Below are 144179 nucleotides of genomic sequence, written 5' to 3'. Positions count from 1 at the left end.
GCTGGGTGTGGAGTGACATAAGCATCTCTATGGCCACCACCACTACAACTGTGCTGGGTCTGACCTAAAGCCAGTACAGCACTAGGTCTCACCCAAGGCCTATTGTAATCATTATCTCATTACTGCTTATGCTTGCTCAAGGCCTTAGGGCTCTGTGATCAGCAGGTGGCAAAGCCATCCAGGCCTGTGTCCTTCCCTCCAGATGGCATGTTACCCCAGGCCTCAGGCAGGTCCAGAGGTGCCATCTGGAAGCCAGGTCAACAACTTTAGAAGTCTATCTAGTGTTCTGTTGTACTGTGGTTGAGCTGTCACCCAAACCACAACATACAATTCTTCCCACTCTTTCCTCCCCTTTCCAAAGGCAGAGGAGCCTTATCTCATGGCCACCACCAACATAGACACACTGAGACTGCTGCCAGACTACCACCCATGTTCCTTTAAGACCCTATGGCTCTTCAGTCAGCTTGTGGTGAATGATGCCTCGCCTGGGACTCACCCGTCAGGGCAGTGGGCTCCCGTCTGGTCCAGAGAAGGTCCAGAAATGCCATCCAAGTCCCAGGTCCTGGAATTGGGGGCTCCAAGAGCCTGCTTCATGCTCTACCCACCTATGGCCTAGCTGGTACCTAAGGTGAAAGACAGAGTTCCCTTTATTTTTCTCTCCACTTTTCTCAAGCAGAAGGAGTCTCGCCTCATGGCCACTACAGCTCAGAATGTGCTGAGTCTCACCTGAATCCAGCTAGTCTCAGAGTCTCATCCAAGGCCCATGATGTACTACCTGGGTATTACTGGTGGTTATTCAGGGCCCAAGTGCTCTTCAGTTAGAAGGTGATGAATCCTGCCAGAAGTAGGTCCTTCTTTTCAAGGCAGTAGGTCCCTTTCTGGTGTAGGGTATGTGTAGAAATGTCATCTGAGAACTAGGACCTGGAAAGGGTGTCTCATGACTCTGACCAATGCCCTATCCTGCTGTGGCTGAGCTGGTATCCAACATGCAAAACAAAGGCCTCCTCACTCTTACCTCTCCTTTCCTCAAGCAGAAGGAAGGGAGCTCTTTTGGACCCATGAGCTGTGCAGCCTGGGGTTAGGAAAGGGGTGATGCCAGCACTCCCTTAGCCACTCTGGCTGGTGTCTCAGTAGGTCATGTTCCCACCCCTCCCCTATCCAGTTCCTATCCAGTACACAGGCACTGGGCCTAGTTCAGCACTAAGACTCATCTAGTAGTTTCAGACTTTGTGGCCTAGATTGTCATCCAAGTTAATTTAGGGCCCCAGAGCCCCAGAGCACTTTAGGCCATGATGGAGAGGCTTGTGGGAACTCAAGTTCTGACCACTGGGATTGGTGATTCCTCTCTGACTAGCATCTTTTTAAATGTTAACTCAATGGGTGGGTGTCAACTGAGTTTGGTCCAATTTTGCTTTCTGCTATAACAAGGAAGAACTGAGTTCAATGTCTCACAAATGCTGCACTCTCCTTCTCCCCAACATAGAATCACTCTCTGCATCATGCTGTCACTGCTGGATATAGGGAAAGGGTGGCATTGGTGATTCAGTACTGCTTTTCCTACCTCTTTGGTACCTCTTTCAGTGATGCAAAGTTAAAGCCAGGTACTGTGAGTGCTCACCTGCATTTTGATTCTCATGAAGGTACTTCTTTGGTGTGTAGACAGTTGTTAAATTGGTGTCCTTCTTGGAGGCATGATTGATGGAACCTTCTATTTTGACATCATACCCCCATACTACCTCCTCTGTGACTTCTAATCTTAATTACAGCTTGGGGTGTCCACTGTCCAGTTTTCTGGGCATGAGAGGCAGCAAGCAAGACAGTGACTTTTTGTATCCATAGCTACAGTGTCAGTCTCAAAAGAGTCATTTCCATGATGGATCGGTTCTATATTCCTGGGGATTATTCCAGGAGGACCAGTCTAGAACCTGATCCTTAAATCCCTATAATGATTTTGAAAATATCTAATTCTCTGAATTAAGTCCTTTCTTGCTTAAAATTATCAAAGTAGTTTCTACTTTCTGAACTGAAGAATGGAACCCATAGAAAGACATAAGAGGTGTTGCCTGGGAAAAGCCAATTGACCCATCATGAAGAAGCTTCACATTGCCAAATGGCATTTACTTTGGTGAATGCACTGAGTTCCAGTTAAGATCCTTGGCTTGCCATCTTAAGGACCCAATATACTGGAGTTGATGGGGGTTAGATGCTCAGTAATGCTAACAGAGCTATCAAGAAGAGGATTTATAAAACGCAAATGCTGTTTTAATTATTTACAATGAGGGATGTGCTATGAGGAAGACTAGAAGCGTACTGGCCTGACCAGCAATTTTGCTGATTGTGATCGAGACACAAGAGAACTCAAATTTTCAAAGGATTCTCATTGAGTACGTGTATTAATCTGTTTTCTTTTTTTTTTTTTTTTTTTTTTTTGAGACGGAGTCTCGCTCTGTCGCCCAGGCTGGAGTGCAGTGGCCGGATCTCAGCTCACTGCAAGCTCCGCCTCCCGGGTTCACACCATTCTCCTGCCTCAGCCTCCAGAGTAGCTGGGACTACAGGCGCCCGCCACCTCGCCCGGCTAGTTTTTTGTATTTTTTAGTAGAGACGGGGTTTCACCGGGTTAGCCAGGATGGTCTCGATCTCCTGACCTTGTGATCCGCCCGTCTCGGCCTCCCAAAGTGCTGGGATTACAGGCTTGAGCCACCGCGCCCGGCCTGTTTTCATGATGCTAATAAAGACATACCTGAGACTGGGAAGAAAAAGAGGTTTAATTGGACTTACAGTTCCACATAGCTGGGAAGGCCTCAGAATCATGGCGGGAGGTGAAAGGCACTTCTTACATGGTGGGAGCAAGAGAAAACGAGGAGGAAGCAAAAACGGAAACCTCTGATAAACCCTTCAGATCTCATGAGATGTATTCACTATCACGAAAATAGCATGGGAAAGACCTGCCCCTATGATTCAATTACCTCTCCCTGGGTCCCTCCCACCACACATGGGAATTCTGAGAGATACAATTCAAATTGAGATTTGGGTGGGCACACAGCCAAACCATATAAGTAGGCAATGGAAGCAAAAGAAGAGCCACCACAGGGAAGGACTTGCCCCCTGGACCAGACTAACCAAGGGTCCTGGGCACCCTCTCCCCTGGTGAGTGCTTGAATGTATTTTCCAAAATGATGTCTCTGGGCTCCTCTTTTTTTGTGCTTTCAAAGCATATCCATTTCCCTTCTGATCCTAAACATAGAGGTGCAGGCAGGCAAGGGAATAAATTGCAGTGTGAACACTGATTGCGCCTTCCTACATAATCTGCCAACGAGAGACTCAATCTGAAGAGTTTACTCCTCAAACAGGACTTTGGCCTAATTTCTGTTTAACCCTCATTATCTTCAGAAAGGTATGCAACAGCTGAGCTAATGTCAGCTCTGGTCAGGAAGACTAGGCTGAATGTTGACAAACAAGAAATAAACTCTACGTCTTTAAGAAGAGGCTGTATTTAACAAAGCATCTGGGTGTGCTATTTTTTGACATGAAAGAGTAGCCCTTGGAGAATTTCCTAGATTGGTTGGCATCAGTCAAAGAAGACTAAATCATTCTTCACAAATAATAAAAGCAAAATTTTGAGTGTTCAAGGGCAACTTCGAAGCAGACAAGGTGAGGACAGCACCCCTCCAACCCCACCCTGCCTCATGATTCCTTCCATCTTCTTCCCCTCACCAAAGACACAAGGAATAACCTAAGATAGAGGGTGTGTTGGGAAGAGGTCCTAGCAAGATGCAAAAACAGAGAAGAGAAGGCAGATGAGAAGTTCTATGTTCAATCTTGGGGAGTTTGTCAGGACTGTGACTTCTCTGCTAGTATTTCAAGATCTTCAATACATACCTACTCTTCATATCTCTCTGTATGAATGATGCTTGGGAAAATGTTTTTAAAAAGGGACTGAGCTCCAGGTTTGGGTTTATGTAAGGTAGAGAAGAAAAGAGCTGCAAGAGGGAAGATATAGCAGAGAACAAGAATTCTGTGAGAGGAGAAAGTTGGACCAAGTGATGACCAGGAGAAATATTAACATAAGTCTCTAAGAATTCCTAGCAACCATAGTGGAGGAAGGGTGGAGAGAAATTGTCATAAGCATGACAGGGTCATTTAATCCACTTTTGCTTAAATCTCAAAGGATAGGGCAATTGGGATGGCCTGGAAAACTTGGGCCAGAATCATTGCAGTCAAAAACCTGGGCCAGAATAAATGCAGTTAAGGGAGAAGGAAGGGGTTAAGTAGAAGATAATGTAATGTAGAGCCTTGTGTCTTGCATGTAGAACAGATATTTCACCTTATTAAAATTCTTCTTATCCACTTGAAAATTGTCAATAACTTGACTTTCCAGAAGCCAGAGGAAAAGCTTTTCCTCTGGCATCTCTTAGACTCTTGTCATCCATCCCATGTTTTCTGACTGGCCAATGTGGTTGCCTTCTAATTTTTAAAAGCATCCCTGCACACTCTTCTCATTGTACATGAAGTCACGTCAATTCATGCTTCTCTGACTTAAAAAGGCATGGTATCTCCTCTTTGTTCTTTAATTCTTAAAAGAATTCTGATGGAGAGCAATAAAATTTCAGCCCAGTAAAGATATTAATTACAGAGTTTTAAATACTTGATGAAAGGCCCTTTCCCTTGATAGGAGAATATCTTCTTCCAGTTAGAAAAAAACAAAACAAACAGATTCTCAAGGTTAAGTCACGTAGCTTCTTGCCTGGTGCCCACATGAGAGCTTCTATGGACTCATGTGAGTGAAATCCTGTGGTATAAATAATTTCTTGTTACAGAAGAGGACAAAGCTGAGCAGGAGGAGTGGTAATAGTCAGATAACTATGTGTGCTCTCTGGAAAGTTTTAAGAGGTTGCCAAATGCTTCCCCTGAAAGAGTAAGACAGAATGCCTATGAGAAATCATGACACCAGGCTGTCTAAAGTTTTTAAGTGCCTTAGTTAAAGCCAAAAATTCTTACTCATCAGAAAGGATTTTGTGGGTGAAAGGAAAGTTTTGGACTGAGTTTTTTAAACTTCTTGAATAGGGCCAGAGTGAAATTTATAGTAAATAAAGCTTAGTGACTTATAGCAGCATTTTCCACAATAGCCAAAAGTGGAAGAAACCAATGTGCCCATCACAGATACATGCCTGAACAGAATATGGTATATCCAAATGAGAGATTATTCAGTCTTAAAAACGAAGAAAGTTCTGACACGTGCTGCAATATGGATGAACCTTGAGGACATTTCACTAAGTGAAAGAAGTCAGTCACAACAAAAGGACAATTACTGCATGACTCCATAGAGTGGTAAAATTCATAGAGACAGAAAGTAGAATGATGGTTGCCAGGAGATAGGAGGAAGAGGGAATGAGAAGTTATCATTTAATGGGTACAGAGTATACATTTGGAGAGATGAAAAAAGTTCTAGAGATAAATGGATGATGGTGATGGTTGCACAACAATGTGAATGTACTTAATGCCACTCAACTGTCCACTTTAAAATGGCTAAAATGGTAAATTTTATGTCATGTATACTTTACCACAATAAAAAAGCTTAGTGGGAATAATATTGTGTTGTTTTGTAAAAGTTTGCATGTTAAAAAATCGTATTTTTGGGGAAGCACTCATGAGAAAAAGGTTCTGTTGTTTGAATCAACCAAGGAACACTTCACACGAAGCACATTAATCACAGAAAAGTCTCTGAGAAGACCTGCATTGAAATTATACTACATTGTTTAACCTAGCATTTCATATGTGTATTTGACTCTAGGACACTTCTTTCCAAAGATTTCTTAAACACCCATCAGAACTGGTATTCTGCGAAATATCAGTTTGGAAAGCACCATTTTAAATTATCCTCCTATCTGTATAGTAACTGTGTCTAGACAGTAATGAGAGATTTTCTTCATGGACTTTGGAAGTGCAGTTCTTTATAGAAATACCTCATGAACTTTGTGACAACAATTAGATATTAATTATTTTATTATGTTTTGTTGTTTCAATAAAGAGACCACAAGAAAAAGCTCTCCATGAGTTGAAAGGTCCTTTGGCTACTACTTGAAAATTTTTAGTTGTTAATTCAAACAACTATTCAAAATTCAACTATTAATGAACAGTTGTTTGATTTTTGCTGATAATGGAGGCACCACCACTGTCACCTTAGTGGCAGCTACATGGATTGTAGGCATGTGACCTGCAAATACAAATCAGTCAATTGACAGTAACCATCACCCAAATGGCTTTCCTTATCTGCCAGGGCTTCCCTTTAAGTTGCCTGTTGCGAGGTGCCTATAGGTCCTGCTTGGATGGAGAGATTTATGTGAGGAACAGTCTCATTCTCATAGTTATTATTTTACTCTTAGATTTTTCCCTACATCTCAGATCATGAATAGTTGCAAAAAAGAAATTCTCTCACAGTGTATCTCATACTCACGAACCAACATTTTGAACAAATTATTTTTACTTTCTGGAAATAAGGAACTTTGACTAGATTAAAAAAGTCCCTATTATCTTTTTAAAAATCACTTTTTTTTCAGATAAAAGCATGATTTTCCTTCTTGGCAAATCAATATTTCTTTATCTTACTAAAATTTCAGACCTAGATATTTCTTGTTTTATAAGAATTAGTGTTTTGAATACAGTGGTTTTTTTCAAGTTAAAAAAAATCAGTATTGTTTAATGTCTACAACAATACTGTGTTTATTGAATTTTTAAAAATTAATTTTTTGTGGGTACATAGTAAGTGTATGTATTATGGGGTACATGACATGTTTTGATACAGGCACGTGGTATGGAATAAGTACATTGTGGAGAATGGAATATCCATCACCTCAAACATTATCCTTTGAGTTACAAACAATCTAATTATACTGCTTAAGTTATTTTAAAATAAATACAATTTATAATTGCAAATAGTATTTACAGTTAGGTTATTATTGTACAGTTAGGTTATTATTGAATATAGCTACCCCATTGGGCTGTCAAATAGTAGATCTTATTCATTCTTTCTATTTTTTTTGTACCTGTTAACCATCTCCACCTCCCCCCACCACACCCCTACCCTTCCCAGCCTCTGGTAACTATCCTTCTACTCTATACATTCATGAATTCAATTGTTTTGATTTTTAGATCCCACGAGTAAGTGAGAACATGCGATGTTTGTCTTTCTGTGTCTGGCTTATTTCACTTAATATAATGATCTCCAGTTCCATCCATGTTGTTGCAAATGACAGGTTCTCATTCTTTTTTATGGCTGAATAGTACTCCATTGTATATGTGTGCCACATTTTATTTATCTATTCATCTGTTGATGGACACTTAGGCTGCTTCCAAATCATAGCTATTGTAAACAGTGCTGCAACAAACATAGGAGATCAGTATATCTCTTCAATATACTGATTTCCTTTCTTTTGGGTTTACACCCCGCATGGGATGCTGGATCATATGGCAGCACAATTTTTAGTTTAGAAACTTCCAAACTGTTCTCCAAAGTGGTTATAATAATTTACATTCCAACCAACAGTGTACAAGAGGTCCCTTTTCTTCACTCCTTACCAGCATTTGTTATTGCCTGTCTTTTGGATATCAAGACACTCGCCTCAATCTACCCAGACCCAAAGAGTTGTGGGTATTTCCTTTTCTCTGCAACCTCGCCAACATCTGTTATTTTTTGACTTTTTAGCAATAGCCATTCTGACTGGTGTGATACTGTTGGTGAGAGTTTAGTTCAATCATTGTGGAAAGCAGTATCGTGATTCCTCAAAGAGCTAAAAGCAGAATTACCATTTGATCCAGCAATCCTGTTACTAGGAATATAAATCATTCTACAATAAAGACACTTGAAAGTGAATGCTAATTGCAGCACTATTCACAATAACAAAGACATGGAATCAACCTAAATGTCCACCAATGACCGATTGGATAAAGAAAATGTGGTACATAGACACCGTGGAATACTATGCAGGCATGAAAAAGAATGAGATCATGTCTTTTGCAGTAACATGGATGGAGCTGGAGGCTGTTATCCTTAGCAAACTAATGCAAGAACAGAAAACTAAATACTACACGCTCTCACTTACAAGCGATAACTAAATTATGAGAACTCATGAACACAAAGAAGGGAACAACAGAATTGGGGTCTACTTGAGGGTGAAGGGTAGGAGGAGGAGGTAGACAAGCAGAAAAGAAAACTATTGGGTTCTGGGCTTCATACATGGGTGATGAAATAATCTGTACAACAGATCCTGGTGACATGAGTTTGCCTATGTAACAAACCTTCATGTGTACCTCCAAACCTAAAATAAAAGTTTAAAAACTAAAAGTAAAAAATAAAACATAATGAGTAAAGAAGATTTACTTCTTCCAAGAGCTTACATATTATCTTATTGAGGAATGTAGATTGTATAAAACATACTTGAATTCATTAACTCCTTTGTTGCATCCTCAAGGACTCTATAAAGTAGATAAGGTAGATTTTAAAGATAGAAGTCTCAGATAAGAAAGACAAAGATTGGATATTTATTGATTAACTAATTCTATTATTGGATCATATTCCAGGCACCATGAGATATAGTTTGGATATTTGTCCCTGCCCAAATCTCACATTGAATTGTAATCCCCAATGCAAGAGGTGGGGCTGATGGGAGGTGTTTGGGTCTGGGGGTGGATCCCTCATGACTTGGTGTTGTCTTCACAATAGTGAGTGACTTCCCAGAAGATCTGGTCATTTAAAAGTATGTGGCAACAACCCCTGCACAATCTCCCTCTCTTGCTCCTGCTTTCACCATATGATACACCTACTCCCTGTTTGCCTTCCACCATGATTGTAAGCTTCGTAAGCCCCCCCAGAAGCTGAGCAGATGTTGGCACCATGCTTCCTGTAAAGTCTGCAGGACCATGAGCCAGTTAAACCTCTTTTCTTTATTTAGAAAAAAAAATACAACTTTTTGTTTTGTTGATCTTTTGTATTCTTTTTTTCATTTTAATTTCATTTATTTATGCTCCAATCTTTATTATTATTGTTCTTTTTCTAATTTTCAGTTTGGTTTGCTTTTGTTTTTCTAGTTCTTTAAGATGCATCATTAGATTATTCATATGAAGATTTTCCGCTTTTTTTTGATGTAGGCACTTATAGCTATAAACGTCCCTCTTGGTACTGCTTTTGCTATATCTGATAGGCTTTTGTATGTTATATTTCCACTATCATTTGTTTCAAGAAAATTATCAATTTCCTTCTTAATTTCTCCGTTGAACCACTGGTCATTCAGGAGCATATTGTTTAATTTCCATGTGTTTGTATAGTTTCCAAAATTCCTCTTGTTACTAATTTCTAGCTTAATTCCACTGTGGTCAGAGAATGTGCTTGATATTGTTTCAATTTTGTTGAATGTTTTAAGATTTGTTTTGTGACCTAATGTGTTCTATCCATGTGCTGAGGAAAAGAATGTGTATTCTGCAGCTTTTGGATGAAATGTTCTGTAAATATCTACAGGGCTATTTTATCTGTAGTGCAGATTAAATCTGATATTTCTTTGTTGATTTTCTGCTTGGAAGCTTTTTCCAATGCTTAAAGTGGGGTGCCGTTGTTTCCAGCTATTATAGTATTAAGAAGGCCCATCTCTCTCTTTAGCTCTAATAATATTTGCTTTATACATCTGGGTACTCCAGTGTTGGCTGCATATATATTTAAAGTTGTTATATCCTCTTGCTGAATTGACCCTCTTGCTATTATGTGGTTGCATACAGTGTTTATATCTCTCATACAGAACATTTTTCTTAACACAACAACAGTTACGTTGTTCTTTTGCCACACTTTTGTCACTGGTTTTTGACAAATTGCTCTTAGAAAAGGCAAAATGTTAAAAGCTCAGCTATTTCAGAAGTGAACAGAACATTTAAATGAAACAAAGTGAAATTTCAAAAACACCTATAAGTGGTAACATTCAAGGACAATCAATAAAATAATTGAAGAAGAGTGTAAAACTTCCAGACCAAACATGCCCCGAATGGAATACTTTTAAAAATGAGAAAAGAAAAATCATAGGAAAAAAAAAAAAAACAAAACAAAGTAGAAGGGTAGAAACAAGCCCAAATATTTTAATAATCAGTAAAATGAAAATGAGTTAAACATGCCAGTTAAAATAGACTTAGACTGGATTTGAAAACAGTAATACAAAATTCTTCCCTGCGCTTTTATGAAAACATGCCTGAAGCTTAAAGGCCTGAAAAGGTTAAAAGTAAAAAGGCTAGAAAAAGATAAAATACCCTACATCCTAAACAAAACAAGCTGACAACAAGATATTAATCTCAGATAAAATAGACTTTAAGACATAAAGCATCTTTAGGAATAAATAAGTCTCTATGTAATGTTTAAAAAGCTTTAATACCTAAAAGCTACCTTAAAATATTTCAAAAATATAAAGCAAAAATTGATAAGGTACCTAGAATTACCATGAGAAATGAACAAATTCAGCATCAGAATAGAGGATTTTAATTTTAAAAAGTTCAATTATTGAGAGGTAAAACAGACAAATATTAGGGTGTGGTTATGATAAACTGATAATGTGCGTCATTTAGCTTTTTTTTTTTTTTTTTTTTTTTTTTTTTTTTTTTTTTTGAGACAGAGTCTCGCTCTGCCGCCGGGGCTGGAGTGCAGTGGCTCGATCTCGGCTCACTGCAAGCTCCGCCTCCCGGGTTCACGCCATTCTCCTGCCTCAGCCTCCCGAGTAGCTGGGACTACAGGCGCCGCCACCTCGCCCGGCTAGTTTTTTGTATTTTTTAGTAGAGACGGGGTTTCACCGTGTTAGCCAGGATGGTCTCGATCTCCTGACCTCGTGATCCGCCCGTCTCGGCCTCCCAAAGTGCTGGGATTACAGGCTTGAGCCACCGCGCCCAGCCCATTTAGCTTTTTAATTTGATAGAATGCCTATTTAGTGCTAGGCACTATTCCAGACATACAGATATGGTCCCTGATCTCATGGGACTGACAGTCCAGGTCCTAGGGCTGATGGAGAAGGATGTTCATGACACCCCCTCACCATGACATGGAATTTGGAGCTATAGTTTAGTGGTTAAGTTTGCACACTTTGAATGGAGATCTTTTTGGGCCTTGTCTCTAGCACACAGGAATTGCATGGTTTGGGACGGTCATTTAATCTCTGTCTACTCATGTATAAAGCGGATGCAATGCCTATCTCCAAGTGCTGGTGAATAATACTATATAGGGTATTTGAAGCTCTTAGCACAATGCTTGACATAAACTCTCAGTAATTGATAATACTTATCATTACCTGTCATTTTGCTAAAAGCTTTGAATCAACAGTTGCTGCTGAACCATATGGTCAGGCTTTAATAACACCCTGATTGATAAGTAATGGTACTTTGTGGATGAGTATTGAATGAATCAATCTGTTTTCCCACAAATCCTAAGTTTCCAGTTTTTTATTCTTTTTAGCCAACTTCATAGTTTTGCGTATTTGGGACTTGTGGTTGGTGAAACTGAATGCTATGGTTGCTTTTTTTTTTTTTTTCCTAGATGGAATCTTACTCTGTCGCCTAGGCTGGAGTGCAGTGACACGATCTCGGCTCACTGCAACCTCTGCCTCCCAGGTTCAAGCAATTCCCCTGCCTCAGCCTCCTGAGTAGCTGGGATTACAGGTACCTGCCACCACACCCGGCTAATTTTTTTGTATTTTTAGTAGAGATGGGGTTTCACCATACTGGCCAGGCTGGTTTCAAATTCCAGACCTCAAGTGATCCACCCACCTTGGCCTCCCCAAGTGCTAGGAATACAGGTGTGAGTCACTGCACCCTGCCTATGGTTGCTTTTGACAGTTCTTTGTGTGCTCAGAACCTAAGAATCAGATTACGCATGTGTCTTACTTAGCATCCTGGTCAAAATGGCCACTTCCCACCCCTCTCCACATAACTAGACATTCTAACATTATGTTTGCATAAAACTCAGAATAGGAAACTACTAACTTAAAAAAACATTCTTTTATCAGCGGCTACCTGGTTATGAGCTCCTACTTCATTTTAAGGGATCAGCACCAAATATGGCCAGGAATCACAACAGAGACCTTAGTGCATTTTTGTCATGTGCAATTCCTTTAATATACCAGTAAATATTTACTAAATGCTTCTGAAATGTCACACTCTTTTTTATTTCAGAAATGGTCGAGAATACAACTATGAATAAGTTGTGATTCCTACTCTGGAGAATCTTACTGTTTAGGGGGAGGAATCAGGCAGGTATAAAAAATAACTCTGCTCCCTCTAAGAGCAAGAACAAAGCAAGGATGGCCACTTCTTCTCAACACTGTTCCAAATTTTCTAACCAGTGTAATATGGTGGACATCACAGAGAAGTAGAAGGCATAAATATTGGAGATAAATAGTTAAAACTCTTTATTCTCAGACAAAAACTACTAGGACAAGTGCATTTATCAGTGTCATAGGGTATGAGGTCAGTATGCAAAAGTCAATTGTATTTCTATATATTAACAATGAAGCATTGGGAAACAAAATGTTCAAAGCAATACCACTTATAATAATATCAAAAATATAAAGTACTTAGGAATAAATTTAACTGAAGATCCTCAAGGCCTTTACATTGAAGATTACATGGCATTGTGGAGATATTAAAGACCTAAGTAAATGAAGAGATATACCATGTCCATGAATTAGAAGGCCCACTGTTGTTAAGATGTTACTTCTCCCCAAATTGGTCTATAGAAATATAATACCAAACAAAATCCCAGTTGAAATTTGGAAGCTGATTTTAACACTGACATAAAAATTCAAAAGACCTAGAATATCCAAAACAATCTTGAAAAAGAACAGGGTTGAAGAACCTCTGCTTTCTAACTTCAAGATTTACAAGAAAACAGAATATTTTCATTATCTTGGAGTAGAAAAAATTTCTTAAATAGAATGACCATTAACCATAAAATAATTGATAAGTTGTGCTAAACGAAATTGAAAACTTCTCATCAAGAAACATCATTAAGCAAGTGAATAGGCAAGCAACAGACTGGGAAAAGATGCTTAAGATTAATGTATATCTCAAGCAGGTACTTGAATTCAGAATATATACAGAATTTGTACAGCTCAATAATGCAAAGACAAAAATCTCAATTTAAAACAGACACTGTGCAAAAGAAGATATAGAAGTGGTTAATAAGCACATGAAAACATGTTCAAAATCAGGGAAGTGATGAAAACCACAAGATACCACTTGACACCTACTCAAATGGTTAAAAGGAGAGATTGATGACAATAAATATTGGACAGGATGTAGAGTAGCAAAAATTCTTATATATTGCCAGTGAGAGTGTAAAATGTTATGTCCACCTTGAAAGACTACCTAGAAGTTTCTTATGACATTAAACACACACCTATTCTGTTACCCAACATAACAGAAGAATGGATAAGTAAATTGTGGTGTATTCTTACAATACAATACCATTCAGCCATAAAAAATTGAATTACTAAATAAATGAATTCTCAAAAACGTGCTGAGTGAAAGAAACCAAATACAAAATAATAAATATGATTCCATTTATATGAAATTCTATAACAGACAAAGGTAATTTATAGTGATAGAAATAAGAACAGTAGCTGCTACTGTTGGGGACAGGGAGTGGGGATTGATTGGAAAGGGGATGAAAAAACTCTCTAGAATGACACAAATGGTGGGGATAGAATAAGTGTACTTATTTGCCAAAAATCATTGAACTGTATACTTAAGATTTGTGCATTTAATGGTATATAAATTTAAAAGAAGGAAATAACTCAAGGTAGCCATTTATAATTTGACCAATGCTTAAATCACAAACTCAAATATCCTATTGTCCGATTACATTCTCTTTGGCCTCATGAAGCACTCCACTTTGATGACCTTACACTTTTTCTGTATCTACCACCTTTTTTTTTTTTTTTTTTTTTTTTTTTTTTTTCTCCCCCCTTTTTTTTTTTTTTTTTTTTTTTTTTTTTTGCCTTCACTACCCTCTTGTTCAGGTGCGAGTCCATGGGCCATTACTATAGGCCCTCCCTTGCAGATACCTTCAACTCTCTCACCTCTTTCCTTCTATTACATGTGCCTGTTGCAACTCAATTCTGCATAAACCTATTCACTGCCTTTTCCATGCCTGCCTCCATGCAACTGAAACTGGGCAAAAATCCCACAATTGGGTAGATAGACATGACTTTTCACTTCTATTACTCTAGGCTCATGATTTCCAACCTCAAATGGGAAATTGGCACTGCCAGTCACCACACAGCTGAGATAAGCCCATTCTTTGACTCTCCTCAAGGAATATTTGTACATTCTCCAGTTTTCCAGCTGTATTCATCCTACCCTGTATTCCTCTCAGTTAATGATCTTGTCTCCTATTAACTAAAAACAAAACACACAAACACCACCTCACCCTCACCCCAAATCCCACAATGTACAATACAGGAACTCTACCTGTTTCTCTCCACTACCAAATTCAAACACCTGGTGGCATCACCACCCAATTTTTCTCCTTTTTACTGTTTCTGGGAAGAGATTCCATTTCCTCTGCAAAGTCACACCACATTTGTGCTCTGATCCCATGTCCTTTATGCCATATCAGGCGGTTTTGTTGCATCGTTAACATTTCCGTCTTTACTCTCTATTGGATTTATCCAATAATTATTCCGACATTTGTATACTACCCTTTTTATCCTAATCATCCCCAGCTATTGCGCCAATGCTCTGTCTCCCTTAACTGCACTTCCTGCAAGAGTTGTCTGCAGTCTCGTCCTCACCTCTCATTTAGTCCTCACTGTATTCAATTTTAGTTTCGGCCTCTTCCATTTCATAGAAATGGATTTTGCGAAGGGCACTTCGTGCTGCCAAAGCTGGTGGTAGTTTCTCTGTCCTCATCTTACTGGACCTTTCTGTGGTAGTCTAGGCTGTTAAACACTTCTTTCCTGAAACATGCTTTATCTCTTGGCTTCCATGACACCAGACCCCCAAGTTTTCTCCCAGCTTTCTGGTTTTCTCAGACTCTTTTGCCAGCAGCCCTCTCTTCCCCCTATCCCATCTAAACTCTAATGTTTGAGTTCTCTAGGAAGCAAGCAGTCCACAATCCTCTTCTCTTCTTACTTTAAATTTGCATTCCACCCAATCCCATGACTTTGGATTTTACTATACACTGTGACTCTTAAACAAATATTTGTAGCTCAGATCTTTATTCCGGGCCCCAGACTCTCATTTTCAATGACTTATTCTGCATTTGTAACTTGGAGGGCTCACAGAAATCTCAAAATGAACATATCCCAAGAAAAATTTTGGTTCCCTTATTCCCACCCCTTCATCATTCTTTCTCTTCTGGGTGAATTGGACTTAGGAAGAACCAACCCATCTTTCTTCCTACCTTTTTCTGACTCATTGGTCCTCCCGACATATTCTAATTCATCACAAATTGCTATCAATTCTGCCCCTACAACGTGCCTTAAAATTATTATGCACATGTCCATGTCCATCTCCGCAGGTCCAACCCAAGTCACATCATCTTTTGACTGACTCTTGCCTGAATAACTCCTGCCTCTCTTCAATCCACACTCCATGTGGTAGACAGAGTAATTAAACAAATGGATATAGGATAATGTCTCATGCTCACACACGAACTCCCCCAGCCACCGAACACTATCAGTGTCTTATTTCATGTAAAACACAATCTAAAACTCTTAACATGATCTCAGGCGTGCTTTAGCTCTCCTCACCAACTTCCCCTTGAACTGCTTTTCTACTCATTCACTATAGTAATTTCCCTCCTCTCATTGGTCCCTCAGGTATACCAAACTCTTTTCATCTCAGCGAGTCTGTACAACCTGTTTGCTCTGCCTGGAACATTCTTTCCACCACTCTTTGCCTGGCTAACTCTGAGTCAGCTCTCAGTTCCAACTATACTTCCTCAAAGTGGCCTCTCTGCTATTCTGTCTCTGAAAGAGTTCTGAGAGCCCAGTCTTTCCTACTGTGACCTGTAGGCCAGTTTGTATTAATAAATATATATTTATTTGTGTGTTGATTACAATAAATATGTGTTTACTACAATAAATATATATTTATTTAATGCTAGCTTTCTCTAGAGATATTTAATCTCCACAAGGCCTGTTTTGTTTACCATTATATATCAATGGTTGCACTTCCTGGCCCCTAGTAGATGCTCAATAATTATTTGTTGAATGAATATGAGATAGATAATGATAAATTCTCCAGCCTCAGGCCTGGATCAATTGTCTGCGTAACAGTCCCAAATCCCCTCCAGGCAGGGTGAATGGTTTACTCTGACAAAATTCTATTCGATAGCCCTCTGTGTTTACATTTACAGTGCTAGTAATGAGAGATATCATTAATATTCACTAATATCCCATGTCCCTCCACTTTGAGTTATAGATAGGATTGTACTTTCTTGCTGTGTTAGATTAAGTTTTGTCCCCAGTATCTGCTGCCTCTGCGTGATAAGATTACTCTACTTCCCTACCTTTGCCATCAGTTTTGGCCACGTGAGAGGTGGTGCTCCTCCACATAGGAAGGTTATGCTTCTCTGATATCAGATAATGACCATGAAACTCATTTTGGTCCACAAGTAGAAGTGAAGAATGCCACTCCTGAGCAGAAGCATTAGAGCTATTACATCAGTCCTCAGACTTTCTTTTCTATCTATAATGAGAATGACATTGTCCTACATAGAGGCTGCTCCTTCAGCCTGGAGCCCAGGGCATTAGATGACCACAGGATGTATGAGAGAGAAAAAAAATCACTATTTCTGTAAACCCTTGAGACTTGGGGGTTGATCATTCCCACAGTTTAACACAATCTAAGCTGACTGATCGACTTACGTCCTTAAAGTTATCTGCGACTGGTTCTGCCAACAAAATATGAGAAGTCATGTGTATCACTTCCAGGCAAGTTTAGCTTGGTTGAATCTTGCCAGGCTTGAGAAGTCAGAGCCTCTGGGCCCAAATGCAGTAAGACAGTAAAGAATCAGGAACAAAACATTAAGCATATTAGATATGTATGTCTTAGTAAAGAGAGAGAATGAGAATACAGCTGTACTTTGATCCTCTAACCCAAATCCATACTGCTGGCCTTTGGGCCACTAAGCATTTTTATTGGATAGGACCTGATCTGTAAGGGTCCTGAATCTCCAGCTATCTTTTTTTGTTTTTTTTGAGATGGAGTCTCGCTCTGTTGCCCAGGCTGGAGTGCAGCGGCACAATCTCGACTCTGCCTCCTGGGTTCACGCCATTCTCCTGCCTCAGCCTCCCGAGAAGCTGGGACTACAGGCGCCTGCCACCACGCCTGGCTAATTTTTTTGTATTTTCAGTAGAGAAAGAGTTTCACTGTGTTAGCCAGGATGATCTCAGTCTCCTGATCTTGTGATCCGCCGGCCTCAGCCTCCCAAAGTGCTGGGATCACAGGCATGAGCCACCGTGCCCGGCCGGATCCCTGGATATCTGAGACCACTTAGTCCGATCTCTGAGACCACTTCGTCCACAAATGATATGAAGGAGTACTTACTTCCGCAGTTTGGCCTAAGACAGGCCTCACAGGAGGAGTTCATGCTCTCTCTTTCTCTGCCTGCTGGTGGTCATTGGCGTGTCTCAGTGTGGGGTTCAGAACCTTTTCCCTAAAAGGTGCCAAAAGAACATCATTACTTTATTGGTAGGTGCACACGGCCAGGAAGTCTTTGGGAGAGTGGCATAAATACGTATAAAATACTGCCAAGCTCCATCTTCTGCTTTCAGAAACACTTCTTGATACTTGCTGTAATCCTGGCATTAACAAACATTATCTTCTTACAACCACCAGGTAAGGAAATTATTACTGTCTCCATTAAATAATGGGGACATAGGGTCAGAGAGTACAAAGATCTTGCCAAAGGATGCAGAGCTAGTGAGTTGGGAACCCGAGATTTACAAATATTTGAATTCTTGCTTCTTCTTTTTGTCTCTCTCTCTCTCTATCCCTTCCATTCTCTGTTACTGAAACTGCACAGACCACTACTAACCTCTAATAGCTCCTTCTCTAAATCTCATCCCTAGGATCTTTTTCTTTGAAAGCTCTTCCTTCTGGTCTCGTATTGAAGAATAGTTTTCAGTCTCCTGAAAATAGTTCCTTTGTGACAAAAACCAGTTCTTATAAGTGTAATGGAAGAGCTCTGAGAGGCAAGCTTTTGGAATCAAAACAGCAGAACCTTCTTTCCCAATTCCTGTCGGTTACTCCGGCATAGGTTGTGCCAGCGAAAATAAGCTTCGGGCCCACATAGGAAACCAGAGAGGCATAGGGCTCTGTTGGAGCTGCTGGCCCAACTCCTTCTTAGGTATCACCCAGTGTCCATCTGTGTACCACAGGTGCTGCAGAAGAGAAAAAGCCTGCTGCAGGCCCCTCTCTCCAGAACGTGTCCCAGAACTAATTGTGGGTGATGTCTCCTGAGTCAAAGAGCACACCATAATTAGGGGGATATGCTGGGGCAGCCACAGGCACCCACATCGTAGATGGCGCCACCCACTGTGCCTGCTGGCTACTGCCATGTCTGTTCTCAAGCTGATCTACTGGCTCTTGATGGTGACTAATTGTCAGCTTGTGCTTTTGCTGGGTATTTCAGGGCTTGTCGTAGTTGGGCCTTGAGGAAGCTCCTGGTGGAAATTTGAACGGCACATCTGAGTTCTGCTAAGCTTTGTACAGAAGCAGTGTCTTCCCACCCCTTCCTTGCTGTTTCCTCTCTTTTCAGTGGGTGCTGGCAGGAAAGGGATGGATGTCCAGGCCCTAATTGAGGGAGAAGGTGGGTTCCGTGCATGTGAAGATGAGTCTTTTTTAAATTATTATTATTATACTTTAAGTTCTAGGGTACATGTGCATAACATGCAGGTTTGTTACATATGTATACTTGTACCATGTTGGTGTGCGGCACCCATCAACTCGTCAGCACCCATCACCTCGTCATTTACATCAGGTATAACTCCCAATGCAATCCCTCCCCCCTACCCCCTCCCCGTGATAGGCCCTGGTGTGTGATGTTCCCCTTCCGGAGTCCAAGTGATCTCATTGTTCAGTTCCCACCTATGAGTGAGAACATGCGGTGTTTGGTTTTCTGTTCTTGCAATAGTTTGCTGAGAATGATGGTCTCCAGCTGCATCCATGTCCCTACAAAGGACACAAACTCATCCCTTTTAATGGCTGCATAGTATTCCATGGTGTATATGTGCCACATTTTCTTAATCCAGTCTGTCACTGATGGACGTTTGGGTTGATTCCAAGTCTTTGCTATTGTGAATAGTGCTGCAATGAACATACGTGTGCATGTGCCTTTATAGCAGTGAGATTTATAATCCTTTGGGTATATACCCAGTAATGGGATGGCTGGGTCATAAGGTACTTCTAGTTCTAGATCCTTGAGGAATCGCCATACTGTTTTCCATAATGGTTGAACTAGTTTACAATCCCACCAACAGTGTAAAAGTGTTCCTATTTCTCCACATCCTCTCCAGCACCTGTTGTTTCCTGACTTTAATGATTGCCATTCTAACTGGTGTGAGATGGTATCTCATTGTGGTTTTGATTTGCATTTCTCTGATGGCCAGTGATGATGAACATTTTTTCATGTGTCTGTTGGCTGTATGCATGTCTTCTTTTGAGAAATGTCTGTTCATATCCTTTGCCCACTTTTTGATGGGGTTGTTTGTTTTTTTCTTGTAAATTTGTTTGAGTTTTTGTAGGTTCTGGATATTAACCCTTTGTCAGCTGAGTAGATTGCAAAACTTTTCTCCCATTCTGTAGGTTGCCTGTTCACTCTGATGGTATTTTCTTTTGCTGTGCAGAAGCTCTTTAGTTTAATAAGATCCCATTTGTCAATTTTGGCTTTTGTTGCCATTGCTTTTGGTGTTTTAGACATGAAGTCCTTGCCCATGCCTATGTCCTGAATGGTATTACCTAGGTTTTCTTCTAGGGTTTCTATGGTATTAGGTCTAACATTTAAGTCTCTAATCCATCTAGAATTAATTTTCGTATAAGGAGTAAGGAAAGGATCCAGTTTCAGCTTTCTACTTATGGCTAGCCAATTTTCCCAGCACCATTTATTCAATAGGGAATCCTTTCCCCATTTCTTGTTTCTCTCAGGTTTATCAAAGATCAGATGGCTGTAGATGTGTGGTATTATTTCTGAGGACTCTGTTCTGTTCCATTGGTCTATATCTCTGTTTTGGTACCAGTACCATGCTGTTTTGGTTACTGTAGCCTTGTAGTATAGTTTGAAGTCAGGTAGCGTGATGCCTCCAGCTTTGTTCTTTTGACTTAGGATTGTCTTGGAGATGCGGGGTCTTTTTTGGTTCCATATGAACTTTAAAGCAGTTTTTTCCAATTCTGTGAAGAAACTCATTGGTAGCTTGATGGGGATGGCATTGAATCTATAAATTACCTTGGGCAGTATGGCCATTTTCACAATATTGATTCTTCCTATCCATGAGCATGGTATGTTCTTCCATTTGTTTATGTCCTCTTTTATTTCACTGAGCAGTGGTTTGTAGTTCTCCTTGAAGAGGTCCTTTACATCCCTTGTAAGTTGGATTCCTAGGTATTTGATTCTCTTTGAAGCAATTGTGAATGGAAGTTCATTCCTGATTTGGCTCTCTGTTTGTCTGTTACTGGTGTATAAGAATGCTTGTGATTTTTGCACATTAATTTTGTATCCTGAGACTTTGCTGAAGTTTCTTATCAGCTTAAGGAGATTTGGGGCTGAGACAGTGGGGTTTTCTAAATATACAAACATGTCATCTGCAAACAGGGACAATTTGACTTCTTCTTTTCCTAACTGAATACCCTTGATTTCTTTCTCTTGCCTGATTGCCCTAGCCAGAACTTCCAACACTATGTTGAATAGGAGTGGTGAGAGAGGGCGTTCCTGTCTTGTGCCAGTTTTCAAAGGGAATTTTTCCAGTTTTTGCCCATTCAGTATGATATTGGCTGTGGGTTTGTCATAAATAGCTCTTATTATTTTGAGATACGTGCCATCAATACCGAATTTATTGAGAGATTTTAGCATGAAGGGCTGTTGAATTTTGTCAAAGGCCTTTTCTGCATCTATTGAGATAATCATGTGGTTCTTGCCTTTGGTTCTGTTTATATGCTGGATTATGTTTATTGATTTGCGTATGTTGAACCAGCCTTGCATCCCAGGGATGAAGCCCACTTGATCATGGTGGATAAGCTTTTTGATGTGCTGCTGGATCCGGTTTGCCAGTATTTTATTGAGGATTTTTGCATCGATGTTCATCAGGGATATTGGTCTAAAATTCTCTTTTTTTGTTGTGTCTCTGCCAGGCTTTGGTATTGGGATGATGTTGGCCTCATAAAATAAGTTAGGAAGGATTCCCTCTTTTTCTATTGATTGGAATAGTTTCAGAAGGAATGGTACCAGCTCCTCCTTGTACCTCTGGTAGAATTCGGCTGTGAATCCATCTGGTCCTGGACTTTTTTTGGTTGGTAGGCTATTAATTATTGCCTCAATTTCAGAGCCTGCTATTGGTCTATTCAGGGATTCAACTTCTTCCTGGTTTAGTCTTGGGACAGTGTAAGTGTCCAGGAAATTATCCATTTCTTCTAGGTTTTCTAGTTTATTTGCATAGAGGTGTTTATAGTATTCTCTGATGGTAGTTTGTATTTCTGTGGGGTTGGTGGTGATATCCCCTTTATCATTTTTTATTGCATCTATTTGATTCTTCTCTCTTTTCTTCTTTATTAGTCTTGCAGGTGGTCTATCAATTTTGTTGATCTTTTCAAAAAACCAACTCCTGGATTCATTGATTTTTTGGAGGGTTTTTTGTGTCTCTATCTCCTTCAATTCTGCTCTGATCTTATTATTTCTTGCCTTCTGCTAGCTTTTGAATGTGTTTGCTCTTGCTTCTCTAGTTCTTTTAATTGTGATGTTAGAGTGTCAAATTTAGATCTTTCCAGCTTTCTCTTGTGGGCATTTAGTGCTATAAATTTCCCTCTACACACTGCTTTAAATGTGTCCCAGAGATTCTGGTATGTTGTATCTTTGTTCTCATTGGTTTCAAAGAACATCTTTATTTCTGCCTTCATTTCGTTGTGTACCCAGTAGTCATTCAGGAGCAGGTTATTCAGTTTCCATGTAGTTGAGCGGTTTTGATTGAGTTTCTTAGATCTGAGTTTTAGTTTGATTGCACTATGGTCTGAGAGACAGTTTGTTATAATTTCTGTTCTTGTACATTTGCTGAGGAGTGCTTTACTTCCAATTATGTGGTCAATTTTGGAATAAGTGCGATGTGGTGCTGAGAAGAATGTATATTGTGTTGATTTGGGGTGGAGAGTTCTGTAGATGTCTATTAGGTCTGCTTGCTGCAGAGATGAGTTCAATTCCTGGATATCCTTGTTAATTTTCTGTCTCATTGATCTGTCTAATGTTGACAGTGGAGTGTTGAAGTCTCCCATTATTATTGTATGGGAGTCTAAGTCTCTTTGTAAGTCTCTAAGGACTTGCTTTATGAATCTGGGTGCTCCTGTAATGGGTGCATATATATTTAGGATAGTTAGCTCTTCCTGTTGAATTGATCCCTTTACCATTATGTAATGGCCTTCTTTGTCTCTTTTGATCTTTGATGGTTTAAAGTCTGTTTTATCAGAGACTAGTATTGCAACTCCTGCTTTTTTTTGTTCTCCATTTGCTTGGTAGATCTTCCTCCATCCCTTTATTTTGAGCCTATGTATGTCTCTGCATGTGAGATGGGTCTCCTGAATACAGCAGACTGATGGGTCTTGACTCTTTATCCAGTTTGCCAGTCTGTGTCTTTTAATTGGACCATTTAGTCCATTTACATTTAAGGTTAATATTGTTATGTGTGAACTTGATCCTGCCATTATGATATTAACTGGTTATTTTGCTCGTTAGTTGATGCAGTTTCTTCCTAGCATAGATGGTCTTTACATTTTGGCATGTTTTTGCAATGGCTGGTACCAGTTGTTCCTTTCCATGTTTAGTGCTTCCTTCAGGGTCTCTTCAGGGTCTTGTAAGGCAGGCCTAGTGGTGACAAAATCTCTAAGCATTTGCTTATCTGTAAAGGATTTTATTTCTCCTTCACTTATGAAACTTAGTTTGGCTGGATATGAAGTTCTGGGTTGAAAATTCTTTTCTTTAAGAATGTTGAATATTGGCCCCCACTCTCTTCTGGCTTGTAGAGTTTCTGCCGAGAGATCTGCTGTTAGTCTGATGGGCTTCCCTTTGTGGGTAACCCGACCTTTCTCTCTGGCTGCCCTTAAGATTTTTTCCTTCATTTCAACTTTGGTGAATCTGGCAATTATGTGTCTTGGAGTTGCTCTTCTCGAGGAGTATCTTTGTGGCGTTCTCTGTATTTCCTGAATTTCAATGTTGCCTGCCCTACTTGGTTGGGGAAGTTCTCCTGGATGATATCCTGAAGAGTGTTTTCCAACTTGGTTCCATTTTCCCCCTCACTTTCAGGCACCCCAATCAGATGTAGATTTGTTCTTTTTACATAATCCCATACTTCTTGCAGGCTTTGTTCATTTCTTTTTCTTCTTTTTTCTTTAGATTTCTCTTTTGCTTCATTTCATTCATTTGGTCCTCAATCACTGATACTCTTTCTTCCAGTTGATCGAGTCGGTTACTGAAGCTTGTGCGTTTGTCATGTATTTCTCGTGTCATGGTTTTCATCTCTGTCTGTTCGTTTATGGCCTTCTCTGCATTAATTATTCTGGTTATCAATTCTTCCACTCTTTTTTCAAGATTTTTAGTTTCTTTGCGCTGGGTACGTAATTCCTCCTTTAGCTCTGAGAAGTTTGATGGACTGAAGCCTTCTTCTCTCATCTTGTCAAAGTCATTCTCCGTCCAGCTTTGATCTGTTGCTGGTGATGAGCTGTGTTCCTTTGGAGGGGGAGATGCGCTCTTATTTTTTGAATTTCCAGCTTTTCTGCCCTGCTTTTTCCCCATCTTTGTGGTTTTATCTGCCTCTGGTCTTTGATGATGGTGACGTACTGATGGGGTATTGGTGTGGGTGTCCTTCCTGTTTGTTAGTTTTCCTTCTAACAGTCAGGACCCTCAGCTGTAGGTCTGTTGGAGATTGCCTGAGGTCCACTCCAGATCCTGTTTGCCTGGGTGTCAGCAGCAGAGGCTGCAGAAGATAGAATACTGCTGAACAGTGAGTGTACCTGTCTGATTCTTGCTTTGGAAGCTTCCTCTCAGGGGTGTACTCCACCATGTGAGGTGTGGGGTGTCGGTCTGCCCCTAGTGGAGGATGTCTCCCAGTTAGGCTACTCAGGGGTCAGGGACCCACTTGAGCAGGCAGTCTGTCCGTTCTCAGATCTCAGCCTCCGTGTTGGGAGATCCACCGCTCTCTTCAAAGCTGTCAGACAGAGTCGCTTGCATCTGCAGAGGTTTCTGCTGCTTTTTTTGTTGTTGTTGTTGTTGTTGTTGTTGTTTAGCTGTGCCCTGTCCCCAGAGGTGGAGTGTACAGAGACTGGCAGGTCTTCTTGAACTGCTGTGAGCTCCACCCAGTTCCATCTTCCCAGGGCTTTGTTTACCTACTTAAGCCTCAGCAATGGTGGGCACCCCTCCTCCAGCCTCGCTGCTGCCTTGTGGTTAGATCACAGACTGCTGTGCTAGCAATGAGGAAGGCTCTGCGGGCGTGGGACCCTCCCAGCCAGGTGTGGGATATAATCTCCTGGTGTGCCCGTTTGCTTAAAGCACAGTATTGGGGTGGGAGTTACCTGATTTTACAGGTGTTGTGTGTCTCAGTTCCCCTGGCTAGGAAAAGGGATTCCCTTCCCCCTTGGGCTTCCCAGGTGAGGCGATGCCTCGCCCTGCTTCAGCTCTTGCTGGTCGGGCTGCAACAGCTGACCAGCACTGATTGTCTGGCACTCCCCAGTGAGATGAACCCAGTACCTCAGTTGATAATGCAGAAATCACCTGTCTTCTGTGTCGCTCACGCTGGGAGCTGGAGACTGGAGCTGTTCCTATTCGGCCATCTTGCTCCGCTGGAAGATGAGTCTTTAATTTAGGTCAGACAAATGACTGATTTTTGCAGTTGATGTCTGATTCTCATGCCTTATTCTTTAGCTCTGGAAAACTGACCCTCACAGACACAAGTTGGCATGAATGTAGGTATTCTTTATCTGGTTTTACAAATGCTGATGCAGCACCATGCTTCTTAGACAATATAAAAGTGAATCACAGCTGCCCCACTGCACGTCTAAGCAGCAAGGGACTTGAGTGTGAGGCCTTTGCTTACTGAAGGGCAGAGAGGAAACCTGGGAAGAGCTTTGAGAGGGGAAAAGCAGCAAGCTGAGGGGCTTCTCCTTTCTCGGCGGGAAGTGAGAGACACTGTCTCACTTTCCAGGGCTTTTGGTGGAGTTGGGGAAGACAAGCCCATGGTCTGGCCCATTCTTAGTGACTTCTTGCCAGCACTGACTCACCTGGCTTGGTGTACAATTAAGTTGGTATCACGCCACAGGAAACCACAAGGCCACAGAGGTGGCTGGCTCACCCTCCCTCTGCCTAGAAGTGGCTTTTTTGAACTACTTTCTGACTTCCTCCCTCATCCTCACCCAGACCACTTTTCCCACCTGTCCCTTTCTCAGCCCTTCCTTATGGATTCGTTTGTCCATTTTTGCACTGCTTCCTTCCTTTAGCAAGCATTCTTTCCAAATCCCTTCGGAAGTGTTCTTGTGAGATAGTTTCCAGCAATCTTAAGACAGAGGTCGAAATCTTGAGTCACTCCCATGTGACCTCCCGTTTTCTGGAAAGTCCTAGTTCACTTAAGCCACCATGTCCAATGATTGGGGTTTATTTAGGTGGAACTCACTTCTGTGTCCCTGGATTTTCATTGCTGATTGTTGTGGTTTTGTTTTTCACACATTGGGGATTTCCTTCCTGACTCTTCCTTCTTGACTCCAATCCACTGCATTAAATCTCTGTGTGGATCCTTCACCAGGCCCTGTGTAAGCTACTCAGCCATGAGACCCACCTGGGTGCTCAGGTCTGAACCTCAGGGATCTAGTGGAGTAGAAGGAGTGCTGATTCTAGAACTAAAAAGTGGGCTTCAAGTGCAAGTTCTGCTGCTTGGTCACTCTCAGAACCTATTTCTTCAGGGGAAATGAGACTTACAATATCATATATATGAAGCTGCTATGAAGTGATGTCTATGAATAAACCAGAATACTATATTAAACCATAGTGCATGATCATAATAATGGCAAAGAGGAAGAAAAAAGAAGAGTGATGACGAGAATAAGCACAAGATGACTTTCTCTTACAGGTGGGAGGGAAGCAACCTTAGGTAGACTGTTTGAGAAGAATCGGTGGCCTTTCTTTATTGAGCAGAAGTCATTGAGCAAGTATTTACTGATCACTACTGCATGTTAGTGTGGATTCAAAAACAAGTAAGATCTGGTTTCTGTGTGATATGCCATAATAGACACAGGTATAAAATAACAATGGACATGAATGAGAGACCAGTAAGTTTCCCTAGGTGTGGTTATGTGGGGAGTCCGAGGCTATAGGCTTTGAAGAGTTGGTTGCATTTAAGCTGAGCTTTACATGATTTTATTAGGCGAAAGGGAGTTCTAGGCTGAGCAAATAACCTGGGCAAAAGCGTTGAGGTGTAAAACTGGCAGTAAGTTCAGGGAGCAAAGAGTAGTCTATTGTGACCAAAGATGGTTTGTGTGGATGAGGTAGTGGGTGAGGTAGTGGGAACTGAGGCTGGAAGATGGGCTGGGTCAAGATGGGTCCAGATGGCACAAGCTTGTGTGCTGAGGCCAAGGGGGATTGTGCTGGGCTCTGTGAGTTCTCAGTGCTCTTGGAGTCCTTGTGTTTGCATTGCTTTGAGTTTTAGGAGGGATTTCCCCCTAAACTGTGCATTTTTGCAACTGCTCAACGTCTTTCCGTCCTCCTTGATTATATATATTCAAGCTATGGGAACAGTACCATTTTCCAGGCCCACTCCCACATTTGCAGGGCTCAAGGCAACGGTACAAATGGAGGCTCATCTGCTAGATGTTTTCATTCTTAACAGTTGTAAACTAACTTTAAAAAATGTTAAATCAGAGTGTACTATGCTCCTCACTTGACAAGTATACTTTCATAATCACCCTGAAGATCAGGTTATAATTGATCATTTTCAGACTCTCCAGAAAACTGGTTTTCCCTGTCCTCACCATACTGTCTCCCCTCCCTAACTTGACTTCCCATCTCTAGCTTTGCCCCGTTCTGTGAGAATCCTTTTTCAAGAACATGGGTAGATAATACGGTCCACATATCTAAGCTATGCCAACTGCCCCAGTCGTCACCCCAGGGCGCCTAGAGATATTCATCTTGGGAGCCAAGTGGGGGACATACCAGAAGCACAGGGCCCCTCTGCGGGAAGAGGCCAAGGGAAATGGCCAGACTGAGCCATGGGAGTGAGCTGGAGGTCACTGGGCAGGGGCCCTGATCCACGGGGCATGCTGTAAACAGAAAGTGACATAGGCTCTGAATGGTCACATTCCATAGGCCCAATGAACTTCTCACCCAGAGGGGACAGGCACAGCCACAGGCATGCCAAAGTAGAGCCCTCTAAAGAGCAGACCCAGAGCAGAGCCACCTCTTGTCTGGGCCTCAGGGTGGGGCTGTGATGAGCCACTTCTATCTTTGGTGAGTCCGCTTTCCGGGTTACTGGGCTGAGTTGGTAGAAGCATCAGACTTTATCAGCAGGTAGTGTTCTTACCACCTCCATTTCCCAGTGGATAGAGAATGCACTATATCGCTTGGTGGACAAGAGTCTTAGCATGACAGTATATTTTGTCATGCTACCAGAATATCAAGAAAATTTCAGAGGCTTACGGAAAGGAGGATTGCTCAAGGATATTCTATATTAGGAAATACTGGTTCAAACAGTTAGATGAAAATGACGAGCATAGTCCAGGTGTGGTGGTTCATGCCTGTAGGCCCAGCACTTTGGGAGGCTGAGGCGGGTGGATCACTTGAGGCCAGGAGTTCGAGACCAGCCTGGCCAACATGGTGAAACATAGGCTCTACCAAAAATACAAAAATTAGCCAGGTGTAGTGGTGCATGCCTGTAATCCCAGCTACTCAGGAGGCTGAGGTAGGATAACCACTTGAACCCGGGAGGTGGAGGTTGCAGTGAGCCAAGATTGCACCACTGCACTCCAGCCTGGGTGACAGAGCGAGACTCCATCTCAAAAAAAAAAAAAAAAAAAAAAAGACAAGCACAATATGGACTGCAGAACTTTCATAATCTGGTATTATACTCTTTTCCTTAGCATTCCAGCTATTTCAATGCTGGACAAGTGGGAATATCCTGTAGCATGGACCTAACCTGCTCAGAAATGGGTGAGGCTCAGATGATGTGAATAAACAGGCCACCAGAAAGGAGGATGCAAAAACACACACACACAAGTATTATCTCATGCCATAATACCCATAAATGTTAGAGCTGGAAGGGTCCTTGAAGTTTTACAGATGGGAAAGGGGCTTGCCAAAAGTGACAGAGAGAAGAGCAGATCCTTGGCTTTCACCTGAGTCTCTTTTCCTAGACTGGGACTCTTTCCATGGTTTCATCACAACCTCATGTTTGGTTCCAAAATTATCTAGACCAGTTAAATGGGGCCTCTGTCTGTTTATAACAAAGGCATGGAGAGGCTGATGAGATTTTTCCTAGGAAAAAGTACTCTTTTTCTCTTTTGTCCTGAACAAGTTCACAATCTTTGCTCACAGACCCACCGTTGAAGCCCTCCCATTTAGCCCCAGGCAAGGCACTCCGTGTATTTCCTGGGAACTGCTGCTTCACTGGCACCCAAGTCATGGCTATGGGGCCATGGAATGCATTCAAGGAGCAGCCAGCACCCAGATTCTTGTCACCCCAGTTCCTACTTCTACGTGGGATTCTGAGAATAATAATGATGATCAGATAGACATGATGAATAGGGGAAGTTTAACATAGTAACAATACTGACACTGATCAAGACTAGAAAATTATAGTTGCCAGATCACTAGAATTATTGACTATTCTGGTCTGACTACTTAGCTGCAGATGGAAGACAGCCAAGAATCACAGGGAGAGGAAGCTTGACCAGGAGGCCATGAGCTGATCCCTGAGGTGACTGTGGTTGCCATTCTATGTTTACCATTCTTTGTGCCTGCCCCTCCTCTGCTGCTCCTCCTTTGGGTCTTCTGCCTTCCCTCTCCTCTGCTTATGTGCTAAGTCTACAGATTCCTCTGCTCAGATCCACAGACATGACATATGGAGGGTCAAAACCTTCCCCATCCAACTCCATGTTCCTTCCAGGTTCCAGGGAGCTTCCAAGCCACCAGGGACCACTAATTTCCAGAAGCCTCTGGTCCTCATGAGAGAACGAGGAGCAAATCCAAGCACTGGGCAGACCCTGCAAGAGTGCCGCACCTTCACCCTTCTCTGCATATCCTGGGCTCAGGGACCCGGGGGGAGTTGGCAGTGGCTAACAAGTTCCATTCCATCTGCTCCTTCTGGGAGAGTGGACCCGGAACCTGGGGCCCTTCTCTAGGTCCCCCAGAGCCAAACTATCAAATGAATGACAGCTAAGATTCTATCGACTTCCCACTGTCTGGTTCTTTTCTTTCCCTGTGACATTTTTACACTGTGCATTTTAATTTGGGTTTCCAGAATTTGACAAGATTCTTGTTCGATTTCCTTCCTCAAAGCACTTTATTGTGATTGCAACATTGAACACAGAGAAACAAACCACATCCATGTGTTTTCTTAAGACAGACCTGAAAGCCTTGTAGCCTGCTGTGTCACACTACATGCTGTTTCATCCTCTACTCTCCTCACTCTGATTCCTTTAAGGCCAAACTTTCTCACTGCTGCTGCCAACCCTGTGTTAGTGAGACTCAATGAGATGGTTTTTCCTCTGCCCCCCATGCCTATACAGTGTAAAGGGGCCATCCTGGGTGGGGTCCAGCTAGGAAAGCCCAGCCTCTGATCTCTATTGCTGTCAGAAGATTCTAGAATCACAGGGGCTTGGGTTCGAATCTTGGTTATACCTTACCAGCCATGTGACTTTTTATGACAACTCTGAGTCCAGCCAGCTTTCTTGTTTATTATAAAATGTATCTCTCTCATAGGGATTTTTTGAAAAGTAAATGAGATGAATATGGAATGCCTGGCACATATTACCATCTTCATACACTTTTGTCCTCCTCAAACTGTCTCTCACTATGGAGGTGATTTTGCCTTGGCCAGCAGGCTGGAGGCCTCCTGGGGAAGCATTGAAAGCAAGAAATTGTGTCTCCTAAAAGAACTTTACGTTACTTGCTAGATCAATAAAGAGATATGAATGTCTTAATTTACCCAATCTTCATAAAATGCACCAAAATAAAATTAATGATACAAGAAATCCCCTTAAAATTTTCAACAAGGCTCGCTCAGGATGCTGAGAGGCAACTGTATGATTGTAGCTCATGAGATAAAATATACGTTTCAGAAAATGCTAAATATTATGTTATGAACTTTCAAAATTACTCACGAATAGCCAAAATCTCAAATATTAACCCACAAATGCCAAACATCAACTTACTTTCAAAGCTCTGGAGAGAGCGGCAGATATTTTCCAAAAGTGTGAAAAACGGTGGAAGGAAAGGTCCCATCAGAAGACAATATTGGCCAGGCATGGATCAAACCACCAGCAAGTGATTCCTGCAGTAGGGAAGAGTCTGTGGAGAATGTCAGTCCAGTTTTCATTTCCTCTCCTTGAGTGTTGGGAAAACTAAACTTACTCTGGAGAGCAGATCTGAGGTTGTCAGCTTGCTCTCGGTCCCTGATTGCTTTGGGGAATATGCTCCTTTTGGGGGTTATATGCCTAGGGATGCAAACAGTAGTTTAATGAACTTCTTTTTGCAGGAGAAAAGGGGTTCTTTTCTTTTTAAAAGTAAAATAAAGAAAATAACAGCATTAGCAATACTGAGTTCCTGTGGAGAGTTCCAGTACGAGAACAAATTTAGAACAGGAACAGCAGGTGATCTTCCTGGAGCCTTTTGTGCTCTGAGTTGACTTCTTAGAGGCCATTGTAATAAAACTAGGAAGTTGGCCCAAGAGATCTGGAGGAAGTGCTCAAGTTTTCATATTATACCTATTTCAAATATATCAATATATCAGCCTGCATTTTGCATCTGTGTTAGGCCATTCTTGCATGGCTACAAAGAAATACCCGAGACTGGGCAATTGATAAAGAAAAGAGGCTTAATTGGCTCATGTTTCTGCAGGCTGTACAGGAAGCATGGTGAGAGCATATGCTCAGCTTCTAGAGCGGCCTCAGGAAGCTTTTAATGACGGCGGAAGGCTAAGGGGAGCAGGCACGACACATGGTGAGAGTGGGAGCAACAGAGAGAGAGGGAGTCTCCACACACTTTTAAAAAGCTGGATCTCATAACTCACTCGCTATCATGAAGACAGCACCAAGCCGTGAGAGATCTGCCCCCATGACCTAAACGCCTCTCACCAGGCCCCACCTTCAACACTGAAGATTACATTTCAACATGAGATTTGGGTGGGATAATTATCTAAATCATAATAGCATCCTTGCTCTGTGGAGTGGTGAAGTTTAGGAGGGTGAGTAAAAAGCTTGGGTTCTGTTTTTGCAATGCTGGCCTTAGAGTTTACTCAATGCCCAGCATAGTACCTGACATATGACAGAGCGTCATTATGGTTGATCAATAAATGGATGTGTAAATATTGCCTAGTGTAGAAGTTGCTCTGGAATCCATCCTTAAAACATAGTATGGGAGTGGGGACACTTAAGGTTGAAGACCTAGGGATGAAAAATAAGTTCTCCTGAGGAGCCTGTGAACCCCAGTGACACCGTTTGCACACACAGCTTTGCATGTGGGCTAAGCCAGACATTCAAGCTATGCTCTTTTGCCTTTAACTAAAACCTGGTTCTGATATTGTTTTCATTCATTTGTTATTCAGCAAATACTTCTTGACTATAATAGTATGCCAACCATATACAGGCAGAGTTTAGCATTGAATAAAACAGATAATATCTCTGCCTTTGTGGAATTTATTGTATTAGTGAATGTAATACTAGAGGCTACAATAGATAAACCCAGAAATCTCAGTGAGCAAGCACAATAGAAATTTATTTCTTGTTCCTGTAAAGTCAATAAGCAACAAGGGGAGAGGGAAATGTTCAGCTCATTGTATTCATTTAAGCACTTGAGTTTATTGAAAGCTCTGTCGTCTCTAATTTGTGACTTCCAACGTCACCCTGCTCGTTGACATCTGTTGTCAGACAGTAGAAAAGACAAAATGGGAGCCTGGACATTGTGCACATCACTTTTACCCATATTACATTCATCAATATTCAGTTATGTGGCTTTAGCCATGTATAAGGGAGCTGCAAAATGTAGCTCCTGGCTGGATAGTGACTTCCCAGCAGAAACTCTTAATTAGAGAAGGAGAGCATGAATATTTGGTGGGACGATTAACATTCCTGCCACATTCACATTCTGTTGGGTGCAGGAAGACAGACAATAAACATATAAGTGAGTACACTATGTAGCATTTCAGATGATAATAGGAAAAATAAATCAGGGGAGGGAAATTAAGGATGCAAATAGTTGTAATAATAATTTTCTCCAATGGCTATTCATTGGTCTACATTGACTGCGGATCACATGTGAGTTGATCCTTGAATAAGTGAAGAGGTAAGGACTTTCCTTTCTGAATTGTGCAAGAGCAGCTCAGATTAGAAAGAGAAACTTTACTTTGTGTCTAGCTAGCCACCAAACCCACATGGTGGTTGCCACCATGACTCTGTGGTGACAGAGTTTTTTGGGTGAGAAATACATTATAAAAAACATAAGGATTATGCAAAAGGATTAAAGTGGGTTTACATTTGCTTCTGGGCCTTTTCTATTCCCCCAGCCTTTGTGTATTTTCAGTGAGGACCCAGGCTGAAGTTTACATGCTTTTAGTTTTGACTCTGTGTCCATTTTTTCATAATCTCATCTTCCTGATTATAAGAGGATTCTCCCAGATGTGCATTTGCTTGATTGATTGATTTCCTCAGTAGTAATAAAGTAATATGACCTTTATCTTAAGGAACACTAGCTGGTTAATTAACAAAAGTTTAGTTAGAAAGGAACTGGTAAAGGAAGTTAAATGATGCTAAGAATATACGAAATGATGGAAGAAACTTCTGTGTTTAGTAAAAGGCAGATGCTTAGATATTTGTGAAAACATAACTCATCCCTTGCATTGTAGACACAATTCAAGAAACATTTTTTGATGCTTCTATAGATCTGGCTTTATGCTAGGCACCAGTGAAAGAGTGGTAAACACAGTTTTGCTCCTAATCTCAGAGGCCCACTGTCTAGGCACGAGACAAAGACACTTTACCGACCAGAAGGCTGAATTTCAGCCACACTAAGAAGGGTCATAAGTGCTATGCTAACAATCATGGTTTTACTAGTGAAGAACTATCGAAGAGATAGTTTTTCTGCTGGGAAATGGGTGATGGTTGTAGAAACTGGCATTTGCTTGTCATGTGACAGTTGGCAAGTCAACCTCTCTGACTCCCACTTGCTTTTGTCTGAAAAAGGTAGGTAATAATAACTTCCTTACTTACCTCACAGGGCTATCATAAGGATCAAATGAAATCAAGATATGTGAAAGAAATGTTATTCATATGTTAAGAACTATTATTAGGATTAGTTAATAACATAGAAGTCTGAGAGAACAAAGGAGTATTGGGTGTTGACTAGTGATGCTCTGAGAATATGGCAAAAATCTTTCATCCAGAGTGAACATATGTAGGAGTGAAACCAGTCTTGGTTAAAAAAATCTGAACAATGGAATATATTGAAAAAACATTTTCTTTATTTTAAAGTAAACTTTGTTGTAAAGAAAGAAAATGAATAAGAATGCCCTTAGGTTACAGACAAGAATGTACATCTGGTTGAAAAGGACAGAGCAGACTGGGAAGAAGCTGCTGCAGAGGCAAGATAAAGGCCAGCAGTGACTTCTAAAGAGAGCTAGAGACACAGCCAGGGCACAGAGGGCCAGGGCATGAATTCAAAAGCACTGAAGTCTCCACAGCTGCTGGTCTAGCTCTGAACAACCTTTCAGGGAGCACTCCATAGTCTTTCTTGAATCATCTTCCTCCAGAAAGCACTTGGCCCTGAGGCAGCTCACTCTTCAAAAAATAAGTTATGACTCTTGGCAACATTTTTACTTGTCTTATCTTTTGTGATTTCCTGAAAGTGTGACTCCCACTGGGAAGAGGTCTGTGTCCAGAAGGCCTCGGAGCTTATCTGGATTTTCTGCGAATCTTAAAACCTCACATGCCAATGCAAGGTATATTAAAAGCCAAAACATCTCTTAGGAGAATAAGGTAAGTTAATGTAATACAATGTATGTCACAGTTGGTCTATTCCCAGGTGGTAAAATTCCATTACTTCAGTTAAAATTTCAGAATTCATCCTAATGTGAAAAGCATATACAGTAGATATTCAGTATGGAAAAAGTTCCGACTTTAGTTTTTTTTCCCTTCATTTATACTATATGAAAAAGTATCAAAGAAGAGACTGATGTCAGCAAGATGGTGGAATAAGATTTTTCAGCACTCATCCTTTTGCAGAAACATCAATTTAAACAAATATGTATGCAAAAAAATGCCTTCACAAGAGCTAAGAATACCAGTTGAGAGACTATAGCACCTGGGTACAGCATAGAAATGAGAAAAGATGCACTGAAGAGGGTAGGAAGAATAGTTTTACATTATCTGTGTTACCACTTCCCCAACCCTAGGCAGAACAGTGAAGAGAGATATCCTTCACTTGGATATCTCTCCAAGATATCCAAGGAGATATCCAGGGAGAGGGAAGTGAGCACTAAACTTTGCCTTGGACCCAATCCACTTGGGGATTAAACCTCCAAACCCACTCTGATGCCAAGTGTGACCCCACAGCTTCAGGTTCCACCCTAGCACCCTGAGCCAGCTCCTGCACACTCAGGTTCAAAACTTATCCCAGCACCAGGTCAATGCCTACAGACCCAGACATCAAGCGTCAGTGGAAATAGGCTCCAGGCTTGCCCTCACCAACTCAGACTCAAGGCCTACTGCCCTTGGATTCAATCAACAGGTCTACCCCAGTGGATTATGACCCCAGGCCCACTCACCTGCTGACCTAGGCATTAGGCCAGTCTTCCTGAAGACTGCAGCAGAAAGGCCACCCTCAGATTATACCAGACAATGGGCTGGATGGGCTGGCTGGTGAAAAACTTTCCTAGACAAAGCCAGTTTGCAAATACTGGAATAAGTCACTACTTCTTTAAATGCTCAGATATCAATAGAAGGAAGAAAGAAATATGAAAAAGCAAGTTGATAGAACACCACCAAAAGAATAATCTCCCAGTAGCTGACCTCAAGGAAATAGAGATATAAAAACTGCTTGACAAGGATTTCAAAATAATTGTTTTAAGGAAGTTCAGCCAACTTCAAGAAAATGTAAAGAAATTCAAAGAAATCAGGAAAACAATGCATGACCAAAATGAGAAATTTAACAGTGATATTGAAATTATTTAAAAAGACAGAAATTCTAGAGCTGAAAAACACAATGAATGAAATGAAAATGCAATAGATAGTATCAAAAGCAATATTCATTAAGCAGTTGAAAGAATCTGTGAACTGGAAGACAGGTTATTTGAAAACATACAGCCAAAGGAGAAAAATAAAATGATAAAAAGGAATTTTTAAAAAGCTTTTGGGTCTTATGGGACAACCTCAAAAGTGCAAATTTTGAGTCATAAAAGCTCAAGATGGAGACAATGGGGGTATAAAGATTATTTAAAGAAATAATAGCAGAAAACTTTACAAATATGGGGAAAGATATAAATATGCAGGTAAAGAGGGTCAAATGTCTCCAATAAGTTTCAATTAAACAAAACTATACCAAGGCACATTATAATCCAACCATTAAAAACCAAAGAGAGGATCCTGAAAGTAGCAAGAAAAAAGAAGCAAATAACATATCATAGAGTTCCAATGAGGTTAGCAACACATTTATCAGCAGAGACCTTAAAGGCCAGGGATAGTGGGATGATATATTCAGGATGCTGAAGAAAAAACTCTGCCAACCAAAAATATTGTACCTCAAAAGTTGAAATAAAGGAGAAATGAAGGAGAGATAAAGACTTTCCCAGACAAAAACTGGGAAGGATGTTTATATCGCTAAGCTTGTCTTACAAGAAATGCTAAAGGAAGTTCTTCAAACTAAAAGACAAGAACACTAATTAGTAATACAAAAACATATGAAAGTGTAAAACTCACTGGTAAAAGTAAACATACAGTCAAATTCAGGACACTGATTCTGTAATGGTGGTGTGTAAATTGCTTACATATTTAGTATGAAGGTTAAGAGACAAAACTATTAAAAATAATGACTACAATAATTTTTAAGAGATATACAATATAAAAAGATGTAAATTGCAGCATCAAAAACATAAAATGTGAGGAAGGATGGAGCAAAAGTTTAGGGTTTGGTATGCAACCAAAATTAGGTTGTTATCAACTTTAAATGTTATAACTTTTATAACTTTTATACTTTTAAGGTGTTTTATGTAAGCTTCATGGTAACCATAAGGGAAAAACCTGCAGTAGATACACATAAGACAAAAAGTAAGCAATCACAGCATAACACTAGAGAAAATCACTTAATCACAAAGTAAGAAAATAAAATAGGCTAAAAGCAACAAAAGATCTATAAAACAACCAGAAAACAATAAAATGGCAGTAGTAAGTCCTTACCTATCAATAATTACTTTGAAAATAAATAGATTAAATTTTTAAATCAAAAGACATAGAGTGGCTGAATGGAAAAAAAAATTTAAAAAAACAAGACCCAACTATATGCTGCATACAAGAGACTCATCTCACATTTAGGACACACATAGACTGCAAGTGAAGGGATGGAAAAAAATATCCATGCAAATAAAAACCAAAAAAGAGCAGGTTGGCTATACGTATATCAGATAAACTTTAAGTCAAAAACTGTAAAATAAGGCAAAAAAATTATTATATAGAGAAAGGGGCTCAATTTATCAAGAGGATATAACAATTGTAAATATATATGCACCCAACACTGAGACAGCTAAATATAGGTCTAATCCCAGCACTTTGGGAGGCTAAGGTGGGCAGATCACCTAAGGTCAGGAGTTCATGACCAGCCTTGCCAACATAGTGAAACCCTGTCTCTACTAAAAATACAAAAATTAGCTGGGTGGGTGGCATGTACCTGTAATCCCAGCTGCTCGGGAGGCTGAAGCAGGAGAATTACTTGAACCGGGGAGTCGGAGGTTGCAGTGAGCTGAGATCATGCCACTACACTACAGCCTGGACGATAGAGCGAGACTTCATCTAAAAAAAAAAAAAAGCACAATGAGATATCATCTCACACCTGCTGGAATGGCTATTACCAAAAAGATGAAAGATAACAAGTTTTAGCAAGGATGTAGAGAAAAGGGAACCCTTGCACACTGCTGGTGGTAATGTAAATTAGTACAACCATTATGGAAAACAGTATGAATAGTCCTCAAAAAAGTAAAAATAGAGCTTCCATATGATCCAGCAATCCTACTATAGGGTATATACCAAAGGAAATGAAATCAGAATGTCAAAGAGATATCTGTATTTCTATGTTCACTGAAGCATTATGCACAATAGCTAAGATACAGAATTAACCTGTTAATCAATAAATAAATGGATAAAAAATGTGGCATACGTACACGATAAATACTATTCATCTCTATAGAAGAAGAAAATCTTGTCATTTGCCATAACATGGATGTTCCTGGAGGACGTTATTTATATGAAAGAAGTCACATACAGAAAGACAAATACTCAATGATCTCACTTATGTGTAGAATCTAAAAAGGTGGAATTCATAAAAGTTGTGAGCAGAATGGTGGTTGCCAAGGGCTGAGAGGGGGAGGGTTTTGGGGAGATTTTTGTCAAATAATAAAGAATTTCAGTTACACAGAAGGAATAAATTCAAGAGATCTGTTGTACAACTTGGTCACTGTAACTTAATAATGATGTGTACTTTGAAAATCTCTAAGACAATTTAACTGTACTCACCGGAAGAAATGATAAATATGTGAGGTAACGTGTATGTCATTCAGCTCAATGGAGCTATTTAACAATGTATACGTGTTTAAAAACATCATATTATACATGATAAATGTGTACAATTTTAATTTGTTAATTAAAGAAATAAAATCAAGTCAGAGAAATAAAATGATGGCAAATATTTTGCTAAATAATAAGCAATTATACTAATTCAAGTTTTTGTCAAATGTCAGTATTTGGGGTTTCAACTAGTTATTACAGAGCTGAAAATTCTGCTGTAGGCCGAGCGCGGTGGCTCAAGCCTGTAATCCCAGCACTTTGGGAGGCCGAGATGGGCAGATCACGAGGTCAGGAGATCGAGACCAGCCTGGCTAACACGGTGAAACCCCGTCTCTACTAAGAAATACAAAAAAAAAAAATAGCCGGGCGAGGTGGCGGGCGCCTGTAGTCCCAGCTACTCGGGAGGCTGAGGCCGGAGAATGGCGTGAACCCGGGAGGCGGAGCTTGCAGTGAGCTGAGATCCGGCCACTGCACTCCAGCCTGGGCTACAGAGTAAGACTCCGTCTCAAAAAAAAAAAAAAAAAAAAAAAGGAAAATTCTGCTGACAACACAAGCCCTTTTGAAAATTTATTTCACTTTTATCTTTCAATGCTTCGTAGTAATAGAGAGGACTTTCACCTGTAGATAAGAGAGGGGTTGAAGATTTACTGAGTGGGGAGAAGCACACCAACATTAGTTTCTCCTGTGGACAACAGATTTAATCTATGTTTTATTTCATTCTGCTAAGAGTTAATCCTTACAGGCTGGGCATGGTGGCTTATGCCTGCAATCCCAGCACTTTGGGAGGCCAAGGCAGGAGGATCACAAGGTCAGGAGATCAAGACCATCCTGACTAACACGGTGAAACCTGGTCTCTACTGAAAACACAAAAAAATTAGCCGGGTGTCTCAATTAAAAAAAAAAAAAAAAGAGTTGGTCCTTACAAAGCAAGTATGGTCACCTGCATTTTGTAAATGAGAATATCGATGCCAAGAGAGAGATTTTTGCCAAAGGTCACACAGAAGTGGTGGAGCTAACATTCAAGCCAGCCTGTGGAACTCCAAAGTCTGAGCTCTTTCCTCAGCCCATCCCTTTAGCTTTTCCTGGAACATTGGCTGGGGAATGCCCAAGAGGAAGGGGAGTGCTTGTTAAACTGGGTAGATTAGTGCATAGAGGAAAAGCCTCTCAATCAAAGAGTTGTGAGGGTTTGGAAGAATTGACTAATTACAAAACATGATCTAGGCTCAGTCCCTTTCTCCCCAGCTCCTTCCTTCTTTCTTTCAGGGCAGAATTTCTCCAGCTTGGCTCTATTGACATTCATTGTTGTTCATTTTATTGGGGTGGGACTGTCTTGTGGTTTGTAGGGTGTTTAGCGGCATTACTGGCCTCCATCCATTAAATGCCAGTAGCATCCCTCCCCAGTTGTGACAATAAAATATATCCCTAGACATTGCCAAATGGCATCTGGGGTAGGGAATCTCCCAGATTTAACAACCGGTTTTGGTTGTGTCTTTGTTTTTGAGATGGAGCCTCACTCTGTCACCCAGGCTGGAGTGCAGTGGCACGATCTCGGTTCATTGCAACCTCTGCTTCCCAGGTTCAAGTGATTCTCCTGCCTCAGTCTCCAGAGTAGCTGGGACTACAGGTGGGCCACTGCTCCCGGATGATATTTGTATTTTTAGTAGAGATAGGGTTTCACCATGTTGGCCAGGCTGGTCACGAACTCCTGACCTCAGGTGATCCACCTGCCTTGGCCTCCCAAAGTGCTGGGATTATAGGTGTGAGCCACTGTGCCTAGCCAACAATCAGTTTTATAGTGACCAACCATCCCAGTTTGCCCTGGACTGAAGATTTACTAGGATCTCTGAGGCATATTTCAGGGATTCAAGGCTGCAACTAGGATAATCCAGGGCAAACTGGGATATTTGGGCAACCAACAAGTAAAGTTTCATCTCCTCGTTAAATTAAGGCTGTGGTGGGAGGGGGCATTGTGTTGATTGTGTGCTTGTCCTGGCAGTCTTTAGTTTCTCTAAGCTGTTGCTATATCAAGTACATCTGCCTAATACTCCTTTCTTCCCCCTCAGGTAGCTTGCTAGGGTTGTAGGGGAGGCGTCCTACCTAAGGAAGGCTGGCTGAGCCACTATATGGGTCATTACAGGACAGAAGAAGACCAGAGTGAATGCTGGCCTGTGTGTGTGTGTGTGTGTGTGTGTGAGAGAGAGAGAGAGAGAGTGTGTGTGTCTGTGTGTGTGTGAGAGAGAGAGTGTGTGTGTGAGAGAGTGAGAGAGTGTGTGTGTGTGAGAGAGAGAGGGTGTGAGAGAGAGAGAGAGTGCATGAGAGAGAGATTGTGTGTGTGAGAGAGATTGTGTGTGTGAGAGAGATCGTGTGTGTGAGAGAGAGTGTGTGAGAGAGAGTGAGAGAGAGTGTGTGTGTGTGTGTGTGTGTTGAACTAGAGAACTGGTAGGGGCAGTTGGCAGAGTGCTGGACTGCAGAGAGCCCATTAGTGCTGCTTCAGTGGATGTGCACATCTGTGTTTACACTGACAGTTAATGGATATCGGATGGGGAAAGGTTTTTTTCAGCTATGTGTTACTGCAGCCTATGACTATGTGGTATGAGCATTTTAATATCTTTGGTGTTTTGAAATACTTTTATGAGTTACTCTGACAACTTGTCAAGGATGAGAGAAACAAATAAAAGACAAATCTCAAAAATAGTTTGCTATTAGGATTTTCTTTGTTGAGATGTTGATGATGTCTTTTCAACAGTGATAAATGTTTTGGTTCTTTGTAAATTTACAAGGCACTTCCAAAATGTCATTTGTCCCTCATTCTTCTATTCTTGATGTCATTCTATGATCCTGTACAAGATGAAAACAATCTGCGTTCTGAAGGTAGTAAGTAACATGCTGAGGTCAAATGCCAGGATTTGAGTCAGGTTCATGGGGCTCCATTTCCTGTGACCTCTCTATTCCACCAGGCTGCGAAAGAATGACTCTTGCATTCATGCACTCAGTCTGTGTTTCTGTAAACCTGAATGGTAAAATGATGGAGGGCGTGAATCAGTTCTATTAGCAGTGGCTCTGACAATGGTCCTTCCCCTCTTCTGTCTTCCCCTTCTCTGTCTTGCAGCAAGTGGGAGGACAAAGCAGGTTTCATGAGAGCAGTGCCCAAGACCCACAGTCACCTAGTGCCAAGGCAACAACCCTACTGGTATCTGGATGTATTTTCCTGTGCTCTTTGACACAGGTGTGGAGACACAGGTGTGACACACCTGTGCTCTTTGACACATGTAATTTGCTGTGCATGATTGTTTGCGCTTTCCTTGATTACGTAATCCAGTGGCTTTTGCCAAGAACTCTTCGTGCCCTGAAGCTCTGAGCTGGTTCCCTCCTATTGGTGGACCGTATTTCATTTTATTGGGAGGCATAATTTTCAGGTTACAGAGCAGTGATAACTACCTGCCAGTGTCTCTTAGGAGTGAGGTACCTGTAGTTGAGGGACCCCAACCTGTGGCAATGACAGCGGACGAGTTGGTTTTCTTTGTGAACGGCAGAAAGGTAAGTAGGAGCTGACCTCTGGTTTGTTGTCCCTGCTCCCTGGGAGGGGACATCTGTCCTCTGGAAGAGCCATATCTTGTTCTCTGTCTTTCCTGTTCCCTCTTAATTGTTATCCTGTCTTTCTCTCTCTCCCTTTAAAGGTGTTGCTGCATTTTGGTAACGCTGGGGAAGAAGACCTTCTCAGGGCTAGAGCACAGACAAGATACTCAGAAGGCAAAGGAATGAGGGAGAGAGAGGCAAGCAGAGAGGCATCTGTGAACTAGCTGCCAACTCTCTGCAGTAGTGGAGATTGGCACACAATGAGAAAGGGGAGTTGAGTTCTAGGTGAGATTTGAGGTCATCACTACACTTCTATTTCTGGGTTTAATCAAATATATCCTAAAATTTATGTTGCTCTCTTTACAGAGAGAAGGAACAGGAATGTGTTTTCTTGCTTTTATCAGGATATAAGATGTACACAGCCTTTGAATCTAATATATTATATACATAGGTTTAACAGCCAGTCCTGATTCACTGTGTGGTGACATATACTGACACCTTGTGGCAAACCACAATTTTTTTTTTCCATAAAGGGTGTCTCCCGCGTTCTCCGCACTCCCCACCCCCACACACTTAGTTCTACATGTAAGTTGCAAATCTCTCACCTACTTGAATTTACCTTATTGGTGCACAGGGACTTAGGGAAGGTGACATGGGTAGCAGCCCTTGGACAAGAGTGAGAATCTTTGCAAATTTTAATGTGGTGCAGGGAGACAGGGGGCAAGCATATTACATGGTCTCCAGCCTCCATTTGCCCCCCTACAACACTGCTGAGATGCTCACACCTGTTCAACTCCCCACTTGGGAATGAAAAGGATAGTAAAAGAGTCCCATAGTTACACATTGTAACTAACTGTGTGGACAGTGCGTGATGAATGTGCCCAATGTGTCCCCCAAATAAGGGCAATTTTATTTGTCTTGCTATATTGGCACTTTTGCATTGAGTTGAGAAACATTTGATATAATTTTGAGTGACTTTTGATGTAATTTTCAAGAATAATAATGTGCTTCACAGGACTCCTAGGTCTTAAATTTCCAGGATGTGTGTGGGTGACCGTAAAAGATATTTCATGAGCTGTTTCAGCATCGGTGCTCCAAAGATTGATGGATTCCCTTTGAGTGGTGCCTTTGGGAGGTGCTGGGGAATGGGGACAGCCATGTTCTTCTGGGTTCAGAGTTTCCTCTCTGAGCTGCATCCTTTGCAGGGATGGCACCTGGCACCAACCCAAGAAATAGGGCAAAGTTTTCAAGTTGATAGTAGTAAGATTTTGCATCCAACATTTCAACAACTTCTTTCATTCAGCAATTACAATGTAGAAATTTAGGAAACCATTGTACAACTGGCTTTCTAGGAGACCTACTTACACAAAGACATCTCTGGAATTTTTATTAGTGATTTTTACATTGGGTAAACAGCTAGATTCAATGAATTCCAAGGTTATGTCTTACTCTTAGGTTTTATTGTTTATTAAACCAAACCATTGGTTAACGTGTGAAAGTGTACCTTTCTGCTCTTCTTCAGGGATGGCTTGCTATTATGCACTAAATCTAGAAAGAAGCATTTCAAGGTAAATCTGGTTTGGGGAAAATTATTTTCCCTTGCATTTTACTTTCACTTTAGGAAAGTAATTTTAAATTTTTAAATGGTACCATCACATCAAACCCTATTATTTCTAGAAGCTTCTACTACTGCCAGTTTCTGTGATGAATATCCATGTTTGTAATTTATAATGGTGCAGCATGTTCAGAAACTTCAAGAAAGGCAGAAGGGCAATGCAGAAAGTAATTATGTGAAAGTAGTGCTGTAAAAACAAGGCCAAGCAAGGGAATTCCTGGGCAAACAATGACAGCTGTGAGAAAGTTGTCCTCATTTTTATTCGGAAGATATTCTAGACCTTTTGTTACAGGAATTGTGCAAAGTAGTTACCAAAGAAGCTCTAAGAACTTAGTGACTCATTCTTAAATGTGAGCCTACTCCTCTCCTTGTTTTGTACCACTGTCCAGGACTCTGTTTTCACTAAATGGGGTCCTGCAGAAGGTGTTAGATGCAAAAAGTCGAATACCTCTAGGGCCTTCTGTGGTGGTGATGAGCCTTGATGACTATTGTTTTCACATCTTTTGTTCTAGAGTCAGAGTCAAAGGGAAGGAACTGTCCAGTTTTTTGTTTTTTTTTTTTTGTTTTTTTTTTTTTGTTTTTTTTTTTATTGTAATGACAGCCTTTTGCAAGGCAGCATTCTAGCTTTTCTGAGTAGTCACTCTGTCTAGGGGAGACTGTGGCACCTGGAAGAATCTGGGAGGATTTGGCAGGTAGGGTGCAGCCAAAGGTGTCCACGAGTGATCCCCACAACAAGTGAGTGTTGGCTACAGAGATCCTCACGGTGACTTTCACTCACTCACTCACTCACTCATCATTCACTTGCTCACTCCCCATATAGTCAACATTTATCAAGCTCCTTCTGAGGCCTCAGACAGTGGGCTATGCACTGGAGGAATAAGATCTCTAAGATCAGGCATTTGCCATTTTGGAGCCTATAGACTAGTTGGAGAGATGGATTATAATTAGACTAAGTAATACATTCTGAAATGTATTTCACAGAAAACTAGCAGCATGAGATGCTCTTCTTAGATATTCTTAAACCACTTATCACAGTGCATGGTATACAGTGTCAAACTAGTGTGGATGGAATAAGTGGATGAATTTTTAAAATTCTGAGAAATCCTGTACTAAATAAGTTACTCCTCTAACTTTGTATTGTACAATTATTTTATGTTTAAAGAAAAATTGCAAGAAGAACACAAGGAGGTATTAAATACCCTTTATGTACTTTACCAACTATTAACGTTTTGCCACATTTGCTTCATCATTCTCTCTTTCTTGCTCTGGGCACACACACAGATACACAAGTATATATTATAAGTACATAAATAATTATATATAAATGTACATAATTAATAGAAATGAATATATAGTATAAGATAGATTCCTGAACCATTTGACAGTAAGTTTCAGACATCGTATTCCTTTACCTCTTATCATATGAATAAATATATTCTTTTCTTTTCTTTTCTTTTTTTTTTTTTGAGACGGAGTTTCGCTCTGTCACCAGGCTGGAGTGCAGTAGCATGATCTCGGTTCACTGCAACCTCTGCCTCCTGGGTTCAAGCAATTCACTGCCTCAGCCTACAGAGTAGCTGGGATTATAGGCACCCACCACCACACCCAGTTAATTTTTTGTATTTTTAGTAGAGACGGGGTTTCACCATCTTGGCCAGGCTGATCTTGAACTCCTGACCTCGTGATCCACCCACCTCAGCCACCCAAAGTGCTGGGATTACAGGCGTGAGCCACTGCACCCAGCCAGAATAAATATATTCTTACAAAACTATAGTCCATTTATAGAAATCAGGAAACTTAGCTTTGGTGTGATACTATAAACTTTATGCAAATGTATTCCAATTTTCCCAATACTGGCATTTATAACTCCCCAGCCCCAGCTCGGAATCCAGGATTATGCCTTGCAGCTGGTTGCCATGTCTTTAGTCTTCTCTAATCTAGAACAGCTCCTCAGCTTTCCTTTGTCTTTCATGACATTGGTGTTTCTGAAAAGAACAGGCCAGTTATTTCTTAGACTGTTCCTCATATTGAATTGTATTATGCTTTCTTATAATTAGATTCAGAGTCTGCATTTGGGGGCAGGAATACCACAGAAGTAATGTGTTTTTCTCACTGCTTTCTATCATTAGGTTTGTTTTTTTAACATCAGTTTCTGGGTCTTCTTTGTGATGCGAACTTTGATGACTTGGCTAAGGTGTTATCCACCAAGTTTCCTCACTGTAAGATAACTTTGCTTTACCTTTATAATTAATAGAGGCTATGTGAGAAGATACTTTGGAATGATACAAATTCTTGTTCATCAAATTTTCACCCACTAGTTTGAGTATCCATTGATATTCTTTTTTTAAATAATTTTTATTGTGGTAAAATACGTAAAATTTACCATCTTAATCATTTTTATGTGTACAGTTCAGTGGTATTACATACATTTATAATATTGGGCAACCATCATCACCTTCCACCTCCATAACTTCTTTCATTTTTTAAGACAAACTCTATAAATTTACTAAACAATAACTCCATATTCTACCTTTCCTCCAGTCCCTGGAAACCATCATTTTTTCTATCTCTATGAATTTGACTAAAGTACCTCACTTAAGGGGAATCATACAGTATGTCTTTTTGTGACTGGCTTATTTCATTTAGCATAATGTTCATCTATGTTGTAGCATATATCAAAAATTCCTTCCTTTCTAAAGCTGAATAATATTCCATTGTATGGATGCACCACATTTTGCTTATCCATTCATCTATTGATGGACACTTTGGTTGCTTTCACATTTTGGCTACTGTGAATAACGTTGCCATGAACTCAGGTGTACGAATATCTGAGACCCTGATTTCAATTACTTTGTGTATAAATCCAGAAGTAGAATTGCTGGATCATATGCTAGTTCTATTTTTACTTCTTTGTGGAACCGTTCTACTATTTTTCCACAGTGACTGTGTCATTTTGTATTCCCACCAACAGTGGACAGGTGTTCCAGTTTCTCCACATCCTTACCAACACTTATTTTCTGTTTGTTTGTTTGTTTGTTGATTGTAGCCATCCTAATGGGTATAAGGTGAAATTTCATTATAGTTCTGATCAGTGATGTTCAGCATCTTTTCATTTACTTGTTGGCCATTTGTAGATCTTCTTTGGATAAATGTTTATTCAAGTCCTTTGCCCATTTCTGAATTGGGTTTTCTAGTTGTTGAGTTTTAGGAGTTCTGTATTACACTTGATCTAATAGTCACTGATGACTCATTGCAACATTTACATAAAAACCAGAAGGAAAGAGAAAGAAGGGGAGATGGAAAGCCCTTTAATTTTTAATTTTTGATTTTAATTTTGTACATAGTAGATCTACATATTTATGGGGTACATGAGATACTTTGATGCAGGCATGCAATGTGTAATAATTACATGATAGAAAATGTGGTATTCATCTCCTCAAGCATTTATCCTTTGTGTTACAAATGACTCAATTATACTTTTTTAGTTATTTTTAAATGTACAATTTAATTATTATTGACTCTGGTTACTCTGTTGTGTTATCCAACACTCTATCTTATTCATTCTTTCTATTTTTTGTACCTATTGGCCATCCCTACTTTCCTCCTACTCCCTACTACCCTTCCCAGCCTCTGATACCATCCTTCTACTCTATCTCTATGAGTTCAATTGTTTTGATTTTTAGCTCCCACAAATAAGTGAGAACATGTGAAGTTTGTCTTTCTGTGACTGACTTATTTCACTTAACATAATGACCTCCAGCTCCATCCGTCCATGTTGTTGCAAATGACAGGATCTCATTCTTTTTTATGGCTAAATAGCACTCTAGTGTGTATATGACCACATTTTCTTTTCCATTCATCTGTTCACGGACACTTAGGTTGCTTCCAAATGTTGGTTGTTGTGAATAATGTTGCAAAAAACATAGGTGTGCAGATATCTGTTTTATATACTGACTTCCTTTCTTTTGTGTATATACCCAGCAGTGGGATTGCTGGGTCATATGGTAGCTCTATTCTTAATTTTTGGGGGAACCTTCAAACTGTTCTGTATAACCGTAGTGGTTGTACTAATTTCCACTGATGATTCTTAACTGGATCAGTTATTGTGCTGATTACAAGATGGCCAATCATATTTGTTAGATGACATTCTTCTGTCAGGAAGAGCTTTTCCATATCTTCCATTTGTTTGTTTGTTGACTATCAATTTGGACTCATAGATTTTAATGGTATTTAATGTGTTATAGCCCATTATGGCTGTTATTTCTTTTGATGCTCGAGTTTTACCAGAGCGATCTGCTTAACCCAACATTTCCTTAACTCACTTCCCTACAGAATGTTTTTCCTTGGGGATACCCACTGGTATCCTGTTGAGAGTGTTTAATGGAGTGCACAGTGGTAATCCTGCTGCCACGCCTTGAGAGTGGTACAGCCATTCTCTATAGCAATCCACTTGTGGCTGGAGTGGTATGGAAAGCCTTTATGAAGAAATTGTTTGAAGTCTTCTGATAAGGCAAAATGCAGGTGGAAGAGGAATAGCGTAGTCAAAGGCCCAGGAGTTAGAAGATATAAAATGTATTTTTAGTGCAGTAAGATGACCAGCTTGGCAGGGAAGTAGAAGGGAGAAAGGCTGAAAATGAAGATTGGGAATATATTGAAAAGGGCCTTGAAAGACAACCTAAGGAACTTGGATGTTACCTTGAATACGTGGGTGGTCATGAAAGGCATTGAGCAGGGAACTGATGTGATGTGATAAAAGCAGAACTGCAGTACAGGAGAAATGAACAATGTGGTAGTAAGCTAAGAGGCTCTTACTGTCATCTACAAGAAAGGTGATAAAGATTGCTATTTTGCACATTTATGATTTCTTCTATGATTTGTAACCAGGATATTGAGTAAGCTGGACTTATGTTAATTTCATCTACTTTCCTTTAAACTTTATTCAAAGGACAAATTCTGGAAGTTTCATGAACTTTTTATTACTCTTAGTCAACAAAGAATCCTATGGTTATTTTTAAGTTTCCAAACAGTCTCAATTCAGGATGGTGTGGTGAGGATAGCAAGAAAGCTCTCCTTTAATTGGTACTGTTGTAAGGTGGCTTCCAGCTTTCTGAGTCTTTTAGGTGTTTGGAGCTGACTCTTTCATTCTTCTTGTGATAGCTTTCAAGGATCTTCAAGGGCCACCACAGAGAATATTTGCATGCATGTGTCATGACACGAGTGATGCACTTTTCTCAGGTTGCTGTTCTCCATCAGCCTCCAGTTTGGGGAAGTCCACTCCACACAGTCTCTCTTTATTGAAGGCTCCATCCTGTATTTTGGGAAATGATTTAAAGACCTCCAAGCCAACTCTTTTTATCTCATGAATGGCTTGCACTACATCCACAGCCAACACTTCTGCATCCTTTGCTCTGCCAAGCTCTGGGAGTATGTACCAATCCCAGCACAGCCACATCTCTAACTTAAGTTTAAAGAGGAGTTTAAACTTGTCATTGTCAGTACTGATTTCTTGTTAAGCCTATCTCTTCCCCTATGCTGCAAAGGTGGCATGTTAGATTTCTTTGTAGCACAAAGTAAGCCCCCTCACTAAGTTTGAGGTAGGAGGCAAATACTCCTCCCCTTCTCCTTTAGGAAGGTGTGGGTAGTATAGTTCCGTCTAACAAAAACCTCATAATGAATTCTCTGTCTTTATTATTTCAATAATCCACATCCTTTTAAGCTTTGGTAATGTGTGAGAAGTACTGAAACGGGTTTTCGTAGATTTCCTTTGACAATTCACAGTGGAAACTGACATCGCACTTTCTAGACCACTTTTTCCACCTTATTGAACCTAGTGAGGGATCTTTGGTTTGAGATTTCTCTTCCATTTCTGATATGTGTTAGTGTTGACTAATACCCATCACATGCAATGCTCTGCTCTGAGCACAGGCCAACAGACTGGCTTTCCACAGTCACACACAGGGTCTGAGAGTGTATACTCAAAGAGGCAAAGTCCAAGATCCGCATGCCATGCCCTCAGAGGCCCCTGGAATTCACAGGTGTGATCTAGCCGTTGAAATGAGATAACAGGTTTGATTTGAAGGGGACTTTGCTTTGGTGGAACCAATGTGGAAGGTGCAATGCCTGCATGTTCTGTGGTGGGTCCCAAGGTGAGCACTGAGGTACAATTTTAGAATTTAAGGATTTGAGCATATACATAGTCTGGCTGTAGTTTATAGGTTCGTTATTAAGGAATTGTGAATAAAAATACCTATGTTTTCATTATCTATTTAGCACATTGTATTAGGCCTTTCATGCTTTGCTATAAAGAAACACCCGAGGCTGGGTCATTTATAAGAAAAGAGATTTGATTGGCTCACAGTTCTGCAGGCTGTACAAGCATGACACCGGCATGTGCTCGGCTTCTGGGGAGGCCTCAGGGAGTTTTTACTCATGGCAGAAGGCAAAGTGGGAGCAGGCACATCACATGGCCAGAGTAAGAGCAAGAGAGAGAGAGAAGGAGGTGATGCCACGCACTTTTAAATATCTCGTGAGAACTAATTCACGACTAAGGGGGTAGCACTAAGCCATTCATGAGAAATCTGCCCCCGTAATCATACTGCTTCCCACTAGGCCCCACTTTCAACACTGGGGATTACAATTAAACATGAGCTTTAGAGGGGCAACGTCCAAACTATATCACACTTCCCACTAACTCTACAAATTCTTGAGTGAGACAAGGAAGAAATTGCAGAAGGATGACTAAGTATACCTATGATATATTTTTCTTTCATTTCTTTTAATAGGTGGTGGAGAAAAATGCAGATCCAGAGACAACCCTTTTGGCCTACCTGAGAAGAAGGTGTATCCTGACTTTGGAGTGGGAGTGATGGAGAAGGGGGGCAATGGTGACTGATTCTCTGGGCCTTACATTGTTTCCTAGTGACTGGTGGGGTAGCCATGAGGTGTGGAGGAAAGAGTGCTGGATTAGGACTTGGGATACCTGCATTTTAGTTGCCCCTGTAATCTGAGATTCTCAGCTACTGAATGAGAGGATTGTTTGTGGTGATCTTTGAGGTGTCTCCCAGCTAAGACTCTAGTAATGCCAAGGTTTAATCCAGGGCCTGTAGAAAGGCCCTCATTAACCTTGGTGAGCTTCATGGTCATTCCTCTGTGGGAAGAGGGGGCCTTCCTTAGGTGACATTTGCTTAATACATAAATGCAGTTCCTGGGGAATGTTTCCAGCTCTGCCTAGGTGGAGGGAAGCAAGGGAAGTTATGTCTATTGGGAAAAGGATGCTTGAGGTAGGAATCCTCTACAGGTAGCATTCATTGTAGAAACAGCAAACAGGGAGCCCTGGAGGGCGGGGGAACTCTTTAGAGAGACTGGGGTGCTGCTCCTCACTCAGTGTCGGGGAGCTTCTGGAAGAGCCCCTAAATCTTTAGTTCTGAGTATCAGAAGTATTCTGAGACCCTGGAACTAAAACAATAATAATAATTAGAGTTAACATTTAATGAGCACTTCCTATATACAGGCAGGATTCAAAGTGATTTGTGCAGCTCACCTCAATCTCCACAGGAATCCCACGGAAGCATAACACTCTCTTTCCACAGAGGAGGAACTGAGGCCTTGATATGTGAAGTGACCTGCCTTTTGCTAGTGTGTTCCGGGGAAATAGTGATGGAGACTGCACCAAAGCCTAGAGCTATGTTCCCAACCTCTCACCCACACTGGCAGCGCTCCAGGGGGCCTGTCGGCAGGACTGTGCTCATCCTGACCTCTGTCAACAAAACCCTCCTTCTCCCAGGGCGGGTGTCTAGTGGATCTTTCCAGTGACATATATGGGGACAGCAAGGATTATTTCAAGCCCCACAGAAGTGAGTCTGGAGCCCATGATTTCACTCTGGTTTGCTCCCCTCCTATCATACAGTACAGTGGTTGGCTTTGGTGTACTTTGTTCTGGAACTTTTACCTTAAGTGGGTGTATCTGGAAGTTCACAGAAGATAAACCTGGGGGTGCTGGGGAGTGAAAGTGTCACTGGATCGGATCAGGTGCTTGCGTGGAACTCCATTTACAGCCCATCTACCTGGGAGGTCTGGGAAGAGAAGCTCATTCTCAGAGATTATTGAGATCAATTTTAGCTTTCTAATAATAAAACTAATTTTAGTTTTTTAATCATTTCCATTGTAGTTTTGAAGGCCCAGAAGCCTCAGAAATTCCTTATCACAGCAATTGGCTGTGTCACATCTTAAATGAAATGCAAAAGTGAAAGCTGGCACATAAATAGGATGACCTTGCAGCTTATGGCTGTCTGTGCTGAGAGACAATTTACGGGCGTTCCAGATTGGGGAGAAAACTCCAGCCTTGACTTTTACCCTAGCTTCCAGAGAGGTCTTGCTAGGAGAAGACCTTGCTAGACTTTAGACTGCCACCATTCATTTTCAGGTGCCCCCAGAGTTGTATGACCCGCTGAGAGCTGTGTGTACCCTGACTAGGACACAGCAAACCTTCACAGATGTGCTGGGGAGGAAGGAGCGTGATGAAGGGAGCTCACCCAGTCTGGAGTCAGATGGCTGTGATGCGGCCACAACGGCAGGGCAACATGAATTCCTGTGTCATCTTCTGTGACCCACATTACGTCTTGGGTCTCAGTTTATTGTTTTTTCAAATCTGTGAGGAAGTTTCTTTCCTACCTGCTAACCAAATCATTCTGAAGGTCAAACAGGTATCTAGGTGTAAGTGCTCTTCCAAAATAAGATGTTATATCATTGTTTTTAAATTTTGTCTTGAAAATGAGAGAAGTGACCAGGCGATAATCCCCTCAGTTCCCTCCATCTTCAGTAGGTGGTGGGCGGCTTAGAGGCCTGCAGGTCTGAGGGAGAAGCCGCAATGTGACTCAGGGAAAGTGACCTCCGCAATAGCTGTTCTCTAGAATAGCTCACTAGTTAGGCACTTTTTAAAACTCAAAGTAGCCGATGATCTTTCTGCAAGTATATATAAGAGTGTGGCCCAGTATTGGACGCTGACCTAAAAACAAACCACTCTATTTTAATTTCCATTCACGTATCTTGTGGGCCAAATATTCAAAAGCCTCTGGTCTAGCCCTAATTTTGATTCTTGGGGATTTATCAGCCCAAAAGTTCAGAGTGAAAAGCGAGGACTCAGAGGTCCCAGAACAGATCAATGTCTCATTCTGACCCAAGCGGCTTCATGGTGTGCCCAGCTGGGAGTGATGTGAGAACTGCCCCGTATGCTCAGGTGTATGATTTACCTGCTCACACATAGAAGACCTCAACCCAAGAGAAGGCTCTAGGACTGACCGGTCCTAGAACTCATGTCCCAAGAGATACTACTTGGGTGCTGTCCATGGGGTCCTGATGCCTTTGCTCTTCTGTGCAGTGGAGATGGCCCTGTTCCCTGCCTCCCTGGGGTACAGTGCAGTCTCTCTGAATAAGGAGGCTAGTGGGCCTGCTGCCTTCCTGGGTTAAGGGGCCTGAGCACATGTGGGAATGAATGGCTCTGCCCATGGCTCTGCCTATGCATCTCCTAGCAACCCAGCAGACTCCTCGCCCTGAGTTCATTCTCCTTACCTCTTGACCACCCAGTGGGGCTGAGTGGAACCAAGCTCGGCTGTGGAGAGGGAGGCTGTGGGGCTTGCACAGTGATGCTCTCCAAGTATGATCGTCTGCAGAACAAGATCGTGTATCCTTTGCCTGCTGGCACCATCCACGTGGGGGCTGTGATGCAGGACCAACTTGTGAGGGAGTGCATGAGTGTATGTGTGTGCATGTGCATGTGTGTGAGCCCCTGTTTTTAAGGAGAATCTGTGCACAGGAAAACTGTAGAATGATCTCTTAGCAAGTATGTTCTAGGCTTATAATATTGACCAGGCTCCGAACCGCTGATAAAACGACTTTTCTAAAATCCAGGTTTATATCACATTCCATAAAACCCGTCAATAACTCTTCATTGCCCCCAGGACAATATCTCTTTGCTTAGTGGGCAAGGCCCTGCACAGTAGGCCCCACATTTCTTCTCCAGTTTTCTTTCTCACCATGGGCCCAGCACTCCATTCAAGCAGAGATAATTGTGAAATATCAATGACACAGGCCCACTAATTGCTTGGTCTTTGTTTAAGCTGGGACATTCTTCTAGGGTTTCCCTACCTGGCTAACTCTTACTAGCTCTTTAGAACTGGATGAAAATATCACCACCTCCAGGAAGCCATCCTGGATCTCTCAGGACCGGGTTAGGTGCCCCTTGACTGTGCTGGTCCCATAGTGCCCTGTGCACAGCCTTCCCAGGTAAACTGAGGCATGATACAATTTTTTTTACAGTTTGAGAAAACAACAGTTCACGAGTTCAAGCAGCTCCAAATTAGAAGCAGGTTAGGTGCTCCACCAGGGAAATGCAAGCAGGAGGTTTTTGTAGGATGGACACAGGCAAAAAGCAAAGAAGTTATTTGACTGGTTACAATTATACAATTGCTTTATTTGGTCTATCCCATTGGAAAGTCCCTAGTTCTATAATTACAAGTTCATTGACTACTTCTGATTGGTTGATCTTAAGGCTTATTTTTTAAAATAAAGATGTTCATAAGAAGTAACTCAAGTTAAAACTCTCCCGCAAATCAAGCAGAGTTTAGGTTACTTATAAGGCCTAACTGGTTTTGTCTGCTGAGTCTTCAGGCCTGGTCTCCTTTTAAATTTACTTTAACAAGATTTAAATTGCACCTTCACATGGGCTTCAGTTTTCCCGGTTGACTGCAGGCTGTTGAAGGGCAGAGCTTTCATCTTATTCATCTTTATTTCCCCAGCCCTCAGCAGGGTGCCTGACATGTTTGGCACTCAGTAACTGATGCTGATTGCAAGTGAATGAGTGATGAGTAACAGAAGAATGCAAGGAAGTCCTAGCTAAGGGCTTGGTGTCTCATGTTGCCAGGAGGTTCCCTCTCCCTTTCCCTACAGAGAAATGAAAGCAATAGAGGTGAGGACATGCAGGGAAGCGAAGTGATTGGAGGTTCTGGCACCGAGGCTAGGGAAGAGCCCTGCAGGCAGAAGCATGCTTCAAGGCTGCAGCCTGCCAGAGAAACTTCCCCTTGACTCAGCCTCCAGGGTCAGGCTGAGTAACAGGCAACGGAAAGTGACCCTGGTTCCCTTGCTCCTGCTCAGAGGCTGAGGATGCTCTGATGCCTGATCCCACAGGATTCTGGAAGGGCTCAGCTTTCTTTACCTACAAGAAGGGCTTCCTTTGTTCCTTGCCCAGAGTCTTCAGTGGAGAGGTGAGGACACTGGTAGAAGATGCAAGAACATAAATGGGAGCGGAGAGACATAACATACAGCCTCACAAAGTCCTCCAGAGCCCACAGTCAGGCCCATTCTGATGACCTGAGTGGACAATAAATGGAATGACCTTAATCTGGGGTTCTAGCCACTTTTCTGCCAATGCCTGCCTGGCCCCCATCTGCTCCTTGCACCATGTTGCAGTAACAACTGTGGAAGGAATAGGAAGCACCAAGACGAGGCTGCATCCTGTGCAGGTAAACAGAGGAAAGGGAGCTGTGCTCTTAAGATCATGCTGTTTCCTCTGCAGGGAGGCTCATGCCAAAGGTGCAGACTTGCTTTGGGTTGTTGGGCAGAGTTTCACCACTTAATCTAAGGAGGCAATTGCACCCTGGCCACCTCCCCATCTCCTCTGGGTACCATGAGGTGAAAAGAAGAAACGCCCAAGGCTGAATCTCCTTCCTGTGAGCTGGTTGGTTATAACATTGCATGATCTCAAGGGACCCAAGAGGTCAACTGAATCTGGTGGCTAGGCCAGTCCAGCTGCACCAGAATTTGGAGAAAGAGATGCAGGGAAGCTTCCTCACTTTGTTCTGGAGTGTGTTTAGGAAACTCCCAGCCTTCCCAGATTTGAATTTTGATTATCTGTGCCCCCTGTTTATAAGTCCACCTACTCCCTGCAATGGTAATTCCGCACCCCTTACCTCCCACCCACAGATAGTACAAATGTAAACTGCTAGGCCTTCACCTTCATTAGAGTGGAGGTTAGCAAGTGCTAAATAAGATGACAGAGATTTAGTGCCTGAGCAAGGCTTTCTCCTTGATGGTGTCAGGCCACCTGAAAATGCATTGAAATCCGAAACACTTCTGGGGCGAGTGGGCAGTGATAATCTGAGAGGGGTTTGGGGAGACAATCAGGATGCTCTTAGGCCAAGTGGAAAGAAAGGGGAGTAGAGCCCTGTTGGAAGGAACGGCCATTGTCCCCAAAGCATTTTGTTTGAGGAAACTCGAGGTCTTTGGGAGATTGTAATAGACGTTACCAGAGCTTGGCCCAGGTCTTAATCCTCCCTTGATTATTTGAGGAGACATGTCGTTCAGGTGATGGAGTAGGAGCCTCCTGCAGAGTGGCTGGTTCTATTCCTTGGAATGGCATCTTGGGCCAGTCACGTGAGGTCAGACAGGTCGTGGTGATATTGCTTTCCATCTGTAGATTTGTTTCTTAGGCAGGAAGAGGGGAAATTACTAAACTTGTCCAACCTGAAGGAGATGTGAGAGGGTTAATTAAGACTTGTTATTTTCTTTGAAACGAACAGATGAAAGAAAGAATAAATAGTTTAAACACAGGAGTCAAGTATTAGTCCATTCACACACTGCTGATAAAGACATACCAAGACTGGGTAATTTATAAAGAAAAAGAAGTTTAATGGACTCAGTTCCACGTGGCTAGGGAGGGCTCACAATCATGACAGAAGGTGAAAAGCACATCTTACGTGGTGGCAGATGAGAGAAATGAGACCTAAGTGAAAACAGAAACCCATCAGATCTCGCGAGATTTTATTCACTACCATGAGAACAGGATGGGGGACTCACCCCATGATTCAGTTATCTCCCACAGGGTCCCTCTCACAGCACATGGGAATTATGGGATTTACAATTCAAGATGAGATTTGGGTGGGGACACAGCCAAACCACATCAGGTCATATCTGTATAATCAACCTAAAATCCTCCCTGTCCAATGGTACAGGTTCTTATTCCTAATGCACTTATTTTGGTTACATATAGGCTACAGAGCCAGATTCCACTTCTTGTCCATTTATTTGTTTTCTCTTGGTTTCTGTGACACTGTGGTTCTGGCTTTTCCTTCTCTCTCCACACTAGCTCCTCTTCTGCTCAGTCTCTAATTGCTGCAGTGCCCTGAGCCCTGACCTAGGCTCCTCCCCTTCCTCATCCCTACACTCTCCCTACATGAGTTTGATGTTGTCCACATGCCATCGGCACTTACATTTACAACTTCAGCTTTGACCTCTCCTCAGAAGTTAGACTTACATTTCCAATTGCCTATTTGACATTTCAATACGGATGTCTAATCTCAAAGTTAAGAAAACCCTACTTTTCTCCTAATGGTTTCCTTCCCCAGTCTTCTCCCATCTAAATCAATAGCAAAGCCATCCACCCAATTGCTTAAGACAAAAATCTAGACATCACCTTTGACAGTTTCTCTCATATGCCACACCCAATCCATTCAGAAGCTGCCTTCTGGTTATGATAGTCACTGTTCTTGAAAAAGACCTTCCTAGTCATAGCTAACATTGGCTGACTGCCTGCTATATGCAGGTACAGTGTTAAGGGTTTTACATGAATTATCTCAGTTAATCCTCATCACAGCTCTAGAGGTAACTATAAGCATGGTCCTCATGATACAGAGGAAGAACCTGTGACTCAGAGGGCTTGGAACCTGGCCAAGGTCACAGTTGGTAAATGGTGGCACTGGGGCTTGACTTTGTGCAGTGACTGCTATCCCCCACTGTCTCTCAACATGGGCTGGCTCCAGTCGAGTCCTTTGGGGAGCCAGGGAGGGTTCTGCTATCCCAGGTGTCTATGTCATCTGTTCGTTTTAGGAGAGAATTGCCAAAAGCCACGGCTCCCAGTGCGGGTTCTGCACCCCCGGCATCGTCATGAGTATGTACACACTGCTCCGGAATCAGCCTGAGCCCACCATCGAGGAGATTGAGAATGCCTTCCAAGGTACGGGCCTTCAGGCACAGCCTAGGAGGTGGAATGGCAAACGAGGCCCTGAAGAGGTGAGGGCAAGTGCCAGGGCAAGGAACATGAGGGACTACCCTTTGGAGGAAGGGCTCAGGCCCCCCACCCCCCGACAATGCGGTGACTAAGATCTGCTAGAAAGCCAACCCTCTCTTAGTTGGAAGAACTCCTGGTTGGTGTGGAGACCTCCTGGGGTCTCCTGCCTTTGGGTTCATCTTCCTGAGGTGTCTGTCTGCCTTCCACCAGTATTGGAGTGGCGTTGGCAGTGCGTGGCTGGTGCAGGAAAACTCCACAGGGGCTAGTGATATGATTTCCTTCCCTCTCAGATTTCACCAGAACAGGATTCTGCAGGGCAAAGACCACCTATGTGTCTGTTTCTCTGAATTAAATAGAGAAGCCTCCCCATCTATTCACCATTTCTATCCATCATCTATTCAGTTATTTTGAGTCACATCCTATGCCACAGGGATAAAAGGTACAGCCTCTACTCTCAAAAAGTTCATACTCTGAAGAAGAGACTTTATAATGTAGTCTGATAGGCTAACTGATGAAGCTATGATCAGCCACTGTGGGAGCACTTAGGAGAGGCACCTGACTCAGTCTGGGCATTCTAGGAAGGCTTCCATTCTAGGAAAGACTTATTGAAGTCATGACAGATGTTCTGAAGTCAGGATAGGAGAAGGCCAAGAGGCCTTCTAGACAGAGGTAACAGAATATGCAGCCTGGTAAAGAGAGCACCCAACTTAGCTGCAAGCAAAGTCACAAACTCCTCACCCATCCCAGGGACCTGCACTAACATTGCAGTTTTCTTCTTGGCCCACAGGAAATCTGTGCCGCTGCACAGGCTACAGACCCATCCTCCAGGGCTTCCGGACCTTTGCCAGGGTAAGTGGGGACCCCAGAACATCAGTGTCTCTGCTCCTAAAACAGCAACGCTCAGAAATCACTGTTGGGAGGGAAACCAAGGGCCTCTGGTCTACAAACAAGGATGATAAGATGACCAGTTAGTGAGTCTTCCCTCTGGGGACATCTGGCATGGGGAGTAGAGTCTGCTATTTTTATTCAGGGAAGGGTTCTTATGAATAGCATGGGAATTTCTGCCAGTGATGGTCTGGAGACCGGCTTTGGAAGAGGCTCACCACCTAAGAGTTAGCTTCCTCTAGTGCCTTTGGGTTTGGCAGCTTTCCCTTGGAGACTGGCAGGCTCAGCCCATGGCACAGGTGCTGAATGTAGCATTTAATAACACCCTGGCCTTGCTCAGCACTTGCACCCCTCCTCCTTTGCTCTCCTGGCTGCTTTCTGTGGCTGGCACTCTGTTGGGCTTATGAAACTGGTAATTAGATCTCCAGACAGTTTGTGAACCCCTGCAGTGTTCATATAACTCTGAGTGAGAAGTCACAGCTGGGTGTATGGGCATTGATTATATAAACACATACACACACCTGCCATCTGGAAAGGAAGGCAAGAGAGCTGGCATCTCCTTTCTTGGCTTAATCTTCCCCCAGGTTGTACCTGACTTCTCAATTGGGCCAAGTTAATCCTGACTCCAAATCAAACCATCTCATTTTGATTTGATCCTGGGTCCAGGGGAGTTACAGACTCCTATGCTTTCCACTCACCTTTAGGGTTGGCACGTCATGAAAGAGTGCTGTGTGCATATAATCCAAGAAGGGGTGGGTAGACATGGAGACAGGACCTTATAAGGATGGAAAACACCACACTCTGATTAATGCTGCTGCTGATGAAGAATTAGCAAGTGTGGAATTAAATGAAAATGCCTAAAAGCACAAATTCAGATTCTGCAGACCTGGGTTCAATTTGATGCACTTAATTGATGTCCGACCTTGGGCAAGTCTCCTTATTTCTATCAGGTTGGTGCAAAAGTAACTGTGGTTTTGCCATTAAAAGTATGGAAAAAACTGTAATTTTTTTGCATCAACCTAATAAAATGGTGATTTCATTAGGTGATTTCATTAGAATATCTACCTTACTGTGTTTATAAAAACTAGGTACTTCTTGAAAAGCTTTTAGAACAATGCCTGGCACATTTCGGTTATTCAATAAATGGGAACTATAAATTATAATGCTGGTACATTTCTTCCATTAGCCGCTATATAATCTTCCCAAGTTACTCAGTGTTTCCTGAGAATCAGGGATTGTTAATCTTGCCTCTATTTACTTCATTAGAACCTGCTCAAAGTGATAAAATGTAACCAGTCCTCTTAATTTTTCAAAAGAGAAGGATTTTTGAGTATATCAATTGCCTTCCCTCCTGGAAGTTGAAATGGCTCCTGAATTCACCATGCAGCACTTACCTCCCTCAATTCAGCTACCTACAGCATAGAGCAGAGCAAGACTGAGAGCTCTGAGCAGCCAAAATGTCTGACACACAAAAGGTACTCAGAAGCTAATGCATGTTCCTCATCGGAGGTCCCCAAGATGTTTCTTCAGAGCCTTTTTACTTTTATTTTACACACAGCTCTAACAAACTTGGTTATCTAGTTTTCCTGTCCACAGCACGCACTAGAAAGTGTGTGGAGGGTCAGGTAGAGGTGGGCACACTGCTCACAGCAAGAAGTGACCACACCTATTTGGCGACAAGGAAAGAAATGGAGGAACCATTAAACAGGTACAAGCAAGACTTCCAGTTTCCGGTCTGGCATGTAAGCAGCTTAGGAGTCTTTATTTCATCTAAACAAGAAGAAAAAAGCTGAACAAACTGAAGAATCAACATTGTTTTTAGATCCATCAGAGGAATGAGGTCACAGGACAACTCATTGTCTAAAAAATTGGAGAGACAGACAGGCAGACATGGCACATCAGAGCAGAAACCCAGGAGCAAAAACCTCTGCAGGAATCTTTGCCAGGATAGGAAGATGTAAGTACTAACTGATGAACTGCTGGAGTTTATACCTGGATATAAACTACACAGGGATGTAGTCATGGAGGGGGTGCTCTACATCTTTGTGAGTTTTACCTCCAGACGGTCCACCAGGTCCTCACAGTAAATGCTGGAGAAAAATCTCCTTGTGTTTCTGGTAGGGAGTGGGAAAAATGAACCATTTTGGAATATACCAGAGTATTCTGTTCTTCTTAAAAAGGCCTGCCCTCAGGAGAAATTATTTTACCACAGCCTAAACTTCTGAGGTTATATTAGAGCCTAACCTACCTTGGGGAGGGGAAATATGCAACCCCCTGCCCGCTAGTCTTTCACCCGTGGGAAGGGAAATACACAAGCCCAGCCCCCTCCAGCCATCCTCTCCCACCAAATGGAGAAAAAAAAACCCTGAGAAGCACTTGTGAAGTTCACAGGCGAGGGGCACAAGCTCACCAAAAAACTGAGACTAATCCTAGGACTATACGATACTTCGCCCTCATATCTTACCAATAAATTAACTAAAGGCCTATTTACATCAGATCCTTTTAGCCAGTACATCATGTCCACCTTTCAACCAAAAATTATAAGGCATAGTCAAAGGCAAACACAATTTGAAGAGACTGAACAAGTAGCAGAACCAGAATCAAATAGGGCAGGAATGTTGGAATTAACAAAAGAGGAATTTTATAAAGCTTTGGCTAGTATGCTAAGAGCTTTAATGGAAGAAAATAGATAACGTACTAGAACAGATCAATAATATAGGCAGAGAATGGACATTCTAAGAATTAAAAAGAAATGCTAGAGATTGAAAATACTTATACCAAATTGAAGACCACTTTCGGTGGGCTCATTAGTAGGCTGGACATGGCTGAGACAAGAATCTCTGATCTTGAGGATGTAACAATGCAAACTTTCAAAACCAAAAAACAGAGAAAAGGGAGTGAATGAAAACAAAACAGAAACAAATAAGAACTGTGTGATAACTACAAAAGGTGTAACATATGGGTAATGAGAATATCAGAAGAAGAAGAGAAAGAGAAAGGAAAAGCAGCAATATTTGAAACAATAATGACTGAGAATTTCCCAAAAGTAACGTCAGACTTTAAACCACAGTCAGGAAATTCAGAGAACACAAACCAGAATAAATACCAAAAAAACCAAAACCAAACAAAAACTACACCAAGGCATGTGATATTCAAACTTCAAAAAATCAAAGGTAAAGAAAAATGACTTGAAAGAAGCCAGAGGAAAACACCCCTCACCTACAGAGGAGCAAAGATAAAATTATATCTGACTTTTCCCAGAAACCATGCAAGCAAGAAGCATGGAGTAAAATACCTAAAGTGTTGAAAGAAAAAACCAAAGCACCTAAAATTCTGTAACCTCCAAAAGTATCCTTCAAAAGTGAGTGAGAAATATTTTCTCAAACAAAACTTGAGAGAATTTGTTGCCAGTAGACCTGTCTTGTAAGAAATATTAAAAGAAGTTCTTTAAAAAGAAGGAAAATGATGTAGGCCAGAAACTCAGATCTACATAAAGGAAGAGCATCAGAGAATGAATAAGTAAAGGTAAAATAAAAATTTTTATTTTTCTTGATCTTAATTGGTCTAACAGATAGCAATTTGTTCAAGATAATCATAGCAACAATGCATTTGTTTATGTGTGCAGATGTATATATATATGTGCTTGTGTATAAGTAAAATGAATGACAACAATGATAAAACAAACAAGAGGGAAAAATTAGAAATACTTTGTTATTATAAGATACTATCACTACCTGTAAAGTGGCATAGTGTTATTTAAAAGTGGACTTGGATTAGTTAAAAATGTATACTGCAAACTCTAGGGCAACCACCAGAAAAAAAAAAGAAAAAAGGAAGTATAATTGATATTTTATGAAAGGAAAGGAGATGAAATTATTTACAATGCTCAGTTAAAACCACAAAAGTCAGAAAATGTGTGAAAGACAAAACTAGAAGCAAAGAACAAGGATGACAAATAGAAAACAATAACAAATATGGTAGATACTAATCCAACTGTATCAATGATTAATGTCAGTGATCTAAATATACCATTTAAAAGACAGACATTGTTAGAGTAGATGAAAATAACAAGACTCAACCATATGCTGTCTACAAGAAACCTACTTTAAATAAAAATACACACATAGATTAAAACTAAGTAAATGAAGAAAGGTAGACCATGATATACTAATCAAAAGAAAGTGGAAGTAGCATATTAATTTTGTACACAGCAAACTTCAGATCAAGAATAGTTACCAGAGAAAAAGAGGGGCCCTAAAATTAATAAAGGAATCAATACTTCAAGAAGACATAACAGTCCTTAATGTGTATGCACCTAACAACAGAGCTTCAAAATACATGAGGCAAATGTGATGGAACTGCACAGACAAATAGATGAATCCATTATTATATGTGAAGACTTCAACACCCTTGTATCAGAAATGGACAGCACCAGGCGAAAAATCAGTAAGGACATAGGTGGACTCAACGGCACCATCAATTAATTGGATATAATGACATTTATAGACTACTTTAGCCAAAAACAGCAGAGAAGACATTTTTCTCAAGCTCACGTGGAATATTCACCTAGATGGACTACATTCTGTGCTATGAAACACACATTTATAAATTTAATTTGCATGAATAGAGATCATACAATGTCTGCTTTCAAACCAAAATGAAATTAAACTAGACATCAATAACAGAAAGATAGCTGGAAAACCCCCAAATGCTTGAAGATTAAACAACACAATTCAAAAGAACAGAGGTTCAAAAAGATAATCTCAAGAGAAATTTTAAAATATTTTGAATTAAATGAAATTGAAAATATAGCTTATCAAAATTTGTAAGATGCAGTGAAAACAATGCTGAGTAGGAAATTTATAATATTGAATGCATATATTAGAAAGGAAGATTAAAAATCAGTAATCCACCAGGCACGGTGGCTCACTTCTGTAATCCCAGCACTTTGGGAGGCTGAGGTGGGCAGACCACGAGGTCAGGAGTTCAAGACCAGCCTGACCAACATGGTGAAACCCCGTTTCTACTAAAAATACAAAAATTAGCCAGGCATGGTGGCACGCACCTGTAATCCTAGCTACTCAGGAGGCTGAGGCAGGAGAATCACTTGAACCCGGGAAGCAGAGGTTGCAGCGAGCCAAGATTGCGCCATTGCATTCCAGCCTGGGTGACAGAGCGAGATTCCATCTCAAATATATAAATAAATAAAGTAATAAAAATAAAATACAAATAAAATCAGTAATCTGGGCTCCCACTTTAGAAAACTAGAAAAAAAAAAGACTAATTAAATTCAAAGTAAGCTGAAGAAAAATAAAATTTGGAGCAAAAATCAATTTCATTGAAAACAGACAATCAATAGAGAAAATCAACATAACTGAAATTTGGTTCCTTAAAAAGACCAATAAAATTAATAAGTCTCTGACTAAGTTAACTAAGAAAAAAAAGAGAAGATACAAATTACTAATATCAAAATAAAAAGATATTACTATAGATCTCATGTACATTAAATGGATAATGAAGGAATATTAAGAACAACTCTATGCTCATACACTTGATAACCTAGATGAAATAAAATAATTCCTTGAAAGACGTAAGCTACCAAAACTCATACAAGTAGATAATCTGAATAGGCCTATAACTATTGAAGAAATTGAATCTTAATTAATAACCTTTAACACAGAAAGCACCAGGCCCAGATAGATTCACTGGTAAATCCTATCAAACATTTAAAAAAGAAATTATGTCAATTCTCTACAATCTCTTCCAGAAGATAGAATCAGAGGTAATACAAAAGTTAGTCACTTTCCTATATAACAGCAATGAATAAGTGGAACTTGAAATTCAAAACACATTATCATTTATGTTTTACATTAGCACTCCCCAACAAATGAAATACTTAGGTATGAATCTAAAAAGTATGTACAAGATTTATGTGAGAGAAACTACAAAACTCTGATGAACAAAATCAAAGAACTAAATAAATGGAGAGAGATTTCTTTTTCATGAATAAGGAGACTGAACAAGTCAAGATGTCTGTTGTTGTTCCCAACTTAGACTCAATGCAATCCCAAACAAAATCCCAGTAAATTATTTTTTGGCTATCAACAAATTGATCCTAAGGTTTATATGGAGAAGAAAAAGATCCAGAGTAGCCAACTCAATATTGAAGGAAAATAGAGAACAAAATCAGAGGACTGACACTATCCAATTTCAAGATTTACTAGAAAACTGCAGTAATCAAGACAGTGTAGTATGGACACAGTCCATATTACAAAAAGAATGGACAAAAGAACGGACAAAGAGATCAATGGAACAGAATAGAGAGCCCAGAAATAGACCAACATAAATAGAGTCAATTGATCTTTCACAAATAAGAAAAGGCAATACGATGGAGCAAAGATGATCTTTTTAACAAATGGAGCTGCAACAACTGGACATTCACATACAAAAAAAAAAAAATGAATCTAGACACAGACATTATACCCTTCTCAAAATGAATCATAAAACTAAATGTAAAACAATAAAACTCCTAGAAGATAACATAGGAGAAACCCTAGATGACCTTGGAATGATGACGACTTTTTAGATGCAACACCAAAGGCATGATCCATAAAAGAAATAATTATAAGCTGGGACTTCATTAAAATTTAATAACAGAAGAGTGAGGAGTCAAGCCATACACTGGGAGAAAAATATTTGCAAAAGACACATCTTGTAAAGTACTTATCCAAATATACAAAGAACTGATAAAACTCAGCAATAAGAAAATGAACAACTAAATTAAAAAATGGGTAAAAGACCTGCACAGCTAACTCACCAAAGAAGATATATGGATGGCCAGTAAGCATGTAAGTTCAACATCACATGTCATTAGGGAATTGCAAATTGAAAGAGCAGTGAAATACCACCACACGTCTATTAGAATGGTCAAATCCAAAACACCGACAACATCAGATTCTGGTGAGGATGTGGGGCAACATGAACTCTCATTCATTGCTGGTGAGCATGCAAATTGCACAACCACTGTGGAAGACAATTTGGCAGTTTCTTACAAAACTAAACATGTTTTACCATGCACCTCAGTGATCACACACCTTGGAATTGACGTAAATGAATTTAAAACTTATTGCCACATGAAAACCTGCACAGGAACGCTTACAACAACCTTACTCATAATTGCCAACACTTAGATGCAACCAAGATGTCCTTCAGTAGGTGAATAAACTGTAGAACGTCCAAACAATGGAATGTTAATTCAGTACCAAAATGAAAGGAGCTATCGAGCTACGAAAAGACATAGACAAACCTTTTTTTTTTTTTTTTTTTGAGGCGGAGTCACCATCTACCCGCCCAGGCTGGAGTGCAGTGGCGGGGATCTCTGCTCACTGCAAGCTCCGCCTCCCGGGTTCGCCATTCTCCTGCCTCCAGCCTTCAGAGTAGCTGGGACACAGGCCCGCCACACAGCGCCCGGCTAGTTTTTTGTATTTTTTAGTAGAGGCGGGGTTTCGCATGTTAGCCAGGATGGTCTCGATCTCCTGACCTCGTGATCCGCCCGTCTCGGCCTCCCAAAGTGCTGGGATTACAGGCTTGAGCCACCGCGCCCGGCCCTGACATAGACAAACCTTAACTGCTACTACTAAGTGAAAGAAGTCAATCTTAAAAAGCTACACATCGTATGATATCAATTCTATGAAATTCTAGAAAAGACAAAACTATGGAGGCAGTAAAAAGACTAGTGGTTGCCAGAGATTAGGGGAAAGAGATGGATGAATAGTCAGGGCACAGAGGTTTTTTAGGGCAGTATAACTCTATTCTGTAAGATATCATAAGGGTGGACACATGTAATCACGCATTTGTCAAAACCAATGGAATGTACAATGCCAAGAGTGAACCTTCATATAAATTATGGGCTTTGGGTGATAATGATGGGTCAATGTGGGTCCATCAATTGTAACAAATGTACCATTTTTGAGGATGCTGAAGTGAGGCAGGTTGTGCATATATGTTGAGATAGGGGATATTTGGGAATTCTCTATATGTTCCACTCAGTTTTTTCTGTGAACCTTAAACCACTCTAAAAAAATAAAGCTTTTTCTTTTTTCTTTTTTTTTTTTTTTTTAAAGGCACCAGAGCAGAAGTCTTAGCCTATTTAGTAAACTAGGAATCTCAAGAGGGTGGGGATGAGAAAATGTAGTCTTATCCAACCTCAATAGACCTGGAGGGCAGTGACGCATCACTGCACATCACAGTAATTTATGTCATTAACACACCAATGAATTATCAAGAAAATAGATCTAAGTAATAATGCGCTGGCACTTTGTCTGGAAAAGGCGCTTCTGTGAAATACGGCCTTCCTCAGGAGGGCCAGGTGAGTGGGGTTCAGGACTTTCACTTCAGGCAGGGCGGGGCATTTCCATGCCTCACTCCTCCAAGAAGAAACGTGAGAAGAGGCACTAAGAAACCTCTCTTTCTTCCTTTCTTTCTGTCTAAATAAAGAGGGGAAGTACAAGGTGGCTGGCTGGGGGGAGGCTCAGAATGGACAGAGCAGGTCTGGCGTCCAGTGCCGGAGCTGTGAATGCAGGAAGAGTCTACACGGAGCAGCATGTGCAGGTGGTGGGGTGAGTGGGGCGTTTCTCTCCTGATGCCACCGCCTGTCTGCTTACAACTCCTCCAAGGTCACACCTCCAGCGTCCCGTGAGCGCTTTCTTGGGGAAGCCATTGAGTTGTGAAACAGCCTCTGGGAAACGCCAGCACGGTATGGTGTCTCCTGTGGCTGACATGCAGAAGGACTGCTCCCGGCCTGCTTTTTCAGGAATTGACTACCCCAGTGCCTGGGGCAGAGCCTATGAGTTTTCCCTACTTTTTCATCTCAGCACAACTCCAGGACTCTGTCTTCTGAAGCCCTGAGCTGCAGATCGGTCAGCTGAGCACGCCCCTCCACCACCCTGCAATGCCTCAGTGCTGGGAGGTAGTGATTCTAGACTCTGTGTGTGGTCTGCCACTGGTATCCCAAGAGATCCTGAACAAGTCTTTCCCCAGAGATGCTGGGTGGTCTGACCTGCATACTTCCTCCAGAACAGACCCACAGCGAGCAATGAAGAGTGTTTACCTTTCTGGGAAGAAGTGCCTAATAAGCAGTAGGGAGGCCATTGGGCACACTGGCTGGACACAGTGCTGGGCCCAGCACCCATCTTGGACATCCTTGGCAGGGTCCCGCAGAGAGTCCAGCCTGGGAGACACCAGCCACGCCCCATGGAACCTCACTGGTCTGGAAGTTGAGCCTCTTGAGTCTTGAGAGAGCCAATGGGAATATCCCTCATAGATACTTCCTGAGGAAGCAGCACTGAAGAAGAGAAATGGGCATAAGGGATAGGTTTTGATAAAGTAGGACCTAGTTTTTATGGATAAAATTTCCTGAAATTCAGTGACCTTGTTGCTCCTATTTGTTTAATCTACGTTAGCCAAGCAAGAGGGAATGTAGCTGAGGCCTCCACTCCGCACGACAGGCAGGTAGGATGCCCCTGCTGTTCATGCTGGGACAGGCATCAGAGCTGGAGTGTTTTGGATATTAATAATCTAGGTTCCTTAGCTTCTGTGAATACTCTTTGTAAATACCCTTGTGCAGATGTTCTTCATCTCTCTAGGATGGTGGATGCTGCGGAGGAGATGGGAACAATCCAAACTGCTGCATGAGCCAGAAGAAAGACCACTCGGTAAGTGAGTTCTTCTCCCCCTGGAAGCCTGGGGGTAATCTGAGACTTAGAGGAGTCAGTGCACAAGCTCCATGTCCCTGGCAGTGGGGGCTGGAAAAGGAACCTACGGTGAGTCAGCGATGGCAGACTCACCGTAGATAAGTCTACGTAGACTACTACGTAGTCTGCCCTCGTAGATGGGGATGGTGATGGTGCACATTAGCCCCAGGTCCTCTAACTGAGACCCTCTCATTCCTGCCTCCCAGGGATTACCTGCTCCTCTTGCACCCTGCAGGGGTCTGGGAATGAGCTGGCTGGAAGGAAAGGCTGAATTGGTCCTCTTGGGTGTTTGAAAGGAGGGGATACTGCCCCATCTACCTGTTCTCTTTCCCCGTAGGTCAGTCTCTCACCATCTTTATTCAAGCCAGAGGAGTTCACGCCCCTGGATCCCACCCAGGAGCCCATTTTCCCCCCAGAGTTGCTGGTAGGTGATGCCTCAGGGACACGCCCAGCCGAGTCTGTACTGTGAGTCCCTGGAGACCTGCTTTATTTTCATACCCACTGGGAACTTTGTGTCTTTCTTGTCCTTTAGGTTTCAGCTTAAATTTCCCTTCCACTTTCTGACATCCCCTAGGTTGAGTCTCTGCTATGTGTGCCTACAGTCCCTGCACTTCTGATCATGTGTGTCACATTTACAGTTACTAATTTGATGTCTGTGTTCCTTGCTAAATGACAAGCCCCATGAGGATAGGGACTGGCTCTCTGGGCACACTGTGTAGCATAGCAGGTGCACTATAACCATTTGTTGATCTCCTGCCTATGTCTAATACATAAGCACCCCAAGAAACCTATTCCCTCTATAAGCAATCCATTTATTTAAGAAAAAACAAAACAAAACAACAAAAAAGAGAGCTTTCTTCAAAGGACTTGATCTGCAGCTCACTGTTCTGTCTTAAGGAAACCCCCTCACACCCACTTTATCACCGTCACTCTAATATTTATGGCAACAAAAGAATCAAGCCTCTCAGAGTTTTTGAAGTGCATGCTTCTCAGGGTGTTGAGCTCATGCAAACTGCCTTGTAGCTTCAGCAGGCCAGAGAGAATGGCTTTGTAGTAGGCCACCAGCAGATCTTTCTCTGGACTGTGAAACTTTGAAAATACCGGCAGTTTTATTTGAGGGCTTCGTTCTCAGCCCAGTGTCACCCTGCAAGCACTAAAGCCAGGCTTCCTAGGCATCGCTTTATAACAAACCCTTCCTTCCTTCCTTCCTTCCTTCCTTCCTTCCTTCCTTCCTTCCTTCCCTATAACAAACCCTTCCTTCCTTCCTTCCTTCCCTATAACAAACCCTTCCTTCCTTCCTTCCTTCCTTCCTTCCTTCCTTCCTTCCTTCCTTCCTTCCTTCCTTCCTTCCTTCCTTTCCTTCCTTCCCTCCTTTCTTCCTTCCTTTCCTTCCTTCCCTTTTCATGCCTTGTCCGTGGTGCCCCCTGGAGACAGTAAGGGGAACTGCAAGGAATCTGGGCTTTCAGCCAGGTCTGTTGGAGACCTCAGGATCTTCTTTCACCAGTGAAAATGAGGCTCATACTGCCTCCTTCATGGAGGTCTTGTAGAGACTAAGCATATATTTAATAGTCCCAGTGGAGTTCCTGCCTTTGAACATATTACTTCCCATTGCTTCTTCCTGATGGATATTTTCATTCTGAATGTCAGTAAAACATCCCATTGTGGACTTAAAGCAATTTATAAGAGGAATGATGGTAGGAAGAGGGATAAGTGTAGTAAGAAAACTGCATTTCCCAGAGGCTGAAAGACACTCCTCGGAAGCAGCTGCGATTTGAAGGGGAGCGTGTGACGTGGATACAGGCCTCAACCCTCAAGGAGCTGCTGGACCTCAAGGCTCAGCACCCCGATGCCAAGCTGGTGGTGGGGAACACGGAGATTGGTAAGGGCCAGGGAGGCTGCCCTGAGGCTGCCAGGGGGCCTAGGGATGTTTCTAGGTCTTCTTGCCCATCCTCACCTCCCCCTGACCTTACTTGCCTCTGCACCCTACCCCTCTGCCCCACTGACTATCTAGAGCCCACCAGAAAGCCCTGTACACTCCAGTTCCTGCAAAGGCCCCTGGCTGTGGAGTCCCACAGGCCTGGCTCAGCCCCTTGCTGGATGTGTGACCTCAGAAAAGTTGCTGGGACCTGGAGGACAGATTTGAAGTTTTCCCTCTCATTTTCCTTTTTTGTTTTAATGTTAAACTTTCATGTTTTTATTACGATTATACCCCAACATGAATAACCATTCCAGTACTGAAATTTGGCTATTCTTAGCTGTGTGATCTGGGCAAGAAACTTAACCTTTCTGTGCCTCAGCTTCTTCATCTATAAACAGAAAAATCATGGTACCTCGTAGGGTTGTTGTAAGGATTAAATAAGTTAAAATAGGGAAAGTGCTTGGAAGGGTTCCTGACATACCTTAATTTCCTGTGTTTCCTAATGTTGTCCACACACACACACACCACACACACACACACACACACACACGAGTGAATTGAAACTCATTTCATTTGAATTCAGATAGGTTTTTTGAGAGGGAAAGAAAGACCTAGTTTTGGGCGGACAGTCCAAAGACTACATCTAATCCCACCCCTGGTCTACTGAGTTTCCTATTCCCAGACACCTACAGTCACCAGGGAGCATATTATGATTGTGAATATGTCATATATCCTGTGTGTAATGGTGAGAAAAGCTGCTAAGTCCTGCCCTGGTGATACAACAATGGGCCTACAACTTCAGCTTCTCGTTTCTCTCTAGGCATTGAGATGAAGTTCAAGAATATGCTGTTTCCTATGATCATCTGCCCAGCCTGGATCCCTGAGCTGAATTCAATAGAACATGGACCCGAGGGTAAGGGGAGGTTCACTCCAAGCTCATGGAGGGGCTAGGAGGCTGGGGATAGGTTACACGATGGGTGACAGGTGTCAGGGTGGCCTCCCCATTGGCTCTGGCTGCCCCCTGCTTCTCCTGGGGCTTGTCTTGCGTGGGGAAAAGCGGGAGAGACCCCATTCACTGCCTTTTCTCCACCAAACATCCATGGTAGGGTGCCAATGGGCAAGAGGCTGTGGGATCTTCCATCATTTTCTCAATTCTGGCTACACATTAGAATCACTCATCCGGGGGTGGGGAGGTGGGGGTTGTGCTTGAGTGCTTTTGAAAAGCATGCTAGGACTTCACCTTCAGAGATTCTGATTTTAATGAGTTGAGAACTACTGGTTTAGAGGAAAGAGCATCGGTTGCAGGATCAAGAGGCCTAAGTTTGAGTACTGGCTCTTTTATTAGCTGTGTAGCATTGGTTAAGTCACTCAACCGCTCTGGGCCCTAATTTCCTCATCCATGTAAAGCTGTGAGTCCTGATTCAGCCTTGCTCAGGTTGCTGGAAAGCTTCAGAGGAGCTGTGCATGAAAGCCTCTTCTGAACTGTGGGAAGAATTGCTGGGATTCCGAATGTGTGTTCCCAGGTATCTCCTTCGGAGCTGCTTGCCCCCTGAGCATTGTGGAAAAGACCCTGGTTGATGCCGTTGCTAAGCTTCCTGCCCAAAAGACGGAGGTGTTCAGAGGGGTCCTGGAGCAGCTGCGCTGGTTTGCCGGGAAGCAGGTCAAGTCTGTGGCGGTGAGTCGCTGTCAGGAGCAAGCGAGGCCCGTAGGACGGAGCTTTCATCTGAAAGCAGGGCGGCCAGACTCTCACTTGCGTCAGTGCAGTGGGCCTCAAACTTTAGTGCTTAGAGTTGCCTGGGAGGAGCAGTGCTTGTTAAAGTGCAGATTCCTGGGCCCCACCCTCAGAGATTCTGATACGTGAGTCTGGGAGATAGCCCAGCTCTTCAGGTGCTTCTGATGAAGGTGGTCTGTGGGGCACCCTGGGAAACGCACTCCACGACTCATGGGCTTCATGCTGTGGTTGCAGAGTTGAGGCTTCCTGCCTCCCTCCCCTTTCCTGAGCTTGGCTGAGCCAAACAGTAGGTGAATAAGAGATATGCTAGGGAGAAGCCAGAATTGGGAGGGAAATTTCCTTTCCGAGCTATGGGGAGAACCAGAGACAGAGCCCTCCGACAGAGGGAGGAATCCACCTGTGGATTATTCAGTCAGCCTTCAGACGAGTCCCCACATTCCCAGTTTGCAAATGGTGGCATTCAAACACCCTATGCCAATGGAAGCTCTTCACAACAGCTTATGGTGTTGGAAGAAAAACTGTCCCTGCCATTTTTTAATTGTTTTTTAAATTAAAACAAAACAGCCTACACCTGTTCCTCCCAGCCCCCACCCCAAGTACCTGTCACTTCTGATGATAGATTAGGAGATATAAACGCAGAAACGCTACCGAGTTCCCTAGTTCTGCTAAAATCTACTTCCAGGAAGAATTTCGTTGTCATTGTGCAACTGATTTTCTTCCTGTTTTCTAATAATGAGAACCCTGTATCTGATTCTTCTTACATTTTTTTTTGCCAAGTTACCAGGAAGTTCAGATCCAAATAGGGCAAATTGTTCAACCTTAAGTCTTCCTCCTCTCTTTCCTTGATCTTTATCTTCTATTTTATTACCTCTATATGGCCTCTGTGATAAATCACCTCAATCCTTTCGGGAAAAGGTTGGGTGAAATCATCAATCAAACAAACACACACACTTAAAGGGGCTTCCCTGCTAAAATTTTAGAGTTGGGATCCAATCTCAAGTGTTCTGATTTCAAATTTTGTGCGTTTTTCAGAATGCCTAAGTTCTCACTGTGCTGTTATTGTGACTACAGTAGACACAGGTCCTCAGGGGTCTGCCTGCAGCAGGGGTCACCTGGCTGCCCTGGGTTCAGAAGCCTGCTGCGTGAGCAGGGGTTTCCTGGGGTGGGCTCTCACTGCGTGCTCTCTGCTTGTTTTAGTCCATTGGAGGGAACATCATCACTGCCAGCCCCATCTCCGACCTCAACCCTGTGTTCATGGCCAGTGGGGCCAAGCTGACACTTGTGTCCAGAGGTGAGCTGCCTGAAGCAGAGGTCCAGGAAGAAGGACTTGGGGGAGAAAAGTCTCACCAGATAGGTCATTTTCTGGAGAAACAGAGTTCAAAGTTCAGTGACCCAGCTTTCCCTAAGGTCTGGATCCAGGGAAGCAAGGAAAATGTACCCGGTTTGGGGGACAGGATAGCTGGACCTTTTCTTTGTAGAGAATTCACCGCAGGTACTGCTACCTGCATGCCTTACCTACTGGGGTACTGGGGCTGGGATGCACTGGCTCACCACAGCCTGCTGTTGGATCTTCAGGAATTCTGTGAGCCATCTGTGAAACAGTTATTAATAAAAATCAGGCCAGGTGCGGTGGCTTATGCCTGCAATCCCAGCACTTTGAGAGGCCGAGGTGAGAGGATTACTTGAGGTCAGGAGTTCAAGACCAGCCTGGCCAACATGGTGAAACCCCATGTCTACTAAAAACACTAAAATTAGCCAGGTGTGGTGGTGTGCGCCTTTAGTCCCAGCTACTTGAGAGGCTCTCAGGAAAATCACTTGAACCTGGGAAGTGGAGGTTGCAGTGAGCCAAGATCTCACCACGGCACTCCAGCCTGGGTGACAGAGTGAGACCCTGTCTCCAAAAATAAAAATAAAAATAAAGTTGTGTAAAATTACAATGAAATAAATTATATTCAAAACAAAAGGAATAAATACTCAAAATTCATCGCTTCCTAATTACTTCATTTTGCTGTTATCAGTGCTCTTGGAGTTATTTGCCTCTGTCTGTCTGTACGGTGGACATGCTGTACAATTATGTGCTCCTGTGAATCTCTGCCTTGTCAGAGGGTCCCCGAAACCACCCCAGCTCTGATATTCGCTGAGAGGATTCAGCATGCCGTCATATTCCGGGCTATGACTTATTATAGCAGGAGGATGCAAAATCAGCAAAGGGAAAAGATACATGGGAGCAAAGTCTGGAGGAACTAGGCCCAATTTTCCAGAGACTTCTCCCAGCGGAGTCACACAGTGCATGCTAAATTCCTCCAGCAATAAGTTGTGACAACACAATTGATGCCTTGCCTACCAGGGAAGCTTGTTAGAGGCTCAGCGCCTGGGGTTTTCTCGGGAGCTTGTCATATAGGCAGCCTCTACTAGCATGGGCCCAAAGTCTAGACTCCCAGAAGGAAAGCAGGGGTTCAGCATAAACTATTGTTTGTACAGATAATTTAGGCACAGTGAGCTGTTCTATCATGGAGCACTGGGGACCCTTCTGAAGTACAAGTTCCCAAGGGTCAGCCTTGTAAGCAACCCCTACAGAGGAGAGCAGTCCGGGTTGCTGTGCTCTTTCCCGCCTTCTTCCCAGTTTCGCATTCAGTGATGCAACTTTGGTGGCCTGAAATTGGCTATTGGAAGTATTTACACCACACAGATTGGCAAATGCTATAAACCAGGGCTTTTCCCCCCACACGGAACTGGTCGTTAAAGATTCACCAGCACACTATTGCTTAAGGATGCTTAAGGATTTCAAATGGAGGATTTGGCCCCAGTTGTGCCAGTCATTCCCTCTGACTGTGGGCATTGGAGACCAGCATGAAGAATCCCACTGATGGTTGCCCTTTGCTCCCCATGGGGTTCCCAGCCTGTCCCTCACGTTGGCTCCTCTTCATCTTGCTTCTGTACAGGCACCAGGAGAACTGTTCCAATGGACCACACATTCTTCCCTGGCTACAGAAAGACCCTGCTGAGCCCGGAGGAGATACTGCTCTCCATAGAGATCCCCTACAGCAGGGAGGTGAGATGTTGGCGGTGGTTCCAGGCTCTGCTCAAATGAGTCCTACTGCCAGGCTCTAGACAAAGAGATCAGAATCTGCCTCAGGGACCAACGTGAGCCTCTCTCAATCTTTACAGTGATGATTTTTCTCTCTGAACTTTGCCTCTATTGAACCAACCATATTCCTTTCTGGACAATGAGAAGTTGCAGGACAGGAGTCCACATGGCATGGACTGTGGAACCAGATAGCTAGAAACTTAGTCCTGAGTGAGTCATTTCACCTTTCTGAGCCCCAATTCCCTCATCCGTAAAATGGGCACCATGTCACTTACTATACAGGTTATTGTGAGGACTGAAAATAAATAATTCATAAGGTTCCTGGTGATGCCTAGAAGCCAGTGGAGATGACCAGCAGCTAACAACAGAATTCCAAGAACACGTCTAGCTGTCAAAGCTTCCTGCCCACGTCAGAGGAAATTTGCTTTTCCGTGGTGAAGAATGTGGGGTTCATGTGCTGCATGAAGCAGCTGCCTGTGGCTCAGACCATATGCTGACCTTAGACTTGATGAGGTGTTGCTTTGGTGACCTCACTGTGGATTGGTGCGGATGGATTCCTGCTTCATGAGTGGCTCTTCTGGCCTGTCAGGGCAGGTCTGGGCACCACTGGCTGCCTTACTCTTTGTTCCCTGGGGCCTGTGATGTCGTGACCTAGTGTGGGTCTTTCCTCTCCTAGCAGCTGCCAGCTCACAACACATTCCAAAAAGGCCTTTCAGAAAAGGCATCTGGGAGAGGCTTGGGGAGCCGCTGTCAGGGAGAGTAAAGTTTCCCACAGCCGGCGCTTTAGTGAGTGTTCTAAGGCATGTTTTGCCCTTGGTAATTTTGACCTCCTTAATGAGAATGCTAATTAAATTAGAGCAATTATATCCCTGAGGTGGTTTCTTAATGGTTTTCTAGCTTGTCTGTATAGACCATTTTGAGCAGTGATTCCCAGCGTTTTGAATTTCACAGTTCAGTAATTTTTTTTTTTAATTGTGAGCGATGAAAGGGGGAGGAAACAGGTGTAGCTCTATTCAGTTTTTATTTGCCAGGTATGGTCATTAACAAAATACATCCTTCCATAAAAGAAAAGAGATTTTAATACCCAGAATTAGGAAACTCTCAAGAAAGGATATTGTCAACCTGCCACTGACAGTTCACTGTACCCAGAAAGAATGTCCCCATGGACAGGCACAGTCCTGGGAGCGAGCACCTGGGACCTCTGTTCCAGAACAAAGGTCAAACTCTGGGCTCAGTGCTCCAGAGCCGTGCTTGACATCCAAGCTGAGCTAGCTTTGTCATCAGGAGGGGGCTCCATGGCTTCTTCAGAGAAAAGCCTGTGGCTATTTGGGGGCCTCAACTGTGGGCCTCATTGTGCTTTTTCCAATAGATCTCCTCTCCCTAAACATGCTAATTTTATTGTTCAACAGAATTTGCGGTGCCAGAGTGAGTACAGACCTAAAAAGGAACCTGACACAGAAAGAGCTTGAAGTCAGGTGGCTCTTACCTGGAAAATAACTCATGCTCTCCTCCTATCCTTAAAGACAGATCCTAGCTCAAACCCAGGAAGCAAAATGTGTTTAAAGTGCAAGGGGGCTGGGCGCGGTGGCTCACGCCTGTAATCCCAGCACTTTGGGAGGCTGAGGCAGGCGGATCACAAGGTCAGGAGATCAAGACCATCCTGGCTAACACGGTGAAACCCCATCTCTACTAAAACTACAAAAAATTAGCCGGGTGTGGTGGCGGGCACCTGTGGTTCCAGCTACTCGGGAGGCTGAGGCAGGAGAATGGTGTGGGCCTGGGAGGCGGAGCTTGCAGTGAGCTGAGATCGCGCCACTGCACTACAGCCTGGGCGACAGAGCAAGACTCCATCTCAAAAAAAAAAAAAAAAAAAAAAAGTGCAAGGGCAGTGATTGTTGCATAGTGTGATAGTGATATTTTCTTTTAGCAAGACTTCTTTCTGTCTTTCTGTCTTTCTTTCTTTTTCTTTTCTTTTTTCTTTTTCTTTTTTTTTTTTTTTGAGACAGAATCTCACCCTGCCCGCTGGCCTAGGCTGGAGTGCAGTGGCATGATCATGGCTCACTGCGGCCTCAACCTCCCAGGCTCAAGTGATACTCCCACTTCACCCTCCCAAGTAGCTGAGACCGCAGGAGTGCGCCACCACACCTGGCAATTTTTTTCTTTTTTTGTAGAAATAGGGCCTCACTATGTTGCCTAGGCTGGTTGAACACTTGGCTTCAAGCACTCCTCCTGCCTAGGCCTCTGGGATTACAGACGTGAGCCACTGTGCCTGGGGTTCTTTCACCAAGATTTCTGAATGATGCCAACAGACTGGTGGGAGGGGCAGATTGGAGAGGGCACTGTGACGGCCACAAGCAGAGGATGCCAAGGGCCAAACAGTCTCAGTCCCCAGAGAGGCTGGGGGGGCACTGATAGTGGGCACCAGGGTGGGGAAGGTAAAGGGGATGAGGGGTCTCTGAGGAGCCTTTGTGAAAGCACACTTCCTCCCCTGCAGCTGTTGTTCAATGGAGACCACCCAGTTCTACTTTGTCCCTGACCCTCAGCTTTTCTGACTAGCAGGGAGAAATCCTGGTTTTTTTCCAGCTTCTGGGAATGCTGTTTGGAACCTCTCCTAAACAGGTGGTAATCAGTTACGTTTGATCTTTGATTCCTGGGGCCAGTTCACACACTGATGTGTGATGGTGTTATCCCCTCACCCCCACCTCATAGCCCTGTGGTTTGGGTCTTCCATTTGCAGCCCCTGCAAAGCAAGGTGGAAAACAGGCACCTTCCTATTCTCTTTTAGGGGGAGTATTTCTCAGCATTCAAGCAGGCCTCCCGGAGAGAAGATGACATTGCCAAGGTAACCAGTGGCATGAGAGTTTTATTCAAGCCAGGAACCACAGAGGTAGAGGAGCTGGCCCTTTGCTATGGCGGAATGGCCAACAGAACCATCTCGGCCCTCAAGACCACTCAGAGGCAGCTTTCCAAGTAAGAGCTAACAGCAGAATAAAACTGCTGCTACTGTTGCTGCTACTAATAGTATCATTATTACTGCTGCTGCTGCTATGACTACCAGTAGTATTACTATTGCTGCTACGACTACCATAACTACTGCTACTGCTGCTACTATTGCTACCACTTCTACTTCTACTATAACCACAGTTGCTACTACTACTACTACTACTATTACTAATACTACTAGTAGTATTACTGCTAGTATTGCCATTGCTATGCTATTACCATTGCTGCTACTACTATTATTAATACTATTGTTACTGTTACTGCAACTATAATTAATATTATCATTGCTGCTACTCCAGCTGCTTCTACTACTAGAATTACTGCTGTTACTCATTATTGCTATCACTATGACTACTGTTGCTACTACTATCACTACAGCTACAATCACTGCTGCAATTCCTACTGTCACTATTATGATTAGTATTATTGCTGTTATTACTATTACTACTACTGCTGCCTCTTCTACTACTTGTTCTGTTAGTACTACTACTACTATTATTAGTGTTATACTAGTATTTTACTAATGCCATTACTGCTGCTACTATTATTGCTACTGAAATTACTACTACTACTACTGTTACTGCTACTATGACTATGACTATGGCTACTAGTATTGCTGCTACTACTATTACTACTAACAGTAGTATTACTGCTGTTATTGATGCTGCTGGTACTATGACTGCTACTTTCTGGCATTGCTTCTGTTACTACTATTATTACTACTGTTGCTGTTGATTCTATTACAACTTCTTCTATGACTTTTACTACTTCTACTACTACTATCTATATTGCTACAATTACTGCAACTATTATTGCTGTTGATAGTATTATTACTAGTAGTATTGATGCTGATGCTACTACTACTGCTCTGTAATTACTACTATTGCTACCACTATGGCTGTGATTAGTACTACTGCTACTACTATTACTATTACTATGGTTATTATATAACAGAAATTGTACCAAGCACTTTACTAGCATTATCCTAGGAAATCCTTACAGCACCCACATAAGATCGATAAAGCTTAACTTGGAGTTTGGTTCCTTGGTTCCAAAATTCCTGGCTTTGTCATTTACCAAATAGGTAACATAAGTCAAGTTACTTAGCCTCCCTGTGCCTCAGTTTTCTCATTGGTAAATGGGTATACGAATTTTCCCTACTACATTTTAAAATTTAAATTTAAAGTGAGAATTCACATAAAACAATTAAGATGTTGCCTGGCACATTGTGAGGATTTGATAGATTTTAACTGTTATTACTTTGATAGTCTTTTAAAATTGCATCTGTTTTTAAAGATGAGGAAACAGAGGCTCAATGAGGTTAATTTAAGTTGCCTAAAGTCACCCAACTCTAAGTATCCAAGCCGAATTTTGAACCAAGCTTTGTACAGCTCTGAGGCTCTGGGCACACAGCTCTACACAAAGGGATGTGGAGGGTTGGGCAGTAGCGCTGTCCCATGCGCTGCACTCTGGCAGGCTCTGGACGGAGGAGCTGCTGCAGGACGTGTGTGCAGCCCTGGCGGAGGAGCTGCATCTGCCTCCCGACGCCCCTGGTGGCATGGTGGACTTCCGGCGCACCCTCACCCTCAGCTTCTTCTTCAAGTTCTACCTGACAGTCCTTCGGAAGCTGGGCCAAGAGAACCCAGAGGACGTGAGTGGGGCCTGGCCAGGCACTGGCTCTCTGTAGCATGTTTGGGGATATAAGAAGTTGGTCTGGGTAGTAAACTTACTCCTGTCCTCCAGACATCTGAGGGCAGAATAGCAGGGACCAAGGTCACAGCACAAGAATCATGGAAATGGGAGTGACCAGCTGGCTTAGAGGCAGAGTGCTGGGCTGGGCTTTGGGGACACAGGTTCTTGCCCTGTAATCTCAGCTACTCAGGAAGCTGAGGCAGGAGAATCGCTTGAACTTGGGAGGCAGAAGTTGCAATGAGCCAAGATTGTGCCATTGCACTCCAGCCTGGACTATGAGAGAGAAACTCTGTCTAAAAAAAAAAAAAGAAAAGAAAAGAAAAGAAAAAAGAAAAAAAAAAGAAAGAGAAAAAAAGAAAGGGAATGCAGAGTGTGATAAGTACGTAGGGTGGAATGGGAATGTCAGGTGGGGCTGCAATAGCCAGGAGGCCATGGAATGCACAGGATATGTGCCCTCAAGAGAGGATGCAGGCTAAGATGGGGCCCAGCTCCTGAGATTTGTTCACCAAGAATTTCTTTTGCATCTGTCCCATGCCAGGTTGCACGAGGTGCTGGGGGGCAGCTCAGTGTGGGGGAGAACGTGGACAATAAAGGCCACACTTGGGAGACAACTGCGGAGATGGAGTGTGGAGGGAGCCCAAAGTGGAGAGGATGTCACTGATGCAGGGACAGCAGAGATAAATCCCTCTTAAAAAAAACAAAAACAAACAAACAAAACAAAACAAAACAAAACAAAACTATAAAAATACAGGATTGGATAAAGAAAACTAAAATTACCTTACTCTCAAATCCCAGAGAAAACCACTGCTAAGTATTTTGGTTATTTCCTCTGATCTTTTTTCCTGCATTTATCTGTCCATCTATCTGTTATACTGTTTGTCTGCTCCATCTCTCTCTCTCTCTGTTTCTAGCTGTCCTTCCATCCATCTATCAACACCTATCATCTTCCTATCTTTTGATGTGGATATATTATTTTCTAAATAGACTTGGGACCACACTGCATATAGAACTTTAAATTCCCCTTTGCTTCCATTGGGATTATATCGTGAACATTTTCCATATCATTAAATGCTTCCCATGGAATTGAGGAGGGCAAGGAAGACTGTTCCAGGAAGGCTGGAGGAGAAGGATATTCCCAACAGAGACAGCAGCAGGCATAAATACAAGAAGGAGGGAAAGAGTTTGGGGTGTTGGAAGAAGTACAGACCATTCAGTCTACAGGGTACACTAGGGGGCTAGCAGTGAAGCTGAGGCTGCTCTTAAATGCTGGGCTCTCAGAGCCCATGTTTGGATGCTGAGAGATCCAGCCAGCACTCAAAGGGGCATGAAATGAAGAGACAAGGGGATCAGTTGTCACTTTGGTTATTTGGGGACAACCAAGGAAGGGATCAATGATTGAAATATAATCCTGGTCACCTCTGTTGTCTTGTCTCCACAGAAGTGTGGTAAACTGGACCCCACTTTCGCCAGTGCAACTTTACTCTTTCAGAAAGACCCCCCAGCCAATGTCCATCTCTTCCAAGTGAGTACAGTCAGCGTATGGCTAATATCAGGGGACTTTGCAGGCCACATCAGTTGGCTAGGGGCTGACCATCAGCTAATGACTAACTTGAATTGTATGTAGGTGTATAAAGCTCCTTACGCTTGTGCGTAAATATCCAGTGAAGAAAATGGGAATCGTATAGATGTTAATGTCACTAGTCACTATTTCTCCCTTATTTGCCTAAATTTCTCTCTTTGGGATTAGACTCTTAGCTGTACCTCTTTTTTACAGATTTTTTTTTTAACATAAGGGATAATGTGCAAAGCCAGATGTCTTTTTGAGCATGTTAAAACAGACAAACCATCTATATACTCCAGCTTTTTGAGAGGTGCTAGATAAAGGCTCAGCAAACTTTTCCGGAAAACATTTTCGATTTTGTGGGCCAGATGGTTTCTATTGCAACTTCGCAACTCTGTCATTGTAGCACAAAAGCAGCCACAGGCAAAACATGAATGAATGAGTGTGTTGTCTTCCAATAAAGCTTTATTTACAAAAACAGGCAGTGGGCCTGTGTCAGCCCCCAGGCCACAGTTTACTGCCCCCTGCACACTGGAGTGTGGTTGGCCCAAGCATGAACTCTGGGGCCTGCTGCCTGAATTTGTATCCACACTCTGCCAGTTCATAATTGTACAACCTTGAACAACTTATTTATCCTCTTGTGTGCCTCTTAAGCAGGTTAATTATACCCACCTGCAAATGTGGATAATCACATACCTGTTTCATAAGATGGTTTTGAGGATTAAACGTGTTAATAAAAGTAAATTTCTTAGATGGTCCCTGGGATACGGTGAAACATTCAATAAACATTAGCCATTGTTATGATTACTTTGTAAAACAAAAACAATTTTATTATAAAATCAATAATTTAAAACATTTTAGAAAATATGGAAAAGTATAAAGAAGAAAATAAAAATCACCAAAAATTCCACCTCCAAGAGCAAATTATTATTATATTTTTGTTTAATTCTTTTCATTATTTCCTATGCATATATGGACATGTATATACTGTATTTATAGCATATATTATCTTTTCCTACAGAATTTGAATTATTGTCAAATACAAACACAAATGTTTTATGTCCTGTTTTTATGCTTGCATGAACAATCCTTCTAGTTAAAGTCCTTCAAAAGTATGTTTCAATGGTTGCATACTATTGTGTTATATGGGGCTGCATAATTTATTTACCCAATCCCCAATAGTGGAAATGTAGGTTCTTCTTTTTCTTGTTGTTCTTTTATAAAACAACACTACGACCACTCTTGCCATCACTTATCCACCTTCCTGTTCCCTTTGCCCCACGCCCCCTGCATTCTTTATTCTTACCCCTCGGTGTGCTTTGCCATGTAGCCTGAAGCTCTCCAGCGTCCCCTGGGCCTGTAGAGAGGCAGTGTCCTCAACAGCTCAGCCTGATTGATGACCCTGTCATTCCAGGAGGTGCCCAAGGGCCAGTCTGAGGAGGACATGGTGGGCCGGCCCCTGCCCCACCTGGCAGCGAACATGCAGGCCTCTGGTGAGGCCATGTACTGTGACGACATCCCTCGCTATGAGAATGAGCTGTCTCTCCGGCTGGTCACCAGCACCCGGGCCCACGCCAAGATCAAGTGAGTGTCACCGCCAGGAGGAGTTGGTGGAATGCTGTGAGGGAGCTGCTGGGAACACCCAGGAGACTTCTCTCATCCTCCAGGCCATGGAGATGCAAAGATAATGAGGTGCCTCCAGGACCTCGCAGGCTAGAGAGAGGGGAAGACCTTCTAGACAGCTCCTATTATTATCTCTGTGTTCCAGATGAGGAAACTAAGGCACAAGTAGGGTATGTTACTTGCCCCAGGCCACACAGTTGGCAAGTGGCAGAGTTGGAGTTTGAAGCCAAGCAATTGAGCAACTGTGTTGTGCTGCCTCTGCATGTTCAAGCCAGACAGCGTGAACTTCACTTCCTGGTGGGCGTTAGACACATAGCCTGCTGAGTAGAGCAGCTAGGAAAAGCCCTTCCTTGGGCCCACTGCATGGACTAGGAATCAGGTGTCCTTGTCATTGGTCTTTTCTCTGCTGCTGCTCCTAGTTTGGAGACGGACTCCCTCCAGGAATGGTGAACCAGGCATGGCTGAAATCTAACAGATAAATAAACTTGTTCAGGTCCCTAAAAAAAAAAAAAAAAGTGTTTACGTTCCTATGGTTGCCAGCTATAGGATACATTCTTTCCCTTTTTTCCCTTGTCTTCAGCCCATATTGACAATACCATAACCCACATTATCTTCACTCAAACCACCTCCATCCAAACAATGTGTGAATGGATGGAAGAGGATGAGGGGGTTGACATTGTCGTAACTGCAACAACTAGGGTCTTCCCGGGCTGCACACACTTGGAGGTGGGTGTGGCAGGACAGAACTTAACCCTCCTAACTTAACCTCAGTTCCAGTAATACCAGTTACGCTGCTTTCTGGCTTAGTGACTTCGGACAAACTACCTAACTTCCTTGAGTTTGAGTTTCCCCGAACATAAAATGGGAATTTGGATAAGTACTTTCAGAGTTTCTTGTTAAGGATTAAGCATTTGGAAGATGGTTAGTACTTCAGGGCAGTTTCCATACCTTTCCCTGAAATGTGTTGCCCTATTTCCCTATGGGGGCATGTGCCAGTATGATCAGTACATAGTTGAGACTGTTACCCTTGATAATATATTCAGGCATTCTCCCTTTGAGGTTCATGTTTCCTCATTATGGTAGGATGTCCGGTCATGCTGGGATAGCACCATGAATGCAGGGAGAGAAATGCAGCTCTATGAAGCTGCTCAGGGCCATTGGATCAGTGGCACAGCAAGGCCCCATGTGCTGCTTTTGGAAGGGAGTTAGGTGTGATGCGTGAGTTAGCCAGAGCTCTCCAGAGTAAGTGCTGTTCGTTCTGATATGGCTCGCTTGTACCTGGAGACCAGACAGGGCACCACGTAAGGTATAAAGAGGCCTGGCCTGCCTTATTCACTTTATTTATTTTTAAATGGAGACAGGATCTTGCTATGCTGCCCAGGCTAGTCTTAAACTCCTGGGCTCAAGTGATCCGCCCACCTTGACCTGCCAAGGTGCTGGGATTACAGGCGTGAGCAATTCTGCCTGGCTGGCTTATTCACTGTATATCCCCAGCAACATTCAGCATAGTGGCCTGAACATGGTGAGGATTTAATCGACATTTGCAGAATAGAATATAATTGAATTAGAATCTAATAGAAAAGAAGCAGAGAAACGAGGAATTAGGATGGAGCCAAGCCAATCAAAATAAAAACAGGGTTGTCCAACTAGGTGATAGGTCCCCTGCTCCAGCTTGCTGGCCGGGCCCCTCACACCACTCATTCTTGCAGGTCCATAGACATATCAGAAGCCAAGAAGGTGCCAGGGTTTGTTTGTTTCATTTCTGCTGATGATATTCCTGGGAGTAACATAACTGGAATTTGTAATGATGAGACAGTCTTTGCAAAGGATAAGGTAGGTCTTGGATTTTTTTTTATATGAAGTAAATTGAATAAGTATTGAAGTTTTAATTTGTGTACATTGCTCCAAACTCCTGATCTGGAAAGGTTATGTATTTGCATGGATTGTGGCCATCATCCAGTTGGCCCATATTCAGCACAATCCACAAAGGGATAGAATATGTTACTTGTTTATTTAATTGATGCCTGCTGTTTGTACATAGTAGGATGTCTCTATGCCAAAGTGGCAGTAAAACAAGGCTGGTGATTACATTTGAACTAACAATTGGGTTCTTAAGGTACAACAGTAAACTCCTTAATTAAAATAAAATAAGAACACGTTTAACAAACTAACTAGAAATCACAATACCACCACTACATGAATTGATAATTCACTTACACGAAAGTTGATCTATTGATTTCAACTATATGGAATTCTGCAGCAACAAACAAAATCCTTCAAATATTTAAGACAGCTGCTACAAAAGTCCTTATATTTTACTCATAGGATAGTTTTCGACAGTCATTTTGTAATTCCAGTAGACATCAAATCTTGCAAATTAGACATGAGTGGGTATTTCTGAAGAGTGAATTCATCTTATTATTGATGTAAAAGTGAAGGAAAGAACAAAAAACTAAAAATGTGAGAACAAGGACTCCATGAGGAGAGCATTTCATAGAAGAACAAGTTGCTTTACATACTTTAAGAGCTTCTCAGGGCAGTGCTAGCATTATGGCTAGTGAGAGTCAGCCCCATTTAACCACCATTGCCCTAACCAACAGCCAGATTTAACCACCATAGCACTAACCAACTAAGTCAATAGCTTATTTGGGCCACAAAGATAATTATCAGAGACATGCATGCTAATTGTTGGTTCCTATTGTCAGAAACCTCATCTTCTAAAGTGATGTGTTGGACAAAAATTTTTTGTTGTTTACTTTTTTGGGGATGTTGGATGAAAATTATCTCTGAAGGAGATCCATTAAGCTTTTATGAAACTGAATTATTGAAGAAAAGAAAACAACAATCATTATCATATAAATTTTTAAAAATCTTTTTATGGGTCATGAAGTCTAAGAACCAGCATTTGAGAGCTACTGCTTTTGGGTATTAGATGAAGTATGGGACACGATACTTAAAAAAATTATCATGTCTTGTAAGCATATGTCTTACATGCCTTATATTGATGCTTACAGCCTTTACAGCCTTTGAGAAGCTTTTAATATAAATCTGGGAAATAGAACATAGAAGAGAGTGGTGTGGTGAAAAGAAAATAAAACTGGGGGTCAGGGTCTAAGATTAGTCATGATCAATTAATAGTAACTAGCCAAATGTGGCCTTGCTTTCTGAGTCTCCATAGGAAGACCAATGGTGTTGGAGTGAATCTGAATTGACAAACACACTTCCTGGTGCCATATCCCCCTTTCTGCTCATGGCAAACGAGTAATCAATTGCCACATTCTATCTGGTTCAGCTTCTCAATAGTCTGCCAGTACTAAATACTCAGAATTGGCCCTTGAGATGAAATGTGTTTGGCATCTTGATCCTAATGGTCCTCAATCAGTAGGATAAGGAAATTAAGAGGCCCCAGGGCATTCCTAAAATGTGCTTTGATTGTGAGGCCAGGGACTTCTTTTGGCTTTTTGAACAATCCAAAAATAATTTGTTTCACTATGAGCCTGGTTGTGTTCTTTAACAGTCTGTCTCTGCTACTAGGTTACTTGTGTTGGGCATATCATTGGTGCTGTGGTTGCTGACACCCCAGAACACACACAGAGAGCTGCCCAAGGGGTGAAAATCGCCTATGAAGAACTACCAGCCATTATCACAATTGAGGTAACTGAGAATGGGCTGCCTGTGTAGAGGAGTGAGCTCCTTGTCCCTGGATGTGCATTTATTATGATCCCCTAGAAGGGATTTGAGCAGTGGATAGGGATTTGATTAGATGGGTTTTAAAATCCCTTTCAACCCTGGGATTTGGGGTCCCATGAAATCTTCCCCTTTACGATCTTAGGCCCAGTCCACTAACAACAGCCAAACTGAGTTCCTCCTTCCCAGAATTTTACCTCCGTCTGGTCCTTGTGGTATTCTTTGCTTTTCCTCAAGGTCCAGGGTTGTCCACCTACAGCTGAGGAAATGGAGGAAGATGATTCCCTGGGCTACAGTAGAGCTTACTTCAAGTCTGTATGTGAAGCGTATAGAGATTCATTTATGGGAAGAGAGAGTCAACAATTCAGAGAGCTTCTCTTTCCCTAATCAGAACCCATCTTTCCCTCCCTGCTAAAAGTCACATTTCTGAAACTTCTTTGTGATCCTCAGGATGCTATAAATAACAACTCCTTTTATGGACCTGAGCTGAAGATCGAGAAAGGGGACCTCAAGAAAGGGTTTTCCGAAGCAGATAATGTTGTGTCAGGTAGAGCTGCTCCGTGCCACAGTGGGAATGGGGTGGCCCTGGTTTGCAAATTAAATTCAAGAGATATGCATTGAACCCTGAAGCAGGGAGGTGATTTCCAGACATTTCCTAACAGAAAATTCCCTCTTACATTTGTAGCAAAATAGTAGACAGTTGGCTGGAAAAGAGCTTCAGTCATCTTAATCTCTACTCTCCTGTCTCTAGATTGGACCTAATGATTCTAGAGAGATTCTAGAGTATTCTGATCTGGAAGATCATCTAGGGAAGATAACAGCCACAGATGCCTGACAGCCTTAGGTCTGCCAGGCCTCTAACCACACAAACTCTCATCATCCCCCTACCTGAAGGCAGTCCTTACCCATAATCAACTAGCATCCTCCCTCCTCTTCCCTTTGCCCTGCTCTCCCTCCACCTCTGTCTCTGACATTGTGAAATCAAATCCATTGCTCTCACCCCAGGACAATGCAGCTGACTACCTCTTTTGGAACTGTTTTTTACATTGGCTGTTGTGCTTTGCAAAGTCACTATGAAGCCAACTCTCCACCAGGCCTGGTAGCTTAGGTTCTAGAAGATGCTCTGGTTTTCAGCATTTCGATCACATCTATTAGTCCCTGCTTTACCTTTTCCAAAACTGTACAATGACAGTTTTCAAAATCCTTGATTTCCATAAGCTGCAGTGAGAAGAGAACTTTGGACTGGATGCATTTCAGTGTCATTCTGGTTTCTTTGTTCAGGGGGTGGGGGTGAGGGTAGAGCACTCAGCTCCCAAATGGCTAAGACTTTGGGATCCTTTTCCACTCCAAGTGGGAAACCTTGAGGTTACCCCTCAGGTAACCGTGTGATCAGTTGCTTCCTGCCCAGGCCACTTGGCAGAGTGTACTCTCTCCTTAGGCAAGCTGGCCCCTTCTGCAGAATCGAGCTCACTGTGAGGGATCTCACTGCTTCCCCAGGGGAGTTCTACATCGGTGGCCAAGAGCACTTCTACCTGGAGACTCACTGCACCATTGCTGTTCCAAAAGGCGAGGAAGGAGAGATGGAGCTCTTTGTGTCTACACAGAACACCATGAAGACACAGGTAGGTGCCTTTGGGTCAGCTCAAGGGGCTGACAGGGCAGCGGGGAGCTCCTAGCAAACCAGGAGGGCCATGTGGGAAATGGAAAGAGGGAGATGTGGGCTGGTCCAGAGGGTACTCGAGTGTCATAGTCCTGGAGTCACCAACAAGCTGGTATCACTGACCTTGTTCCATAACCTTTCTCAGCCTCAGTTTTCTCATCTATAAAATGGGGCCTGGGTGGGTCGTCGTAATTATTAGATGAGTTTTAATATTTAGACTAGAGTTTGGTACATGTTGGCTGTTATCATTTCGGTGCCTATGGCCTTGGTCAAGTCATATCCTGCCTCAGTTTCCTCATATGTAAAATGAAGGTATTGGATTAAGTCATAGCCACAGGGCCCACTAAATTATCTACAGCAGCTCAAATAGTCCTCCTTTCTCTACTGCCTGTAATGTGACAGCGGTTGCCAGTGTTTTTGGCAGCTGGTCCTGCTCTCATGATCTCCCAGTCCCTGGTCACCTGGTCAGACGGAATAAGTTTCTAAAAGTATTCTGTGACCAACTGCTTGCCCTCTGGTTAAAAGCCAATGCCTGAATTCAGTCTGGCAGGCCCCAGCATCACTAACCACAAGGCTGCATGGGGATTTTGAATCAAGGAATTTCAGAATTCACAGTAGTAATTAGGTCCATGCATGTTGGACAGGCTCTGCATCAGGCCTGAAATAAGTTCAGATAATGCATTCAGCGTGAATGTTCTGTCTTTTACCCATAGAGCTTTGTTGCAAAAATGTTGGGAGTTCCAGAAAACCGGATTGTGGTTCGAGTGAAGAGAATGGGAGGAGGCTTTGGAGGGAAGGAGACCCGGAGCACTCTGGTGTCCACGGCGGTGGCCCTGGCCGCATATAAGTGAGTTCCAAAGCCTGTTTCTCTCATCTGGCTCTGGGAAGAAGACTAAGGCTGCTTCTGCCAGGAAGGCTTTCTGGACTTCCCCCTGTTAGAATTCGTTTCCCCCTGCTTTGAATTCTCACAGCCCTCTGTTTTTAGAACCCTTGGGCATAGTGGGAGGGTAACATCACCTGTTCCATTGTGGTCTGGCACAGGTGTCCACGTCTGATCTCCCCATCTGGCTGTGAGCTCTCTGAAGGAAAGCATATACCTCGCGTCCTTATATTCTGCACCTTGTCTAGCACAGTGCCTAGATGGCAAAGCAGCCCAGTACAGGTCTGCTCAGCGTGCAGGTGGAAAAGGTGGCTTCCTGGCTGTTTTTATTCTGAGACTCGCAGGGCTGAGCTGCTGTTGAAGGCTCACAGGCTTCTAATCCTTTCGGTACCCCCCAGGACTGGCCGCCCTGTGCGCTGCATGCTGGACCGTGATGAGGACATGCTGATAACTGGTGGCAGACATCCCTTCCTGGCCAGATACAAGGTTGTAGATGTTGGGGCTGTGCTGGGATGGGAAGTGCCATTTTGTGAGGAAACCTGGGACCAAATGTCCAGGCTTCCTAGAGCTGCACTCTTACTTTTTGCCTATCTGTAGAAGTTCAAATAAGATATAGCAAGAAGAGAAATTCAAGTAGGCTAACAGCAACACAGAAAGGTAGTGCTGAGGGAGGCTGGCACCCCATCTCCCAAGGGTGGCATTCGTGACTTCTGTGGATTTGCTGTGTTCTGAGTCTGGTCAGGCTCAGAAACATGATTCACCAGCAGACTCAGGGTCAACCCATCGTGCTTGGTAGCCCAACATTAACATGATCACAGGCCTGATGTAAATATTGGAATGACAGCTTAGTAATTTACTGTGAGAAATAAAACTTCCCAGGAGCCTGGATAGCCCCAAGATGTTCGGATAAGCACCAGCTTTCCCAGATCATGGTTGGAGACTGTCCACACTTCTCTCTGGGACAGTCCCTTTTCTGGAGTTCTGTGGATGACCAATGCACCCTTTCCCTGTAAACATCAGCAGAACCTTACCAGGATTCCGCCTAGCTCTAGAAACCTGGGAGCCCTCTCTCCATGAACTGGCCTTGAACATGGCCTTTGAACTGGATGCATTTCAGTGTCAAACTGAGTTTGTTTCATAATTTAGCTCCCAGCAAGGGATTATAGTTCTCTTAGCCCCAAATTCTTGTGGGCCTGAAGAGAGTTCCTTGATCTTTCGGGGTCCCAGTTTCTGTATGTGTGACAGCCTGTAAAGGGTATTTTAACAGTGTACATAAGGTCAAGGATGTGCATGCTCCTGTGAAATACAACTTTTTTTGTCTTCTGACCAAAATCCGTGAGGGGACAGTCCAGTATCTTTCCTAGTTTCTCTTCCCTGCGCTCCCCTCCCTGCCCTATCACGACCAACTCTCTATTTCCAACCTCCTTACTCCCATCCTAGACCAGAAGCCAGGTGCCAGTAGCAGGAAGAAGGGGTGTGGGGACAAGGGTGTCCAGGGGTGGGGAGCCAAGTGTGCGCCGCTGGGGAGAGGTCAGTTCCTCTCTTCTTCACTTGTTACCTTCTGCTGACTTTTGAAGGTCACTCTTTTCTCATGGGATGATGTGGTGTTCTGTTTATTTCCTCCAGGTGGCATAAATGGGAGGGAGGATCAGAGAGAGACAGAGAGGTGGGGGAAAGGGGACTTCTGATAAATCACTCTCCTTTCTCCTTTTATCAGGTTGGCTTCATGAAGACTGGGAAGGTTGTGGCTCTGGAGGTGGATCACTTCAGCAACGTGGGGAACACCCAGGATCTCTCTCAGAGTGTGAGTAGGACCTGCAGCCGCCCCTGCACCCAGAGCTGACTTCAAGATCAGCCTGTTCCCACACAGGCACGAGCCTCCCTAATCCCAGCCTGCTACTGTTGCAGTAGTCTCCTAATGGGTCCTCACCTTCAGGTTTCCCATCCTTGATTAATCTCTATAGCACAATGATGATCGTATTATTTCTCTGGTTAAAAACCCGTCCTTCCTGTTTAAGATAATTTGCCAAGCTAGCAAAGTTAGTTACAATGTTTTATGTACAGTGTGGTAGCATTGTGTGTGTGTGTGTATATGCATGGAATAGTAATATATATACTTAAACTAATACTAATATATATTACTATATATAACATGCATGGAAAAGTGTCTGAAGGAACATATACCAAACTGTTAACAGTGATGATCAAATTATTAACAATGATTGGAATGGTATTGAGAGGGGTATACACTGTCATTTTCTATGTTACACGTTTCCGTGATGTTTTAATTTTAAATAAGTCTAATTGCTTTTTAAAAAATTGTTTCATTGAAGTATAATTTACATACCATAAAGTTAATCCATTTGAAGTATGTAACTTAATGGTTGTTAGTAAATTTCAAGAGTTGTTAGACAACTATCACAATCCAGTGTTTGAACTCCCATCACCCCAGAATGATCTCTTGCATCCATTTGTAGTCACTCCCATTACCATTCCACAGGCCCAGGTCATCATTCATCTACTTTCTGTCTTGTAGTTAAGTCATTTAATAGAACCATTAAATGTTCTATTTAGTTTTTTTCTGTTTGGTGTCTTTCTCTTGGAATAATGTTTTGTAGGTTCCTCTATGTTTTTGTTATTATTCTTTCTTTTGAGACAGTCTTGCTCTGTCACCCAGGCTGGAGCGCAATGGCACAATCTTGGCTCACTGCAACCTCTGCCTCCAGGTTCAAGCGATTCTCCTGCCTTAACCTCCCAAGTAACTGGGATTACAGACATGCACCCCTATGCCTGGCTAATTTTTGTGTTTTTAGTAGAGACAGGGTTTCACCATGTTGACCAGGCTGGTCTCGAATTCATGACTTCAAGTGATCGGCCCACCTCAGCCTCCCAAAGTGCTGGGGTTACAGGCGTGAGCCACCGTGTCCGGCCCATCTATGTTATAGCATGATTCAGTACTTCACTCCTGTTCATTGATGAATAATATTCCATCATAAGGATATACCATATGTTGTTTACCATTCACCACTTGATGGACATTTGTGTTGTTTCCAGTTTTCTGCTTTTATGCATAATACTGCTCTGAACACTCTCATACTAGTTTTACGTAGACATGTATTTTTATTTGTCTTGAGTAAATTCCTAGGAATAGATTTGCTGAATCTGTGGTGAGCTTAACATTTTAAGAAATAATCGCATTTTCATGGGCAGAGGCAGCCTGGCAGGCACTGGGAGAGCTGGGCTTTATTATTACTAATATTCTACAACTGTTTAAATAGAAGGAACTTTATAATGAAACAGTTCAGAATACTGGCTCAAGAACCTATGTCAAGATGAGCTGAATTTTAGTAAATTATTTTAGGAATTATGACGAGCTAATTGAATTAGGCTTGTGACAATGAGAGGAATTTACATGACAAGTAAAACTTGCTCATATTAAAAATGTTTAGATATTTGCTTCTATAGATGTCACTTTAATAAAATACCAATTTAGTTTTACTTGTGGCTTGTCTAGTTAGTAGTAACTCTAATAGGCTTTATTGGGACAAGCTTACTGCTCTTGTAGGAGCTCCTCTCACAAGTAGTTGTAATGCCCTAGTATAACTCAGGATCAGTAGCTTGAGATGTTATTGTTTTTCTCTTCATCTTTGACTTTCAAAGAGCCTCCCCTTTTTGGATCCAGACATCTTTTCTGAATCCTGGTTCCACTAGTATACCTGCTCTCCTATGATCCCAAATCATAGTCAATGGTGCCTCGAACGTAGCACCTTCAGTTAAAGGCTGCCTAGTGCTCTGAGGAAAGCTTGCTGATTATCTCCCTGCTCTACTCAGCCCAAAAGGCAGAAAAACAAGATAGTCAGTCCTGCGCTCATTTGTAATTGTAAAGATCAGTTATATATGTATTTGTAATGAGAGCAAGTATATACTCATTATAGGATAAATTTAAGAAGTTTAAAATATCCCAAAGTAGAATTTCTATATCTAGTCTTTTGTTTTTTCATGAATATTTGCAAGTGATTACCATTAAATTCACACATGACAGATTAATCTGAAAGATCTGAGAGACCACGTTCTTCCTGGCCGTGATAGAACTGCTCCTGTGGTTTGGGACAAGTAACAAAACATCTGCTTGAGTTTTGTTTGCAAAATACACTATTAATATTTGACCTACCTCAAAACATATTGAGGATCTGTGAAATGCTAAGTTCCCAAAATAAAATATTGCCGATTGTCTTTTTATTGAAAGTAAATTTCCTCATTAAGTCAACCTGCCTTCTGTAAGTCACAGTGCTTAAATCTCAGGATTTTTTTTTTTTTTTTTTTTTTTTTTTTTGAGACAGAGTCTCGCTCAGTCGCCCAGGCTGGAGTGCAGTGGCCGGATCTTGCTCACTGCAAGCTCCGCCTCCCGGGTTCACGCCATTCTCCTGCCTCAGCCTCCCGAGCAGCTGGGACTACAGGCGCCCGCCACCTCGCCCGGCTAGTTTTTTTGTATTTTTTAGTAGAGATGGTGTTTCACCGGGTTAGCAAGGATGGTCTCGATCTCCTGACCTCGTGATCCGCCCGTCTCGGCCTCCCAAAGTGCTGGGATTACAGGCTTGAGCCACCGCGCCCGGCAGGATTTTTTCATTAGGAGAGACCTGTCATTAAGGATTTGTAGGTGTAATTGCTTAGCCTCCATTATTGGTGCTTGGGATAGAGAGGTTTTAGATTTTTCTGTTTTTTGTTCTGCCTCAAAGCTCAGTTTATTGAAGACATTTGTAAGCTATTGGATCATCACTTGAATCAAGATTTTGACTAGTGACCTAAATTGTCCATTTCTTATGATTTCCAAGTTATAGTCTGAGAAATGGCTAATTTTAGTAACTGTCCTATCATAAATTAATGTTGGAATAAACTGAAGCTGGAAATAAATACTTCATGAAAACTGGCTAAAGTCTGAAATAAATGACCTGTTTTATGTCCAATAGCTACTACATTTGATAGAACAGTTTTGAGAAACATTTCATTCTTGAAGGCAACATCTGACATGGTTCTCAGCAAGTTGGAATAGTAAAGATGGTTGGGTTGTTTTGATGAGTGGAAGCAGCATGTTTGTAGCATACAAGTTATTCAATAATCTTGTGCTATTGACCTAAAAATATGTCTTAACTCTTCATCGAGGCAAGCCTGGTGAAGCCTTTACTTGTTACTACTTCAACAGTTGGAATTAGTTGCTCTTTTTACTTGATGAAACAAAACTATACCTCTGAATATTTATGGATGCTTTTTACTAAATCAGGCTTGTGTTCTTAATCCAAATTAGTAAAGTTTTATGGAAGCTGAGATGTAATACAGTAGTCTCCCCTTATCTGCAGGAGATACATTCCAAGAACCCTAGTGGATGCCTGAAACCTCAGATAGTACTGAACCCTTTATACACTATGTTTTTTCAATCTACCAACCAAGGCAGCTACTCAGTACAAAGCGGCAGGCAGTATACAGTGTGGATAAGCAGGACAAAGGGATGATTCACATCCCAGGCAGGACAGAGCAGGAGGTCATCAGATTTCATCACTCGGGACAGCTTGTGATTTATTTTATTTAGTTTATTTATTTATTTTTTGTTTTGAGATGGAGTCTTGCTCTGTCACCCAGGCTGGAGTGAAGTGGTGCGATCTCGACTCACTGCAACCTCCGCCTCCTGGGTTCAAGCGATTCTCCTGCCTCAGCCTCCCAAGTAACTGGGATTACAGGTGCCCCGCCCCAACATGCCCGGCTAATTTTTGTATCTTTAATACAGACTGGGTTTCACCATGTTGGCCAGGCTGGTCTGGAACTCCTGACCTTGGGTGATCCACCCACCTCAGCCTCCCAAAGTGCTGGGATTATAGGCATGAGCCACCGTGCCTGGCCGACTTGTGATTTAAAACATGAATTGTTTATTTCTGGAGTTTTTCACATAATATGTTTGGACGAAGGTTGCCTTGGTTAACAAACTATGGAAAGTGAAATTGCAGATAAAGGGGGTTACTGCTCCTGTGCTCTAAACTTGATGTTTGGGTGATCAGGAGCAGGTAGCCAATGGGAAGAGCACTTCTGAGTGATAAGTAAAGGAGTTTCTCTGGTGGCCTTTTCACATTCTTCAATGTTCAAGCATATTTTTCACTTATCATTTTCTCTTCCACCTCATTTTGCCTCACCATCCCCCCTCTCTGCTTATTTCTTAAACCCATTGATGGCACTCATTAAATTGTGTTCAGAGCGAATGAATCATTGTTCCTTAATATCCTTTTCAATATGCCACAATTTAGGGCACTTTAAAAATTTTCTAAAACAATATCCTAATCTGAATATTGACTAATTTGAGCCACATTCCCACCTCTATCTCAGCACACGCTGCCAGTCTTCCCCCGTATCTCCTCTCAATTCCCCACCACACCTCATAAAATTGGAATCAAAGAAATCTCACTCTGTCATTGTTAATCTAAGAGTAAAAGCACTGATTTTAATACTGCTTTACTAGTTTCAGCCATCTAAGTAGGTAGGCCTCTAGGTATTCTGCAGCTCACTGGTGGTCTTGACAGCCATTCATACATGTTTGTATTACGTTATTTTTCAACTAAATCGCAGTTGGAAAAAAGAATCTTTAATATTATGCCCTTGGATCTGTTACTGCATCACTAGCACTTGTGATGCAATAGGACACTGCGCCTGTACTAAAAGGGCCAAGAGTAAATGCCTTTTTTCTTTTTGGTGTTTGTTTTGTTTTGTTTTGTTAAACATGTCTATAGAGTTGGTTAATGCTGAATTTGTGAAATAGCCCTTCCAAAATTATTCTTGTATTTAAAAAATAAATGGATCTACCTAATTTTTATTGATTTTTTTTTAAAAAAGAAATGATCAAATTATATTCCAGAGTGACTATACCATTTTGTATTCCAATCAACAACCTTTAGGGGTTCCACATCCACAGTAACACTTGGTATGTCTGTCTTTACCCACTAGAATTAGTGGGTGTGAAGTGATAGCTCATTGTGATTTCAGTTTGTGTTTCTTATATCCTGTGATCTTGCAGAACTCATTTATTAGTTCTAGAATTTCTTCTGCAGATTCCTTGGGATTTTCTCTGCAGGCAATCATTATCATCTGCAAATAGGGACAGTTTTTTTTCTTCCTTTCCAATCTGCAAGTTTTAATCTCTTTTTCTTTACATACTGTGATGGCTAGCCAGACCTTGCAGAACTATAGGTCATATATCCTTGCCTTGTTTTTACTCTTAAGGGGAAGGCATTCAGTCTTTCATCATTAAATATGTTACTGGTAGGGTTTTGTTTGTTTGTTTGTTTTTTGTAGATACTTATGATCAGATTAAGGAAGTTTCCTTCCATTAGTGTTTTCTGAGCATCTTTATAATGAATGGGTGTTGAATTTTGTCAAATGCTTTTTCTGCATTGACTGATATGATCATGTGATATTTTCTTCTTTAGCTTATTAATATGGTGGATTGTATTCATTCCTTTTTTTAAACACTGAACCAGCCACTGTCCTTGGAATAAATCCAGCTTGGTCATGGTATAATTAATATATTGCCAAATTGTATTTGCTAAAATTTGTTAAAGATTTTTGGATCCATATTCATGAGAAATATTGCTCTGTAGTTTTTTCTTTTAAAATTATACCATCGTGGTCAGGGTTTGGTGTCAGGATAGCATTAGCTTCATAAAATGAGTTGGAATTCCTCTTCTAATTCTAGAAGAGATTGTGCAGAATTGGTGTTAATTCTTCTTAAAATGTTTGGTAGAATTTTCCAGTGAAATCATTTGGAACTGGAAACTTCTTTTCTGACAGCCTTAAAACTATTGGTTAAATTTCCTTAATAGTTCTAGGACTATTCAAATTATCTATCTCATGTTGAAGTGGTAGTTTTGTATTTTGAGACATTCATTTTAAAATGTTTTGTTTTTAATTGTTATGGGTACACAGTAGTTGTATACATTTATAGGGTACATATGATGTTTTGATGCAGGCATACAGTGTATCAGGATAAACAAATCAGGGTAATGTAAGTTTCCATTACCTCAAGAATTTATCATTTTTCTGTGTTAGGGAACATTTCAATTCTACTCTTATTTATTTTTAAATATATGATAGGTCAGGCGCGGTGGCTCACGCCTGTAATCCCAGCACTTTGGGAGGCCAAGGCGGGCAGATCACGAGGTCAGGAGATCGAGACCATCCTGGCTAACACGGTGAAACCCCGTCTCTGCTAAAAATACAAAAAATTAGCCAGTCGTGGTGGCGGGCACCTGTAGTCCCAGCTACTGGGGAGGCTGAGGCAGGAGAATGGCATGAACCCAGGAGGCAGAGCTTGCAGTGAGCCGAGATGGCACCACTGCACTCCAGCCTGGGTCACAGAGCCAGACTCCGTCTCAAAATAAATAAATAAATAAATAAATAAACGATAAATTATTGTATATATTTTAAATATTATAGTCCCCATATTCTGCTACTGTATACTAGGTATTACTCATTCTGTCTAACTGTATTTTTTTATGCATTAACCATCCCCACTTTATCCCCCGTCCCCCCTACCTTCCCCAGCCTCTGGTAAACATCGTTCTACTCTTTATCTCCATGAATTCAATTTAATTTTGTCTAAGTTATTAAAAAATTTATGTGTGTAAAATAGTTCATGGTGTGTTCTTATTTCTCTTTTGATGTCTTCAGGGTCTATAGTGGCATCCCCTGTTTCAATCCTGATATGGGTAATTTGTGGCTTCACTTTGTTTTTCTGTCTTGCCAGAGGTTTGTCAATTTTATTGCTCTTTTTAAAGACCCAGGTTTTTGTTTCATTGATTTTCTCTATTGTGTCTGTTTTTGATTTCACTGATTTCTGCTCTTATCCTTATTATTTCCTTCACTCTGTTTGCTTTGGATTTATTTTGCTTCTCTTTTTCTAGGTTATTGAGTTGAAAGCTTAAATAACTATCTGAGAATGTTTTCCTCTTTTTTAATGTATTCAATTTAGTGCTATAAAGTTTCCCCTAAGCACTACTTTAGACAGGTTCCATAAGTTTTGGTATGTGTATTTCATTTTTGTCTTGTATTTTTGGTCTGCTTGTTTGTTTCCCTGACACTTTCTCTTTGATCCCTAATTATTTAGAAGCATGCTGTTTGGTTTCCAGGTGTTTATAGATATTCCTGTTATCTTTCTATCCTGAGGCTTTCTATTGATTTCTAGTTTCATTCCATTTTAGTTGAAGAACACATTCTACAGGATTTCAGTTCTTTCAAGTGTGTTGAGGTTCATATCAAGGCCCAGGACATGGTCAGTTTTGATACAAGTTCCATGGGCACCTAAACAGAATGTGTATTTTGCTGTTGATGGACTGTGTATTAGCTTCCTGTGGCTGTTATAACAAATCACCACAAATTGGGTGGCTTAAAATAATGAACATTTATTTTCTCACAGTTCTGGAGGCCAGAAGTCTGAAATCAAGGTGTTGGCAGGACCGCACATCCTCTGAAGCTCTAGGGAAGGATCCGTTCCTGGCCTTTTCTAGTTTCTGGTGGCTGGTGGCACTCCTTGACTTGCGGCTGCATCACTCCAGTCTCTGTCCTTGTCTTCCCATCACCTTCTCCTGTGTGTCTGTTCTTGTCTACCTATACATACTTCTCTCTTACAGAGACATGTGATTGCATTTAGGGTCCACTGCAATAGTTCAGGATAAGCTATTTCTCTCCAGATCCTTAACTTTATCACATATTTTGCCATATAAGGTAGTATTTACAGGTTCTGTGATTAGAAAGTGAATATATCTTTGGGGAGGCATTTCTTTTTCCTACCACAGGTGTAAATATACACTAGATCCTGATGGTGGTATTGAGTTCTTCTATATCCTTCCTGATTTTCTGTCTATTTTTTTCTATCAATTTTGAGAGAGGAGCATTGAAATCTCCAACTGTAATTGTGGATTTTTTCTATTTCTCATTTTAGTTCTACCAGTCTTTACTTCATAGATTTTTCAGCTCTGTTATTTGGGGCAGACACAATTAGTATTGCTGTCTTTTGGGAGGATTGACACTTTTTTCATTATATAATCTCCTTCTCTCTGTCTCTGGTAATTGTATTTGCTCTGAAGTCTACTTTATCTCATATTAATAAAGCCACTCTTGCTTTCTTTTGATTAATGTTTGCATGGTATATCTTTTTCCATCCTTTTACTTTCAACTTGCCTACATTATTATATTTGAAGTGATTTTCTTGAAGATAGTATGTAATTGGGTGATGTTTTAAAATCCATTCTGCTAATCTCTTTTAATTGTATTTACACTATTTATAGGTAATATAATTACTGATGTGTTGAGGCATAAGTCTGCCACTTTATTTTTTGTTTTCTGTCTGTTCTATCAGCTTTTCATTTCTCTGTATTCTTTTGTGTGCCTTGCTGTGGTTGGGTTACTTGGACATTTTTTTTAGAATTCCATTTTGATTAAAAGTATCTCTTACATAGCTTTTTTAGTATTGCTCAAGGTATTATGTTATATATATACAACTTATCACAGCCTACAGAAGGTCTCATTTTACTAGTTTTGGTGATGTATAGAAAACTTACCTCCCTTTATGACTCTGCCCTTTCCCATTTACATTATTTTTATTTTAAACACTTTCTTTACATTCATTTAGAACCACATCAAGACAGTGTTTTAATTTTTGTTGCAACTGTCAGACAATTTTAAAAACCGAAAAGAAAAGCTTACTGCTTGTACCCATGATTTTGCTTATAGTGTTTTTCCTTCTAATTTTCCAGGCTTCCTTCTTTTATCCTTTTCTTTCTGTTTAGAACTTCCTTTAGTCATTATTTTATTGTGGGTCTGCTGGGGACACATTTTCTTAGTTTTCCATCTGAGAATGTCTTGATTTTTTTTCCTTGTTCCTGAAGGATAACTTTACTGGGCATTAACTTTTGAGTTAACAGTTCGTTTCTTTCAGCACCTGAGAAACTGCCACTTCGTTCAGGTCTCTGTGGCTTCTGATGAGAAATCCTTTCTCATTCTAATTAGGCTCCCCCTATAGGTAAGTTGTCATCTTCTCTGGGTGCTTTCAAGACTTTTTCCTTTGTCTTTAGTTTTCAGAAGTTTAATTATGATAGGACTTATCACGGATTTCTTCGGGCTTATCCTGTTTCAAGATCACTAAGCGTCTTGAATCTGTAGGTTTATATATCTTGAAACCTTGAAAACTTTTCAGTTATTATTGCTTTGAGTACTTTTATGCTCTTCTCTTTTTCTCCTTTTCTTCCAGATCTCCAGTGGCTTCAATGTTAGGTCTTTTGTTATAGTCCCAAAGGTCCTTGAAACTGTTTTGTTTTTTTTTTTTCATTCCATATTCCCAATATAGTTCAGACTGGATAATATATCTTATTCTATTCTTCAGTTCACTGATTCTCTTCTATGCCCCCTCTCTTCTGCTGTTGAATCCACCCAATAAGCTATTTGTTTTGGTTGTTGCATTTTCAATTCTAAAAGGCCCATTAGGTTCTTCTTTGTATCTTCTATATCTTTGCTGAAACTATCTGTTTATTTCTGGAAGCCTTTTATTTGTGTCAAGTGTGTTCACAATTGATCTTGGAGGCATTTTTTTTTTTCCATGGCTGCATTAAAACTATAGTCAGACAATTTTAACATCTTTGTCACCTCAGTGATGGCATCTCTTGGTTATCTTTTATTATTCAGGAAGTTTGAGATCTTCCTGACACTTGGTATGACAAGTGGTTTTTCACTGAAACTTGGAGAAACCCACACTAATGTACAGATGATGGCGGTGATGATGATGGTGATAATGATGTTCTGAGAGCTTGGATCTTATTTAAGCCTTCTATTTTAATTGGCTATTTCTGACCTTGCTTTAGCAGTGGTGGATGCCACCTCATCACTGCTAGGTGGGGGTAGAAATCTTGATCTTCCACTTGGCCTTTGTTGATACTCAGGGCAGGAACAACTCCTTACTTCTGGGCAGAGGTGGGAGATCTACATTCCAAGTGCTGTCCATGGACATCATGGTGCGGGTGGTCTCTTTACCACTGGCTTGTGCTAAAAGTCTTGACTCTTCACTAGACTTTTTCTGACACCACCAGAATGGAAGGGAAGAGTGGTGTGTCTTTGTTAGGTGGGTGGGGAAGTCGATGTGTTCTCCAGTGACTCAATCATAAGGTGTAGGTACAGCCTTATGACTGGCCATCAGCAACGAAAGTCTCAACTCCCTTCCTGGTCTCCTCTGGCACCATCCCAGCAGGAGTGTTGGGGTATCTCATAACAGCCTCATGAATGTGAAAGTTTAGGCTCCCACTGAGCTTTTGCCGGTGTGAGTAGGAATGAGACTACATTTTTGTGTGTGTGATGTTTGACTGGAGTACTTATTGTCTAAAAGTGTTTAGTTTTGCTAGATTGCCCCTTTCCTGGTCTTTTGACTAGAGATAAAAGGATTTGGGATATAGAGTGAGCTTTTTGGTCTCTGTCATCATTGGCATTTCTGGATTGCCAGCTCCTGCCCCAAGTCTGGGATATATAGATGAGGCAAAAAGGAAACGCCTGAAACTCACCGTCATGTCATTCCTTGGGTTGCAAAGTCCCTCCTGGGACTGCCTTTTTTTTTTCCTCCACTTTTCAGAGTATTCTTACATTGCTGTTGTGGTTGATTTTAAATAAATGTATAGAATTCCAGAGTTTTTAGTGGTACTTAGTGGGAGTATGGAAGTGGAAGTCTCCGTATTATACATCAATGCTGAGTTTCTCGCAAGATAGAATCCTGAGTGATGTCATCAGTAATTATCGTGTGCTTTCATATTTAGTCTCAGTTGATGCTCCTCCAGTCACATTATAAATGACCAGGGTAAGACCAGAAGTGGGAGCTACACACTCCTCATTATTGTGGTCACAGCTTTAATAGATGAACTTGGAGTATTGAGTTGTTTAGAAAAATAACTAGAGGGTTTGGATGAAATAAAGTCAATTGTGAGAATTAACAAATTTATTTTGGTGGTACCACTTTTTACAGTTTTTTAAATCTTAATTTTGTAACCATAGTAGTTACATGTGTATAGATTCTTGTTTAAAAAAAAAAAAAAAAGAGGTGGCTGGGCGCGGTGACTCATGCCTATAATCCCAGTACTTTGGGAAGCCGAGGTAGACAGATCACTTGAGGTCAGGAGCTCAAGACCAGCCTGGCCAACATGGCAAAAGTCTATCTCTAAAAAAAAAAAAAAAAAAAAAGTTAAAGTTTTCAGGAAAAGCCAACGTTCCCCTTTACCCCTTTGGATCCCACTCCTCTCTGCTAGGGGCTGCCTAATGGGCTCAGTTAGAAAACTTCACACTTCAGATCTAGGGTTAAAATTGTTCAAAAAAAGAAGTGTTCTTATTTCGTGTTCTCACCACGTATAAGACATGCTTTTTGGCATGGGAAAAAATCACATTGAAAAACAGTCTTTGTCCCTAGACATCTTACAAGATTTTTAATTCAATCCAGCAAATATTTATTAAGTGCCTAGGGTGGCCACATGAAGGATATGATATTGTTTCTGCCTTCAAGAAATTCACAATATGGCTGGGGAAATAGATGATAAAAGAAGCAGAAATGCAAGTTGATAAAGTACTAGGGAAAGCAAAAGTAGAATTAATTGAGACATAGAAAAATCATCTAGGATGAGTAAGACTGAAATTATCAAAGACACGTAAAGCAACTTGTGGGAGAGAGAGAGTACACATAGGGAAATAAACTAAAACCAAAATAAAACAAACAACAAAAACATGAAAACTGCCATTGATCTTTCCAGAGAGATGAGATATTACAATTTAAAGAAGGAACAGAATGTTACTAAAATGGAGCAGTCAAAGAATAAAAAAGAGCTCTCATGAATTGACACTATGAAAGCAGAAGGGTTGAAAGGAACTTGACAAATTTCCCAAAAGTGGAAAATAATGTGAAACAATAGAGAAAATACAAAAAAAATTGAGGATTAGTTCAAGAGGTTCAAATCATAATCATTTCAGAAAGAAAGAATGGAAAAAACAGAGAGGGGGGAGCTATCGATAATTCAAAAAATTTTCCAAAACTGATGGGCATACATTTTGGGATTAAAACAGCACATTCAATAACCAGCACAATGAAAGAAAATAGACCTATGCCAAGTTATAACATTATGAAATTTAGAAACCTGAGGACAAAGAGAAGGTTTCACAATTTTCAGGAAAAAAAAAAACAGAACCCTTTCCAAGAGTTAGAAAGCCATTGATTGGACTTCTCAATAGCAGGAAGCTAGAATGTACTGGTAAAATGCCTTCAAATTGCTGAGAAAAACTGGAAAGCCTACTTCCAAATTAGGATTCTATATACAGCGGAATCATTAATTAAAGGTGAAAGTAGAATAAAGACATTTCAGACATGCAGCGTGTCAAAGATGTTCCTCTTTGTGTACCCTTTCTTATGAAGATATTAAAGGATGTACTCCAACAAAATGAGGGAGTAAAATTTAAAAAGGGAAAGACATGGAATCCAGGAACAGGAGATTCAATATGGAGAGAGATGAAGGGAATCCCTGGGATGAATCCCTTTACCCCTTTGTATCCCACTGGGGGATTTCAGATTTAAATCCTTAGTTAACAGCTGAATAGCAGATCTAGTGGGCAGCCAATTTAAATTGGAGTAGGCCAGATGGCTCTAGAATAGAAAATCAAATGTGCTTGAGCATGTTGGAAGCAGGGCTCAGGAGGGAAAAGAGAAAACGCATTAGGAGCAGATTTTTAGAATTGGGGAAAACTTTAAGTTGGCTTAGTAATGAGTACATACAAAATGAAGCAGATGAAAAAATAAAGACAATTCTTAACTCCAGGGTGAAAAAAATATTATCAAGGGAGAAGAAATTGTAATGTAACTACATGGTTCAGCAGTAAGTAATGTTTACAGAGTTATAATATTAAGTTGACTATTGATCTGATCAAAATACAACCATACTGGGAAATAGGAAGCTGGTAGGGGTGAGGGCTGGAGGGAGGGGGCTAAGCCAAAACTAAATTCTCCTTTTCCATAAAAGAAAGACAACGTAAAAGTCTAAAGCTGAAAAAGTCAAGACGTAGCAATGTAGCCACATTATCTAGAGATGTGTAAGTTTATCTAAATAGCTGATAAATGATAAGCTATGAGAATTGCAAGTAGTTGCTTCTGGAGACTGGAAGGAAGGAAAGTGGAAGAGGCTACTGTTTTTCATACCATGACTTATAGAAGTATGCGACACTTCAAACTATTTGCAGTACAACTTTCACGGTGGTTTCATTCGTTTTTATTAACTAATTTACAATGAATTTTTAAAAGTTAACTGTTTTCAAAAAGAGGCAAGTGATTAGTTCCAACTAGAGACTCTGGGAAAGGCTTCTCCACAGAGGAGCTGAATAAGGGGACTAGTAGGTGGATAAGGTGCAGTAAAGATGCTGCCGCAGGCTGGGCTCGTCCCTGCAATCCCAGCACTTTGGGAGGCCAAGGTGGGTGGATCACGAGGTCAGGAGATCGAGACCATCCTGACCAACATGGTGAAACCCTGTCTCAACTAAAACTACAAAAATTAGCTGGGTGTGGTGGTGCATGCCTGTAATCCCAGCTACTCAGGAGGCTGAGGCGGGAGAATCGCTTGAACCAGGGAGTAGGAGCTTGCAGTGAGCCAAGATCACGCCACTGTACTCCAGCCTGGTGACAAAGTGAGACTCCGTCTAAAAAAAAAAAAAAAAAAAAAAAAATGCTGCTGCAATATCCTGGGGGAGAAATAACTTGGGCTGAAGAAGAGCAGCTGTGGTGCAGAGGGGAAAGGCAGACTATGGATAAGGCCCTCAAAGTTTCTACTTTGAGGAGCCAATGAAATCAGCACACTGTTCTCTCCCATTTTTGTTTCCTCTGCTTCAGATTATGGAACGAGCTCTATTCCACATGGACAACTGCTATAAAATTCCCAACATCCGGGGCACTGGGCGGCTGTGCAAAACCAACCTTCCCTCCAACACGGCCTTCCGGGGCTTTGGGGGTCCCCAGGGGATGCTCATTGCCGAGTATTGGATGAGTGAAGTTGCGGTGACCTGTGGGATGCCTGCAGAGGAGGTAAGCGGAGTATTTGGTAGCACAAGTCAGAGTGGTTTGGACTACTTAGGGGGAGAGTGGCTTTGTATCTTGGGCATCTCCCATGGGGGCTGCCCCCACCCCCACCGTTTCTTGCCACCAACAAGGCCTCTGTGTCTCTCTCCTTGGGAAGGTGCGGACGAAAAACCTGTACAAAGAAGGGGACCTGACACACTTCAACCAGAAGCTTGAGGGTTTCACCTTGCCCAGGTGCTGGGAAGAATGCCTAGCAAGCTCTCAGTATCATGCTCGGAAGAGTGAGGTTGACAAGTTCAACAAGTAAGCACTGGGAGTAGGGGTCCAGTGCTTTCCTGGGTTTCATATCCTACAGCCTTTCTCCTGACCCCAAAATAGGAAGCTAATAATTTAATGGATAACTTATGAGACTGCTGAGTTTGCCAACTCATTCATAGCCGTCTCTTTAAGATCTTATAATGATCTTCAGCCTGGGGCAGGTGGGCTCACAGCCTGCAATCAGTGTCATAGTCTATCAGTTGTGGTTCATCTTTAAGCATTTGTAAACCTTCTGGGCACACTATATTGTAAAGAACACTGGCCCAGGACCAACACATAACAGTTATACACCTGCCTCTGACACCAATCTATAAATATGAATTTTGGAGTCACTCCATCTCCCTGGGCCTCAGTTTCATCATCTGAAAAGTGGACATAATTGGACTGGCTCTGTCCTCCTCACAGAGTTATTCAGACAATTAAATATAAAGCACAGAGAAGGCTTTATTATTGTTGGCAAAGCACAGTGCCTCCTGGAGATAACAGCCCAAGACCACCAAGCCACTCTGACCCAGCACGAGTTGCACTCAGGGAAGAAGAGTGTTGACACTAAAGTCAAGACCGCCTGGAGTGGGCTGTGCACCAGCTGACCGTTCTCATCTTTGTCTACATTATTGGGGCATAGTTCCATTATTACAAGACTATATGGGCAACCCCAAGGATGTCCTGTTTTGGCTTGATCCAAAGATGTTCATGACCTCAACATGGTAGAGAAGTTTCTATAAGAATGTTCCTTTTCTCTAGGGAGAATTGTTGGAAAAAGAGAGGATTGTGCATAATTCCCACCAAGTTTGGAATAAGCTTCACACTTCCTTTTCTGAATCAGGTAATTGCTTTATCGAATTGTGTCTATCTCCGCTGGACTGGGACCCCATTTCCCCCTTGTTTACAGCATTGCAAGGGAAATTTCGTTGTCACTGGTAACAGGGCTTACTGAAGGAACTCTTTGCTATTTAAATGAAAGTTGAACTTGCACAGTCCTATTTGTCCAGTAGGTCATGGGCAGTGAGACTCAGAGATCTGGGATCAACCTCTAGTTCTTACCTTTCCTTACTATCGGACTGGTGAGAGCTACTCTATTTTTCTCGTTCTGTTTCTTCACTTACAGGGTGAGGACAGATATTTGAACAAGAGAAACAGAGAGAAACATATGAAAACCTTCTGCAACTACTGATGTGCTATATAATTAAATCATGAGATTCATACTGCCATAATTTTTGTCTGAGATTTACATCCAAAATGCTGCTGGTTCTCTTGTTCCTGGGCTCCATACCTTTGGTCCCAAACTTTATTGAATTGGAATTTACTGACGTTTGTGTCTGGCATCCTTCTCTTTCCCTAGGCAGGAGCCCTGCTTCATGTGTACACAGATGGCTCTGTGCTGCTGACCCATGGAGGGACCGAGATGGGCCAAGGCCTTCATACCAAAATGGTCCAGGTGAGCAGCCCTCTCTAGCACCGTGATGTCTGTTGTTAGGGGAAGTGGTATAAGAAATTGAGCAGTGGGACCTACCAGAGCAGAAGCAGGCCCAGGGTCTGTCCCCAGCCCTGTTGCTTATGTCCGTGTTGCCTCGGGCAAGTCTTTTCCTGCACTTGAACTCAGTTTCCTCAACTGTGCAAAGGAGTTGGCCAGGTGACCTCTGAGGACATTGCTATTACCAACATTCTCAGTGTGTGAGGTGGGCACACTGTGTGTGTAAAGGTTTCCCACATTCCAAAAGACTCCTCGGAGTGGGGTGAGGACAACGAGCTGGATGAGAGTCAGCACATCTGCTTGGCGCATGGAGACTGGCCAGATTGGATCTTGTGAAAAGTGAGTGTTAGTGTAAAAAGGCACTGTCAGTTTATGAATGCTTTTACCCAACCAAACCGCTCCAACAAGTGCTCCTTCGAATTCAGCCAGATGTGAGGACATCCCAGACAATGGGATTAGAGCTTACAAAATTGTTTTCTTGCCTGTAACAGTGAATGTGAATCCTGTCTTGGAGAGAAGGCAGCCAAGCCCCATGATAACCCCTTCCCTAGAGGGCAATGTCTTCTCTTTTCGCAGGTGGCCAGCAGAGCTCTGAAAATCCCCACCTCTAAGATTTATATCAGTGAGACAAGCACTAACACTGTGCCCAACACTTCTCCCACGGCTGCCTCTGTCAGCGCTGACCTCAACGGACAAGCCGTCTACGTAAGGAGCCCGTGGGATCCCGCAGAGCAGAGGGCCAGCCCAGAGCTGTGGGCCTGGAGAGTCTCCCTGGGTGGGAGCTAGAAGGATTCCTTGCAGGCTCTTTGGCTCTGGCCAGGCCTCTGGCTCCCTTATCCAGGAGGATGCTGTTTCTCCAAACCTCAAGCTAAAAGAGAGGCCCAAGAATCATAATCACTGCCCTCAGAGCTGGGAAGGATGAGTGCAGGATGGGGAAGTGAGGATGCTGAGGGAAAGCAGAGGCTTCTGGAAATACTCCCTGGTGCTAGAGCTGGCAATAGGACAATGGGCTGAAGCTGAAATTTGATTATAGAGTCAGGTTGGCCACACTTGCTCCTCTCCCATATGGGGGATGTAATCAAATAAGGAGTTTGAGGGAAGAAGACACCTCCCTTGGGATCCCTCAAACATTGCACCCTCTGTCAGTCTAAGAATTGGGTCAGGAGGTGCTCTCCAAGCAGGGACTAGTGGTGGCCCTATTGGCCAGGTCCTGTGGATTCTACCCTGGGCCTCGGTCATTCTGGAGTGGGTGGCCAGGCTGTTTGAGTGGCACCCTGGGCACAGCATTGCTTGGAGGTGGCCTTGCTGGTGCCCTCAGGTTTTGCCTGGGCTATTGAATGCAGAGGAGTGATGTGTCTGGGGTTCGGGGGGTGTTTACTTTAGGCGGCTTGTCAGACCATCTTGGAAAGGCTGGAACCCTACAAGAAGAAGAATCCCAGTGGCTCCTGGGAAGACTGGGTGAGTCTGAGCGGATCCAAGTCACTTTTGCAAAGGAGAGGGAAATCGACAGCAGGGCCTCCGTTCCGACCCCGAACAAGCAATAGGAGACAATATTCTAGTCAGAACAGCAGAGACAAGTTGAGGTGGTTTGTGTGATTTTACAGGACGAATAAATGCTCATCCTGGCTGGGTCGCTTTCTCTGTAGCTTTCATCACTGAGGGAGGTCATTTGAGGGAAGCTTTTGATCCAGGATCTTGACAGCCTTGTGGGAATCAGGGTTTTTGCTGCCTGAGCCTGAGAGGATGGGTGCCTGCTGAACGTGCCTCATCAGATTGTACTGACTCACCGGGTCTGCTCCCACACCATCTTTGTCCCAAATGAGCCTGGTTTTCCTCAAATCTCCATCTCTTGAGTTTGGGTCTACTGAGATTCCCTCTGTGAGAGCGTGGGGAGAAAACATCACCCAAGGACTTCTATCATTCCTGTGATTTGGGGAATGACAGAACAAGTACTTAAGATAAGAATAAGCCCAATTCTCTGACTTCTAGATCAGTGGCCTGAATGTCAGAAATCTCAGAGGGAAGCTGCAAGGGAGTCTCTCGCAGGTGGGAGGCTGTGGCTCCTCCAGTAGGGGGAAATATCAATGGCAGCTCTGCATCCTTCCCCAGTATTGGAGTGGTAGAACTGGGCAGAAGACTAGCACATCAAATGTGACCCCATGTAAACCAGCTCAGTACAAATCTTCCTCAATAGATTTAAAGAAAACATGCCATTTTTCTCAGACTCACTCATCTTACTATGCCTTCTTTGACCTCTCCATACCACGTGTACCAAGCACATGAATGTAGCTTGACTTTGGTAGTTGGGTGAAAGCTTAGTGGCAGGTCAGGGTTCCTGAAAACCCCACTTCCCCTGCCTGATGGCCATCTCCTCTCCTCAGGTCACAGCTGCCTACATGGACACAGTGAGCTTGTCTGCCACTGGGTTTTATAGGTAAGTATGGTGCTGTCCTTGCCCAGCTCATAGTGCGATGTCATCTTAACCTCACTGGTCCTCTCCAGCACAAATCCTGCCAGGCTGTGGTCAGGAGAGAGCAGCTCCACTGAAACTCTTATCTCTTCAATAGACTTCCACTAATTTCAGTCTAAAGATGCTCTAAAATATGTGGAATAGCCACGCTGTGTGCCAAGGGGTAAAAGTACCAGCTGTGTGTCAGAAGACCTGACTTGTAGTTCTGATCTCAGGCTGCACCATTTTGCCTGAGGAAGTCAGTGGTCCTGCTGAACCTGTTCCCCTGTTTCCTTACGGATGACATTTTAGGGCCAGTCACCTAACCATTCCTCCCTCAGTGTTCTGCAGAAACCAAGGTGTGTAGTGTTATGAGTTAGGCATTGCTGTTAGCTACGCGTGCTTCTTTGTACTGTGTGTGGGATTTTTTTATAGAATGAGAGGAGGATTTAGCACATGGTCTTGTTACAAAATGCAGAGTACAGTGGAACCTTATTAATACAGGGAGATTTTCAAGAGACCGTATGTCTTCTGCAACTTTAAATTTAGTAGCAGCATGAATAGCTAGAGACCCTGCCCAACTGACTTAGCAGCTGTAAAAAGATATGATCATATGTACTGTCAGTCATCATGTTTTAGCCATCTCTGGGAATTTTAACTAGGACCTTTTCTTGCACAGATATTTGGAATATTTTCTTTCAATATATTTGGAAAATAATTCAATGTTTCTTTAAAATATCTTGTCTGAATGTATGACTATATAGATGCATAAATATATATATGTGTAAACATTTCTTTATATGAAACATTTTCATGTGTATATGAGTATATATATGAGCATATATATGTTAGGCATATATATGTTTATACACATATAAGGCATAGATATGTATAAACATATATACACAAAAAACATTTATATGCCCTATATATGAACATATATATGGCTAATACATGTGTATAGATATTACACTGAATATATATGCCTTATACATATATGTATATGCCTATATACATGTATGCATAAGGCATATATATGTATAAACATATATTCACACACAAAACATTTCTATGCCATGTATATGAACATATATATGGCTAATATATGTGTATAGATATTACACTGAATATATATGTATTATACATATATGTATGAGGCATATATATGTATTATACATATATGTATGAGACATATGTATGTATAAACATATATACACAAAAAACATTTCTATGCCATATATATGAACTATATATGGTTCATATATATGTGTATAGATATTACATTGAATATATATGTATAAAGCATATAAAAGTATTATACATATATATGTATAAGGCATATATATGTATAAACATGTATATATATGTGTGGTGAATAAATGTTTTGCCAATACTTTCTAGGTTATTAATATCTGACCTACACATACATAAACTCATTTTCTCATAAATTCCTATTACTTTTCTGGAGTTCATGAAACTAAGGTTTTATAAAGGTGAAACCAGATGAGCATGGTGAAAGTTGGAAAAACAGAGGTCAAAGGAATTGGTGGTGTTTTTTCTGGGAGTTGGTGGTGTTTTTTTCTGGGAGTTGGTGGTGGTTTTTTCTGGGAGAAGCCTTTTCCCTCAGCCCCATATTGGTTTTGTTTTTGTGCAGATGTGGTCATATCAGCTCATGTTATCCCTGTGTAGTGTACAGAATAACAGAGTCAGTGTACTGTAAACTCTAGGTGTGTGAATACACATGCGCAAATGCATAGATATACACATATATTTATATGACTCAGGCAAAAGTGGAATTGTATAAGGTACTCCAGATTGAAAATTTTAAAAATGTATAAGGAAGCATTTGTTTCTATTAGTGTCATTTCCCTCAAATCATTTGTTGAACTTTCAAAGGGACCAGCAGGTGGGGAGTGGCTGCTTAAAGATGCACCCAGGTTAGCATGAGATACTGATCTTATTAACTTTCATCTTGAGAAGGTAAGCAGGTGAACTTGTGTGAACAGTCTAAGAGCCACCACAGGCAGAACTTTCTGTCCTGAAGACCTTGGATTTTAATTCAGTGCATCCTTTGGAGTGTGACTTTCACATCTTTCGTGAGCCCAGACGGATCTGTTACCTCTGTTTCTACTGTGTAGAAGCCAGCATGGTACCAAACACTGCTAGGCTGTACAGAAAGAGTACAGAAGGGTTACTGGCAAACTAGAGGAGAGCCCAGAGACAAAATGTTCTGGAATACCTGGGTTTCATTAACAGGTTCAAACTGTTCAAAACACATAGACTTTTTTGGAGAACAGCTGAATGCAAAAACTTGTGGGGTTTAAAGATGTTGTGTGTCAAGCTGTGCGTGCATAGGGAAGGGGGTGTGTTCATGTTAATACACACGCAGTATCTTCTCTTTCCTTTCCCAGAACACCCAATCTGGGCTACAGCTTTGAGACTAACTCAGGGAACCCTTTCCACTACTTCAGCTATGGGGTGGCTTGCTCTGAAGTAGAAATTGACTGTTTAACAGGAGATCATAAGGTAAGAAGTTGCAAAACTTTAGTATTAGTGGGAAAGAAAGAGAAACAACTGAGTTGTAATACCAAAAGTTGATAGAGACAAACTTTCTGGTTGGAAAAATAATGCCTTACATTAAGGATAGGCAAACATCCTATGAAGGGCCACAGAATAAGTATTTTAGGCTTTGTGGGCCATGCAGTCTCTGCCTGAGCTACTGAACTCTACCATTGAAGTGTGATAGCAGTCACAGACAGTTTGTAAACCGGTAAGTGTGACTCTGTTCCAATAAAATATGATTTATAGACACTGAAATTTGAATTTGAATTGAATCTCATACAATTTTTACCTGTCACAAAATATTCTTCTTTTTATTTTTTCCAGTTATTTAATAATGTAATTATTTAGCCAACAGGCCCCACAAAAACAGGGGCAAGTTGGATTCAGCCCATGGAACATAGTATATTGACTCTTTTGTACATGATCTACCCAGACTCAGATTCAAAGCCCCAGGCTGGGAGCCTATCTGACTACTCACATATGAATGTGTGTTATTTCCAGTTACTGAGAGATCATTGCTGTTCCCCATCCCCTACTCCTACAAACTCAGACTCCAGCAGTGATGGTGGCAGCAGAGATTTGGTGGGAATATTAACACTTCTGCCTGAGTGCACCCAGGGCTTTCTGCTTGGGAACGTACCCTTTGGTTGGCATTTGTAGTCTGAGGGTCACCATGAGTCATCTATCATATTCCAAACATCTTTTTCTTCTCTAACTGCTTGTAATTTTGCTGTCTCCTCTAGAACCTCCGCACAGATATTGTCATGGATGTTGGCTCCAGTCTAAACCCTGCCATTGATATTGGACAGGTGAGGCTTGGGAGACCAGGATGGTGACATACTTGGCCACCGATGTGCCCCACTCCCCTCCTGGGGCCACCAGCCACAGCATGTTGTCCAAGGTTGTCTTCAAACAAGCTGAAACATGGAACCTAGGGAGTTCTCCCCAAAGTAGAATTTAGATTGGTGATAGCCCAACCAACTCTCAAGACAGAAAGCAAATTAATATAGATTAACTTGGGAAGGGCACTCACAACTCAAAGAACAAGATGAGGAATGGGGAACATGGCATGCACATGTGGACGTGCACACACACCCAATTTGAGTACAAGGACAGTGTAGAATGGAGATTGAGTTTGGGTTCAATGCCCAGACAGCAGGTCTGAGGTCAGAGGAGTTTTCTGTCTTCTCATTCCTCCTCCACCCAGAACAGCTTTTGTACCCCAGGAAGTAGATGCTGCCAAACATGGAGTGGTGGAAGGCTCCTGGGAGCAAAACACAAAGGCTTAAGCAGAAGTAGTAAAGGGAGGTCCCAGAGAAAATCGCTTTAGGAGAATATGGGATTACTGAAAAGAATAGGTGATATAGGGCTGGAAACTGTGGCTCACACCTGTAATCCCAGCACTTTGGGAGGCCAAAGCAGGCAGGTCACCTGAGGTCAGGAGTTCGAGACCAGCTTGGACAACATGGCAAAACTCCGTCTCTACTTAAAAATACAAAAATTAGCTGGGTGTGGTGGCATGCACCTATAATTCGAGCTACTCAGGAGGCTGAGATAGGAGAATCCCTTGAACCTGGGAGGCGGAGGTTGCAGTGAGCCGATATCACACCACTGCACTCCAGCCTGGGCGATAGAGCAGAACTCAGTCTCAAAAAAATAAAATAAAATAAAGAATAGGTGAAATAGGAGAAAACAGAAGAGGAATCAAGAATTCAAGACTGAGCATCTGGTAGAAAATACAAATTGTACTTCTCAAAAATGGACAACTACTGAGTATATGAAAATCTGGCCATTAGTCAATCTGTTCATTAATTCATTGAACAACCATTTATGGTCCCCTACTATGGCCAGGCACCAAGCCAGGCACTGTAGACCCAAAGGTGATTGCCAGCCGGTTTCTTTTCTGAACGCTCATTGAGGTACGGTAGTGCCCCATGTCACGCTTCTGAGCAGGGGGCTGAGAGAGCAGATGTGTGGGCCTGTCTAGCATGGCAGTTACCCTAGGAGAGACCTGTAAGCTGAACTGCAGTGAGGGCACTTTCTCCCAGAGGACAGGCAGGGTGGGCGTTCACAAAGCCTGGAGGTAAGTCTCAAAGAATCTACTATCGAATAAATCCTCCTGTGAGCTTGCTTCTCAGCTTTGGCTCACCATTTCCCCAGCAGCAACATGGAAGGAACATCTCCATCTGCACTGCGGCAGGTGTTAATGGGAAACACGCCCACCGGCATGACCTTCCTAGAATCACTGACCTTCCGTGTTAATGTCTTTGCTCTGTCTGAGCCAAAGCCTGGCAGAAGTCCAGATAGGTTATCCCAGGGCTGGGGCAGGAGCCAGGTAAGCAATAGAGGGCGGTTTTAGCTACATTCCAGGCTGCACTGCAGGTGGGGCTTTGTGTCCATTGTGGCAAATGGTATCTGTCCTCAGGGAAGAGGGAGGCAAGCTAACTGTGCTCTCCATCCATCCTGTAGGTGGAAGGGGCATTTGTCCAGGGCCTTGGCCTTTTCACCCTAGAGGAGCTACACTACTCCCCCGAGGGGAGCCTGCACACCCGCGGCCCTAGCACCTACAAGATCCCGGCATTTGGCAGCATCCCCATTGAGTTCAGGGTGTCCCTGCTCCGCGACTGCCCCAACAAGAAGGCCATCTATGCATCGAAGGTACCATTGCTCTGGCTCTGGCTCTGTGCCCACGCCCAGAAATTTTGCTCCAATGGGTGTGTCTTAGGGCCCTGGAACATGCATTTTCAGCAAGTATCTTTAGTGATTCTGATATAGGTGGTCTCTGATCTATACTTTGGGGGGAGAAAAACCAACCTATGCTAGAAAGTGTTTTAATTCTTGTTTGTTCTTATGCCCATAATTCCTGCAAATGCTGTAATATGACTATGGTGCCTGTAAATGTTGGCTGCAGAGTTGCAGGTCCTCGGCTAGTGACTGAGGAAAAGGTTAAAACTCACGTCAGATTTTGTGGTCTGTAAAATACAATTACCGAGTATAACTTTAAATGGTACATTATATTTGCATGATGTCATCAGAGAAAATTACACAATGAGTGTTCAAAGAAATATGTCCATGAGGTCCGGTCATGTGCTAGCTTGATTGTTCTTAGCCCCTGATCAGTTTTGACTGTGCCTTCCCGCTGTATTTGGTGTGGCCCCCATCAGTGCTTTCCTGGCACCACCAGCCCTCCTCGTGCAGAGTTTGCTGCCTGGCCTCCTAGGTCCACTTGATGATGTGGAGGCGGGACCACCTGCCTGAGCCCCTGCCCTGTGCCCTGTCTGTGTTCAGGCTGTTGGAGAGCCACCCCTCTTCCTGGCTGCTTCTATCTTCTTTGCCATCAAAGATGCCATCCGTGCAGCTCGAGCTCAGCACACAGGTAATAACGTGAAGGAACTCTTCCGGCTAGACAGCCCTGCCACCCCGGAGAAGATCCGCAACGCCTGCGTGGACAGGTTCACCACCCTGGTATGATGCCCTTCCAGCGTCCACTCAGCCCAGGGGAGGCCAGGGATAGGGTGGCAAACTGCAGGGAACGTTTTGCACAGAGGAGAGGTATTGGGCTCTCTCTTAACCGGGCAGCCTTGCATCCATCAATGGCCACCCTTCATTGTGCGCGGTATGCAGCACACACACTCGAACTTGCAAGAGAATAACGAGAAACCTCCTTAAAGCTGTAGCTTGTAGCTGGGCCTCTTTAGAGATGGGAGGAATGTGTGGTGCACAGTCATAACTCACAGGTTTTGTTATTTTCCATCTAGACAAGGGTGATGGGTGAAACTCCAGAGAGCCTAATCTTTAGTATCAGTCAGTCGCCAGCATTTTTGCTTTAATTTATGTTAAGGACTCTGTATGAATATTGGGGGGATAGAGGGAAAAAGAGGAAATAATTAATTAGATCAACCATATTTGTCCTGTGATTATCATGTACCATTCTGATACTGGGGACGCATAGGTGTCCTTGAGGACTTTGCAACCTTGGGAAACCAGATGATTCCATTATGGTGTGATTGATTACTGCCTTGAAGGTGTATGTGGCAGGAAGTAGTAGAAGAATTCCGTAGTCATTGGAATCACTTTAACAAGCACCTATGTGATACTTGTCGTTGGCAATGCCTAACAAAAGAAGACTTTGCTAGGATGGCTGCTTCCACCGTAAGGATCTCAGAACCAGCCCAGCCTCTGACTGGTGCTGGAGTGGGCTCTGCACTGTGGCTTTAATTGCCTTTGCAACTGCAACCTGTGTGGAGTTAGCAGGACTGGGTTGTTCCTGATACTCAGGTTGGGCTTCCTCTTTTTAAAATTCAATAAGCCTTTTGGATTTAGAGGTCAAGTGGGTACACGTGGTCCCAAGTGGGGAGGGCACAGGAGAGCCCCAGGGGCAGACAAATCTGCCATCCCCAGACCTCAACACAGCGGGTGAAGGAAGCATGTGGGTCCCCATTCAGGTCTTCCTTGGGTCTACCAAGAGCTTTAGCTATGGAGTGAGAACTACACAGATCGTGTGGCACCCCCAGGCGGTGAAGATGCCCACAGCTGTGCAGCAACCTACCCACAGCCCAGAACCTTCCCACTATGGCTCCCAATGCTGACAATCACGCAAACCCATTTCCCTGAGAGGAGTGGGCTGCCAATAAGCTCCCACAGGTTGCAAGGTGAGCTCTTTGCAAACAGTCTGATGCAGAACTCAGTCATTTTAGTAAGCTCTCCATGGCCCCAGACTTGAAACAAAGATTCGTTTCTATGTTACAACATACCAGCCATTTAAAAATTCTTGCCATGGATTTGCATGAGCAGCTGATTCTATGAACTTTTTAAGGACCGTGAGTTTCAAAAGGGATCGCATCTGTATTGTTTATCACCATATCTCCAAAGCCTAATAGAATGCCTGCCACATGGAAAGTACTCAATGAAAATAAATGAATGGCTTAGGAAATTAAGGAGTCCTGCCCTGGGGCATTCTCAACAGCTGGGCCTGCCGAGTGGTGCTTGGCCTTGGAATGGTGGTTGGCAGTGGTGGGAGGTGAGGTATGCAAGAGGGTGGGAGGAGCATGATCAGCAGACCCTGGCAATGAGAACACTATCATTCCTTCCTAGTGTGTCACCGGTGTACCAGAAAACTGCAAACCCTGGTCTGTGAGGGTCTGAAGAGAGAGTCCTCAGCAGAGTCTTCCTGTGCTGCATTTGGGCTTCCATGGAGCAGGAGGAACATACCACAGAACATGGATCTATTAAAGTCACAGAATGACAGTGACTAATTCTGTGACTTTTTCATCCTAATTCATCAGAATGGCATTTGGAAGACAAGTGAATGCATTGGGAGATGTTGATTAAAATGTAATTTAAAAACAGAATGATAAGCAAATTCAAAACTGTTAGGCCTAAATGGTGAATATGCAATTAGGGTCATTTTCTGTCTGTTCTAATCATGTATTTGGAATAGGGTCAGGAAGGGTTTGTGCTATTCCCCACTTACTGGACAGCCTGTATAACCTCAAGTTCTGATGGTGTCTGTCCTTCAAAAGGGACTCCCACAAACCTCTAGAAGCTTAAACCAAAGTTACTTTAAATTGTGTGCCTTCCTCTGAAAGCCTTGCCTTCAAACCAATGAACAGCAAAGCATAACCTTGAATCTACACTCAAATTTTGCAGTGAGGCAGTGGGGTAAGATTAAATCCTCTAACCATCTTTGAATCATTGGAAAGAATAAAGAATGAAACAAGTTCAAGGTTAATTGAATCTAATTTTGTTAAGCTGCATAAAGCAAGATTACTCTATAACACAAAAATCCAACCAACTCAATTATTGAGCACCTACAATGTTCTAGATTTCTTTCCCTTCCTCTTTGAGTATTTACAAAAAAAGATTATGTTTAATCTTTACATTTGAAGCCAAATAATTTCCACCTAGAAATGATGCTAGCAGGCCTGGCATGGTGGCTCACGCCTGTAATCCCAGCACTTTGGGAGGCTGAGGCAGGAGAATTGCTTGAGCCCAGCAGTTTGAGACCAGCCTGGGCAACATAGAGAGCTCCTGTCGTCTGGATAGTGCATGCCTGTAGTCTCAACTACTAGAAGGGCTGAGGTGGAGAGATCATTTGAGTTCAGGAGGTTGAGGCTGCAGTGAGCTGTGACTGCACCCTTGCACTCCTGCCTGAGCTACTGAGCAAGATCTTGTCTCTGAAGAAAAAAAAAAAGAAATAAAAATGCTGCTGTCAAAATCAAGCTCAACCAGAGGTAGAAGAGCCAAGAAGCCTGAGTTCTCATCCCAGCTCTGTCTCTTCTGTCTCTATCTTTGTGATCTTGGACTGTCATTTCCCCTTCCTGTGATCCATTTTACTGCAAACATAAGGGTTGCAGTAAAGGGTTGTCTCCTGTCTTCTGCTTTAAAAGTCTATAAATATATGACCTGAAAACTCCAGTTACGTAAGGGATCTGCAGCTATCTAAGGCTTGGTTTTCTTACTGTCATATGATACCTGGGCCTGATGAACTCTGCTTAGATCCCCTCAAGTTTCTGCGGTTGGTAAAGAGAACAAGGGAAGAACAAACATCCCTTTTATTGCTCCAACAGGTGATTTAATCCCTACATGGTGCTGGGTGGACAGTGTGTTACTGTCGCATGCCTTCACTCTATAAATCCAACCTTCTGCCAGACAGAATCTGTGGTTCTGTCCATGGAGGGAGGATAATGGAAATGATATAGTTGGACTGGTGCTTGATGTCACTAATAAATGAAACTGTCAGCTTGTTGGCGTGTGAAAAATGCTTATTAATTATCATCACACCAAATCCTAGTATCTTCAGTATCTTGGCCAGCCTTCATTTCTTGAAAACACACACACACACACACACACTTCCTTACAAAATTCCCTTCTCCAGAGTATCCTAGATATGCTGGCTGTTTTACAGCATGGTCAAGGTAGAAGAGCTTTAAAAACTAAACAAGTATTTACACTGAGATCCAGGTCCATTTCAGATGATTTTCTGGGGTGTTCTGGGGCAGGGCCTGAGACCTGTCACTTGTTATTAGTGAAGCTCTTGGGGCAAAGCAGTGACACAGAATTCCCTTCTGTGCTCAGGTACCAAGGTGAGAGTAGACTGGTCATGAAAATCCAACAAGCAAGTGCTCTGTCAATTAGAAATCACTGTGCTATTCAGTGGCATCGTCCACCTCAGACACTTTGCCTTGCCGTGTTGTCTTAAAGTGCCTCGAGTCCATGCAGTGAGATGCCTAGGTCTTTTTGGGGTTGCACAAGGAATGCAGTCTACACTGCCTGCAGTATGGCCTGAAGCCTGCAGAGGGCAGTAGAAGATTGAACAAGGGGCAATAGTGTCCAGATGGCCCAGCTGCGTTGCATCTGTTAACCACAAGGTACTGACAGGATCTCTGCGTAGACCAGATGTCCTCGGAGGCTTCCCCAAGAGCTGGAATCACAGCTGACTTAGGGTTTTAGATTGACAAAAGTCTCAAAGGAGCTCGCCAAAGACATGGGTCAGCCGTGGGAGTCTGAGCGCCAGATGAATGGCTAGCAAGGGGAAGGCAATTCTTATTTTCAGAGTATCTGCAACTTGCCAGGTGACAAGGTGAATGCTTTACCTATAGGGTCTCATTTAATTCCTCCCAGTGGCTTTATGAGGTAGGTCCTTTAACCCCTGTAACCACGTGAAGGAGAAGCCCTACCCCCGGTCATGGTGAGGGCTTACTCAGAGACATTTACTCCTAAGTGCCCACCACAACCAGTTGGCAGCTCCCTTATAGGCCAGGAAACCTGGCGTGTACCGGGAGTCACCTGCCTGTCAGAGTGGACAGTTGCTAGCCAGGCTCATGGAGGTGGACGGAGGCACCAGAATGCCCACCGTTTCATTTATAGGCAGGGTGAGGATTCTCCTGCTGGCATGGCCAAGCCACTGAGCTGTCATCAGGGCAGCTGATGAGACTCCCCTACTCCAGAGCTAGGTGGCTGGGAGGCCGGGACGGGAGGGCAGGACGGAGGTTGTAGGAGGAACTCTGGGCAAGGGATAAGGACAGAAATAGTCTTAGCTGATTGATTTATGACTGAGAACATCCCTGAGCCCATGATATTTTTGTCTTTTGCGGAGGGGGAGCCTGGAAAGCTGTCCATTCGCTGCCTATTTTGGATCGTGGGACAAGACGATTCCTGACAGGCAGCTTCCTTCAACTGGTGAAGCATGAGGTCACCCTGGTGCCCCCCAGGCCCAGGAGCCTGCCCTTTTGTTTTGTCTCTATCCTGAAGTGGGGGAGTACGTGTTCCTAAGGCAGGAGACAGATCCTGTGACAATCTTGTCACCTGAAACAAATCAACCCATTGATGGAAGTGGAAATGTCAGGCACTGCCCAAAGGGATTCTGGCGTCATCTCTGTCCTTGAACTGCCCTGCTCTGGCTTGCACAACCCCCAGGCCAACTCAGCATCCCAGAGCTGAAAAGACCATCAAGCTCAATCTCTGTATTTTAGAGAGGAGAAACATCAGCCCACAAGAGAAAGTGACTTGCTCAGGGTCCTATGGTCCTTTAGTGGCACAGTCAGACTGACAGCAAGGCTGCCTGGTTTCTGGTCCAGGCTTTTTTTTTTTTTTGAGACGGAGTCTCGCTCTGTCGCCCAGGCTGGAGTGCAGTGGCCGGATCTCAACTCACTGCAAGCTCCGCCTCCCGGGTTCAGGCCATTCTCCTGCCTCAGCCTCCCGAGTAGCTGGGACTACAGGAGCCCGCCACCTCGCCCGGCTAGTTTTTTTTTTTTTTTTTTGTATTTTTTAGTAGAGACGGGGTTTCACCGGGTTAGCCAGGATGGTCTCCATCTCCTGACCTCGTGATCCACCCGTCTCGTCGTCCCAAATTGCTGGGATTACAGGCTTGAGCCACCGCGCCCAGCCTGGTCCAGGCTTTTTAAAGCTTAACCATACACCATTAGTCAACTGAGCCTTCTATGAGGAAACCTGTGGATCAGGGAGCCAGGGTATATGATAGAAATCTAGTTACACTGGATGGGAAGAAGACAGAGAGAGCGAGCTTGAGGCCCAAGATAAACACTGTGGCAAGGAGGGTAATATGCCTGTATGCCTATATATGCCTATCTGCCTGTGCTTCTGTGACAGCCTGCTAAAATGGGATTCTTTCCTCAGTCCCACAGATGGGAAACAAAACAATGAGTGTAAAAACATCCCCTCATTTCAAAGAGAGATGCTGAATCTAAATCATCTGTGCAAGACTTGTGGAGAGATGGCTGGACACTAATTTTGCCACCATTAACTCATCATCTACCTCAAGAGTTTAAAAGATTGAAGTACAGAATTTGAGAGATTGAGAAGAGAGGTCTTCTTTGGAGATAGCAAGCCTGGCATTCTGCCTGCCAAACAGGAGTGTGTGTGTGTGTGCGTGTGTGTGCAAGAAAAAAGGGGGTCTCATGGTAAATGAGATCTGCTTGAGAAGCTGTGGTTGGATTAGACTGAGGCATTAAGGCAGTGAGAAGAAGGGGATGAGAGCCACAGGGAAATGATACCAGTGTGGCCACACTGGAGGAAGCCACCACCCAGGAGGACTTCCTGGAGGGTGTCATGGAACCCCAACAAACAGCGGACCATCTGATGCCTCAGGATCAAAATAGCCTTAGGCTGGCTCATTCCAGTGTGGCCCATGAGGAGTGCCCACACATCCTTGCCCTGGCTCCTTTGTTCCAGTTTAAGTTTCCCCTCTCCCCATACCTTTCAGTTGGGAAGAAGGTGAGCACCCAAGAGTGAGACCAAGGGTCCCTTTTCTTTGAGCCCTGAGTGTTGGGGGAGGGAGCTTAGGAATGGATCCACAGGCTGCTCACATTGTACAGATGTATCTGTGCATCAGCCCTGGGAGCATAGAGTCTGAGTGGCATGTCATTTGCTCCCCTCTTCCTATCTTTCTGTCTCCATCACATCCTAGCAGATCCCATCCCCTGTTCAGCCAATTGTCCTTCTCTGTGGGCCGACAACAAATGTCGTTCTGGTCCATGCATGTGCTCTCTGTTCTTCCTCTCACTAGATGGAGTATTCCCAGGGGTCCTCGTGGTTGCTGACATTCTTGTGGGGCACTCACTACCTTTCCTTGCTTCCCACCAAGGCTAGACTGAGCACCTGCCCCAGGGTGGTGACACACAGCATGCCTCTGCCCACTCTTGGGTGTTAGGAGCTGAGCAGGAAAGCACGCGTGGACTGCTCAAGCTCCTCTGCTTCTCCTCTGCTTCCCTCTTCTCTCTCGGGCAGGTTGCTTAGCTCCTCTGACCTCAATCTTTTCATCTGTAAAATAGGTGTGGATAATCATATCCACCTCACTGGGCTGTTGTGAAGATTGAAAGAATTAGTGGGGTTAAAAAGCACTTTGTGGAGTACAGAGTTGTCATTTCCAGGCCTTTGGCCATGCCTTAAAAGTGGAAGAGCACTGGGAAATCATGAGTAAGCTTTCCAAAACTTGGATGGAAGGGAAGATGCAGGAATGCATCTCGACCATAATGAGGTGTAGGGTGGTGGGTACATGGATTAGCTGTGATCTTAGGCTGGGTAAGAGAAGCTCACCTGCTCCTTTTGGCACAAATGATTGATTAGCCTGTCTCAGCTTCTCACATGAATGTGATTTTCCCAGCACACTGGGCTGGGTAGGAGGGCCAGCTCTCAGCTCCCTATAGCTGACTAAGTGGCACAGGTGAGATGGAATAAAGACCTCATCAGCCTCACCTGGCTATCTTCACAAGCCTTTATCAGAAGTGCAGAAGGAGAAGTCAGTCTCTTCTGTTATTCATGCTATTTAGTTTTGTCTGACAATGACAACAACTGGCATTTGTATAGCAATTTGAAAGGCACTCCCCCTTGCAATGCCTTCTGTAAACTCTTGAAATAAACCTAGGAGGTATGTATTACAATCATACCCACTTTACAAACAAGGAAACAGGCTCGGGGAGAAGATGGTGGTGCAGACACGAGCACTAGCTTTGAAATCAACTGATGTGTTTCCGTCTTTGTCTCCCACTCAGCTGCTGTGTGATCTCAGGCAAGTTGCTTAAATCTTTATACTTCTCCTTCTTTGTCTGTGAATGAGATAACGGTGGTACTTTCATGGTGTTGTGGAGAGGATGGCATCTGAAAATGGAGGGAAAGCACAAAACCTAGTGCCTGGCAAGGAAATTTCTACTCTCATACAGCGAGTACCTGAGGAGTGTCAACTAATAAGAAAACCAACACTGCACAGCAGCAAACAAAAGAGACGGTGTTTTAATTGGGGTCTTGGGAATTGTAAGGAGCAAGCAGCTAAATTGTGTACCATCCAGATGAGGTTGGGTAGGGGCTTATACAGGTTTACTGTAAGTTTACCTATCTGGAAGGTTTTAGCAGAGTCTTTAATTGGTGATGGCTGGTCACAGCTTAGGATGTTTCTGATGATCAATCCAGTTTGGCATAGCTGTTTCTCCAGGAAGGTAATGATCAGGTCCAATATAAACGGCTTAGATCAAATGCAGCTGGTTTTGCAATTTGGCCCAGTTTAATAGGTTAGATTCCATCTGGGTGTGTACGTGACTGGGGTCCAACTCTTCATGCCTTCCTGGCTTTTTTTTGATACTTCTGACATAACCATCTCCATTTGGATTTTCTTTCTGACAGCAGTGACTTAGACCTAAGACTCCGGATGCCAAAGCTTGAGCTCTTTCAATGGGGTGGTGCGGGCTGTTAATTTTTTGCATTACAGGCTTCAGGTGGCTTCTAGCCCTGGAGAAAACACACACACACACACACACACACACACACACACACACTCTCTCTCTCTCTCTCTCTCTCTCACACACACACACACACACACACACACACACACACACACACCCATCTCTCTACCTGTTCACTCTCTTCCATCCTTCCATCTCAGTCTCAGAATCCAGGGGAAAGGACAGGCCTGGCTCATCATCAGTAGGAAAGCACCCGCCTTAGGAATCAGACTCCCTGCATCTCTTTCCTTACCCAGAACAGCCTCTTCAGAGTGGGAGGGTAGCTCTAGAAGGTGAGGGGGTTGGGAGGCATTGTTGAGAATGGCCCAAAGGTCATTTCCTCCACATCCCAGGGAGTCCTGATTGTTGCTTAATGATGAGCCTTTCCCAGGGTACAGAATGTATGGCAGAACGTGTGGGGTCTTGGACCCTTTCTCTATCCTCCTAGAGCGATCAGTCTTAGGAAAATCAAGTGAAAGTATTCTTTGTCCTCTTGGAGTGGGCCAAGGGCTTCCTGCCAGGACCTTATGTACTTATAGGCCCTTGTGGATTGGTGACAATGGTCCCATGGTGGTTCGGAGGAGCGTGGAGCTCTGGGCTCTCCTATGCACTACTTTAATCTGGCAACACCCCCCATTCTACATCCCCACACCTGGGGGCCAGGAATGCCGCCCCTCTGGGAGATGTGGCTATAGTAAAGTTGGGAATTTGTGGCCTTCAGCTGATGAGGAGATTGGCTTGCAAGGCACTCGATATTCATGTTCCTAAGTCCCAAAACCAGGTTTTCTCCTTCCTCAACTATATATGCCACGTGCTCCTTTAAAAAGCCCAGCTGCTGGGCTAAGCTCGGGGCTCAAGTGGAAAGAGCAAGGGCTGCCAGTAAACGCTCTACTCAGCTCCAGTATTTTAATAAGTTCTCTTCCCTTGGGAACATTACTCACCCTCTGAGCCTCAGTTTCCTCATTTGTAAGTGGAGGAGACCTGTTGTCAGTGTGGTGAAGTTAAATGAGGTGGTCAATGAAAGACACCCAGCACAGCTGTGGCAACATAGTGAAACCTCGTCCCTAAAAAAAATTTTTTTAATGCCAGGTGCGGTGACTCACGCCTGTAATCCCAGCACTTTGGGAGGCCAAGGCGGGTGGATCACAACGTCAGGAGATCAAGACCACCCTGGTTAACAGGGTGAAACCCCGTCTGTACTAAAAATACAAAAAGTTAGCCGGGTGTAGTGATGGGCACCTGTAGTCCCAGCTACTCGGGAGGCTGAGGCAGGAGAATGGCGTGAACCTGGGAGGCGGAGCTTGCAGTGAGCCGAGGTCACACCACTGCACTCCAGCCTGGGCGAAAGACCAACACTCCATCTCAAAAAAAAAAAAAAAAAATTAAATTAGCCATGTTTGGTGGCATGCACCTGTAGTCCTAGCTACTTCGGAGGCTGAAGTGGGAGGATTTCTTGAGCCCAGATATTTGAAGCTGCAGTGCACCTCAAATCGGACCACTGCACTTCAGGCTGGATAATGGAGAGAGACTGTCTCAAAAGGAAGAAAGAAAAGAAAACAAAGACACTCAGCACAGCATCTGACACCTGTTGTTAGGTTCTCAATAAATGTCAATCGCTTCCTGTTCCAAGATCCTCCAAGCCTATGTACAACAATTTTGTAAATTTAGTGTCCAAACATGTTTATACTGTACACTTGTAGAAGATACTATTGCAAATCCTCTTCCTTGGCTGGGAGTTACTAGTTCCTCTAAATGTTGGCTGGTGACAGTACACATCTGCCTGTCATCTTGAGAATTGCCCTCAGCTAAAACAGAAGTCCCCTAAACTGGGAGTTTATACCACCTTTTAAGGCTTTGCTTCTTGGGAACCACCCTATGACAGGATACATACCATTTTCTACTTGCATAACTTACTAACAAATCATTCTTTCTTCCCTACTCTCTGGCTATTGTATGACTTTTTCTATATTTTATTTTATGTTATTTTTATTATACTTTAAGTTCTAGGGTACATGTGCACAACGTGCAGGTTTGTTACATATGTATACATGTGCCATGTTGGTGTGCTGCACCCATTAACTCGTCATTTACATTAGGTATATCTCCTAATGCTATCCCTCCTCCCTCCCCGCTCCCCACAATAGGCCCCGGTGTGTGATGTTCCCCTTTCTGTGTCCAAGTGATCTCAATGTTCAATTCCCACCTATGAGTGAGAACATGCGGTGTTTGGTTTTCTGTTCTTGCAATACTTTGCTTAGAATGATGGTTTCCAGCTGTATCCATGTCACTACAAAGGACATGAACTCATCCTTTTTTATGGCTGCATAGTATTCCATGGTGTGTATGTGCCACATTTTCTTAATCCAGTCTGTCACTGATGGACATTTGAGTTGATTCCAAGTCTTTGCTATTGTGAAAAGTGCCACAGTAAACATATGTGTGCATGTGTCTTTATAGCAGCATGATTTATAATCCTTTGGGTATATACCCAGTAGTGGGATGGCTAGGTCAAATGGTGTTTCTAGTTCTAGATCCTTGAGGAATTGCTACACTGTTTTCCACAATGGTTGAACTAGTTTACAGTCCCACCAACAGTGTAAAAGTGTTCCAATTTCTCCACATCCTCTCCAGCACCTGTTGTTTCCTGACTTTTTAATGATTGCCATTCTAACTGGTGTGAGATGGTATCTCATTGTGGTTTTGATTTGCATTTCTCTGAAGGTGAGGGATGATGAGCATTTTTTCATGTGTCTGTTGGCTGTACAAATGTCTTCTTTTGAGAAGTGTCTGTTCATATCCTTTGCCTACTTTTTGATGGGGTTGTTTTTTTCTTGTAAATTTGTTTGAGTTCTTTGTAGGTTCTGGTTATTAGTCCTTTGTCAGATGAGTAGATTGCAAAAATTTTCTCCCATTCTGTAGGTTGCCTACAGAATGGGAGTTTCTTTTGCTGTGCAGAAGCTCTTAGGTTTAATTAGATCCCATTTGTCAATTTTGGCTTTTGTTGCCATTGCTTTTGGTGTTTTAGACATGAAGTCCTTGCCCATGCCTATGTCCTGAATGGTATTACCTAGGTTTTCTTTTAGGGTTTTTATGGTATTAGGTCTAACATTTAAGTCTCTAATCCATCTTGAATGAATTTTCAATATAAGGAGTAAGGAAAGGATCCAGTTTCATCTTTCTACTTATGGCTAGCCAATTTTCCCAGTACCATTTATAAAATGGGGAATCCTTTCCCCATTTCTTGTTTTTGTCAGGTTTGTCAAAGATCAGATGGTTGTAGATGTGTGGTATTATTTCTGAGGGCTCTGTTCTGTTCCATTGGTCTATATCTCTGTTTTGGTACCAGTATCATGCTGTTTTGGTTACTGTAGCCTTGTAATATAGTTTGAAGTCAGGTAGCGTGATGCCTTCAGCTTTGTTCTTTTGAATTAGGATTGTCTTGTCAATGCGGGCTCTTTTTTGGTTCCATATGAACTTTAAAGCAGGTTTTTCCAATTCTGTGAAGAAAGTCATTGGTAGCTTAATGGGGATGGCATTGAATCTATAAATTACTTTGGGCAGTATGGCCATTTTCACGATATTGATTCTTCCTATCCATGAGCATGGTATGTTCTTCCATTTGTTTGTGTCCTCTTTTATTTCACTGAGCAGCAGTTTGTAGTTCTCCTTGAAGAGGTCCTTCACATCCCTTGTAAGTTGGATTCCTAGGTATTTGATTCTCTTTGAAGCAATTGTGAATGGGAAGTCATTCATGATTTGGCTCTCTGTTTGTCTGTTATTGGTGTATAAGAATGCTGTGATTTTTGCACATTGATTTTGTATCCTGAGACTTTGCTGAATTTGCTTATCAGCCTAAGGAGATTTTGGGCTGAGAGGATGGGGTTTTCTAAATATACAATCATGTCATCTGCAAACAGGGACAATTTGACTTCTTCTTTTCCTAATTGAATACCCTTTATTTCTTTATCTTGCCTGATTGCCCTAGCCAGAACTTCCAACACTATGTTGAATAGGAGTGGTGAGAGAGGGCATCCCTGTCTTATGCCAGATTTCAAAGGGAATGCTTCCAGTTTTTGCCCATTCAGTATGATATTGGCTGTGGGTTTGTCATAAATAGCTCTTATTATTTTGAGATACATTCCATCAATACTGAATTTATTGAGAGTTTTTAGCATGAAGGGCTGTTGAATTTTGTCAAAGGCCTTTTCTGCATCTATTGAGACAATCATGTGCTTTTGTCTTTGGTTCTGTTTATATGCTGGATTACGTTTATTGATTTGTGTATATTGAAACAGCCTTGCATCCCAGGGATGAAGTCCACTTGATCATGGTGGATAAGCTTTTTGATGTGCTGCTGGATTTGGTTCACCAGTATTTTATTGAGGATTTTTGCATCGATGTTCATCAGGGATATTGGTCTAAAATTCTCTTTTTTTGTTGTGTCTCTGCCAGGCTTTGGTATTGGGATGATGTTGGCCTCATAAAATAAGTTAGGGAGGATTCCCTCTTTTTCTATTGATTGGAATAGTTTCAGAAGGAATGGTACCAGCTCCTCCTTATATCCCTGGTAGAATTCAGCTGTGAATCCATCTGGTCCTGGGCTTTTTTTGGTTGGTAGGCTATTAATTATTGCCTCAATTTCAAAGCCTGCTATTAGTCTATTCAGGGATTCAACTTCTTCCTGGTTTAGTCTTGGGAGAGTGTAAGTGTCCAGGAATTTATCTGTTTCTTCTAGATTTTCTAGTTTATTTGCATAGAGGTGTTTATAGTATTCTCTGATGGTAGTTTGTATTTCTGCGGGGTCAGTGGTGATATCCCCTTTATCAGTTTTTATTGCATCTATTTGATTCTTCTCTCTTTTCTTCTTTATTAGTCTTGCTAGTGGTCTATCAATTTTGTTGATCTTTTCAAAAAACCAGCTCCTGGATTCATTGATTTTTTGAAGGGATTTTTGTGTCTCTGTCTCCTTCAGTTCTGCTCTGATCTTAGTTATGTCTTGCCTTCTGCTAACTTTTGAACGTGTTTGCTCTTGCTTCTCTAGTTCTTTTAATTGTGATGTTAGGGTGTCAATTTTAGATCTTTCCTGCTTTCTCTTGTGAGCATTTAGTGCTATAAATTTCCCTCTACACACTGCTTTAAATGTGTCCCATAGATTCTGGTATGTTGTCTCTTTGTTCTCATTGGTTTCAAAGAACATCTTTATTTCTGCCTTCATTTCGTTATGTACCCAGTAGTCATTCAGGAGCAGGTTGTTCAGTTTCCATGTAGTTGAGTGGTTTTGATTCAGTTTTTTAGTCCTGAGTTCTAGTTTGATTGCACTGTGGTCTGAGAGACAGTTTGTTATAATTTCTGTCTTTTACATTTGTTGAGGAGTGCTTTACTTCCAACTATGTGGTCAATTTTGGAATAAGTGCAATGTGGTTCTGAGAAGAATGTATATTGTGTTGATTTGGGGTGGAGAGTTCTGTAGATGTCTATTACATCCGCTTGGTGCAGAGTTGAGTTCAATTCCTGGATATCCTTGTTAACTTTCTGTCTCGTTGATCTAATGTTGACAGTGGGGTGTTAAAGTCTCCCATTATTATTGTATGGGAGTCTAAGTCTCTTTGTAAGTCTCTAAAGACTTGCTTTATGTATCTGGGTGCTCTTGGATTGGGTGCATATATATTTAGGATAGTTAGCTCTTCTTGTTGAATTGATCCCTTTACCATTATTTAGTGGCCTTCTTTGTCTCTTTTGATCTTTGTTGGTTAAAAGTCTGTTTTATCAGAGACTAGGATTGCAACCTCTGCCTTTTTTTGTTTTCCATTTGCTTGGTAGATCTTCCTCCATCCCTTTATTTTGAGCCTATGTGTGCCTCTGCATGTGAGATGGGTCTCCTGAATACAGCACACTGATGGGTCTTGACTCTTTATCCAATTTGCCAGTCTGTGTCTTTTAATTGGAGCATTTAGTCCATTTACATTTAAGGTTAATCCTGTTATGTGTGAACTTGATCCTGTCATTATGATATTAACTGGTTATTTTGCTTGTTAGTTGATGCAGTTTCTTCCTAGCATCGATGGTCTTTACATTTTGGCATGTGTTTGCAATGGTTGGTACTGGTTGTTCCTTTCCATGTTTAGTGCTTCATTTAGGATCTCTTGTAGGGCAGGCCTGGTGGTGACAAAATCTCTTGTCTGTAGAGGATTTTATTTATTTGTTTTTTTTGTCTGTAAAAGGATTTTACAGACAAATTTGCTTGTCTGTAAAAGATTTTATTTCTCTTTCACTTACGAAATTTAGTTTGGCTGGATATGAAATTCTGCGTTGAAAATTCTTTTCTTTAAGAATGTTGAATATTGGCCCCCACTCTCTTCTGGCTTTCTGCCAAAAGACATGCTGTTAGTCTGATGGGCTTCCCTTTGGGGGTAACCCGACCTTTCTCTCTGGCTGCGCTTAACATTTTTTCCTTCATTTCAACTTTGGTGAATCTGACAATTATGTGTCTTGGAGTTGCTCTTCTCAAGGAGTATCTTTGTAGCATTCTCTGTATTTCCTGAATTTGAATATTGACCTGCCTTGCTAGGTTGGGGAAGTTCTCCTGGATAATATCCTGCAGAGTGTTTTCCAGCTTGTTTCCATTCTCCCCGTCACTTTCAGGCACACCAATCAGACCTAGATTTGGTCTTTTCACATAATCCCATATTTCTTGGAGGCTTTGTTCATTTCTTTTTACTCTTTTTTCTCTAAACTTCTCTTCTCGCTTCATTTCATTCATTTGCTCTTCAATCAATGATACTCTTTCTTCCAGTTGATCAAGTTGGTTGTGCATTTGTCACTGAAACTTGTGCATTTGTCACGTAGTTTTAGTGTCATGGTTTTCATCTCTATCAGTTTGTTTATGGACTTCTCTGCATTGGTTATTCTAGTTATCCATTCTTCCATTCTGTTTTCAAGGTTTTTAGTTTCTTTGCACTGTGTTTGAAGTTCCTCCTTTAGCTCTGAGAAGTTTGATTGACTGAAGCCTTTTTCTCTCAACTCATCAAAGTCATTCTCCATCCAGCTTTGTTCCATTGCTGGCGAAGAGCTGTGTTCCTTTGGAGGGGAGATGCACTCTGATTTTTTGAATTTCCAGCTTTTCTGCACTGCTTTTTCCCCATCTTTGTGGTTTTATCTGCCTTTGGTCTTTGATGATGGTGATGTACTGACGGGGTTTTGGTGTGGGTGTCCTTTCTGTTTGTTAGTTGTCCTTCTAACAGTCAGGACTCTCAGGTGCAGGTCCGTTGGAGTTTGCTTGAGGTCCACTCCAGACCCTGTTTGCCTGGGTATCAGCAGCATAGGCTGCAGAAGATAGAATATTGCTGAACAGCAAGTGTTGCTGTCTGATTCTTCCTCTGGAAGCTTCGTCTCAGAGGTGTACCCAGCCATGTGAGGTGTGAGGTGTCAGTCTGCACCTAGTGGGGGATGTCTCTCAGTTAGGCTACTCAGGGGTCAGGGACCCACTTGAGCAGGCAGTCTGTCCGTTCTCAGATGCTAGCTCCGTGCTGGGAGAACCACTGCTCTCTTCAAAGCTGTCAGACAGGGACATTTACACCTGCAGAGGTTTCTGCTGCTTTTTGTTTAATTATACCCTGTCCCCAGAGGTGGAGTCTACAGAGGCAGGCAGGCCTCCTTGAGCTGCAGTGAGCTCCACCCAGTTTGAGCTTCCTGGTGGCTTTGTTTACCTACTTAAGCCTCAGCAATGGTGGGCGCCCCTCCCCTAGCCTCACTGCTGCCTTGCAGTTAGATCTCAGACTGCTGTGCTAGCAATGAGGGAGGCTCTGTGGGTGTGGGACCCTCTGGGCCAGGCGTGGGATATCATCTCCTGGTATGCTGTTTGCTAAGACCCATGGTAAAGCGCAGTATTAGGGTGGGAGTTACCTGATTTTCCAGGTGTTGTGTGTCTCAGTTTCCCTGGCTAGGAAAAGGAATTCCCTCCCCCCTTGTGCTTCCCAGGAGTCGATGCCTCGTCCTGCCCTGCTTCAGCTCTCGCTGGTTGAGCTGCGCCCACTGACCAGCATGGACTCTCCAACACGCCCCAGTGAGATGAACCTGGTACCTCAATTGAAAATGCAGAAATCACCCATCTTCCAGTCACTCACGCTGGGAGCTGGAGGCTGGTGCTGTTCCTATTTGGCCATCTTGGGCGCCCCCTCCCTTCTTTCTTCTTTTTGAAACAAGTAAAATAAACAAGTAAAATGCTTAGAACAATGCTTGCCATGTAGTAAGAACTTCACAGAAGTGTTTTCTAACATTTTGAGCACAATTTATTTTTAACAGATTTTACAAGTTCTCATAGTCTAATTCTTTCCTTCAATGTGGAATGTTTATTCACATAGATCATTTTTTTTTCATTATAAGCTTATTCTCAATGAGTGTTCTGTTCCCTGTGGGGAACTTGTGCTCCTTGGGTTGAGGAACTATTCCCTATAGAGCAAATGTGTCTTCTGTGCTTTTATTGCCTTTTTATCAGTTCATAGGTGAGCTTCTAGCATGTGTGCTGGGTAAATATAGACCCCACACCTGGAGTTTTGATTTTTCATATGAACTTTTTGTTTTCTTTTCTTCCCAAGAACTCTGAGTAGATGCAATGGTTTCTTGCTGCTTCCATGGGCTAATGAATAGTTTTTTCTCTCCTCTCTTGAAGGGTACTCTACATAGGGTGTTTTCCAACACTACAACTGATTCTCTGATTCTCTGGACACCAGAGTGTCCAACAATTCAGATCAATTCTGACACTAACTACCTGGAGTTATCACAGACCTCACAGCCTAACAGCTCAGTCTCATAAGACTGCCCCTGCTTCAGTGCCAGGCCTCCTGTACTTCTGGTCAACCAGCTATGAATAGGGGTTCCCATCACTCTCTCCTTATGTTTGATAGTTTACCAGGACAGCTCACAGAACTCAGGAACGCACTTTACTTACATTTACCAGCTTATTATAAAGGATGCAAATGAGCAACCAGACGAAGGCATATAGGGAACATAGGGAAAGGTCTGAAGGGTCCTAAGTGCAGGAGCTTCTGTTCCATGGAGTTGAGGTGCCCCCATCTCCTGGCACATGGATGTGTTCCACCCGGAAGCTCCCTGAACCCCATCATTTAGAGGCTTTTTTATGGAGGTTGGATCACATAGGCACACTTTATTATTAACTCAATCTCCCGTCCCTCTTCCCTCCTGGGGTGAATGGGGTGGTGTTGGAGGGTAGTGTGATGCTGAAAATTCTAGGCTTCTTATCAAGATTTGGTCCTTTTGGTAACCAGCCACCATTCTGAAGCTGTCTAGAAGCTCACCAAGAGTCACCTCATTAGAACAAAAGATACTCCTATCACCTAGCAAGTTCCAAGCAATTTAGGAACTCTCTATCAGGAACCAGTGATGAAGACCAAATAGAAGTTTCTTATTATGCCATAGGTACTATTTTATATAGAAGTTCAACTTTCCACCTCCATCAGCCTGAGGACATCTCATCTTCACTTGCGGATGTTAAATCCCTAAGCCAAGCCATGAGGACCGATGTCCTGTTCCAAGGCCCACTGAACTGCTCAGCCATTGCTATTGACAGTCTGACTTGGAGTTTTCTCTTTTCTGGAACCTATGAGTTTCCTTTTCTTTCTTTTGAGCTCAACTGGGTATTAAAAAATTATATTACAGTTTCTACAACATTTCTATCTATTTGAAGCAGGAAAGGAACATTCATTTCCTTAAACTTCCATGTTGCCAGAAGTTGAATCTTTTAAGAGGTAATATTTTAGAATCCTACTTGTAATCCTATTTATTTTTTGTATTAAGGTACATCTCAGGACCAACTGCTAGAGCAGTCAGATTCCAAGCATCAAAAAGATTTAGATATCCTACTTTTGCACATTCTAGTTTTTCTTATACTGTCAGTATCCATCATTGGCTATTCATTTCTATATTTGCAAATATTTCTGGGGTCCATATTTTAATTCCTATTTGCCATAGAGATTCATTTTATTAAATGATAAACATCCATCCAGGTAGGAAGACATCCTTCCAACAAAAATCTACCTCTGGCTACATATGAAGTGCTGTGCTATGCCCTAAAATGAAAATAAAGAGGAACCAGCCTTAGATACTGCCCCAAGTAGCTCACAGTCTATCTAGCAGGGGAAATACAACATGTGCACAAATAACCCTTAGACCAGGTGGACCACAGTGGTGGCTGAAGAGACCTGGGGAAGAGTGTTTGGGGAATTCAGAGAAGGGAAAGCTCACGTATATGGAGGGAGGAATTGGAGGAGGTTTCACCGAAGTGGCATTTGCATTGATTCTGAAGGACAGTGTGTTGTTTTCTATTGCTGCCATAACAAATTACCACAAACTTAACGGATTAAAATGACACCTCTTTTTATCATTCCATAGTTCTGTACATGAGAAGTGTGGGTACATGTCGCTCTACTCAGTCCTCTGCTTGGAGTTCCACAAGGTCAAAATCAAGGTTTTGGCAGGGCCATGTTCCTTTTGGGAGGTTCTGGGGATGAATCTTCTTCTAAGCTCTTTGACATTGGCTGGATTCAGTTCTTTACAGTTGTAGGACTAAGGTCCTCACTTCCTTGCTGGTTGTTAGCTGGGGGCTGCCCACCTTCTCCTCATGCTTTCCACGTAGGCTTCAGCAATGGGGGTCAGGTCCTGCTCATGCTTCCAATCTTTCTGTTGACTTCTACCACTTCTCTTCTGACTCCAGCGGGAGAAAGTTCTGTGCTTTTAAGGGCTCATGTGATTAGACTGGGTGCACCTGGATGATCTGGGCTACTTTGGCTATTTTTTTGTTTGCTTATTTGTTTGTTTTTTGAGACAGAGTCTTGCTCTACCACTGAGGATGGAGTACAGTGACACAATCTCAGCTCACTGCAACCTCCACCTCCTGGGTTCAAGCAATTCTCGTGCCTCAGCCTCCCTGTAGCTGGGATTACAGGTGCGTACCACCATGCCTGGCTAATTTTTGTATTTTCAGTAGACAGACAGGGTTTTGCCATGTTGTGCAGGCTGATCTCAAACTCCTGACCTCAAGTGATCCACCTGCCTCGGCCTCCCAAAGTACCAGGATTATAGGAGTGAGCCACCGTGCCTGTCTGTATTCTGGCTATTTTAAGTTCTATAACCTTAATTACGTCTGCCGAGTCCCTTTTGCAATGCAACATGACATATTTACAAGACGCAGGGATTAGGGCATCTTTGAGGGGCCATTATCCTGCCTACCAAGGATGGGTAGACTTTACATCTGCTGAGCCATGCCAGAGGGCTCTTCAGCAAGAGGGAGTGGGAAGAACAAAACCATAGAGGCAGTAAACCACATGGATGGGGCAGTGGGAACAGCCAGCCTTGCCTGGGGTGCTAACCAGCTAGTTTCCTCCAAATGATGAGATATGTGTGCAAGCTCTTTGCACAGAGTAAGACCTTCTGAACCAGAGAAAGGCAGCCACAGATTCCTGTCCTAGGGCACGTAGGCGTTCCCTGCTGCTCATCTCAATTCTGCCAAGGAGATTGCTGTGGTAGCATTTCTACACTTCCTGTGTACACCCTGTTCCTCCAGATGTAACAATGTAGAGCCAAGCACCTTCAACAAATACAATTTATTTACTATTACATATTTGTTGCACAAAGTACCGACAAATCAGAGGAAGAATATAATAATTGCCCATAATCCGGACACTCAGAACAACTGTTAACACTGGTGTTTTATGAGGTGCCTTTAAGAGACAGCTTTCCATGTCTATTCATGTTCTTTCTTAATGGTATTTTCTATTGTATGGATGGCACCATAGTTTATTTAATGGACATTTGGCTTGCTCCCAAGTGGTTTTGCTATCATAAACATGGCTGAGATAGCATAACAAGAGTTGTTTTGATGGTCATGTTAAACAGGATGTCAGCAGGCCCTCAGTGGGAATGCGAAGGGGAACTTGGGGTGGTACAGCTGTGAGGGTGAGTGGCCCCTTTCCTAGTTTCTTCATCCCAGCCTCTTAGCTAAACCCCTGTGTACTGCTTTGTCATTAAATTGGTCCAGCTGCACCCGAGAGCTCGTTGAATGGTTCACTTAAGAGCTATGCATTTCACTATGTGTAAATAATCCTCAATATTTTTAAAAATTAAATATGTCATAGTTTCAAGCCAGGAAGATCTTGCTGTTTTTGTGCACATTTGCATAAATGGGATTGGATGGAATAAAAACCAAAAAAAAAAAAAAAAAAGCACAGAGAGGAGCTGGCTGGGCTTTGGCCTCCAGCATGGGACGGTAAAGGGAGTACTTATTGGGAACAGGCTCAGTTTGGTGAGGGGTGGCCACCACACTGCTTTGACCCTCAGACCCCTCATTTGCATGAAGCCCCACCTTGCTGGCTTGTGCTATGGTGGGGGGTTAAGACCCCATATATAAAAGTCCAGCATGGCACCTGAGATGAGACAGGGAGTCAACATACAGGAGCCATTCTTGAACCTCCAGAAACTTTTCCAGGGAGGTGCAGCTGGCGCTGGGCTGCTGTGCTCTGTGGTTTCTCCTGTGGGTTGGTGGTGAGTCAAGGGCCCCCTGGGAAGAGCAGAAAGAAGATAGGTGCTGGGGATGCTGCTAACTGCTTATTTCTGAGGGTCAGAAAAACCTCAACTCAGTACAGCTGGGCTGTGCCCTTTCAGGGTGGAGCCGGAGGGTGGAGTTAAGTGGAGAGAACTCTGGAAGTGGGTGAGGCAGGGGCCAGAGGAAACTGGCAATTCTGCCTGAAGGAGGTGGGCCTAGGGTGCCAGGGGAAGATATCTTTTTCTTCCCAAAGCAAAAAAAAAAAAAAAAAGGGAAAAATGACAATAGCTCTGCTCAGAGCCTGGCTCAGGGCTGTTTGAATGTCTCTGCTGGCACCACTATCCTACCCACTGCCTTTACAATTTCATGTGGGAAATGAACATGCTTACTATGATGAAATATCAATCTCATGCAGATTTTGAAGGGATTACATATACACACATCTGCTTTGGCTTTGAGGTTATTTATATTTGAACAGCAAGCTGCATGCCTTAAGTTTTAGTTATTGGGAATGTGTAGGCCACGGTTTGTATTGATGCCAACCTGCTTGCCTGCATATTGTAGGGTGAATCATATCACCCATAGAAAACAAATTGATAGTGATGAACCAAATATAAATTATCATTAAAGATCAAAAAGAGCAGCAGTTTTAAATCACGACCCATTCAAGACAACAGTGATGGTCCTTTGATTACACTGTGTCCTTCTAAATGACTACCAATGGGGACTTCCGTGACTTTTGTGGACGCTCGCCCCATGGAAGTCTGCAGGATGGTTTGCCACTGCAGGTACCTCTGGACAGAAGAGTGGGTTGGAATCCCCTTTAAGCCTGACAAAATTCCTCATGTGAGCTTATGAGTTCCAAATAATAGTAATAAACTCAGTAACTCACTAGGTAGGTGTTTGGTAGATTATCTTTTGACGTAAAGATGAAATTGTATAAACATTAAAGGAGGATCAGTGAGTGGCTTATTGGAAGCATCCTCCCAGTGTTCCACGGAGTTAAATGTTATACCCCGAGAAGGCTTGACAAGAGCTCTGAGTCACCTGAGCTGGTTACTGAAAATGCAGGTTCAGGGCCCCCTTGCAGAGATTCTGGTGAAATAAATCTAGAGTGAGACCCAAGAATCTGCACTTTAAACAAGCCCTGGAGGTGATTCTGATGCATGTGGTCTGCAGATACAAACTCTTGGAAAATGCCCAAAGAGAATGGGGCCACTCTCTACCAGACGTTAAGAGCACCTGTATTCTGAGAGCATTTCCAGGACTGGAGTCTGCCTTTATGAGTTCTGGGTGGAAAGGTAAGTCAGACTGGTTTATACAGCCACATACAGGGTAGACAGTGAAGAATGCCCAAACATAGGGAGTGCTCTATGTTGGAGAAATGTTTAGTTTAATCCTCCAGTTGTGGCACCTTGGCAGGAACTAAAGACCTCTTAGAGACGGATAGGACTGAGGCATGAGAGACTCAGAGGCCAGGGCCAGAGATGCAGCGTGGAAGGGAGGGGACCATGGAGAATGATAGAAGGACAAGGCAGAGGGGATAAAGAGAAAAAAATGCACATACACATGACACCTATTATTATATGTTGGGGGCTTTGCCTGTGTCAGCCCATTCACTCCTCAGCACTGCACTCTAAGATGGCAATAACATTCCTTTTTCACATGTGAGGAGACAGTGACTCCCAAAGGTTAGAGTAAGAATGGAAGTCAGAATTTTATTTCAGGACCATGTGGTCCCTAAGCTCTCACTCTTGATTTTGTGTTTCTTTAGGCAAGTAAATGATGTTCAGCCACTGTACCCATCTGTATACGTATTCATTGATTCACTCAACATGAATGAGCTCCTACTAAGTGCCAGGCACTGAGACAGGGGCTGAGGAATGACAGGTGGACAGAAGAGACCCTGCCTTAGATCTTAATAGGAAACATGAATATTAAACAGTCAGACACATAACTGTAACTTTGCAAAGAGTTGGAAGAACTGAAACGGAAAATTGCAGGTCCTGTGAGAAATAAAGTGGGGACTCTTAATTTAGACTGGAGGGTGAGAAAAGGCCTCTATGGAATGTTGGACTTGAAGGATGGGTAGGAAGTAGCTAAGCTCAAGTATGGGGAAAAATGTTCCAGAACTGTGCTGTCCAAAGGAACTGTTGTGCTGTCCAATATGGTAACCATCAGCCACATGTGACTAGCAAGCACTTAAAACGTGTCTAGTGTGACTGAGAAATAAATCTTAAATTTTATTTAATTTTAATTAATGAAAAAATACATATTTCTTAGAAACTACATGTGGCTAGTGGCCACTGTACGGGACAGCACAGCTCTAGAACAAATGGGAAGTTTAAGCAAAGGACCTGAACTGAAAAAGGGTTTGATGGCTTCCAGAAGCCTAATGTGTGGTGGGTACAGCAGGGGGACTGATACAGGTTGAGGCCTGAAGGGAACAGGGCTCAGAGTGTGCAGACACTTGAGGGAACAGGGCTCAGGCTGTATAGACACTCGAGGGAGCAGGACTCAGAGTGTGCAGGCACTCGGAACAGGGCTCAGAGTGTGCAGGCACTCGAGGGAACGGGGCTCAGAGTGTGCAGGCACTCGAGGGAGCGGGGCTTAGAGTGTGCAGGCACTTGCAGGCCTCATGAGGGGTTTTCAATTTTACTGCAGTGGGGAAAGTTGTTGAAGGATTTTGAGGAAAAGAGTAACTTCGTCAATTTTTGTTTTAAGATCACTTTTCACTGTAGCAAACAGATCAGAGGGAGCTAAAGTTAGAGAAAGGAAACCAAGGAGTAAATACTGTCATTTCCTAAGAAAGAGATGTTGGTGGCTCAGCTTAAGGTGGATACTGTGGAAATGAAGAGACATGGGTGGATGTGGTATAATTTTTAGATAGAATAGACGGAACACACAGTTTTAAACATACAGAATCCAGCAGCCTAGGCCTGTGTTGTCTGACATGGTAGCCGTTAGTCCCTTGTGGCTCCTTAAATTTAAATTAATTAAAATTAAATGAAATAAGTATTTCTGCACTGTACCATTCACATTTCAAGATCTCAAAGGTGACACATGACCAGTGGCTGCCATTATTGGACAGGGTAGCCTTTAGTGAACATTTCAATCATCGTAGAAACCTCTACTAGATAGTGCTAAAGTCACTTGGAGAAATGTTTAAAAATGTATCTAGAATAGATCATCAGGTCCAACACCCTCACTGTGGAAGTGACATGCTGGGGGACACTCAGCTGATTGCTGATTGTTGCTGGAGTGGTGCCTACACCAGGCTCTTGGGTGGCAATCTTTTCCACCCAACGCATCAGAAGCATCACAGGCAGAAACGCCTGCTTCCCCAAGGGCTTTGTATCCTAAGAGAAAGGCCCTTCTCCAAGAGCACAGGGCAAAGCAGTTCTCACTCCTCCCCACGCTTTTATCTGAGAGAGGGGGATGGGAGCAGAGGGGAAGGGCACATGGGTGGAGTAATGAGACCCACTTCTCAGAAGGCTAAACTAAAGCATTACTAGCGATGTTTGTCTAAGGAAAGGCTTCTGGAAGGCTCAGGCCTGATTCTGACTCAAACCATTTAATAGTTCCATGGCAGCCTGAAAAAGAAAGGCTGAGATAGAAACAACAGAAATACAACCACCATTATTGTTTCCAGCTAACATGGCCTATCACTGGAGGCTCAGAGAACGTGTCTTTAGTTACTTCTGCAGAAAAGAATGCATTGCTTTCTGAAAGCCACACACCACCCAGGCCATTCAGTCCATCCTCTCACTCAAGAAACACCACAGAAATGGATTCCAGAGAAATCCCATGAGCATACCCTTGCCACACAAGGCTGGACCCCAAGTGACCCTTGTTGTCTCCAGAAAGCATAAGGGAGGAGGAGGAGGAGGAGGAGGAGGAAGAAGAAGAAGAAGAAAAGAAAAGAAGAAGAAGAAGAAGAAGAAAGAAAGAAGAAGAAGAAGAAGGAAAGGAGGAAGGAGGAGGAAGGAGGAAGGAGGAAGGAGGAAAAGGAAGGAAGGAAGAGAAGGAAGGAAGGAAGAAGGAAAAGGAAAAAGGAAGAAGGAAGGAAAAGAAGAAGAAGGAAAAGAAAGAAAGAACAGAAGAACAGGGAGAATAAGGTATCAAAGCCTCCTGGTGACCTAATGGTCAGAACAGATAAACAAGTTCTAAGAAAGTGAAGAGAGGAAAAAGCTTTGTTTTCATCACCTCTGAGTTTCTAGTTAGGGAAAGGGCTTGGCTTAGATGAGTCAAAAGGATGGGGGAGGGGAGCTGCTGGAGGAGCAGGCTTGGAGAGGAGAGGAATGCACAGTGGGAGGATACCTCAGTTTGCTAAACCTGGGACAAACTTCACTGTGGGATAATGGGTTCATCTCCACCTCCCCTACCCTGGCTGCTCAAGACTGCAGGATTCAGGGTCACAGGCCCTAGGAGATGACCAGATCCCACCTCAATGGCAGCAGTGGTGCCCTGACTGCCTTCTAGTATTTCTTGTTGCCCTGTGCCCTCTTGGAGCATGGACAGATGACACATGACTATGACACCTCCGTATGTCATATCCCTCAGTCAATACTTGAATTTCCATCTCTCACATTTGTATTGTCATTACTTTTGAATAGGATAACAAGGATGGGCTACCGTTAGTTGAGTACTGCCTATGTGCTGGTTGCATTGCTAAGGGCTTCATGTGCATTATCTCAATTAAACTTCACAATCACCCTATGGGACTATTGTTGTCTCTACTTTACCAATGAAGAAAATGAGGCTCAGAATAGTGAATATGATATAGCAGTCATGCTCCTGGGTATTTGCCCAATTGAGTTGAAGACTTAGATCCACACAAAAACCTGCACATGGATGTTTACAGCAGTTTTATTTGTAATTGCCAAAACTTGGAAGCAACCAAGATTTCCTTCAGTAGGTGAATGGATAAATAAACTGGTACATCCAGACAATGGAATATTATTCATTACTAAAAGAAAATGAACTATCAAGCCATGAAAAGGCATGGAGGAAGCTTAAATGCATGTCACTAAGTGAAACAGTCAATCTGAAAAGGCTATATATTGTATAATTCCAACTACACGGAATTATGAAAATGGCAAAACTATGGAGACAGTAGAAGGATCAGTGGTTATCAGGAGACTGGGGGCAGCAAAGGATGAACAGGTGAAGAACAGAGGATTTTTAGGGCAGTGGAACTACTCAGCATGATACTATAATGGTGGATGCCTGTCATTATACATTTGTCCAAACCTGTAGAATGTACACCGAGAGTGAACACTAATGGAAAGTATGAACTTTGGGTGATAATGATGGGTCCGTGTAGGTTCATCAGTTGTAACTAATGCACCACTTCAATGTGGGATGTTGACAGTGGAGGAAGCTGGGGCTGGGGGTAATACATGGGAAATCTCTGTACTTCCAACTCAATCTTTTTGTGAACCTAATACTGCTCTAAAAATTAAAGTCTAGCCAGGCACAGTGGCTCATGCCTGTAACCCCAGCACTTTGGGAGGCTGAGGTGGGAGGATTGCTTGAGCCCAGGAATTTGAGACTGGCCTGGACAACATAGTAAGACCCTGTCTCTACAAAACTGAAAGATTAGCTGGGCATAGTGGCATGTGCCTGTGTTCCCAGCTACTCAGGAGGCTGAGGTAGGAGGACTGCTTGAGCTCGGGAGGTCAAGGCTGCAGTGAGCCATGTTCATGCCACTGCACTCCAGCCTGGGTGATAGAAGGAGACCCTGTCTGAAAAATAAAAAGTCTGTATTAAAAATAAAAAGTCTATATTAAAAATAAAAGCGTCAGCATCTGTTCAAGGTCCCCGCACTAGTGGCCAGTGTAGCTGGAACCCAAGTGCAGGGCTCAACTTCAGATACTACGTTCTTTACCTTTATGATATCCCATATCACTGCAGGCTTTCATACCTTACAAATGCTTTTGTTTTTAATTAACCACTTTAGTTCACAGTAATCCTATGATATCAGCATTAACTCTATTTTCCAGATAAGGAAATAGAGAAGTTAACTAATTCACTCAAGTCATGTATTAGGTGGGTGAGTAGCTGAGTCAGAGCTTGAATCTAGTCTAAACTACTCAAATCTCTGTGCTCTTCTCAAATAACACACACCATCCAGACACTCAGCTGACTAAGCACACACACACAGTGCTGTCTGAGCTGATTACTGCACCTGCAGTAATCACCAGGGATAGCGATATGACTCCATCCATACGATCTATCCATATGACTTCTTCTTGACCTTAAGTCATTCCACCAGCTGGCAGTAGATGGAGCCTATGTAGATGTGGGCTACGTCTTCACCAAAGCAAGGTGCATGAAAAATGCTTTGTCAGTGGTTCACACCTAGAAAACAGGGGTTTGTGACAAGTGGAGAGAGAAGGAAAGAGGGAGGTAACTGGGTTAGGGTGCTCAAAAACTGAGATGCAAGCCCAGCACCTCACTTCTCACCAGAGAAGCCTCAGCTCTTCTACCCACTGAGCCTTGGGATTTGGGGCCTCCTGGTTATAGATGAAAGCTTACAGCAGCAATGGTCATGGAGAAGGCCCTTTGGAAACACTGAAGAACATTTAAAACTCCCTTCTCTCGACTGGGCATAGTGGCTCACGCCTGTAATCCCAGCACTTTGGGAGGCCGAGGCAGGCAGATCACAAGGTCAAGAGATTGAGACCATCCTGGCCAACATGGTGAAACCCCGTTTCTACTAAAAACACAAAAATTAACTGGACGTGGTGGCACGTGCCTGTAATCCCAGCTACTTGGGAGGCTGAGGCAGGAGAATTGCTTGAACCTGGGAGGCGGAGGTTGCAGTGAGCTGAGATAGTGCCACTGTACTCGAGCCTGGAGAAAGAGCAAGACTCCATCTCAAAAAACAAACAAACAAACACAGCAACAACAAAAAACTCCCTTCTGTCTCTGCCCTTTCTCTAAAGGTAATTTGACAATGTCATTCTTTCCCTTGTAAGTGGAGAACTTGCCTGATTTTAATCCTGGGCACATGCTGGTCTCCTCTCTCCTTCTGGCCCTCTTTCTTCCTTTTGCTTTTGGGCCACATGCCTTTCCTTATTCTCTCCTAGGAAAGGAGGAGATGGAGGGAGCTGCCCATGTTTTCTTTGAGTTTTGGCAAAAGTGTAGGGTTTTAAACCATAGTGTTAACCAACCACTCCAGAACTACTGTAGAAATAAACCAGGAAAGCCAAGAGAACCCACAGATCCTCTGAAGGAAGTGGATTGCCCCTGCAAAACCCGGGAGACAGCCCAAATACTGTGAGTGCCCAAGCTGTGGAGGTGGGAAAGGGGGATCATCTGCCCCCAAACACGTACCCTCACTGGGGAACCTGAAGATCTAGATTATGGGAGAAGATTCTAACCTTACCTGGAGCTAAGTCAATTTAGAGAGCCAAGCAAAATACAGTGGTAGAAGAAGCAGCGGCAAAAGCCCTGTGGGCTCTCTGAGTCCCCTGGGAAGCTATTTCAGACTTGTCTTACAGGGGTTCTTGGGGAGGGGAGGAACTAAGAAAAGACCACAGGGAGAAGGAACTCTCCAGCTGAACTTTGTAAAAATTCCAACCAAACACAAAGTTTCCTGGCCAGAACTCAGGGGAGGGCATGAATCTGTTGTGCAGAATCCACAGGTGGGGAAGCACGGAAGCCCTACTTGCTTTTGCAGCTGGGAGGCTTGCAGCCTGGGGCAAGTTCTCAGCCCTGTTCGCCCGCTGCTGATGGGGCTGGGTGGGGCACGGTGGGAGTGAGACCCGCCTTTTGGGTGGTGTGGAAGCTGGTTGAGGAGTGTGACTTCCGGATTTCTCCCACTTCCTTGATGACCTGCATGACACAGCAGAAGCAGCCATAATCCTCCTGAAACAATTCTAATGACCTTGGAATCACACCCCAACCCCCACAGCAGCTGCAGCAAGTCCCACCCAAGGAGAGTCTGAGCCCTGCCCCCACCTGATGGCCCTATCCACCCTGGTAGCTGAAG

At 42.7% G+C, this 144179-nt stretch overlaps 1 protein-coding gene across 2 annotated transcripts; it reads left to right on the top strand.

The window, feature by feature from the left end:
- Positions 1 to 40987: 40987 nt before the first annotated feature.
- XDH (xanthine dehydrogenase) lies at positions 40988 to 118635 on the top strand. 2 transcript variants are annotated; one of them, XM_009183950.4, is made up of 36 exons: positions 40988 to 41778; positions 50215 to 50272; positions 53015 to 53111; positions 54840 to 54948; positions 57311 to 57437; positions 58279 to 58340; positions 68021 to 68089; positions 68466 to 68552; positions 69866 to 70007; positions 70867 to 70959; positions 71570 to 71721; positions 72976 to 73069; positions 74721 to 74830; positions 77652 to 77836; positions 79346 to 79520; positions 81003 to 81083; positions 82537 to 82706; positions 84455 to 84578; positions 86280 to 86399; positions 86883 to 86979; positions 87930 to 88054; positions 88806 to 88939; positions 89371 to 89458; positions 90690 to 90776; positions 104901 to 105092; positions 105244 to 105389; positions 106149 to 106230; positions 106747 to 106842; positions 107455 to 107583; positions 108262 to 108336; positions 109260 to 109312; positions 111739 to 111853; positions 112633 to 112698; positions 114359 to 114547; positions 115178 to 115354; positions 116984 to 118635. In XM_009183950.4, exons 1-36 carry the CDS (start codon positions 41737 to 41739, stop codon positions 117032 to 117034), a joined length of 3999 nt encoding a protein of 1332 aa, XP_009182214.2. In that variant the 5' UTR covers positions 40988 to 41736; the 3' UTR covers positions 117035 to 118635. The 2 variants fall into 2 exon arrangements, with proteins under 2 accessions (XP_009182214.2, XP_003908524.2); XM_003908475.4 differs by having other exon boundaries at positions 41684 to 41778; positions 81000 to 81083.
- The last annotated feature ends 25544 nt before the right edge of the window (positions 118636 to 144179 follow it).

Source organism: Papio anubis, chromosome 14 (assembly GCF_008728515.1).
Source record: "Papio anubis isolate 15944 chromosome 14, Panubis1.0, whole genome shotgun sequence".
Lineage (NCBI taxonomy): Eukaryota > Metazoa > Chordata > Mammalia > Primates > Cercopithecidae > Papio > Papio anubis.
This window is presented reverse-complemented; position numbering and strand designations above follow the sequence as displayed.

What these genes read in the sequence shown, in the direction of transcription:
- XDH (XM_003908475.4), top strand. Translation starts at nt 41,737, where the DNA reads ATGACAGCGGACGAGTTGGTTTTCTTTGTGAACGGCAGAAAG. An exon ending in GAGGTTGACAAGTTCAACAA is followed by an intron (nt 105,390 to 106,148) that starts GTAAGCACTGGG and finishes CCTTTTCTCTAG; the next exon opens with GGAGAATTGTTGGAAAAAGA. An exon ending in CTGCCATTGATATTGGACAG is followed by an intron (nt 112,699 to 114,358) that starts GTGAGGCTTGGG and finishes TCCATCCTGTAG; the next exon opens with GTGGAAGGGGCATTTGTCCA.